This window comes from Rhipicephalus sanguineus, chromosome 1 (assembly GCF_013339695.2).
Source record: "Rhipicephalus sanguineus isolate Rsan-2018 chromosome 1, BIME_Rsan_1.4, whole genome shotgun sequence".
Lineage (NCBI taxonomy): Eukaryota > Metazoa > Arthropoda > Arachnida > Ixodida > Ixodidae > Rhipicephalus > Rhipicephalus sanguineus.
Genome location: NC_051176.1, coordinates 180,773,291 through 180,917,469, shown reverse-complemented (window position 1 = coordinate 180,917,469; position 144,179 = coordinate 180,773,291). Strand labels below are relative to the sequence as shown.

Genomic DNA, 144,179 nt, shown 5'->3' with positions numbered 1-144,179 from the left:
TCTGCCCAATTTTTAATATACCCATATATGGCTTTTTTTATATAAGTCCATATATGGGATTTTTGTAAGGGTCCGCTAATTAAAAAGCTAATTAATTTATTTTGTTTAATTATGGCGTAATTGGTGTGTCTAGTCATTTCAAGATGTCTCCCACCACAGAAAAAGTAATTATGAAGGCAGCGAGCAAATGCTTCAGTTCCCTTATTTTTGGCGATTTTTGGACACATTTACATTCATATTTGCATCCATATATGGGAGTATACAGCAATATATGAGCCTTTATATGCATATAAATACACTCATATATGGGATTATATAGCCTTATAAGTGCCCTTATATGCATATCAGTAAAGCCATATATGGCAGTACATGACCTTATGTGAAGCCGTATATGGCAGGTTATGGCAGTATATGGACTTATATGAACACTTTTATATAATTATATAAATTCATATATGGCCATATATGACTTTATATGTCCCCTTATTTGATCATATACGTCCGTATATAAAACATATATGGGCCATATCTGGCATTTTCGTAAGGGCAGGCCTGCCTGACATTTTTATGCCCTGATTGCCGACTACCAAAGCGGATACAAGCAAGAAGTGATAGCGGCGACAGCAATAGAATTCGGGCACAAGCCTCCAACATGGCGCCGAATCGTTAGCTTCGTCAAACCTCCAACAGATGGCAGCAATTTTGCATAAGGTCTATTGATATACAGCATATACTGGCCTTTAGCTTAGGAGTGAGAAACGTACCTTCTGCACTTCAGTGCAATGCATATTATTTAGTTTGCATTCCTTGAACATGGAACGTCGAATAGTTTGTATTGTTGAGCTTGTAATCTTTGAACATGGGATGTCGCCAGAGCCAACGTTTTGAAACTTGGAGTTGTCTTCATAAAGGGAGCAACTGTTAATTCTTGATGTTGCCATCTTGATGAAGGCAAGTCTACTCGTACAAGAGTTGGCTGCAGTGACATACCGTTTGAAGATTTTTTTCGTCTCTTCAGCCTCCTCCATCTTCCATCGAACATCTGTGTTGTTTGTGCTGCCATGAAACTGTGGTGAAACTGTGTGGTGCTGCCATGAAAAAAAAATGGGCGTGCGCAGGCACAGCTCCATCGAAGAAAAATAATTATTTCTTTGTTAAAGATAGTGAAGGCACACTAATGCAGTCTCAGCCAAGATTATTAATAGTTGCCGACTCAATTTTAATGTAGTAGTTTCGTTGCTGTGCATACGCACGATGAAACTCTCATCAAAAAGTGGGAAGCAACCAGACATGCTCCAGTGTTCAGCTAACCAGTCATCACTGCCTTTCTTTATGTTTCAGTCTTCCCTGAGCCTTTCTTTGATACACTGCCCCATTTGCCCCACATAATGCTTATCCCATCATCTGATAAACGATGCCTTCCTTACAGAGCACATAATGTGTCCTGGGATTCCTATTGCAGCCAAGTGAGTGTCTGGGTTGCAACCTTTTCATAGTTTAGCACGCTTATGTGAGGCCGTGAACACTATGCTGATGATTGCCCGAGCACCAACCGTTCTTATATTGTCGGATATTCCGTGCAGGTATGACATAGTGGCAAACATATTTTGGCCATCACGATTAGCCATTTCTTTGGCCTGGCAGCTGGAAGGTGTTTGTTTAGTAGGGCTTCTGCAGCCAATACAGCAAGGGGAGCAGGATATCCTGCTTGCATCCAGCGAGTTCTTGAAATCAAGCCTCGTCCACAAGAAATAGGAACATGATTATTTAGTACAATATGCAAGCACATAAGTTTTTAAATGTTTTAGATATGAGGATGACTGCGTCTTTCTTTATTAAATACCACAAAGGTTCTTTCGAATCTGAAGCCACTAACATATTAACACTGGCACATGATTACTAACACCCACTGGTGCTTACCCACGAGCATCCGGGCAAGGATTGTACCATATCAGGTTCCTGAATGTACAATTTCATTTGCATAAAATGTGCATGAGCTAGTTATACGAACTGACGGGAAACAAGCCATTGCTGCCTCTTAGTTTCTCCCACTCAGTAATGGTAGAAAGGTGCATTGTCTGACACTGCTTGGACAGTGGCGTAGCGAGGGGGTAGCAGACCGGGCCCATGCCCCCACTCGCCCTCTTCCCCGAAATAAATTTCTGCCTATGCCACTGTGGCTCGCTAACGCAGTAAAATTTCTGTTCCTATTACTTGTGGACAAGCCTTAATTTCCAAAGAACTCCCCTGACACAAGCAGGATATCCTGTTCACCTTGCTGTATCGTTTGCATATGCCCTACCCAGAAAACCACCTTCCAGTTGCCAAGCCAAAAAAAAAGCCAAATCTTGATGGCCGAAAAATGTTTGCCACGATGCCATATCTGCACGGAATATTCAACAATACAAAAACGGTTGGTGCTCGGGATCATCAGCATAATGTTCATGGCCTCAAATAAGCATGCTAAACTATGGAAAAGCAGCAACCCAGATACTCAGAGGAGAGGCTTGGCTGCAATAAGAATCACAGGACACGTTACGTGCCCTGCATATAAGGTACCGTTTATCAGATACTCCTATCATGGAGTAAGCATTATAGAGGGCAAATGGGGCAACATCTCAAGGAAAGATTCAGGGAACATTGCAACAATGTAAAGAAACGCAGCGATTGCCTGTTTGCCAAACAGTAAAGAAACTATACTACATTGATTATTGAGTAAGCAAGTATAATCTTGGCCGAGATTGCGTTAGTGTGTCATTAGACTACTTGTCAAAGAAATAACTATTTTTCCTGGACGCAGCTGTGCCTGCGCATGTTGAAGTTTTTCTTTTTAAATTATAAATATGTGTGATCTGAGTCCAAAAAACACTTAAAAGATAGCGCCTATCTGTGTCCCTTCTTGTCCTGTCTTCACTACTCTCTGCAATAAACTTAATGGTTAAAAGGGAGCCGTCCGGCGACATAACAGCTTGTCACTTTCAGTGGGTTAGTAGGCCTTGAGGCGCTCCACGTTGACTATGTCGCGCCCTCGACGGCGCATGTCCAAAGCTGGTTCGATGGGTTCGATCAGGTAGTTGACCGGTGATGTGCGCTCGATGACCCGGTAGGGGCCTTCGTATTTCGGCAGTAGTTTTGAAGAGAGGCCAGTTGCAGTAGTAGGGACCGAGAGCCATATGAGCACTCCGGCGACTAACGTGGACTCAGAAGTGGTGGTGCCACCGCGAAGGCTCTTCTGCCGCTCTTGTTCGTGCGTTGTAAAGGTCTTTGCAAGCTTGCGACACTCTTCAGCAAGCCTGGCTGTGTCAGAAATAGGCGCACACTCAGATGGATCTGGCTTGTAGGGTAGTATCGTGTCAATGGTGTGCGACGGGTGCCTTCCGTACAACAGGAAGAAGGGTGAAAAACAAGTAGTGCTTTGAGGGGCGGTATTATAGGCGTAGGTGACGAAGGGCAGAATGGCATCCCAATTTGTGTGATCGGCGGCGACATACATTGAGAGCATGTCGCCGAGCGTGTGGTTAAAGTGTTCGGTTAGGCCATTCGTCTGCGGGTTGTAAGCAGTAGTTTTGCGGTGAACAGCATGGCACTCTTTGAGAATGGCTTCGACGACTTCCGACAAGAAGACACGGCCTCGATCGCTGAGAAGCTTCTAGGGTGGACCGTGACGCAGCATGAATCGGTGTAGCAGGAAGGAGGCAACATCGCACGCTGTAGCCGCTGTGAGGGCAGCGGTTTCGGCAGATCGCGTTAGATGGTCAACGGCGATGATGGCCCAACGGTTACCAGCCGAGGTCAGAGGAAGTGGTCCATACAAATCGATGCCCACGCGCCCAAACGGATGGTTAGGGCAATGTAATGGTTGTAGACCGACTGGTGACACGTGCGTTGAAGGTTTTCGGTGTTGGCAATCGAGGCAGGAGCGGACGAACTTCTGCACGTAACGGTACATCCCTCGCCAGAAGTATCGTTGTCGAATGCGGTGGTAAGTTTTGGATACCCCAGAGTGCGCGCATTGCGGATCAGAGTGGAAGGTCTCGCATATTTCAGCACGCAGACTTCGGGGTATCACAAGTAGCCACTGGCGGCCGTTGGCGTTGTAATTGCGTCGGTGCAGTAGGTTGTCACGAATGGCGAAATTGTGGGCTTGACGACGCAACGGGCGAGTGGTTGGTGTTGCCGACGGATCAGTGAGCAAGTCTATCAGCGAGGTGATCCATTTATCCTTGCGCTGCTCGGTAGTGATGGTGTGAACGTCGATGGAAGAAACAGCAATGTGAGATACTGAGCAGGAGGCATTGGCGTCAGGCAAGGGGGAGCGCGAGAGGGCGTCGGCATCAGCATGCTGGCGTCCGTTGCGGTACAGCACGCGGATGTCGTAGTCTTGCAGGCGAAGTGCCCAGCGGGCGAGACGGCCCAAGGGATCCTTCAATGATGACAGCCAGCATAGTGCATGATGATCGGTGACGACATCAAATGGGCGACCATACAAATAATACATGAAAATTTACTACTTTGAAAATTATTAGAGAAATACAAATGCACAGGTTCATTATTCATATAAAGGCCTATTCATACAGCAAATATGAACAAACTAAGATGTTCACAGAAGTAACGATAGCGTCCCAAATTTGACTAATTTTCACTAACGCAGCGTTTGTCGTGAATTTTTAAAAATGCATAATTTGCTCAGAATTCCATGAAATTATAAGAGCTATTTCTTCTTCACTTCTACTTATGCTAAATAGAAAGATATTTGTAATGTATAGCTTCAGTAGCTGCCAGCATGGTTGCGAATTTACGAAAACGCACTCTTCGTAAGATGGTCGTCGTCAACCGGCGACGCTCGTCGAATTTTCCTGTGTTGAAAAAAATTTTTATGTGAAAACAAATTGCGATTTCGTGCTGTGCAGTCATATGTGCACAACATACAAAATTATCAGGAAAATCGGAAACATCAAGTATACACCTTTTTTTTATCTTTCGTGGAATCGACCATTGTAAATGATGTTATCTCTGTGAAAACACTTGGGTTCAGGTGATATCTTAAGTATCTGCGTGATTTCTAGAAAAGTTAGTCGTGAGTTCAGCACTGCTATGTGCTCTTTTCTTGAGTAGCTGTGCTATCCTGTCAAGATGTTTAACAAGTAACAACGCACTTGAATGTGGATTCTTCTTTGTGGCAAAAGAGCGCAGACAACGGGACGAAGAACATACAGGGCACAGAGCTGACTATCAACTGATTTCCTTATTGGAAAGTCTGAGAATCTGTAGGCAGGCGAGCAAAAATCGAAAAATGGCACAAATGCTATCAAGTGACTCGGCCGCCCGGCTTTTTTTTTTGGATAGGGTTTACAAGATGCGGCAGAAGCCGATTTCATTAAAACATAAACACAAGCAAAAAATGGCAAAAAAGAACAATGACATGGTGGTCAATACCAAACTGATTAAAACCGCTAAAAGTCTGACATTCATAAATCAACAAAAACGAAGAACCAGGGTCTGAAAAAAAAAGGTTTTTAAGCAAGTGACAGCAAGGCTAGAAAACTGCAACCACTAACAATAAAACAGAAAACAAAACAAGAAAACAAAACATGTGACAACAAGCTTAGTGATCACAATTGAGGCTCATGGCAGCTAATTTCTTCGTCAAATAGTGCTAGTGATAGCGCGCTAACGCAAGCTGCTCCCCTTTTGTGAATTATGTGCGCCTCACAAATTTTGTGAGCACATTACTCCCGATATTTCAGTGAGAACTTGCACATTGTCAAGCAATGGGGAGCAGCCGCATGATGTACAATGCCAGGTTCCTGCCTGTTGTTGCTTTTAAAGATTTGGCATGTTCACGCATTTTGTAATTTATGCATCGTCCGGTTTGTCCTACATATGATTTTCCTGCATGATAATGGAATGTCATAAACGACGTTCTTCACGCATTCAATGAAATGATTTCTGTGCTTCTTGTCACAGCAAAAGGATACTGTTTCATCCCTGTTAACTAGCCTGCATAGGGAGGCCAGATGGTTTGGGATGGAGCACAAAACTCTTATGCCTACTCTGCCTGCAGTCTTCTTCAACCTATGAGAGAAACCGTGAATGTAGGGAACGTCAGCCAAGGGAGAGCGAGTGTGCTTGTTTGGCCTGTTATTTCTGGTCGTTCTAAGAGTGACGAGCATCTTTTCAGCTAGGGAGCTCAAAAGAGCACTAGGGAACCCCGCGCTCCTCGAGCGTTCCACTTGAATCGTAAAACTTGTTTCCGTCCACTGAGGGCATGATCGGATGAGGGCGTTTCTCATGGCAGAATAGCCTATTCCTGGAGTCATCCAGGAGTCATGCATGGAGTACCATTTGAGTAGCGAAAGGATGCTGTTATGCAACGTTACATCAAAGAAGCTGACCGAGCTAATTGGCCTGTATATGATAGCTGGCCTATCTATGACACCACAGCCCTCAGAAGTGCTGTATAGCGGTTTGTTTTCTTATGTTTTTGATCAAAGCAGCATTAAGCCAAGGCTATGGGGTTGGGCATTGAATACACGTGGATTATTCAAGTAAAATGGTAAAAATGATATCACTATTTCGAAACAGAAAGTCATCAATCATAAATTGCAGCATCTGTTGATGTGTTGCGCTAAGCTGTTCGCTTCAATGCCAAACTACATTTTCACACTCTCTCTTGCAGGTTTCAAATACAGCAACTGTACCACCACAACAGTGCAGCACAGGAGAGCCTATCGTCAGTGCCGCGTCGAGAAATTAAATAAAAAAGCACTTACTCCTGGAAACTTCTCGTATCATCTTATTGGTTTGTTTGTGATTATAAAACTGCACTTTCATGGGAATTGAATCAACTAGCCCCATTTATTGTCCCATTGAAACTAAATAAATTGACAATGTAGAGCTTGTTTCCAAATGCCTGCATCATAGGCCTACAAGATTACTTATTGGCTTCAAAATACTCTTACATGTAAAGAACGCTGTTGATATAGTCATTGCTGGAAATGTTCTGCTGATATTTTTGTTACAATCCTCTAAAGCCTACACACTTTCGTATTGTTAACCACAAAAAGATTTATTGACCTGTGTGCAGCAAACATGCTGTTGCAGGCATAAGGCTGCAATACGCTGAAACTCATACATCAGAATTCTACACACTAACAGCAGCCAATTCCTTGTAGACCCTCATTAGGTGTGCATGAGAAAGCGCATTAGACTGGCATAAGGCAGTCTAATAATTCTGATGTCTAAATACATTAGTCTCTTCATTGAAAGGCATTAAATTTTTTCATAAGGGATATACTTCTGTGAGATTAGCTGATGCATGCTCCTTGTGTTAAGTAAGATGCAATTTTTCTAGTTCATGAAGTTGACTGACGTTATCAAATGATGTAGCAAATTTTCATCAATAGTTGCTGCAAATAGCTAACATGCACGGTGGAAATTTGCTAACTTACAAATACTATTTTCCTGCATTTAGTAACTAAGTAATAACCGTCGTGGTAGTAATGTTACTAGCTTAGCTTACTACCTTCCAATAAGTAGTAACAGGAACTAGTAACTGTCATGGTAGTAAATTTACTAACTTTCTGTTACTACCTTTGGTATGTAATAGCTGCAGGTAGTAAATGACATGGTAGTAACTTTACTACCTTGCCGTTTACTACCTGCAGTTACTACTTAGGTAGTGAATGTTGTGACAGCAATTTACTACCTCAAAGTTAGTAAGTAGCACTACCTTTTCTTTTAAGAGTGTAGAATGATGTGTCTTGTAGTTAATATTGTTTGGGACACAATTGCAAGGAAAGTGCACACGTTCAAAGCCAAATTGCTAAGGTAGCTTGCTAGAAAATAACAAGTGGACTGCCCCCTTATTTGTTTTGAAAGGATAAGTTCATGAGATTCAATTAGCTTAATCTAATCCAATAGCAGCTTTGAAAACCACTTCAGAGAAACTACTGCCGAGATCCTTTAGGGGGCCATTATGTGCACAGGTGCTGAAGTGGAACACGTGGAGGTTGAAAATTGAGCAATAAAGAATATGGCATGTATTTTAGGGTGATTTTATTTTTACCTTCGTTATTTTGTTCACACAATGCCCTATTACTCCAACAAGAGAGCATATAGGTGAAGAACCCTTGCAATGCATCCTATTGTATATGTAGTGATGCGTGTGCTCTGCAGGTGAGAAAGACAATGGGGACATCAATGAACATCAATGTCTAGTGGGTCTTTGGGATTTTGCCGAAGACATCATGTTTGTCCATGATGAACCGGCAGTGCAACCACACACGGACATAGGAAAGAAGGCACATAACACAGTGCTGTGTTTCGTGTACCTTTCCTCTGTGTGTGGTTGTGCTGCTGGTTCATCATGAAGGACAACCAACTAGCCCAAGTTTCAGTCTTGCTAGACATGTTTGTGCCTGCTATTTTTTTTTGTGTCAACAAGCTGTCCTCCTACTCTTGTAGAACTTCTCACTGTCTTGTGTTTGCGTTGTAGCGTGACAATATTCTCTATATTTTCTCTCATGGCTCTACATTTCATTGTTCTGCTCAGTATGCAGCTGCGCAGCAGCATAACATGTTCCTTCATTCACTTAGTGCACTAAATACTGGCATGGGTACTCGAAGAAATGGCACAAAATGTAACAACAATTAGCGGTGCCAGATGGAACACCTAAATGCCACAGTTCTACAGTAATGGGTGAAGGGAAGGGCTTGAAGCAGAGAATGGAAATAAGGGACCCATGCATACATAATTAAGTGCCAGGCTGGCACAGTGATGGATTTGGACTCGATGCCTGACTAACTTATTGCAAATATATGTCTCAACACTGCAAGGGAAAGGTCATGTTTTGAAATGGTACCAGAAAAATAACAAATACATTTCAGGTCTCAACATTTAGTGAAGGACAAATCTTGTACTATATGCAAATACCCTTTATGTGGCACAATGTCTGACAGATGGTGTGCCGTGGTAACTGCCACGGAAGGGGGCTGCACGTAAAGGATAATATTGAAGAATTGATCGCTGGGCAAGTTGGTAATCCATGACTACAAAGAACTGCGCGAAATAAACTGGCACAAGGAAGACGCTTGTCCGTGCGTCTCCTTGTGCCAGTTTATTTCACGCAGTTCTTCGTAAAAAAGAATAATAGCTGCACATTTAGACGTGTATGTCTGCATGCTTATGTGAGCGCTATATGAGCTGCTAATTCTGAAAAAAAAGCTGCAACACTTGCGCTTGAACTACTACAGAATGTTATTGTGTATAGCTAGTGTTGGTACTGGCAATAAATCTTGGATTCTCAAGCACAGTTTGTATTAGCTGCTGTACCAGCCAAAGCTAAGGATGTTGCATGACAGCTTATATTTAAATAAAGGTGCACGTAAAGCTACATGGTATGGAACAGGGGCGTAGCCAGGGGGGGGGGCATTGGAGGGCGTTCAACCCCCCCCCCCCCCGAAAATTTTCAATTTTGCTTGTGTATATATACACACAGACATGCAAACGCATGCACAAACATACATAAAGCATGGATGACTCCCCCCCACCCTGAAAAAAATTTCTGGCTACGCCCCGGGTATTGAACATGAGGGAGGTTGACTGGGACACGTAAAGCTCAACATTTATGGGTGTGCTATTAGTGTGAAAGCGTGCTTTTTATTTGCAGCTGTTATTTGCAATTATGACACCTACTGAGTAAAAGAATTGTTCCTCTATATCTACTATTTAGTATTTTACGTTTGCATGTCGTGTCCCATGATCCGAATCAAGCAGGATGCTACTGACTGCACATTTTTAAGACAGGTGAACATTTATTCCTAGAAGTCAAGATTACTGCCCGAGTTCAGCCACTTCTAGCATTCTGCTAGTTTATACGTTAAAGCGTTGTTAAGCTCAAAGCATACTCGACTGGATGACGTGGAGTGAAGTAATACTGGCCCTTGTCGCTCCGATCACATCTCGTAGCCAAGGAAAGAATCACTTTCACTCGTCGACAATGGGTGGAATACGAAAACAACCTTCAACCTGCTATGTTTCCCAACACAGGGCCTCCACCAGATCGCTGTTCGGCGCTGATATGTGGTCAACTGAGGCATGTTATAGAGCTTAACGTTCATGAAGCTTCAAGGTGCAAAACAAGTGCATATTTAATTTGGGGTTATTATTTAGATTTAACAGCACCTATTAAATATTAGAATGTTTCAAGTTAATCTTTGCATCATTCAGTATAATTGTTCACATGATCCTTCTGAATCCTTCAGGCCACTTCTGACTTTTGAAGAAATAGCATGGTTTTATCCTTGAAAGCTGGATCATATTGTGACTTCATTCGATTTCAAGCATTGCTATTTTTGATGCGACGCTTGGCAGGAAACATATGTTCTAACGGGTGATGCAAGCGATTTCATGCGTGCTCTTTCCGCGCCAGTCATGCACTATACGTTTCATCGTTTGTGGAAGCCAAGGGGAGCATCACTTCCAACTGTCAACAACGAACGAACCACGAGAACGAACAACCTCAGACCCGCCGTCCTCCCCAGCATGACAATCCCACGGCATCGCTCGTCCGCGCCGTCAGCCTCGAGCTCGGGAGACTGCATTCTTTTTCTGCGAAGGCTCGTTGTTCTTTCGACTCAACAACAACGTTTCTTCATCGCCTATGCTACACTCGAGAGAGAAATGAGCGCGCCCGTTCTGAAAGCTGGTCCGTCGCCTCGTACGCGCTGCACTACACCAAACCCATCAGTTGCGCGAATAAGCGATTATGTGTTTTAATCCGATTCTCTGAGATGAACCTCTACATAATACTGTCCGTATAAACGCACCGACATCAACGCGATGCTCGCGAAGGACGTGGGAGACTGTACTTCGCCAAGTAGAGATGAGATCAGCTGACTTCCACCGCCTGTACTGCGTCAAACATCGCAGAAAACTTTTCTTTGGCGGCTGGTTGCACATCAGGGCACGTTCGGCTGCTGTATGATGCCGGCAAATGGAAATGCACTCGGAAACGCATCGTTCATTGTTCACCTCTGTCTCCGTGCGGGATGCGCAAGCCGTCGGACGAGAAACATAATTCCACACACAAACTGACTGTGACTGCCCGCGAGGGTTCGCTTAAGGTCGTGCACACGTATACACGCGCATTATACGCGAACGATGCCTCTCATATATGCAAAATTATAGCGTTGTAGCCGATCGTAAAATCGTCCAAGATAACGTGAAGTGCATATATAAAGCCGCGGAAGTCCACCCAGATCGTGTGGTGCGGTGGCGTAGTGGTTACAGTGTCTGCTTGTCACGCGGTTGGCCTGGGTTCAAATCCCCGTGGTGGAGTGTGTGTGTGTGTTGATACATGGTTTGTGACTCTCTGTGCAGTGTTCTTGTGATGTGTAAATGCATATTCATGAGTTGAAAGGCTGAAGAGAACAAAAGAAAAAAAAAGAGGAACACTGCACGATCAACTACAACGTAGAAGAATTTCTTTTTTTTTTCTAAAAATTTGCGAAAAGTACCGCATATATTTCGACCGCATATTGAGCCGTATATAAGCCGGACAGATTTGACCTGAAATACCGCTTAACCACATCGACGGTATGCGTTACTTTAAGCGGTCACTTTTAAACGGCCTTCTGGCAACGAGATGGCCGCGCATAGGGAAGAGCCGCATAAATTTAGGCCGCATAAGAAAGAGCCGCTTAGCCAGAGGCCGTATAAAGAAGGGCCGCATGAAAGAGCCGTATAAGTAGGCCGCTTAGAGAGCCATTTATAAGCGTCGAAAATTTGACCTACTTTCCGCCTTATATGCGTTGTTTTAAGCGGTCGTTTGCTAAGAGTGTAATAATAATAATAATAATAATAATAGTTAGTATACTGCCGTTTTTTTTGTGCGTTTGGCCGCTATTGTACGTTACGCAGCCGAAGGTATTAAAGACAAGCGCAAATTTGTAGTAGTGTATTACTGTCTTCAGTAACAGATGTAATCGCTGAATTTTGCGTTTTCTGCAGTTTCTTTCTGGAGAATGATAATTTCGCATGCTTTTGAAGCTTAGCACGCGCAGTGTCACTACATTTTTGTGCTCCTACATCGCTTCGGACGAAAATATCATGAGCAACTGTTGCCCAAGGCTGTCCATGTCGCACTTTGAAGGAAATTCTAGTGCCAGTGTTTCGGAACAGACGGAAACATGGCCCGTCGCGAGAACCTTAACCGTACAGAAGAGCCTGGACGGCCAACAGCAAACGCTATAGCTGCCGAGTCCTTGAGACAAAAGACAGAAAATAAAAGAGAAAGCGGTATGTGAGCGAGATTCTCGGACACACGCTTTGCACATGGACACGAAGAGCGACCGGGAACATGGCATCGGTGAACAACAAAATATCGAAACATAAAATGTACGCGGGCTAACCTGAAAGTATAGCAGATGTGTTTAGAGGCCGACGCGGAGGCGCTGTCAAGTACAACGGCCGAAATAGAAACAAATAGAAAAAAATATTGGTTACCAACACGTGACAAACCTAAGAATCGCGGCAAAAACAAGCGCCGTTTTCTCGGCGGCTGTAGAAACAACATAGCGAGCGGCAGCGAGCTATCGCTATTGTAGCGAAAAACCTCGACGCCGTTTACTGAATTCGAGGGCTGAGAGAGCTCTCGCGACGCTCCCGCAACGCGGCAATATTGAAAGAGGCCGACCGCTCACCCTGCCAGTGTCGGTCGGTAAAAAGGCCGCCTTTTTTTTTTTCACTCTTGTTTTGTTTGTGGCGTGTGCTCTATTCCAAGCCTGAACGCAGCCCTGCAGTCTGAAACAGCGGCTTGGCTGCCACAGGACGGCGAACACCTGCTGTGTTGTTCTCTCGTCTGCATGGCATGGCCCCTCTCGACCGGCACCCGACTCACAGCCTACCCACGCTGCCAGACATTTTACGTTCGTAGGAGGCTTTTACTCCTTACCTTTCGAGGAAACACGGCATAACCATTTCCATTCGCCTGGCCCACTTTCGCTGCCGGCTTTTGCTAGCAGGTTCACCGCGACTGCCGGAAAAACTTCTGGCGCGCATTTTAAGCAGATGTGACGGCATCGCACTTTGGAAAAACCGTGGGAGAAAATTAGACTGCGATAAAGTTTTTAATGTTTTTAAGTTTTTAATTTTAAGTATTTTTTTTCTAGTGGTAGTCTTACAGCATTTTTGCGGTACGCATTGCCCGTCGTACAAAAAGTGGATTAATCACTTGACATGCGAATTGAATGCGTCACCGAAAGTGAGTCTAATTACACGGTCCAAAAGAGATACATAGCGCCAAAACGCACTTTGTAGCCGTGGCCGCCTGTAATGTAGCTTTCTTTCGTCTACTTTCATTTCCCTGTGTCTCATAATTACTGTGCTTCAGTTAAAAATACTAATTATGCCCCCAATACTTTCCTTGACTTTATTACCTGTTTGCTTGATGTGGTTGTGTGTCACAAGGAATGGGGCCCTCGATGAATATTGCTTTCGTTCATATATATGTTTCCTTCATGTCATATATGCAGTTATGTATTCCTAGTGTTCGTCAATGACAAATATTCCCGTGCACGGCGCGGGGACGTAAGGGAATAAGAACTCGAACAGTATCTGAAATGGGCGTTCTAAGTGAGACCTTCCGAAGGAAGAAATCATTGACTGAAAGTGTGATCGATTCACAGCATATCAAGTGGCAATGCAAAATTTGACATATTGCTACACCGTGGTACACACTGACTTGCACATATTGTGCAGCATCTAATCAGGTCACTGGAAATCGAAAACGAAAAAGAACTATGCTGCTTACGTCGCGAAAACTCCTCGTTTGAAATCGTGTCGCAGGACAGCAAAAGAAGAAAAAAGAAAATAAATAAATAGGGCCCGTATTCAGAAAAAGCGTCTTAGGCTAAAATTTTTCGTAAGAGAATATTTCAGCCAATAACAATGCGGGACATGTCATTGGAGAACCCGGTTGACCAATGGTAAAACGCACTTGCGAAAGAGAAGTTTTGTGAATTCTGCCCCAGACCTTATATGGCCGCCGTGACTTGAAATACAATGGTATTTCCGCGTGTGTCCTCTTCGCGGACGCAGGCTTGGTTCGGGGGATTGATTGAATTTATCATAGCAAGTCGCGTAAGAGCGCCAAATTGTATCTCCGGGTAGGTAAAACGATTCTCCGGCACTGTTAAGCAAACTTGTTACGTTGGTTTTTGGAAGATGTCACATAAACGTTACAGTGTCGCCAAGTTAGAGGACGCGGTTGTGCACTCTCGAAGCATTATACAAACTGGGCGTTCTTGCCTGTCAAACGATTTCTATTTTCGTACTTATTTGCACCGATGCTATAGCGAAAATGTGAAAATGTCTTGCATATGGGTAATACTCAACAGAACAGAGGTCTCAAACTCACCTCAGCTAGCGGGCTGCAGTAGCAAAAGTTAGTCCCGCAAGGGGGGGGGGGGGGGGGGGGGGGGCGTTGGACAAAACGTTCGCTAATGTTGCCATTTGAAAGAAGGTCTTTCCCATTTCTCACGTGTAGGTTTTTTTTTTTTGTGTAGGTTTTCACGTCAGGATTTGAGAAACATATCGATATCCAGGCTGATTTTGAAATATAGTTTTCGCTCCATGCTCATGCTTCAACACGTGGTGACCGCATGGACGGCCTCACAAAAAAAAAAAATATGCTTCAGACGAGTCACGTCTGTGTAGCTTACCCGAACAATGCGTTATCAGTCTCAGTAGGCGAGAAAATAATGCGAGTACTATTTAGCAAATTTAAGTTGGGTGCTCATGAACGTACATAATATTAAGAAAAAAAAATATGGGACGAAGACAGTCCTGTGCGGGTGGGCCGCTGGGGAAAGAAAAGGTCCGCGGGCCGCGTGTTTGAAACCCCTGCAATAGAAGAAGCAATACACTTTGCCCGCAGTAAATTAGGGTGAAGCTTCGATATCGCTCCTGTATCCGTTAGAATAGAACAAAGGGTTAATCTTGTTTTAGCCATAGTTTCTTTATCTATCGATCCTTGAGGCTTTTCTCAAACTATAACGGCTTATAAAAATTCCCACGCACTTTAAAATGTTTTCTTGGGCTATATTTAGCGAGAGCAGCAAAGCAAAAGAAACTATCCTCCCTTTTTATGTCTATAACCTAACCGCCTAGTTAGTGATCTTGCATAGTGCATGAATGAATTATCACGCGCTATCTAGACTAGTTCACTGTGTTAAATTTCAAAAATTAGTGTTTGCGCCTTGTGGGAGTCTTTTTGGAGTGTCAAAACGAAATACAATTCATGCGTCGCTATTTTGACTCCATTTCATATATGGGATGGGGAGAGTGCACTCTTTTCGACTGGAACCTCACAGCAGGGTTTCAGAAATTAAGGATAAAAGAAAAATACTTTTTAAAGTAAGGGCATCATTTATGTTCATTCGTTGATATCATCGGAGAAATACTGACTGTTGGGGTTTTACGTCCCAAAGCATCGATACGATTGTGAGCAACGCCGTAGTGGAGGGCACCGGAAATTTCGACCCCTTGGGGTTCTTTAAAGGAATGCTGGCACGAACATTTTCAGCTGTCGTTTTTTTGCGTCAAATGAAAGGTCAAGCCCCCAAGAGCCTAGAAAAGGTAGTGCTACGCGCGAGTGCGTCCTGAAAAAGTAATTACAGTATGTTTTCAAAAGCTAGTTTTGGTGCCTACTGTACCCTGATGTCACATCACGGTATGAGCTTCTCGTCACGTGCTCGCACAATATATAGTGACGTTTCCGCGGCCGCTCCGCACAGTGGCTCCGTTGGTGACGCACAAGCGGCCATTTCGGAAGTTTTGATGACGCACATGCGGCTATCTTGGACATTTTGGTATCTAACATCATCACAACTAGCCAGACTGCTGCGTGAAGTCACCAGAATTTGTACTGTAGCCTGACGTCAAGCTATTGTCGATGTCAGTAGGTGCGCCATGAAAAATTTTACTTTAATATCAAATTAAAATATCTTATCAGCATTTGCTGAGCTTCACACTTGCCCAGAGCCGTCTCTGCATACAGGAGATTTGTACGGCAGAGTAAAAGCGCCTTCGAAAAAAGGTGTCAGTACCCCTTTAACGTGCACTAAATCTAAGAACGCGGGCCTCAAGTATTATGGCATCCATCAAAAATGAGGTCGCCGCCGCCATCAGAGATATAAGTAGTATTTTCTTATAAGGATAATTGATATTTTAAAAGCCCTAATTTGATTTAAACATAATTATTCAAAATATGAGCAATGTCAGGGTGTTCTTTCCTGCCCGGACGCAATTATTTTTTTTTCATATCTGGCTCGTACACTTATGATGTGAACACACTAGCGCGTGGCAATAATTCATAGAGCGCTAATGCAGCCGGGGTGGCCGCGCGTCAATGCGAGCCTGCGAAATCGTTTTGTATGTGCGTGTGTTCGTCTTCATACCTGAATGCGCAGTTTGGCAGCCAATAAAACACAACCGTCAAATAACTCTCCCCTCCACACTTTCCGTATGCAGCGCCAGTGAATAAACTCCAGAATGCGTGCTCTTCTTGCGGTGTACAACATAGTTCGGGTGCATCTATGGCTTACGTTTCCTCGAAAACTTCGCTTACAGCATCGCGTCACCTTTGAAATCACGCCAGCCTCTAGTATGTGTGTAGACTGCGAAAGGCAGGTGGTTTTATGACCTTCATGTCAGTCAATTACACCGAGATGAGTAAATATTTACGTCGCCTATAAGCAAATTCGTCCCTATCACTACAGCACTTACGAAAGACGGCTGCCTAGCTTCTCTTAAAGGATAACAATACGCTGCTTTCGAAGACACTCATTCGGCTCAGAGATTGGAATCCGCCGGCTGTGTAAATCATTCCTTAATTATCAGGCATAGTCATATATGCTCTTGGTATAGGGAAGCGCACTTCCCTATACCAAGTTAGTCCAGTTCTATACCAGTTCCCTATACCTATACTGCTTCTTTTTGTATATATTGTCCGTTGCAATAAACTTGAGCACAGTTGTTCGTCAGCGCTTGTGTTGCTTGTTACTTCGACTTAGTCCCGTTTTTCGTGCTGTTTCCTCGCAGCAAGTCCACTTCAAAAACGGGCAACGCCCGAGCGGTGAAACAGTACACTGTAAGCAAATGTTAACCGAAATCGGGGTTCCTGCGGCTGGTGAGCTCCGACACTCGCCCACTTTTAAAACTACTACATCATGTTTGAGTAGAAAGCGGTACTTGGCATAGTTTAAACAGCACCTCTGCGGAACGTAGTAAAAGGGTGTCACAATCCAATTTTACCACGTAGAGAGTTTTGTATCCCGTGATTGTTCAATCACGGTTTGAGAGTTTTATACGTGCCAGGTTCGACGGTTTTTGTCCGCCGGTGCCCCAGTGCCGCTCCTAATTCCAGTGAAGGGTACGCGGACACAACAAACCTATCTTCAAAATTTAGTATGGTATTGTCGCACGTCGTTGTTGACCCTCAGCCTACACACTTTCACTAGAACTGGGATCGGCAGAAGCACAACGAGCGAGAGAAACTGTCTGTGAACGTGAGTGCTTCGTTGAAAAAAAAATACATTGTTGATCCCTCCGTCATAGGAATCGGTAGAACACGAAAGCGAACGTGTCTTCACAGGAATATAGTTGATTGTTTACTGTACGAACGCATCCTGTATTTTTTTTCAATGCCAGTGCAAACGCTTGCTCCTCAGTGGGAACCGTTGTTCCGCCTTAGTTCAGGAAGTTGTCCTAGTGCGAAGCCACCAGGGACGTAGCCAAGGGGGGGGGGGGGGTTGGGGGTGTTGAAACCTCCCCGAAATTTTTCAGTTTTGCTTGCGTGTATATACACGCACACATACAAACGCACGCACGAACATACATAAAGTATGGTTGAACCCCCCCCCCCGCCCCCCCGAAAAAAATTTCTGGCTACGCCCCTGGAAGCCACGTAAAGGGTATGACTGCTTGCGTCACACGTGCGTCTGAGAGTACGACGCTGCTGTTTCCGTGGAGATGCGGTGGAATCAACGTCCCTCTCCTATATCATGCGTCTGTCAAATTTGTTCCTTCGTGCTTCTTCCTTTGTGGCTCGAAGCAATGCTACCGCCGCCTTACAGCACGCGTGTGGCAGCGTCGCAGTGACACGTCTCATTGGTAGCGCGCATATGCCACGAACGGAGACGCTCCATCTCAAAACACCTCGTCTCTTAGAGAACCAGCGTGACAGCCAACACAGTGATCATGAGGGCTGCGAGACGCCGCCCTACGAATAGAAACACAATTGAAAAAAGATATTACCTCCTCTGACTTCCATCGTGAGGCACCACCTAAAGGGTGCTCTCTTCCATGAACGCGAAGCAGGCGCAAACGCTATCCTACAGGGGAGAGTAGGAAAGGACGATAGGACAGCGTGGTGAACGGTTATATCGCACGCATCTGACTGGCATTGAAAAAAATACAGGAGGCGCTTATCGTACATTGAAGTATCAGAGCTCGCACAGGGTTTATTGGTGTTTAGCAGCTATAGCACCGTTTGACGTGGATGCACCCACGTTGACGCCTAGTGAGACATCTCCATCCCGACGGCTAACTCCAAAGATGTTGATTTAACTCTTGTGGTAGCTGAAGTACTTAATGGGACATTAAAGGCAAATAACAATTTATGTCAGAGGGAAAGGTGAATGTTTGAGAATGCCTAAAATGTCAGTATTATCAATAGCAGTGCTCTACTAATCGAGAAATTAAGGTACATGTTGGACACGATGCGCGCCACTGCAGTCAGACATTTTGGAATAGCCCGACTACGTCAACAGTCCCGAGTACAATTGATCACTAGTACTCAAACTACTTATGATAAAAAATAACATTCCGTACATTACAAGACGTAATAAAATGCTGCGTGTGCGTTTCTGTTTCATTCGTGGAAAAAAACATGGTTGATCCCTCCGGCATAGAAATCGGAATAACACGAAAGTAAAACGTGCCCTTATAGAAGTAACTGAATGTTTACTGTACGTTGATATAAGAGAGTTCGCACAATGCATATTGATGTCTGGCAGCTATAGCACCGTTTCACGTGGATGCACCCACTTTGATGGTTGGTGGTACATCTCCATCCCCACGACTAACGTCCATGTTCAATGATTAAAGAAACCCTTGTGGTGGCTGTTAACGGTGACAGCGTCATCAGAGAACGAGTTGTGATAGCCAGAAGAGCGTCGCATATTGGACGCAGAACTTGGTCGCCACCCTGCGGCATGTTAAAACGTGATTAAAGACTACGGCCGCACTAGAGGGAAACGCAAAGCGCGTCGTGCCGCCCCGGTAGCCCAGCCGCAATTTTTCTCGGGGCGAGCGCGTAGGCGGGGAACGCGGTGTTAGGGCCCGTTCACGCTAGCGGCACGGCAGCTCGCCGTTTGCCGTTTGACGTTCTCAGGCTGCCGTGCGCAAGCGATTTCGTTCGCGCACGTCAGCCGTTCTTTGCCGTTCGGGACCCATTTTCTCGCCGTTCTCCGGCTGCCGGAGAGCGACGTGGCCAATCAGCGACGGAGGAGCGGGTGCCATGACTACGGCGCACCGCGTCGTCTGCTTTCGGCTCTCCGCGTCCTGTGCGTCTGCCGCGGAAAGCTTTGAGATGCTTGCTTTTTTTTTTCCCGCGCTTTTCACGCTAGAAGGGCTCATGTCGTCCGTGTCGTTGCCAGGCATGGTTCCAGCAGTCAATAAAGCGTTGTAGTCTGTCCGGCATTAAAGAAAGCGTCGCGTAAAACCAAATAAAGTGTCTCCAAGCTGGCGCCAGGTCAAGTGGCGCCAGCTATGGAGGATTAGAAACAACTAACAAACACGTAATAAATGTCCTCCGAGCATTCGGAAGCGCCCATCTCGGCTCGCTAAGCGTACAGCATCGATTATTTGACTACGGCTCTCATAAACAACGCCGTATCGGCACGAATACATTGCTGTCGAAGCTTAAGGACATGAATCTAAAGCACATGGAAACATGAGCTCGGAGCTTACAAGCTACAGAGCACGCGGCGGCCACTTGATAGATTCGAGGTGGACGACAACCGTTTTAGCAGTGCGGCCATATTTTTCGGAGGCTCGTCGCCGAAGCTTGCCGTGCAAGGTGGACAGCTCTCGCGCGTGCGGCAACGGACGACGTTCTGCGGCACTGCGCCGTTGCGGCCTAGCGTGAGCGGGCCATTACAGCCAGGTGAGGCAGGCGCGCGTCGCAGAGCTATTTTTGGTGTGATGAAGCCGACGCTTTTACGACGCTTGGGTTAAGGTTACCACCTCGTGGTGTGTTAAGGCATTCACAAAATTGTACTTCTATAGAAAACGCGCCAAATGGGACGAACGTGTAACGCGTTGCAGGTACTAATCGCGGAGGCCTCAGTAATGATGATTTTACTTTACTTTGCCGCTCTCAGAGGGCAACACCAACACGCCGACCGGGAGAGTGGTAGATATAAAAGGCGCGTTTGTAAAGCATTTAGAGCCTGTGGCCGTGGCGCAGTGGATAGCGCGCCCGGCAGGTGTTGTTGCGGCCCGAGCGGTCGTTGGTTCGATGCCCGTTGACAGAACTTTTTTTCTTTGCCATCTGATCGTGTACATTATTTCGACGTCATTTCCGTGACGGAAATACGTCACTGAAGTCTTGGTGGACCCCGCCATAAAACACTTTCGTGTTAAAAAAGAACTTGGCGTTACCGAGGAGAACGGCCCGCGTGGTTTAAAAGTTCCGTTTTAGTCGGGTTGCTGTCCACTCGCGCGGTCGCGTCTCAGTGGTAGTTTCGTTATCGCGTACTGTTGCGTGTGCTTTGCACGCCCGTGAAAGTCGCCTGAATGGTGTGCGCCTCTGAGCAGCTGCAGCAAAGAAACCGTCGTGACTTTCCAATGGGTGTCGCAAATAAACCCTTACGCCAAAGCGGCTGAGTGCCACGCCTCGGCGACAGTGTGCTAAACAACCAAGAAATCTGAGTGTGTACTTGCTGCACTTACGTGCAGAGGATTACCAGATCAACCGCAACTTGGGAAAGGCTTGTAATGTGCCCTTCAGAGCAGAAACCGCAGCGTCTGCTGCCGGGCAGTAAAGGCGGACAACATTGGGGAAGGCAAACGCTACGTCAGGAGGCCTTTTGAGGCTCCTACTGCCATCGGCCACACCATGCTGAATGCGCCGGTTCTCGTCCGATCACCGAAGCTAAGCAGCATTGGGCTCGGTCAGTACTTGCGCAGAAGCTGCTGGTAAATCGGTGCCAGAGGCATTCTGTTAATAAGGAACAGCAGGCTCCGTATCACAGAGACTCCGTTATTTATTTTTCTGTATCCTCGTTCACAGCATCCTTCTGTTATTACGTGCACGTCATACCTCTGTGATCCGAAACACTGCAGATCTGTCATCTCAAACACAGCAAATCTGTCATCCCAAACACAGCAAATCTGTCATCCCAAACACGGCAAATCTGTCATCCCAAACACACCATGACCCTGTAACTAGGAATACAGCAAATCTGTTACTTCAAACACACCATGACCCTGTTACTAGGAATACAGCATTTGCGGTATTCATAAAAGAGAAAAACGAAGGTTGCCGTATAACGGTCTGCCAGTGAATTATTCTGGTATTGTGAACGAAAACGGAAGCTCTCGTAAAACGGTTGGTTCCATTTAATGGCTTTTCTGTGCTTGATTAAGGTTTTATGTCCTGAACAATTAAGTTTTAGCTTGAAGGGAAGAGTTGTTTCACTGAGCATTAAGTAAACTTAGGTTCGGTAGTAACTTAGCTTGTGAAAAATTAACGCAAGCCCTTGTTGAATTGTGGAGAGGTGTGAAACGCCAGTACACTGTAGAAAAGCCGACGTTTCATAGGACTGTTTATGGAGCTGCTTAAATTCTTACCAGTAGGGTGTTTTATCATATTCAATTACACATCACTATTTGTACACCACATGCGTGTACATTTGACAGCACTATTTTAACCTACACTAGTGCTGTCTTCATGTACTGTGCATGCGTGCACTACCTCTGCTGCAGCATGCCATATGAATAATAATGCACCTTTAACAAAACATCGATGAACTTATTTACACAAAATTTATTTACAAGTGTCACAAACCAGCTAGTGACATTTCCACAGACTGCCACTTCAGCACGTTGTTTATGTCTGAAAGGAATGTTAAAAACAAGTGATCAAAACACATCCGAGAAGCAACAACGTACACTCTTTATAATGCCTCCTCTGCACGTGTATATGGCCTTTGATGCGCATATCCAAAAAGTAGGGGCAGTGCACTTAAGACATTTCCCAACTGGCTCTGATCACGCTCAGAGTGAGCAGCAAGGTTTTCAGAAGTACTATATATACTGATCTCCAACTGTACGTTCTGCTGTTAAGCTCTATGTGCCACACACAGCTACAAAATATGGCTGCGCTTTGCTTAGCAGTGTTCATTGATCATAGAATGTGTTTTTCTTTATACCGGAGGGGTGTTTGAGGAACCCTTTAAAAACTGAAAAAGCTTGACCTCAACTAAGGAACATATGTGAATACAGACTACATTTAGTGGTTTAGATCAGTAGCGAAGCTAAGGGGTGGCACACCGGGCCCGTCGAAATTTTTTTTTCTCCATGACATGCATACATAGCGCAAAATGACCATTTGCCTGCCCGGCCCCCACCTTCAGATCAAGGAGGTGCCCCCCCCCCCCCCAAAAAAAAAAAAATTCTGCCTACGCCCCTGATTAGGTGGATGAATTTCCCAACCCCATGTAACATAGGCATCAGTGAGATTGATTACTAGGAGAAAATTAAGGTCGAACTTTCAATTTTTCTCTTTTCACTTCATGCTATATCCTTCGCACAATACACAGTATCTCGATTGAGAGTAGAACAAAAACTTCGCCTTCATGTGTCGACTCTTGTGAAATAATAGGAGTATGTTTTGACAACAACCAGAAATATACTTAATAGTCCTGATCATGCATGAACAAAGCCACGTGACAGTTGCTGCCCCTGCGGTCTCCTTCACCTTATTTTGTAGTACAGTACGTACGACTTGCAAGCTATGCAAGCATGGAAAGCACTGTCTGCCCTCGATAAGACAACAAAGACACGTACACGCTTGGTGCATGTGACTTGCGGTGCAGGCTTGCGAGTGCACCTTATGACAGCTATATGTTTGAGTATTGGTGAAATTACTAATGACTGCGTGCCAAAACTGAGCTGTGACATCCTCAAACTACAGAGATGCAGCCCAGCATCAGGCTTCACCGCAATACGTTTGTGTAGAACGGTTACGTGACGTGTGAAATCACGTTATTGCTGAGCGCAAGCAACGCGTCATTGAATTCAGAAAAATTCAACTGCTCGCTACACTCCTTCCTGAATGTGCAGCTCAATAAAGAAGACGCAACACAGCGTGCGAGCACAATGGTCGTGCCTCAAGGCAGTCACTCCGAATCAACAGAATGCATTGAAATATGCCTACGCACAGTAAAATTACAGCTACTGCCTCTACCGTTTCCTGCACCTAATTTAGTAATAAGATATGTATGAGCAATGCATGCATGGCGAACACGTGTTTAATGTTATCCCTAATGCAAGCATGGCAAACACGTGTTTAATCTTTATGACCTGCGGCATGCGAGCGCGCCTTACAACTAGTTGCTTATGAGACTATTGGTGAGATAGGTAATGATCGAAACAGTGAAGTATTGCTTACCTGATTGTGATGTGTGCGAGGTGACAGACTTGGCAGGCAGTTGCGAGAGCGCTGACGAAAACCACGTACGGTGCCGGAGAACACGAACAACAATGTGAACACGGTGAACAGCGCGCCAACAAACTTTGCGCAGTGCGCGCCCCTGTGGTGCTTTGCGATGCACGTACTAAACCGATGGATGGACGAAAAGTTCATGTAAGCAAAGTAACCAGCGCCCCCTCAGACGCACACGTTTTCTATGTCGATTTTGAAAGTTGCGACCGAGCTCACGGGAGAGGTTCTTTGCAGTACGTTCCACATGGGTCTCCTCTGCGCATGCGTGACCACGCCTGGCAACCATGGGCAGCGCGCGCTGGCACCTAAAGTCCCTAGATTTTTCCCTGTTCTTTCGTCTTTAGTGGCACCCGCCTCACGCAAACGCCTGGCCTTGGAAAATATGGGCAGCGCGCGCTAGTAGACGCCGCACGCCGACGGCTATGAGGACCCAACTAAAAATGTCGCTCTACAACAGCCGAAATCAAGCTTAGAAGAATCGGAAAAAGGGACGAAGGCTCCCATGCGGGCACATTTGAAAGAAGTATTGGGCATGCAGCTGCTACGATGGGCGATTATATGCGCCGCACGCAGGCATCCGCAGCGGCCCGCGACCCATGCATCTAGCTTCATGACAATATTAAGGGTCTGTGCTTGTGCTACTTCATTCCATCCGATACAGATGTTACTTCAGTACATTTTGAAAGTGAAAACTTCAGCGCTAATAGGATGGAACACGCGCACTGCGCCAGGGCTCGTCTCATCTCTTTGTAATTCGTCCTCGTTTGTGCTGAAGTTCTTACCTGCGAAGTTATGCAGCAACTAGGCCTATTAACGTGAACGTTTACACGGGTTGGTAATTCATCAAGAACATCATCTTGATGGCCTTCACCTTCCAGTCGTCTCAGGCAAATGCATAAGGGTCCCTCAGTTTTTATTGTACTTCAGTACAGGCCATTTCATTGGGGCATCTTAGCACCTCCGTACGGTAAACGCCATAAGTACGGCAATATTTACCGCACGCAAATGTCAGTCGCTACTAACAAGTCCCGCAGGTGCCTTATATACATCTTCTTCAGGTGCTGTCGCCACTGCAGGCTCCACAGTGCCCCGCGCCGCAGGAAAAGTGGCACGGAATCTGCTCTCAACAAGTGCTGAGCGCAGTCGCAGCGACCAAGTGGCACTACCACTACGCTCAGTATATTCTAGGGACCGTACTACCGCACTACCACACGCCTGACATGCCTGTGCTCGGCCACGCCAGAGAACATCTGGCCGCGCTCGGAAGGGCGCGTGTCTCCGTTGCTAGGCGACGGCCACGCATGCGCGAAGGAAACCCATGTGGAACGTACTGCGAAGAACCTCTCCCCGAGCTCACTCTACCATAACCGAGCTACCATCACTACCATTGCGGTGGCGAAAGTAGCGGCGGCGCTGTGATCGGTGGCGATGGGAAGCGCGCAGCGAAGGCGGCACCGGCGGCGCGGCTTTTAATCGCACTCGCGACGCACTACGTAAGTCAAACTAACTTCTTTAGCGCCTGCCTTTCACTCTTTCTGTATTCTACCCTATACTGCGATGCACCAATTCTATGGGGCGGTGACGGCCGTACACACCACACCAGTCGTATTAATTGATATGTCGTTACAAATCTGCACAATGGACAGGTAAGCATAAAACAACCATTATAACAGAAACACACATCTTACCGTTTATTACGCATTTCTAGGGTACGATGATGAATTTTTCAAGCGTATTATGTGTGGCCATCTGCGCACTTTTTTCTTTTTGCCTGTTGCGAAGAGTTATGGTGGTGGAAAAACTTTATTGGTTATTCAGGGGAAGCGGTAGAATGGTAAACAGTTCTCAAGAATGGATGTTCTTGTCGCAGGTAGTGAGAACATTTCAACAACCAACGAATTCTTCGGTGAAGAAGTGTATTCCTCGTGGATGTTCACCGAGCCTGATTAATACATAAAAGAACAAACATTTGCACGAGCCTTCAGAAGAATATTGTTCTCGCCTTATAGTTCAGAGTATTTCATTATTGTACTAACTTACGTAAGTTAATCGCGCGTGCCTTCGTTACTGTGTTTCATTGATGGCGTGTTGATTAGTGTGCTAAATACGCAACGCACCTGCGATACTAAGAACGTTCTCACAAAAGAAGTAAAGGCGTGCAAGCACGGATAAAAGGGATGAAAACAGGAGAACGCGTACACTCTGTTCTCCTGTGGGTCGTGCATTCCCACGATGTGATGAATAAAAAAACCTTAAAATATTATACGCACAATCGACATTCACATATGCGTGGATCTTCGGACGGGTATGTTTTTTTTTGTCAATAAGGGCTCGTAGACGCAGTACAAGTACCTGTTCGTTTTCAATCTTGCAGGTGTCTGCGAAGTGCAGCCCTTCGACGAAGACCATAAATCTAGATGTAGTGCGGGCTTTACCTCTTCTGAACGACCTATCCGCTGCTATTTAGAGGCTAAAATTACGTGTACCATCTTTCCCGAGTGGCATGTTTGGAACTATCCCTTTCTATAATCCTCTCGTGTAAGTGTGCTAGTTGCATTTCCATGCAAAATACCTAATCACTGAAACATATTGCTCACACCAAATCTCTTGCGCTTAATTGTCAAGGGGTGCATGGTGTTGGATGGAATTCAGGATGCATGTATGGATGGATATTATAAGCGTCCCCTTTGTAACAGACACGCTGACCTGTTAGCCATAAATCTTTTTTTTAATTCTGTCTAATTATTTGTGTTTACCTAAGGAAACATTTTCTTTCTGTGCAAAAAAAAAAAAGGCGTTTCACGGTACAGCTCCTTGGTTTTCATGCCATTTAATTGTCCTTTTTCCCCACTTTTCCGCCTTAGAGTTTCCTAAGGCGGAACCCTCACCTCAGCGTAGTCGGCGACTACAGTGCTGCCACTATACTTTTGCCACCCGCCGCGACAGCTCTCTCAAGGCGCTGCACACGGCTGTTGCTTAACTGTTCTAGTTCAATGTATCATTGTCGAACGGAGTCGATGGTCCAAGTTCAGACAGTGTGTCCGCCATGCACACAAATTACGGAAGCACACTACATGCGTGCTCTTGAATTACAGAAGACATACGTTTTTCTGATGTTTTACGGAAAGAGCGACGGAACGGAAACGTCGACTACTCCTTTACGTCCAGTCCCGCTGTTTCGTAAAAGACGCAGCACAGTTCGTGCTCTAAACGTCCACTTCCGCCATTTTTCAGGAAACAAATCATACTCTGTGTTTCTTACGGTCTGTTCCGACGTTGAAACACGATATATTTTTTTCAGAGTGTACGGACTATTAAAACGTGATTTTCTTTCAAAATAAGCATTTTCTTGGCAAACAAGCACTACGAGGTTTCTCGAATGTTAATTCAGCAATCACCATTGACTTATCATTTGCATTTGGTGTCCCTTAAATATACTCCTGGACACAGCACATGCCGAATACCGCGCAAAGATGGCATCAACAAGCACTGATATTCGATATGCGCTCATTCAAAGCGTCGTCATTCGAGGAGAGAAACGCCAAGGTGTGCAACCGCCCCCCCCCCCCCCCCAGTGATTGGGTAACCTACGCCTGTGCTTATGCATATACCACACAGCGCTTCAGGAATGCGAGAGGCACATTTTGAAACCGGTAAGCGCACCAAGACAGTGACGAAGGAAATGAACACACAGAGCGCTACTTCCAACCCGTAGCTTGAGGCGTGAACGCGGGATGGTGTTCCGGCTTCCCGCTGTGCTCTCTTTGCACCGAAAGCTGAAACTACCCAAGCGCTCACTGTCGGCGCTCGTTAAAGTCATGATGCAGTACTTCACTTCACCGATCCCAGACGGCAGCACCGACCCCCCCCCCCCCCGCCGAACAAGGTCACTGTGAGAAGGAGAAGGTGTGAGAGATATAATAAGGCGTTTGTGAAGCCCCATACGCTGTGCCTAAAGTGCCGTGCACCTATCGTCGCGGACCGACAGGCCATTGGTTCGACTCCCAGGACATCCAAATAGAGGAAATATTTTCTTCTGGTTTTTCTTTGTCATCTGTATTTTACTGACGCATTTTCGCGACGGAAATATGTCAGTGATATGTCTTGGTGGACTCCGGCCTAAAACACATTTGTGTTAAAAAAAAAACTTGCTCGAGAGCCGTCTTGCTGATTTTTGCAAATAGTCGGCGTAGGTTGCGGAGCAGCCCTGGAGACCAACGAGTGTAAAAACAAAATTGGGGCAGCAACGCACTAGTGGCGCGAAGCACCTAGCGGAGCGGTTGCCACTGGCATTGCCCTTCTCCTTTCCCTCCTTCTGCTCCTCACCCTCACTTCCCTTTACCACCGGTCGCTATGGTACGCTTGCTCTCTCTTTTTTCTATCTTTTTTCGTGTCTGTTTCTTTTTATCCCTTTCTCTCTCTGTCTATTTCTTTCTCTGTCTTTCCGCCTTTCCCTCTTTCTTCCCTTACTTTCTCTCTATTCCCTCTTTCTCTTTCTAGCCCACCACATGTGTTCACGTATGCTGTGAATTTTATCGCTTCATCACGCAGATCAGAAGTGTCCCACATGGCAGGTCAATATCCGGTGCGTATATACAGGTGTAAGGGAACCCAAGCTCAAGTTATGCGTTACTAGGGTTCGACGCTGCCGGTGAAGGCGGTTTGTCGCCGGATTTGGGAGCGGCGGCGGCAGGGACACGTACGCGCATGCGCTCCTCATTTGGCGCAGAGCACTGCTAGTCAGCAATAGTTACATTGTGAGCACCACAGATGGGGGGCAATCGGAGATCTCTGTTCGTTCCGCGTTCGTTCTGGCGGTGTTACGTCACAAAAGTGGGCGGTCCGCAGCTCTCTCCCGCCGAGACGAAGAGGACAGCCAATCCCAACCGTCAAGCGGCGAGCTTTCCGGAAGTAGACGCGCATCGTTTGCCCTCGGCAAGGGGACCGTATACTTCAAAACGAAGTGTTTCTCGCCTTCTAATAAATACAGTTGCTATACGAACAGATATTGTTTTCTTCTTCTCAAGCTCAAACAGTTTCTGAAACAGCGATACGTTTTGAGTACTGATATTTATTAGTGTTAGTTTTTCTAACGTGGTTGCTATGTGATGTCACGCACGCGAATAAAAAGAGAAAAGTAGCGGTTGGCGCAGTTTTTTGAAATGTCGTCTTACCGCAATGCCTGCCTGGGCCCCCGGGTGCCAGATCGTCATAGGGAGCTTCTGCTGGCTTATATGAAAGAGCACCCACAGATTGCGACGCCGTCGTGCCCGCTGGGGCCGTCGTTCACGAGTGAAGACCGCGACGACATGTGGCAGTAGCTGGTAGCGCTTTTGAACGAAGACGTCCCTGCGCGTAGGACCACAGCCCAGTGGCAGGCCCGTTCGTTTCGAGAAGCGAAAGCGACGCCGCATTCGCTCATGTCTTCAAACGCATCTCGCACCTCCAACCGCTCTGCCTCTGCTTCGAGAAGCGCAGCAAGAGAAGCATCCGTCGCAGCGCCATTTTCTCAATATCAGCTGTTGCGGCATCCACAACCGCCGCATCATGCCGTGCGAAACTGCTTGTTCGCTCGAGAGAAAGCGTGCGAACGGTCTCGCGCTCCGTTCGTTTGTAGCAGACGACATGCTCGTTATGACGCGGTATGACGTCACCAAAAAATAAAAGATCAAGCAAAAAAACAAAAAAAAGAAATGGCTACGCCCCTCAGAGACATGGGTTCTCCAGCTTTGGCCAATCGCGTGCGCCGCCAGAGGTCTGCGCGTGCGCGGAAGCGGGGGCGCAGTGTTGTGGCGAACGGAGACGCACTGTGGGTATTCCCAGAGCCGTATATTCCTTCGGAGAGTTCGGCGGAGGGGCGGAGCCAACAACCATCCAAATTTAGCGGCGGCGCGGCGCTGTCCGCCATTTTGTGCCGCGGCACTGTAAGCTCGCGTTGGCGTGCGCCCGCAACGCTCCGTCTCTGGCGAACCCTTTCTTCAGCGACCGCGCTGCAAGCCCCCATTGCGACGTCCGTGCAGGTCCACGATGTTCCACGCAGCCGACACGTGCACGATCAGCAGCAAAGACACACCAGGTCGGTCACAGAGGAAGCATAAATGCCGACAGCGACGTCACGGGTACAGCATCACGAGAAACCTCGGCACGAAATGGCGTCGGCGGCGCGGAAGCGCGCTGTTGCCAGACTGGCGGCGAGATCAAAAGAGCGCCGAACTCTCCCAAAGGGAATATACGGCTCTGGGTATTCCCAGAGCCGTATATTCCCTTTGGGAGAGTTCGGCGGTCTTTTGATCTCGCCGCCAGTCTGGCAACTGCTGCACTAAAGTCTGGCAACAGCACGCTTCCGCGCCGCCGACGCCATTTCGTGCCGAGGTTTCTCGTGATGCTGTACCCGTGACGTTGCTGTCGGCATTTATGCTTCCTCTGTGACCGACCTGGTGTGTCTTTGCTGCTGTTCGTGCACGTGTCGGCTGCGTGGAACATCGTGGACTTGCACGGACGTCGCAATGGGGGCTTGCAGCGCAGTAGGCTGCTCTAACTCGCTGAAGAAAGGGTTCGCCCTTTACCGTTTTCCTCAAGGCGACAGGAATCGAGCACGGCGCCGCGTTTGGGAAGTACGAACGAAGCGGGATAAATGGAAAGCCTGCGACAACTCCCGCCTTTGTGAGGTAAGTGTGAAAATTAGTAGGCCCAATTAGATCCGCATTCATGGTGCGCATGTGTGCGCATCCGTTGCAGGTTCACTTCGAGTCTGATCAGTTTGAGCCCCTTCGCAAAGGACCGAAGAAGCTCAAGTGCACAGCTGTTCCGACGCTGTTTCTGCATTGCGCGGACAAGAAGAAGCGGAAACCTCCTAAGATAAGAAAGGTGAATGCCATGCGGCGTCGTTGTCGCAGCTTGTTTACAGCGGTGACTGCATTTTGTGTGATAAGCAAGCGCTCTTCGCACGGCATGCCCGTCGCGATACGGCTCTGGCAATGACGGCTCGCGGTGCTTGCGTTTAAGGCTAATTCATAATGAAGTCTCTAAAATGCAATTTGTGCTGCATCGACGTAGTTGTTCAAGAGTTGTATTCAGCTGTGATCGAAGAAAAGAGTTGGGGGACGGCGCGGTGGCTCAGTCGTAATAGTGCTCGGCGGCTGACCCGCAAGGCGCGCACTTGGTCCCTGCCTCGGCGGTCGAATTTAGATGAAGGCAAAATCATTGAGGCCCGTGTGCTGTACGATGCCATCGCATGACAAACGACCCCAGGTGGTCGAATTTTTCGCATCCCTCCACTACGGCGTGCCTCGGAGATCGAGACACTGAACCTCGTGAAAGAAAACCATGTAACGTGTATTTTTTTAAATATTTGAAGACTGAAAATCTCTAAAAGGTGAGGCAATTTGCATTCAGTTGTTAAGGTGGAGTGGGGCATTAGAGCACCATCTCGCTGCAGACATGAAATCAAGAACCTGTATTACAGTTCACGTTTTACAATACCAGGAGTATTGCATAAGTGTGATGTTTCTTTTTTTTTTAGAAACAGCAGCCGGGAAAGCAATGCTTAGTTACCCAAACCTACATCACTTGCCATGAACAGTGAAAATCAGTCTTACTGTTATCATGCAGGATATGACTACACCCATTTGTAAAGCTGTGCCAGTCATTGAATGTCGTGTTTACATTTGTAACGGAATGGGACGCTTAGACGTGCATACCACCCTTCAGGTCGATTCAACACCAACGACCTTTCCTGCTGATTCTGTGCTTGTGGCTGCCTCAAGTCAAGGGTGCCCATCTCACCAGGTAAACATCTGCGCAATTTACGTTTGTATCAATTATTTGATTGGCACTGAAAGCTTAAAACCTTAGATGGATTCAAGCCTCCTGACCCCTCCTTCTGATTCTGTGCTCGTGGCGGCCTCATATCAAAGATGCCCATCTGAACAGGTAAACTTCTTCGCTATTTACTCTAGCATCAGTTGTTTGGTTGCAACATGTACTGACTAGCTTACTCTACACGCTTCAGACCGATTCAAGGCCAGCGACCTCCCCTGATACTGTGCTCATGGCTGCCTCATGTCAAAGGTGCCCATCTGAACAGGTAAACTTCTTCGCTATTTACTCTAGCATCAGTTGTTTGGTTGCGGCATATACTGACTAGCTTAGTCCACACACTTCAGATGGATTCAAGCCAAGCAACCTCTCCTCCTGATTCTGTGCTCATGGCTCCCTCAAGTCAACGATGCCCATCTGAACAGGTAAACTTCTTCGCTATTTACTCTAGCATCAGTTGTTTGGTTGCGGCATTTACTGACTAGCTTAGTCCACACACTTCAGATGGATTCAAGCCAAGCAACTTTTCCTCCTGATTCTGTGCTCATGGCTCCCTCAAGTCAACGATGCCCATCTGAACAGGTAAACTTCTTCGCTATTTACTCTAGCATCAGTTGTTTGGTTGCGGCATTTACTGACTAGCTTAGTCCACACACTTCAGATGGATTCAAGCCAAGCAACCTCTCCTCCTGATTCTGTGCTCATGGCTCCCTCAAGTCAACGATGCCCATCTGAACAGGTAAACTTCTTCGCTATTTACTCTAGCATCAGTTGTTTGGTTGCAACATGTACTGAATAGCTTACTCTACACACTTCAGACCGATTCAAGGCCAGCGACCTCCCCTGATACTGTGCTCATGGCTGCCTCATGTCAAAGGTGCCCATCTGAACAGGTAAACTTCTTCGCTATTTACTCTAGCATCAGTTGTTTGGTTGCGGCATATACTGACTAGCTTAGTCCACACACTTCAGATGGATTCAAGCCAAGCAACCTCTCCTCCTGATTCTGTGCTCATGGCTCCCTCAAGTCAACGATGCCCATCTGAACAGGTAAACTTCTTCGCTATTTACTCTAGCATCAGTTGTTTGGTTGCAACATGTACTGACTAGCTTACTCTACACACTTCAGACCGATTCAAGGCCAGCGACCTCCCCTGATACTGTGCTCATGGCTGCCTCATGTCAAAGGTGCCCATCTGAACAGGTAAACTTCTTCGCTATTTACTCTAGCATCAGTTGTTTGGTTGCGGCATATACTGACTAGCTTAGTCCACACACTTCAGATGGATTCAAGCCAAGCAACCTCTCCTCCTGATTCTGTGCTCATGGCTCCCTCAAGTCAACGATGCCCATCTGAACAGGTAAACTTCTTCGCTATTTACTCTAGCATCAGTTGTTTGGTTGCAACATGTACTGACTAGCTTACTCTACACACTTCAGACCGATTCAAGGCCAGCGACCTCCCCTGATACTGTGCTCATGGCTGCCTCATGTCAAAGGTGCCCATCTGAACAGGTAAACTTCTTCGCTATTTACTCTAGCATCAGTTGTTTGGTTGCGGCATATACTGACTAGCTTAGTCCACACACTTCAGATGGATTCAAGCCAAGCAACCTCTCCTCCTGATTCTGTGCTCATGGCTCCCTCAAGTCAACGATGCCCATCTGAACAGGTAAACTTCTTCGCTATTTACTCTAGCATCAGTTGTTTGGTTGCGGCATATACTGACTAGCTTAGTCCACACACTTCAGATGGATTCAAGCCAAGCAACCTCTCCTCCTGATTCTGTGCTCATGGCTCCCTCAAGTCAACGATGCCCATCTGAACAGGTAAACTTCTTCGCTATTTACTCTAGCATCAGTTGTTTGGTTGCGGCATATACTGACTAGCTTAGTCCGCACACTTCAGATGGATTCAAGCCCATCAACTTCTCCTTATGATTCTGTGCCCTTGGCTGCCTCAAATCAAGAGTGTTCACTCCATCAGGTAAACTATGCAACTCTGCTGAGTGCGTGTGTTCTTTTGTGTTGGCCGAAATCATTCAAGCTCTCATGTTGTACTGCAAATATTTTCACCTGTTCTGACTTTCAGGCAGCTCATTTGATGGTAACCACATCTGCCACAACCAGTGACCCAATAGGCGTTTGTTTTCGAGAAACCCATACAACAGAGAACACATCTTCTGGAACGCATGAACGTTTTTCAAACACACTGCAACAGGTCTCTCCTAAAAAGGTAAGCCACCACAGCTTGCTTTTTCATTTCTATCACTATCTTTTCCACAAATCTATATTGTCACTTAGTACGTTTGCTTAATGGTAGTAACTGTCAAAATTTTAACACTCATACTACCAAAGCTTAAGGTTTTGGTTATTTGAAAAAAATTCTCGAAGTCTTATCTCTGGTGTAACTTTGTAGTCTTGGGCACTTTGAGCTACATGCCCTTTAAAACAGCCGCTATTGGGACTACCTTTTGCTAATGGTTTCATAAATGTTTGAGCTTTGTGCATGCATAAAATAATGGCTATGCTTGTTCTTCATTATGCCGTTTTTATTCTATGCTTTGCTAGGTAATGCTTTATTTTTATTTACTTGTGCACTCATAATTATGGTTTGTATTCTGATGCTCCAGATAGTGGCAGACCTACAACGCAAGTTGAAGTGTCTGCAGAGAAAAAAACGAGACCTCGTGCAAGAAAATGCACGAATAAAGAAAGGCATTGCAAGGGTCTTCAATGAAGATCAGGTACGAGCACTCGGCAAAGAGAAAAACAATGGTTGCTCGTGGTCTACTCAAACAATCAAAAAGGCTCTGAGGCTGCACTTCGCATGTGGTTCTACCGGTTACAACCTCCTCATTTCTCAAGGTCAGCCTCTGCCTGCTGAACGTACTTTACGTGAACATACGCAAGGCATCAAATTTGAACCTGGCATACTTGATGGAGTGTTTGAAATGATGAAGTGCAAAATAGCTGCATTTAAGCAACATGAGAAAAAATGTGTGCTTATGATCGATGAAATGCAGCTGCACGACAAGCTTGAGTACGACCCCAGCTCACAAAGCGTGTGTGGCTTTACCACTCTAGGAGAAAATGTAGATAACCCAGTGTTAGCCACTCACTGCTTAGCGTTCATGATCGGGGGTGTTTCTACGCGATGGAAACAGGTAGTAGGCTACCATTTCACTGGATTGTCTTTCAAAGGCAGTGACTGTGCAGCTGTTGTGCATGCAATTATACGGAAGTGTAGTGCCATTGGCCTTGATGTTGTGGCCATTACGAGTGACATGGGTGCAGGGAACCGAGCTTTGTGGAGGGTGCTTGGTGTGCATGCAGAAAGAAATGGCGTGGTGTCATGCTCTACACCGCATCCAGATCAGCCATCAAAAAATATATGTGTGCTAGCAGATGCTCCCCACATATTGAAGAACATTAGAAATCACCTCTGTAGGCTACAAACTATAACACTGCCAGACAACATTGTTGAGGAACATAAGTTACCAACCAATATTGTTCACATGTGGCCTGTGATAGAACTGGTAAAGCATGAAAAGGAGAAGCCCTACAAACTGGCACCACATCTAAGTGAGATGCATATTTCCCCAGGCCATTTCCACAAAATGAAGGTAGCCCCAGCAGCAGAACTGATGAGCCATAAAACGGCATGCGCGATTGAGCAACTTGTTGACAATGGCGTGTTAAGCACCAAAGCCCAAACCACGGCCTGGTTTTTTAGGCAAGTAAACAGATGGTTTGACCTGATGTGCAGTCGATACATTGGAACCGCATTCAGCCAGTGTAAGCCTGAAGAACATGACAAGGCTGTAAGCTTCATGCAGTTCTTCATGACCCTCTTTCGGGACATTAAAATAGCTGACGGTTCATGGAAACCTGTGCAAACGGGCGTGCTGCTTAGCACCAGTAGCATTTTGTCGCTCCAAAAAGATCTCCTAAAAGAAGGCTACAAATTTGTTCTGACTGCTCGCTTCACCCAAGACAGTCTTGAGAACCTCTTCTCAATGATTCGTGCAAGAAATCCTATTCCTACACCTTATCAGTGCAAGATGGCTCTTCGGGTCATCAGTGTTTCTCAGTACTTAAAACATGCCAAGAAAGGAAGCTATGACATTGATGATGGGGCCTTCTTTTTGGCCGATTATCGGTCCCAGTTTTCTAGCAGTGTGACCAAAGTCATTGAAGGCGCACATGAGGATGAAGTTGATGATGTTATACCTGACATGAGCAGCTCAGAAGAGAGTGCATTTGCATACTTGTCAGGATACCTTGCATCATCTGTGCTGAAAAATAACTCAACATGCAACCTGTGCAAGGAATCTATAATAGATCCACAAAATGATGGCAAGTGTGTACAGTTTATTCGGGCCAAGGCTTATAAAGATGGTTGTCTTGCTATCCCAAGTCAGATCCTAGTGTCTCTGTTGCAAATGTGTGAAAGCATATTTGTGAAACACGCATCTTCTTTGCATAAGCAAGTAAACAATGCAAAGCGGCTGCAAGAAATAATGATGAGTGCTACAACTGGCATACATTTTCCACAATGTCACAATATTAAGGCTCACATAATACAACGATTTATTGTCTTTCGTATCCGCATCCATTTAAAGGATCTCAGTAAGAAAGAACATGAAAGGCAAAAGGCAGCTATGGAAGCCAGGAAATTCGCAAGTGCGTCAACAGCCCGTAAGGCTGCACAAGAGAGCCCGTCTCTCTCTGTTCTTCAGGCATAAAGTGTTTCAGTAAAAAAAAAAAGACCAGCAGTTTACTCTAGTACGTCACAGCTCATGTACGCTATGTGCACTGAACCCTATCAGTATTAGCTGGGCATGGAAAGTTTTTTGTGAGATCGGCAAATTTATTCAATAGGATTTCGTTAGATGGAGTTTTAACTGTACTGTCATAAAAAATTTTCTGTGAGCTGGTTGGTTTAGAGGAGACTGTTTAATCAGCTCTCTCCATCTGCCCTGCATGTTATCTGACAGAATGTTAGTTTCAATCGAAATTGCAGTAGTTGTGCTTGTCCTACACAAATTAGGTTACTGAAGACTCATTAGGAGTGGTGCGGTGTTTTCGTTAAGATGAGCTCAGCGCTGTATGATGAGGTATGTCGTCATCCCTTTGGAGGCAGTTGAAAGGGGTACCATCCTTCCACTGTTCAGGTACAAGAGTTATGTGCTTGTGTTGTCATTTATTTTTAACTGATTACACCTCATGTAATAAGCGATTATGCTGTTTTCAAAACATTGCATTGTTTTTTGTGTGTGAAATGCTCTGCATCAGTCATGAATTTAAGCCCTAGAGGTTGGTTTTAACCTATTTATAGCAGTGCAGCTATCAGCTCTCAGCTGGATTGTGTCATATTCTAACGGATATGTTTGCTCCTGTGTTAGTCGCTTCAGAGACATTCAATTTAATGCGTTTTTTTCTGGCCACTCACTATGATGGTTTGTGGTACTTGTCTTCATCTGGTATTTGTTTTTGCTGACCCGATGTAGCTCAGTCTCTCTTTTTTTGCAAATATTCCCCACAGACTGGGGCTTTCTTCTTTTATTGTTTGCTCTGGACTCATTGTATTTGCATATCCTTATCCAAAATGATGAAACGCAACAAAATTGTTTTATCATCCTGCATATCATTTCTTCTTTTTCAGTCTGCTTTTGGTCCATTGATCTTGCATTTGTTTACATCAGCTATTAGTGATTCCTAATTGGTGTAGTGGAGCACTGTTCTTCATATTCGTATTAGTATGTTTTTGATCCATTATTCTTGTCTTTGTTTACACCATCTCTTAGTGATTGCTGATTGGTGTAGTGGAACACTGTCCTTTGTATTTGTATTGGTCTTTCTGATGCATCGTTCTCGTATTTGTTTATATAAACAATTAGTTATTAGTGAAGTAGAGCACTGTTCTTCATATTTGTATTAGTCTGTTTTTGATCTAGTGTTATTGTGTTTGTTTACATCAGCTCTTAGTGAGTGCTGATTAGTGTAGTGGAGCACTGTTCTTTGTATTTGTATTCTTGTGAACACCTGTTACACCTCCAGATGATGCTTAAGCATATCTGGCAATAAAACGATCGTAATATTTGTATTAGTCTGTTTTTGATCTAGTGTTATTGTGTTTGTTTACATCAGCTCTTAGTGAGTGCTGATTGGTGTAGTGGAGCACTGTTCTTTGTATTTGTATTCTTGTGAACACCTGTTACACCTCCAGATGATGCTTAAGCATATCTGGCAATAAAACGATCGTATGCGACTTTCTTCCGTTACTTATATCACCAATGCCTTATTTCAGAAGTGGTAATACCCCTTTAATGAGGGCACTTGGGGATGCATTCAGTAAAAATTTAATAAATGGCGATGCTGGGCACAGCTGCTTACCTTTAGGCATGCAAATCAAGAAAAATTTTCCTTGAGTTCAGGAAATCCTGTTTGACGTAAGTGCGTTTGTACAGTAAATCTCGGACCAGCCTTCATCCACTCAAGCCCTGTTTATTTCGAGCCATCAACTTCTTTTTGGATGATATTCCCCTTGCCGTGGCCCTCCAGTCAGCATGAAGCAAGTTCAAAATTATCGAATGAAGTAAACACCTCGCGGGTTAGATCGCGAAGACCGTACGAGTGATAAATGTTCTACTTTCACTGCACACCAGCAAACACTTCAGGTGCTGACGCCCGCTGCAGCAAATGCGCCGTATTATTCTCGGTAAGCGACGCCAGTTAATCTTTTACTCACTAGCATTGAAAGCTTCGAATAAAGCACACACAAAACATCGTCGTCGTATAAGCGGCGTTGCCAAGAGAGAGCCGCCCGAAATAGAGGTCTGTTAAGTTGAAGACGTCAACTTTTGTATCGAACATTTAATACCGAATGTTACATACGTGTCGAAATGTCGAATGTACAATTCCTCGGTGCCTAACAGACTCTTGTTATTTGGTTCCTATAAAATAAACTGCCGCAGTAATCGAAGCGGGCATACAGCGAGGTGCAAGGCAGAGCTGCAGATCTACTGCGGATCAAAACGGCAAAGTGCAGTTCATTTACAATGACCCACGCCGTCCTACTTTTGACGTATGTTAAGCTAGCCTTCCTTAAAGCTACCTTTTTGTGAACATAATCAAATATTCGTGCTACCAGTAGTTATTTTTTGAGATGAAACCTAGCCAGAGACGGAGCGTTGCGGGCGCACGCCAACGCGGGCTTACAGTGCCGCGGCACAAAATGGCGGACAGCGCCGCCGCTAAATTTGGATGGCTGTTGGCTCCGCCCCTCCGCCGAACTCTCCGAAGGAATATACGGCTCTGGGTATTCCCAGTTACGATAACAGCAGTGGCGCCACTCGACGTTGCGGGTAGTCGTGTACGGTAGTGCAGAGCGAGCGGTCGGTCCATGGAGGGTGTTTTACTTTGCAATGGTTGTGTGCATGTGTGTTTGTATGTACAGGGTGTTCTTTTTTAGACAATACAGATTTTTTATAAAAATCCTGACAGTAAAGATCCGGTTGTTTTCGCCCACGAAATCCACGTCGAGGCGGAAGTACCTTGTCGCAGTTAAAATGAGACTGATGCGACTAATCAACAAAAACTCGGTTATTAACTTTTTAATTGGTGACTTGAGGGCAGGTGTTTATATCAGAAAGCTGCGCGTGCCAATTTATGACATACCCATTTTCTGGAAACCATGAAAGTTGCGTGTAATTAGAGATATTCCTCATCGAATTTTAGGGCCGATACCAAAAATGACCTCACCGAGCGCGCGAAAAACGCGACCACTCTGATACGTCAGTCCAGAACTACACGTGACAACGAAGTGTCGCAATTTGAATGAAGGTTCGTCCCGGCGACGTCTTCTTGTGTGAAACGGCAAGTCATTTCAGCTGCACCAGGGGATCACCGTACCTTTGCGTGTGGTGGTTGCTGATTATCTGTTTCTTTCTAGCTGTGCGAAAAAAAATATAATAAACGCGATATTAACCTCTTCTTTCCATGCGAAGCATAAAACTCAGGGGCAGCCGCTGCGGCGTCTCTTCTTGCAGACAGGCGAAATATTTTTTCGCGCCTGTTTAGAGTCTAAAGAAACAGATAAGCACCACGAATCGCGTCGAAAGAATAAGCTGTGTAACCTAAGGGAGCAAATCTTTGGGTAAGTTGGTGATCCATTATGTGACTAACAGCGCGATGAAAGGACAAAGGACAAGGAAGAAACACAGAGGAGCTTCCTTGTCCCTTAGCTTCCTAGTCACATAATAAGCTGTGTACTCGTATATGTCAGCATGCTTTCGATTTAAATTTCGCCCCTTCCTTGTCGCGGGCAGTTCCGGTCTTATGTAACAGAGGAGTTGCGCTTCCTGCGCGCCTGGTGCGGTCAGTTTCGGTATCGGCCTTAAAATTAAAATTAAAATGACGAATATCGCTAATGACGCGAAACTTTCACAATTTCTAAAAAATCGGCATGGTAGAAATTGGCACGCACTAGAACTTTCTTATATAAACTGCCCTGAAGCCAATAATTAAAAAGATAATTAACGAGTTTTTGCGAATTAGTCACGTCAATGCCATTTTAACTGCGGAAAACTATTTCTGCCTTGACATAGAGTTCATGTACGAAAACGAAAAGGGCCTGACTGTTACAGAAGTTTTGTACAAATCTGTATTGTCTATAAAAAAAACACCCTGTGTGTTTATCTCTGTAAATGTCATCGATACTGCGTCCTTCGATGTCGATCTATTTGGAAATACGATGGCTCATCATGCGATCACACAGCTTATCTTTTTTTTTTTTTGCAGCCATCAGAAATAGCCGCGAAAACTGAGCTACTGCAGTGAATAAATACTACTACATGAACCACAAGAAACTCTCGACTGAGAAATAACTGTCACAAATCATCGGAGAAACTTTGTAAAGGCAGTAAAAAATTACTCGCATTGTACTCGCTGAGAAACCTAACAGGGAGTAAAAGAATACTACCCCTGCTACATTGAAAAGCTTGGTCAGCATGAGAGTAAATTTTTACCTCGACTGTACGTTGTTAAAAAAAAAATACACGAAAGGGAATGCGCTTAAGGGCAAGCGGTTTACTCCACAACCTTTCACGTCACCGTAGAGTGCACCGCTGCCTACTTCCCTCCCCTCCCATATCCTTCGGTCCACCCGTACTCCGGAGCAGTGGGAACGCATCCTTCGCGACGGCGCCCCCGAGGTCTGTCGGGCGCTCGTACTGCGGGCCCGGGCTATCGCAGAGGTTCTCATAGGAGTCCCGGAATAGGGACCCTCCCCGGTTTCTTTGTACTTTAATAAAGGAATGTTTTCATCATCCCTTTTCGGGTTATTTTTGTTTAGAGTGTAGACACAAAGCCATGCTTCTCGGTGGTTTTATTCGATGCGTGGCCGCACTGAGTGCACTGCCGCTCCGCAGAGCGCATAGTGCTGCGCATGCGAGTTCTCCCATAAGCATGGACGGAGCAGCACATTTCAACAAGTCTGCGTTATTTCGGGAGCGTGCATCTCTTGTCAGGCTGTCAGGACGTTGTCAACTGTTGTCAGGACATCACATCCGTGCGTTAGAAGACGTCTATTTGAAGAAAATAGAAAAATGTGCTGGGGATTCGGTGATCCGCCTATTTTTGTCATAAGTGGGCTGACATACAATCAGTGTACGGTGGAGGGTCCATTCGGGGTATACCCTTTGTTATAGTACTGAAAATTGTTATGTGCAGTGAATATCACGTATGAATAGTTCATTTTTGTGCCCAGCTAGAGCCAGAACATCGCAGAAGAATGCTTGTCACATATTATTACGTTTTTTTTTATATACAGGTCTGCGCAGAAGCCAACGTGTTTGAAAATATGGTTGTGCTGGAAATTTTAGTTCCCTAGGCGTCTGAACTAGGTTAAAACCAGCTTTTCTGGCTTTCATCCAGCCGTGTATGCTACAGTGGCATTGTCCAGGACAAGCCTAAGACGCAATAAGGGTCTAGCATTTCTAAAATATAGCACCAAGCTCTAGAAACAAAACTGTGACACAGACTGCTGCTAAGCATAGCGGCACATAAATCGCGCTTCCGTATCATCCATCCAAATTGTTTTGCTTGCTGTCAATTTGCGTAGTCTTCTTTGGCTAGACGTCTGTAGAGGCTTTCCTGTTTACTTCCGTCGTTACCGAGCAACCGCATCGTCGATCAAACCTAACCCGCACGACCGTGTCACGTCACTCAGCTCGCGCCTGCCGGCAGAGACCTCATTCATCTAAGCGGGTGCACTCTTACGGCGGAGTCCCTCTGAATTGAGCCCGAGTGGTGGATTTCCTTCTTTCGAGCTATTTCATTTTCACCCTCAAGTAGAAGTTACAGCTTTCGCGAGTTTCTCCCTCAGAGCAGATTGCTTTGACCGAGTGGGTGCCGAGATCTGAGAAACGAGCTCCGCAGCCATTGTTGGTTTTCCTTCTGCGAGTCTGTGTGCGGGAGCCGAAAAAAAAGAAAGACGGGCAGTTCTTCCAAGCAAACAACGCTGCTAATACGGTGAGCTGGAAGTGGTTTTCCTACTCCAGTACTCATCGCATAATCGCATCACGAAGTGCCGTGCACTTGATAGAGCTAAGGAAATGATAACAAATGACATTCGAAACGGCGACTGTTATATCAGCGCAGTATATTCTTGAAATCGTACAGAAAATCCGGGGATTAAAAACTAATCTGGAGAACATTGCGCTGTGGGCAATTCTCTCGGAATTAGGTTTATTTTCCACATAGGACGAACAAACTCGATGATCAAATTAACACAGATGCGTTAATGAAAATCGTACCAAGTCCTAAAAGACAGCTATAGTTGCATGACGTGCGACAAATAAACCACATATAACGATGCGTTCATTTTTCAAATATAGCATGACAACATTCTAGCTCTAACAAAGAAGTTTGTTTCAAAATGAGGCATAAGAGATAAAAAAATCGAACGAGCCATTCTGATGTGTTCAGTGTTTTCGCAGCAAGTATGCACTCAAGCGCATGATGATATTTCACGGAACATTCTATAGAGTTCAAAGAACCGTCGTGAGTGCACGCGAAGTAACTTGATATGGTATAGCCTTGTTGGCTGCAGAAGCAAAAACAGACAGCGAAGTTCATTAGACCTCTGAGCATCTATTACATAATTTTCAGTGCTCGTTTAAACTAAAGTTATAAACTACAATCACTTTACTTTCATTTTCACCATGCGTTTTTATCCATGCTGACAAGCGCAAAAACTGCGAAATATTACTGTTCATGAACGGGTCTCGCATTGTTACCAATCTTGCCAACGAGCGCAAACTATATAAGCAAGAAGACACTGTATGTAAGTGCGTGCGTTGCCGCTGTCCACTCTACAACATCCTGCGGTCATCAGCGAAATTTACTCGGTACATATTAGAAATAGTATTTACTGATCCTTAGGTAACTGGGAAAAAAATGGAAACACAGTTCGAATGCCTTGCCTTTACACTTGAAGGGACACTAAAGGGCAAAACGATTTTTCTCATATTAGTAAAGCACTCTTTCGCGATACCAAGAACACAACGCTTGCTGCGAGAAGACGCTTAGTAAGCGAGAAAACACGCAAAAACAAAATGTGGGTGGCGACGCTACCTTGAAGTTCCCGCACCATTCGCCATGGCGTTACATGTTTTGACTGCGCCTACTAGGGACTACGTAAATCCTAATCGGTAAAAATGAAGTACATCGTCATCTGAGGGCGCCATAGACTTAACATACCAAGTTTGGGGCAATTTTGTTGAGCCAATGGCGTAAAAATACGATAAATTTAAAAATGAAACTTTGAACTTGATTTTCTCCTCTATTAATAAACCTATGATGGCGAAATTAACGACATTAGAGTTCTCAGTGCACAATTTATCGCACTAAACCGAGTGATTGTTTCGCTTTAGTGTCCCTTTAACGCTAGTACAATCTTATTGACGTTGTTTGACGCTTTGTCATTCGCGGGTTTTATTTCACTCGTAGATTATTTTATTGCGATAGCAATTATATGGACACTCTCGGCGGATTTTTGCCATCGCCGTCATGTCCAGTATATGTATATGCATGTAAATATAAATAAAAACCACAAGTAAACTGAATACAGAAAAAAATACCGGAGCAGGTGACCGGGGATTCGAACCTTCAACCCTGTGCTCCGTAGCGCGCCGCATTAGACAATTACGCCACGCGTCATTCGTTCTCCAGGCTACGAACGAATGATTATAGTGTATTCGATACGCGCAGACATGAAATCATATTCAGATGGATGCAAAGACAAAGAAGTAAAGAAGAAGTAAGAAGGACACAGAAGTGCGTTTGCGCTGTAATTTTAGCTTCGGGAATATGTACCAACTAGACCCAAATGAAGTTTTATTTTAGTGACCACAATTGACGCCCGAAGGGAGCACGAGCAGTGGCTTCAAGCGCCACTACCAAGCGCCGTCTTTATTTTCTTCTGTTGGGGTCGCGCGCTCTCCGGTTTTGTTCGCCGCCCAAATTAAGGCGCTGCAGGGTCTTGGGACATAGGGAGCCTTCTTGTGCGCGCCTCCGTGCCTCCGTCGAAAAAACTCAGACGGCGGCATGGAGGCGCGAACATGAAGGCTCCTTATTGGGACAACGCGTGCACAAGAGTCCAAGAGTGGCTTGCGTTTTGCGCATGCGTCCTGGTGGCTCGCAGATTTCTTGGGTCCTCAATTCTAAAACTCTCTAGTGTTTCGTAGGAGTTGGAATGTGCGCCTCCGACTTTTACGTTGACATACAGAACGTGGTCGTCCGTGCTCGCGCGCTCATCTCATGAGGGGGAGTTTTGTACGTCTTGTGCTTTCACCGCAAAGTTTGCGTTGAAGCTATAGACCGCACGAAAGTCACTTTGCTCGGTGCAGCGGCCGCGTTTGCGAAAGGAGTGAGCTGCTAGCTAGGAGAGCTAAAGTAGGGGCTAGTTGAAGTAACAACTGTGACAATTTGCGCTCGTTCTGTGCATCCTGTGCGTTATTTTCGTGCGTCCTTCTCTGTGTTTGAGCAGCGCGCTGCAAGTTTCTAAGTGCTTACCGTTCTTCCCGTGACATTCCAACTTTTTGCCATCGCATTCATTGCTTCACCCTTCAGGCGAAACTGTGACTTTTTGGGTTTCCTGTCTTTTCTGCTTTTTGCGCTATTTATTTATTATTATGACCTCAGGAACCTAATCTTAAGTGGAAGACTTCGTATATAGCAGGGCTGACATCTTCAACTACCATTAAACTCTTTTTCTCTCAAGCCAGTGGAAGGGATGATCGCTCGGTGGAAGGCTATCGAAATACATATTTTGATGGAAGGCTAATGATTAGCGAACACGAGGAGACGGATTTAACGAGTTAGCTTTCAATGTAAGGGGATATCCTGATTAGACCATTGCATCGGAATATTCATTTCCATTCGTCTGATATTTTTTTCTTTTGGGTGTCTACAGCTCGCGCTAGTGAACTTAATGTAGAAACATAATTAACAAAACATTTCGTCTGTAATAACCTGGCCCACCGTCCACGGGAATGTTGCGGCATCCGTGACAGATGGCCCTTACGATCGCCGCTACTGTGATACCTGTTATTTCACTGGTTGGGAACTGCTGCTCCGTCAGAAGAGTTGCCATCTCCACGAAGCCCCTACCATATTACAACGGTGTTTCTCTTGTGTTTTGGGCCGGTTCACCGACGTCACCAATGAGAATTGCACCTGTAAAATCTAGGCGTCCTATCTGCGCGCTTACGAAGAATATCGATCATGTCGGTATGCCAAATGCAAATAACTGGTAAGGACAAGATGCTGGTACCCTTAGTGCAAAGATTCTGTGGTTGTTAGAAGGCTACGCTCTAATCAGCACCGCGTGCAGAATTTCGCCGAGAAGTATAGTGCGGCGAGTCCCTAGGAGACCTAGGCCTCTAGTCAAACAAAACTGACGACAAGAAAAGGTTAAGGTTCATTTGCACCATCCTGCTACTGTTATCCCTATAGCTTTTATTTTGTCTTATAAGTATTTTTAAATACAGATTACTGTGCAAGAATAGGCTCGCTATTACGATTGCTCAGTGTCTGTTCTTAAGAGCCACTGTACATCGTAACAACGGCTTTGTGAATTAAAGACTTGAATTTTGCGCCCACAGATGCCTGCGTCTCAATGTCGTCTGGGATAGAAGATTGTTGCAGAAATAACGCCACTGTAATATAATAGTTATGGAATTTTAGTTGCCATAGAAATGGTATGGTGTTTATCACTGTCGCAAGGCAGAGATTATTTGCATGGCAAACGTAAGAACTTGTAGAGCACGAATCCCGTTTTATATGAGCACATTCTAACAAACTGCGCCGCAGGACAGGACAGAAAGAAAGGAGAGACAGACAAGCGCAGATTCAGAATTGATTTATTGAAAATACCTAGCAACCTTTAATGGTGCCATTTAAGGATGACGTGTTACTGTCAAAAATAAGAACTTAACAAAACAAAATATGGGATTTCAATCACGGCCGCGTATACAACTGTAGCACGTGGAGCGCAGATACGCGAACTCTTCGTCAGACTGACAGAGGGGCATCTAATACACCCATTTCCCTGTCTCCTGATATGAAAGGCCTCAATTATCTTGCGGCCTGTGTGTCTGCTTTCTCTGGAGACAACTTTCGCATCATTAAAGACCAGCTCGCAACTACGCTCTAGGCAGTGCGCTGGTAAATGTGAGTCCGAGGCCTTGGAAAGAAATTGTTCGTGTTCCCCTAACCTCATATTAATGCATCTACCACATTCACCGATATAAGATTTCCTGTATGTTCAGGGGACCTGATAAACGGTGCCTACCTTGCGTATCTGCGCTCCACGTGCACTATGCGGCCGTGACTGAAATCCTTAACTGTTATTTTGTTTTTGTTAAGTTGTTATTTTTGGACAGGGACACCTAACCCTTGATGAGCACTATTTAATCATGCTACGTATTTTCAATGTGAGTCCGCGCTCGTGTGTCTCTTCTTTCCTTGTGTCCTGTCCTGCTGCGCAGTTTGTTAGAAGATGATCCCGTACCAACTCGCCCAACTTCCAAAGCGGGTTTTATGAGCACCGTCCACCCACCATGTCTCTGTTTGTGTCATAGCAGCGCGGTTAATGTTATGCCCTAGTTAAACGTTTGAAGAGGAGAAAGCAGTCATGAGGCCTTACCGAGTATGATAATTTCAGCTTGCAGAACGTGTAGTCAAGACAGTGTGAAAACTGCGAGCCTCAAACAAAGGTGCGGCATTTAGCAAAGCGGAGACAGCGTTGAGCTCATGCCTTCGAAAACTATGTTCCAACTTCGTGAGCTTTACTTGCGCTTTAAAGATCGTCGAGAGGGGTCCATTGAAGATAAATGAATGATGGTTTCATGTACCTAGAATGTATGGCATCTCAAATGGGAGACGAGTACTGCATTCAATGATAAATGTGTATGGCGCGTCTTACTCCTAAAGCACCAAAAGCACGTTTTATCTCATATCGCTGGTTTGGAGAAAGCGTACACTGGTATGTCCCACTGTAATCCACATCACAATATCTCAGTTTTTTTCTCTTTGTCAGCACTCCTCGTTTACACGTATGTCTACGTATACTTCTGCGTGTGCAACAGAAGTGCGTGCACACAACCATATATACTAACACATATGCCAGCACGCATATCCACGCACACATACCAACACATGCAAACACGCAAACGTATTCGCAGACAGATGCTGTTTCTTCCGATAAAGTAACCATAAGCAGTTAGTAGAGAAGTTAAAATTCACAGCATAGGCAAGGCAGTCATAGTGTGTACCTTCATGTTATAATTACTGCATACGACACAAACAGAAGCCGCAAGAATACACAAAAAACAATTTAAATGTGTTTCCTGAATATATGAAATCTCTAAAAACAACGCGTTTGGGGGTGCGAAATAGCTCATACTAGCTTTATTTTTGTATTCGAACTGAACATGGCAACTCATAGGAACCATACAATCCAACGGGGCCTGCATTATCTAGCCAGATTAAGTCGTATCTCAGAGGAATTCACAAATGTAAATGCGTTTTTCAGGCAATATAGCGCCCGTTGTGATGGCTTAGTTATGCATGCCTTGTATAGAACGGTATATGCAATTCCGACAAAGGATGCACTGCGGACCTTCTGTCAAAATTTCTTTGCATTGTGGATTATAGTATCGTAAACTGCCGAGAACTACACTGTGGCAATAATTTTAGAATTATACGAAAGCTGATAACATCGCATGCGCATTTTTACAAATCATCAGGAATAATAATATCTGGGGTTTAACGTCCCAAAACCACGATATGATTATGAGAGACGCCGTAGTGGAGGGCTCCGGAAATTTATACCACGTGGGGTTCTTTAACGTACAACTAAATCTAAGTACACGGGCCTCAGACAGTTTCGCCTCCATCGAAAATGCAGCCGCCGCGGCCGGGATTCCATCCCGTGACCTTCGGGTCAGCAGCCGAGCGCCATAACCACTAAACTATCGTGGCGGAGCGCAACATCAGGAAGTTCCACCAAAAATTCCACACGACGCTTTTAGAAATGATAATATCCACTCGCAACTCAATTTGGTGCTGCCGACGATCCATTTTCACCATTGCGTCACAATCATCGATCCGAACTGCTAGCTGTGACGTTGTTTCGGGGCAGGTCCGAAAATTGAATTGCCTTCGCGTCTTTGTTGCGGGTGTCGGAAACCTCTTTGGGCATGCTTTTCCATAAGGCATAATATGAAATAAATGCGGCACTCCTTTGTCAAGAGGCTGCATAAGTGGCTGATAGAGCTTAGCGGTTGTAGTTTACTGTGTGTAATCTGAGGGCTTGTCTGTCCGTATTATGGTACCGTTAAGCGCATTTCCGTCAGTGGGATTTCCTCTAAGATACAACCACAGCAGATGTCGAGAATTCGCTGCAGATTCCGGGGCAGAGCAGTCAGAGCCGTGGTTCAGCCCCTGAAGATGCTGGACCTCAGGCGCACGTTACGGAAGGCATAAAGGCAACCGCAGCCGAATGTCGCGGGAAAAAGATTTCCTCCACCTGAGTTTCAGTACGGGGAAGAGATTACGAGACACGCGCGGGGGATTAGAGCACGCGTTTTCCGCGTGTGAAGAGCTTTTCCGGCCGCGAGGCTGTAGAAGGGATTGAAAGGAAGGCATACGTGGACTCTCAGGTGAACAGTGGAGAGATATTGTCGGCTATATTATTGCTTTGATATCGACCGCAACCCTGCATGCAGTGAAACTTGATGGGGAGATACGATGTATGACAAAGAAATATTTGAATGAATTGATTTACATGACTCCATTAATTTCTTTTAATTTTTTCACAGCTTTTAAAAAGCTCGGCAAAAAAAAGTTTTTCATTTTTCGGACAACTATATAATAGCACCGTGGATGGTCTATATCTAAAATACCTAACAAAAATCCGTTTTTCGTGAAACGTGGCTGCGGGCGTGCACAATACTTGAATGCGCCGTGCTGATGAATGCAAGCCCTCCTTCCTTCCTCTGAACAGCTGTGTTTGTGTAAATCGCACACCGCACCTACGGTGACACCGATCTCTACTCTAAGAGGTGGCTCTTCGCTTCCGCGAAGCTTTTTTATTCTTCTGTTAGCGATAGAAGTATAGAGTATAGCACCCCGGTGGCATGTCATCCAATCCTATGCTCACGATGGGATCGTATAGATCGCGCGCGCTGGTGGTGGAAGGAACTGTTGATTCAGCTGTCTTGCTGGCTCACTCTTAATGACAAGCTCTGAAATCGTGCTAAGCTAGTTGTGCTCTTGGAGTTTTGGGATTGAGATGAGACTCCTGCATTAAGTAAATGTTCCATTCCTTTTCCTCCATTACGAAGAAACAGAAGATGTGTTTCGTTTCTTAGTCTTGCGTTTGAATAGCTCGTGATTCCCATTCATATTCTGTTTTACCAACTTTTTTCTTAATGTACATAGCTGTCTGGCTCATATATTTTACTAATCGGTAGTTTCCCCCGGTGTCGTTTAAGCACGCAGGAAGCTTCATGTGACGGTACTAATTTTGATTATTTCATATGCGTTTATTAAAAGTAAAAGGCAGCATGACGTGAGGAAGGACGTGTCGGCAAGCCCCCATGAACACAGCATCTGCTTCTCTCAAGGGCCTTTCCGTGTCTTGTCGGTTGGGTAATCAGTATTTCTTCTTCACAGGTTCCTCTAGTGGAGCGTGCACGATGTCAAACTAAGAGGTAGGGAAGAAGGAGCAGGCGGCATTCTGTGAAAATGCAACAGCGCGCGCCGCATGTCGCTTTAAGGGGTCCTGTACCGTTCCTCGTACTTGGTAAAAGAACATCTAGCACGGAAAGCAGACACTGCTGTGAACAACTCAGCCAAATCGTGCGCGGCAAGGAGTGCTCACTAGCCGAGCGCGAAGTTGCCACTTTCTTAAGAACCGTCTCTTCACACAGAGGTCCGTACACCCTCTTCAGAGGGCTGTCAAATAGCAGATTTTTCGTCATAAAGCAGATCGCTGCTATTGGCAGATAGCTGGCATAAACCAAGAGCGGCGATTGGATCAGATGCGCTACTTGCCAGGGAGTGCTGCCACGTGCCGGGCGCCGTCTACTTAGGCTGTTTACCGAATGTTTTCTTCTTTTTATACATCGTGACGTGAATTAATCAGGTCATGAGAGGTCGAATGCACCAACCCAACCGCTTTCATGCGTATATGTCTACCGTAGCTCTGTTCGATTGTTTCTTTTTTTTAAAATACAAAACTGCAAGCTGCCGCCCAGTATGGTTGCACTGAAACAAATCTGTAAATAGTGTATATATATATATATATATATATATATATATATATATATATATATATATATATATATATATATATATATATATATATATATATATATATATAGTCTGATAAAGTTACACACTTGCAATACTAGCGCGCACCGGAATCACAGCTGTAGAGAGCGATCACATTCCATGACGCGCGCTCAAGGCCATGATGTGCGCGCGATGTAACTTCTTTCGCCCGTGTCGGCCCTGCTTGTGTAGCTTCCAGCGCGCTCCTCGGGACGAATGAAGAAAGAAAGCACTGAAAGCGTGTGAGAAATCTCTGTAACTCCGCTCGTTCTTGACGGATTCGAAAAATTTTTGCGGCGATCGATTCATGAGGCAATATAATCCGATACAGAGGTCAATCGATGATTTCCTTGAGAAGTGGCTCAGGACCTCCTTAAGTGCGTTCCATTGGATCACGGAATTCTACGCTAGGGCGCTGGTGGACGGCCACATAAATTTCTAAAGTGCATTTCAGCTCGCCGTCAGAATTAGTGGAGTCTCCAAACCTTTCGTCTCGAAGCCCGTGCAGAACGCCAGAACATGTGTTTTCCATGCACTCCTTAAGATTGATCATATGAGCCACAGCGCACATTGAATTGAAGTGCACAGGTGCTGCTGATTTTTATTCCGCGGGCAATGTGTAAACAATTTTCTGAGGCGCTGACGCCGCTCAGCGACGCTGGGGTGATCTTAGCTGAGCATGAAGGTCAGATTCATGGAACGAGGCGCTTTCTGGGTTGGTACTTGGAGGAGTAGAGCTCTCGCTCTAAAACGTTGCTAGGAAAGCCAGTTGCTGCCCTGACGAAGACTACTGATCACTTGTCAAAACTTTAGCTCCAGCGATATTCTCTGTTCAACGATTTCTAATATTTCACCATAACTCACTTAAGCCTTAGCTTAGAAGAATGCGAGACACTTCTGATCATATATGATCGACCGGGGGTTCTTTCACGTGAACTTTAATTTAAATACACGGGCGTTTTCGCATTTCGCAAACAGTGAAATGCGGCCGCAGTTGCCGGAAATCGAACCTGCGCCCTCGTGCTTACCAGCGCTACACCGTAGCACCTAAGCCAACATAGAGGATAAAACTAAATACGAGTGCGATTTTTTAAATGTAACTATGGATGCTTCCGAGCTTCATTAGCACGGTAACTGATACGGCCTAGTCAAAAACTCCTCTGTTCTGCTCAATCTTATGGAGTACATAGTTTGGTCTACATCTCTCACGTCAGTTTATGGCGTAATATGCACAATGTCTTGTACGAATATATTGCATAAACTTCTGATGGAATTAGGCACACGCACGACGAAGTCGGTAGCCAGAGCCAAAATTGCAAGAAGGCTAAAGCGTCAGGGCGATGCTTAGCAAAGCCGATATAAGTGAAACTCATAAGGATGCGCATTGTCGTTCAAACTTACGGTTGAGGTCAACGGTGACAGACGACTTGATGGGCTGGTTTCCAGTGCCACTGGCTGCGGCGCACGTGACCTCCGTGCGGAAGTGACTGCGCTCCAGTCGCTGCAGCTCGATCCACGACAGCGTCTTCTCACCTTGAAGCTGCGTCACGGCGCGGTTCATCGCCGAGTAGCCAACGTGCCATGTGATGGTCGGAGATGGATGGCCTGCGAGCAACGACAGGTGACAGCGTCGCCATTTATTGAACGCATCTCTGCTGTCAGGGGCATCTCGGAGAGAAAAATGCATCGACTGCAGTCTGCTCGACTCCTCTGAGCCAGGAAGGATTAAAAATGAAAGAAGATGGCGCTGCCTAATTCTACTGATCAGTTCTTCGCTATCTCTCCCAATCTATCCAAATTAAAGAAAAAAAAATACTGTCATGCATGTGAAGAACAGAAGCGACATGACTGCCCCCAAGCAAACAAAGAGAAAAAAAAACGCTTTGACCGAGGTACAATTATAGGAGTGTACTACATCAGGAACATCGAAGCAGAGCTTCATGTATTGTTACAGCGGCTTGTTTTATTTGTCCTGCAAACCTTCCCTTGTTTGTTAGTTTCTTTCATGGCTGTCCTGCTTCAATATGGCAATCACAAACACCAGCACTAGATATAACGTTATCTGATTATCTTATGGATGTGCTGGTTCACAGCATTCATAGATAAACAAGCATTTAAATATTAACCAGCATCGTGTGTACCTTCAGAGTGCGCGAAAGAGGAACGATGTCACTGAAAGCGGCGGTTCCAGTGGCTTGGCGCTCTACTGTATGCACAGCATGCTGTTTCAGAAATTCGCTATTGCTTCTTCTTTTTTTCTTTTTTTTATGAATGAGATGGAGACTGAAGAACTTAGAGGGGATCAACAAAACAGCGCTGTCAACTGCCGTCCTGTGTCGTTTTCTTGTTCTAAACCTCAATATTTACAGAAAATATATAATAATGGCTGGGGTTTAACGTCCCAACAACACGATATAAATATGAGAGACGGCGTAGTGGAGGACTCCGGAAATTTCGACCACCTGGGCTTCTTTAACGTGCACCTAAATCTAAGCGCACGGGCCTTAAGCATTCTCGCCTCCATCGAAAATGCGACCGCCGCGGCCGGGATTCGATCCCACGACCTGCGGGTCAGCAGTCGAGCGCCATAATCACTAGACCACCATGCCGGGTAAGATTTACAGAAAAGAAGGGGAATTCTTTGCAAGGCGCTCGTTTCTTTGTTACACCCAACGAAATGAATCCAACGGAGAGTTAGGCCAGGGAGAGCATAGGGGACATCAGTTATTGTCTTCAGCTGCATTGTAGTAATTATTATGTAAATTGAAATGAATTAAACGGACCCGAACACATAACCTTCGAATTACGCGTCCGATGCTCTACCAATAGAGCTACGTCGAAAGGCGCTTCCCCGTCCACTTTGTTGGGTATTTCTGTATGTGTAATCCCTGGGAGTGTTAGCCAGCGCTGCTCGTATAGCCAAGGTGACGAGCGTGGAACACTCTTTTTGACAGAGGGCGTAACGTGGCACGTGATCTTATGCAGGAAGCGGCTGATCATGATCACTGTGGCTGAACATGAATGAGCCTTCATGATCACTGTGTTCGCTGTCACGCTGGTTCTCTAAGAGACGCGTTGTTTTGAGATGGAGCGTTTCCGTTCATGGCGCTATACGCGCTACTTATGGGGACGCGTCACTGAGACGCTGCTGCATGCGCTGGCTTTAGAATGTTGCCACACGAGTGCTGTAAGGCAGCGGCGGCATTGCTTCGAGCCACAAAGGAGGCAGCACGAAGGAACAAATCTGACAGACGCATAATACAGGCAGGGGCGTAGCCAGAAGTTTTTTTCGGTGGGGGGTCCATACTTTATGTATGTTCGTGCGTGCGTTTGTATGTGTTCGTGAATATATACGCAAGCAAAACTGAAAAATTTCGGGGGGGGGGGGGTGTTGAACCCCCCCAACCCCCCTTGGCTACGCCCCTGGATATAGGAGAGGGACGGTGCGTCTACCGCATCTCCACGGGAACAGCAGCGGCGTACACTCCGACGCACGTCTGGTGTAAGCAGTCATACCCTTTACGTGGTGTCGCACCACGACAACTTCCTAAACTAAGGCGGACCAACGGTTCCCACTGGGGAGCAAGCGTTTCCACTGGCATTGAAAAAGAAATACAGGAGGCGTTGGTACAATAAACAATCAGCGACACTCTTGTGAAGACACGGTTCACTTTCGTGTTATACCGATTCATATGACGGAGGGATCAACCATGTTTTTTTTAACACGAAAGTGTTTTATGCCAAGGTCCACCAAGACTTCAGTGACGTATTTCCGTCACGGAAATGACGTCGAAATAATGTACACGATCAGATGGCAAAGAAAAATAGTTCTGTCAACGGGCATCGAACCCACGACCGCTCGGTCCGCAACAACAGATGAAGGGCGCGCTCTCCACTGCGCCACGGCCACAGGGTCCAAATGCTTTACAAACGCGCCTTTTATATCTACCACTCTTCCGGTCGGCGTGTTGGTGTTGCCCTCTGGGAGCGGCAAAGTAAAGTAAAATCATCATTACTGAGGCCTGCGCGATTAGTACCTGCAACGCGTTACACGTTCGTCCCATTTGGCGCGTTTTCTATAGAAGTGCAATTTTGTGAATGCCTTAACACACCACGAGGTGGTGACCTTAACCCAAGCGTCGTAAAAGCGTCGGCTTCGCTCATAGCATCACGCTAATCAAACCAAAAATAGTTCTGCGACGCGCGCCTGCCTCACCTGGCTGTAATGCCCGCTCACGCTAGCGGCAAGCCTGCCGCAACGGCGCAGTGCCGCAGAACGTCGTCCGTCGCCGCACGCGCGAGAGCTGTCCACCTTGCACGGCAAGCTTCGGCGACGAGACTCGGAAAAACATGGCCGCACTGCTAAAAGCGGTTGTCGTCCACCTCGAATCTATCAAGTGGCTGCCATGTGCTCTGTAGCTTGTAAGCTCCGAGCTCATGCTTCCATTTGCTTTAGATTCATGTCTTTAAGCTTCGACAGCAATGTATTCGTGCCGATACTGCGCTGTTTATGAGAGCCGTAGTCAAATAATCGATGCTGAAGGCTTAGCGAGCCGAGATGGGCGCTTCCGAATGCTCGGAGGACAATTATTACGTGTTTGTTAGTTGTTTCTAATCCTCCATAGCTGGCGCCACTTGACCTGGCGCCAGCTTGGGGACACTTTATTTGGTTTTACGCGACGCTTTCTTTAATGCCGGACAGACTAAAACGCTTTATTGACTGCTGGAACCATGCCTGGCAACGACACGGACGACATGGACACTTCTAGCGTGAAAAGCGCGGGAAAAAAAAAGCAAGCAGCTCAAAGCTTTTAGAACCGAAAGCAGACGACGCGGCGCGCCGTAGTCATGGCAACCACTCCTCCGTCGCTGATTGGCCACGTCGCTCTCCGGCAGCCGGAGAACGGCGAGAAAATGGGTCTCGAACGGCAAAGAACGGCTCACGTGCGCGAACGAAATCGCTTGCGCACGGCAGCCTGAGAACGTCAAACGGCAAACGGCGAGCTGCCGTGCCGCTAGCGTGAACGGGCCCTAACACCGCGTTCCCCGCCTACGCGGTCGCCCCGAGAAAAATTGCGGCCGGGCTACCGGGGCGGCACGACGCGCTTTGCGTTTCCCTCTTGTGCGGCCGTGGTGTTCAATCACATTTTAACATGCCGCAGGGTGGCGACCAAGTTCTGCGTCCAATATGCGACGCTCTTCTGGCTATCACAACTCGTTCTCTGATGACGCTGTCACCGTTAACTACTACAGCCACCACAAGGGTTTGTTTAATCATTGAACATGGACGTTAGTCGTGGGGATGGAGATGTACCACCAATCATCAAAGTGGGTGCATCCACGTTAAACGGTGCTATAGCTGCCAGACATCAATATACATTGTGCGAACTCTCTTATATCAATGTACAGTAAACATTCAGTTACTTCTTTATGGGCACGTATTACTTTCGTGTTATTCCGATTCCAATGCCGGAGGGATCAACTATGTTGTTTTTTTTTGTGTGTGTGCAGCCATACCTGTGTTTATTCAATCCAAATATTATCTTTATATTGTATATTCTCTTTCTGTTTTTCTCTTGTATTGTTGACTGTTGTATATCTGTCATTTCACTGTGTCATTACCTTTGTTTCAGAAGCCTTGCTGTGAAGCCGCTGCCAAGCGAAAGGGGGTCGCGCCTATGTCAAGCTGTTTCCAACACCTTTTTCTACGCCTCCACTGACTGTAACTCTACCAGGCAATTAGACCTTTTTTCGGGCTAGTTGGTTCATACCACTGAACGGGTGACGTACAAAGGATGCGTAGTACTTTGCGCTACATAGTGCAAGCTTTGCTCTACATAGTGCAAACTACCTGTATTTTTATATTGCGCTTAATTGTTTAACTAAGATCAATTATGCCATATTTTGTAGTATTCACTTTGGGGTCAAGTGCATTTCTTGAAGCTGTAGAAGGCATTCGAAAACGACCGATCCAATTTTTTTATGGCAACGTAGATACCGTGTGGGGATTTTTTCCGGCGTTTAAAAAAAAAAAAAAGCCCGCGAATTGCAAGTTTGTTCTGCAAGTTGGTTGCTCTCTGTTGGAATAAGCGTAAAAAGCAATAATACCGTTCAGCTTCTAACCCAGCATTGCTTCGTGTGTCTTAGCTCCTGATGTTTGTTTCAGTGTTTCGTGATGTAAGCATTTCCTAGCGGCGAACACTGCTCTGAAGAATCGTTTTTGATTTCGCTTTCGAGGTACGACAGAACGTTTATATTTCGGCCTTTGGTCCACAGTCAGATATTTGGGCTTTGTAGAGCTTAACCACTTTCATCAACACTCGTGTCATTTATTTGCTCCAAGTCAGCATCCCCTACCACCTGAACCCCCAGTCACAGTGTAAAGAAACTCTGCTATGCCATTCGTGGCAGAGTACCACGCCTATTCTTTTCTCTTTTCCTACTAACCACCACTGTCACTCTGGGTGTCAAAGACACCCCGAGCGAAAGCGGGACGATTGCGCACCTCCTTTGTGCTAGCTCATGCGGCTAGCCAAGTGTTCTCTTCAACCACATCACCCCTCCCCTCCACCCCCTATCTCCTTTATTTTATAGAAATAAAATTAATGAAGCAGATGTGGTCGTCAATTTCTAGCGAAAGCTATCCCTTTTCGCTTGGTTATTAGTATAAAATAAAAATTAGGGAAAAACTTCCTAAGGAGTGAGTAGCACACCAGATACTGCAATCTGGTCGAACTAGTTGCCTCTGTCTCTTTCTCCGGCGGTACCGGACAAAGGGCCGGCGTAAGCGCAAAATACAGTTGAACGATTGTCACAGGAAGCCAGGCAGCAATTTCAATATTTATGTTGCTAGGTTCATGAGCCGGAAAAATGGGCTGCTGCGGTGCTAACGACCACCTGTGATTTGTGTGCGCGATTTACATTTATCAGCTTACCGCCGCCTGGGCCCTTCCTTTCAGGCTTACTTTACTTTTATCCCGTGTAGGGTAGTAAACCGGCCACCTTTCTCGCTTACTTCCGTGCATTTTCTCTTTCTGTCACATGTCTATGCCGAAACATGGAGGTAAGCACTGCTGCTGTTGTAAAAAGTCTTCAATGCGTAGGGCCTTCTTGAGGTCTTCCTTTTGATCATGAGCTAACAAGGTCACAGAAGAAGTTGTTTCAGGATGCCGAATGCAAACAAACCATTTCAGCTCAGGCATGCGATCAGTACGGGGGAAGTACAGACGAGCCGTCGAATAATTCGCAGCTTTTGTTTTTTATCGATACAATCAACCATAGCAGAGCTTACTTTACTGGGAAGCTGCAAGTCAATTTTAGGGAATACATTTGGAAATATTCCGTCAGCTCAGCTATCAAAACCATGGAAGAAACTTTTTTTTTTGGAGAGTAAACAACAGGCACCTGCTTCAAAGACGAATAGTCAATCCCGTTCTGCAACCAATGCGGCTTAAAACTCCAGAAACAAACATTAAATGTCATGGTCAGACCCAATAATGCTGGGAAGCAACCATCTTAGATTCAACAATGCACATCTTTGCTCTATATTGAAACAAAATCACGTGGAAGCATCACGCCTAACTTACGAGTACAATATGTCGGAAGGTTGCGCGGTGCAGTTCTTCTGCACAGTTCACCGTAGTCGCTGGTAATAGTGAGTGACAGTGCAGTGTACGTAGCGTCCGTAACGGTGTTAGGTACGTAAGAACGCAACGCTTCGCGTAGCGCGCGTGCGCAGAACGTTTTCGACATGCGCACTATGCGAAACGCAATGTTACGTTTGCAACTCCATTACGGGCACAACGTACGCATGACTAAAGCTTGCCGATGTATGCGCTTGTATCGCATTTTGAGAGCGAATGCTCAACTACGCCATATATCCCAAGCTCATTTATCGCGTCGCACTGACCTTGAGCCGCCTGAGCGCAAGTGTGGCAGGCGTGACGTCACACCACATGATCCGCTGCGGAGAGGCGTCGCCGCTGCGTTCGCTCGGAGTCTCGCCGTGGCAGTACCAGTTGACTAGGCGAAGGTAAACCACTAACAGACGCTCGTGTACGCCTCTTCGTGCCTTCCCGCTATCCCCAGCGGCCGTCGTGACGTCACCTGGCCGGTTAGTTGATGTCACGAGCAACAGACGCAGTCGAGCGGACGCGCAAGAACCTGTTTGTCTGCTAGCAGCAGGTTTGCCAGATTTGGCTACATTGCGCCAATTTGGCTGCTTTTTTAGGCTGGTGGAGGGAGAAAAAAAAAGGTTTTGACTACATGGCTATATTTTGGCTACTTTCTTTCACCCTCGATTTGAACCAAATCATCGTTATGAGGGTACGGCGCAGCCGATCGTGTTCGAGTAGGCGTTCTGAAACATGTTGGCCAACACGTTTCCAGCTCCCAAAATTGAATTTGCCACTTCATTACGCAAAAGAAAAGGCTTTTGAAATCATGGTTGGGACTTGGGGAAAACTGGTGCATAGGGTCTCATTTTCCAGACGGCCTGTTGCTGAACGCGATATTAAACCGTAATTTGAAGTGAACAGGATATTCGAAAGCACTTCGCATCCAGGGCGCTCTGCTCTCAACAACAACAGAAATCAGACATGGGACAAACAACTTGTGTAATTTCTTGCTATTCCTGAATCCCAGCCCGTACCTAATTCTAAGCGCTCGGCTGTGGCCGCTAGGCAACAAATTATTGCAAGAGTGACTACACTTTGTTCTAACCATGATTTTGAGCACAATCATGCCGTAATCATTTTTATTGTCGCCACGAGGCTGTTACTTCTAGTCCTTTTAAGACTATTCACGCAAGACATGTAAACGGAGAGTAATAGGAGATATTCATAATGCTTGGTGCTCTGGCAACACTGGGCGCGTCCGCCATTTTTTGTTGGGCGCCGTCGCGGAATCGTCTGCTAGCGTATCCATAAGAAGAGGCCACGGAGAGGCTGAGCCACAGTCGTTGGCGGAGCTTTCGGACCGAGCAAATATGGCCGTTTCTTTGGTCATCCAGCGCCGAACGGTCAGTGAACCTCACTTTGCTGCCCCAAATCGAGGAGAACGCAATATCAGAGCTATGCGCGCTTCAAAACTCATCCGGACGGCAGCTGCACGACGCGCATCGCTTCGCAAAGCCGAACTGCTGTTCTCTAGTGGCGTGTGCTTCCGATCTGAGGTAAGCGTTCAAGAAAAGTGTTCATTGCAGATGGAACTCCCAAGAAAACCTTGTACAGCAATACATCTCCATTATATTTGCCACTGCGATTATAAACACGCGTCAGATATCGAAATCACGTTGTTTATGCACGACCTGTGCAACGTTGTGCTGCATTCCTCGACTCATTTATTTAGCCACATGTATCTCTACACCCTTCGCTATAACGTGTGTCGTAGTTTTTCAAAATGAACAAGGCATGGACATGTGTATGATCGATGCGCTGCAAACCAAACATAAATACTGATTGCGCGTTTGGACGGTGTACAAAGATAGAGGCCTGAGTAATGCTCTTTTAATGCATACTGGTTGTTTATTATGCCTTGTGGTCGCAATCTATTGCGTGGATTTAGTATTGTCGTTTTGGTTTTCTTGAACGCTATACGTATGCGTTCATTGACGTATCTTTTTAAAACATTGTGCTCTTTGCTTTCGCATGCCGCGGAGGTGTGCATTATTGCGCGCCGCGCGCTATTGTGAACAGCATACAAGCACATGACAAGCATACAAGTGCCCGCGATCAGCGGAAAGATGAGTACTATGACCTACCGAAAAAACAGCTCCATCTATAGTACCGCTCCGTAACTCTCCGAGTTCGCAGCGAACGCTGACCGAAGGAAGCAAATAATAATAATAATAAATAAATAAAAGCGGAGGGATCAGGCGGTGCAAAGCGAAGGGCAGACGCGGCCTGCGGACTATGTACTTCGGCGCACACTGCCTTGCGAAGCTTGCAAAGCAATGGCTGTGTAGATCTTTGCGATCGGGTCTCGAGTGGCGGCACTAACTTACCGCGGACGCGCGCAGCAGCGCCTGTGGCACTGCTTACACACGTTTATATACGCAAAATCCTTGCTTTCGTCGATCTGCAACACCGACAAGCTAATGTTGATCAATCATGCTCTCTCGCGCGTGTGCGACGTCGGCCGTTTGTATTAAAATGCATATATCGTAATATATTGTTCTGTAAGTCTAGCTTATGTTGCAGGCGAGCAACTAAACTGCACGGAGAAATAAGAACCGATGTTGAAGAGCACTTTCGCGCGCGCCGGTCATTTACGAACCTAAACACAGTGCCGATCTTGTTGACAAAAGTTCGCGTCGGTATATTCTTTTTCTTCGTTCAGGTAACTGATAAACTCGATTAAAATTCGTGCTACCTTCTTCACGGCGTTGTCAGGGCTCCCTCGTTGCCTGAACAGCGCACGAAGCTTTGGGACGTCATTGCAGAACGAATATAAATAATAAGCAACTAGAACCCGAAAGGCTGCGAAATTCGACTGGTTTCGTTTTCGCGCCCAACGAAACATGGCGGATCGAGGTTACGGGACTGTCGACAGGTGGCGCTGTGCATTTTGAATATCCCTTATTTTTGTAACAGCGCAGGGAACTTCTTCATCCTGCCCGAAATGACTGCTAAAGAAAACAATTTATGCTTTAATCTCAGCAATTCAACGTTTAAAGGGGTCGTGAAGCACCCCTTGGGCTTGTTGAAAAAACACATCCTGCGGAAAGCTGACACGGCTATGAACTGCTCTGCCAAATATTACAGTCGTGCGCGCCGCGTAATGGCCACAAGCGGAGCGCGAAGTTGCTGTTTCCTCAGGCGCCCTCTTTTCAAACAGAGGCCGGTTCTCACTCTCGTCGGTGGGCGGGGCGTCTGCCAGTTTACGTCGCGGATCTGCCTGTTTACGTCGCAAGAGACATAGCATGCTTATTGGCCGATAGCCGACGTCAATTGAGAGCGGCGTTCGGATCAGGTGCGCTTCTTGCCGCGGGGTGCCGCTACTTGCCGGCGCCGCACTCCTCAGTACACGGTAGCCGCACTCGCGCACGCGAATCACAGCGGGAGAGCGATCGCGTTTCATGATGCGCGCTGTCTTAACTTCTTTCCCCCGTGCCGTCCCTCCCTGTCTAGCTTCCAGTGCGCTCGTCGGCACGAAAAAAGAGAGAAAGCGCTGAGAGCGTGAGCCAAACCCCCGTAACTCCGCTCATTCTTGACGAATTCGAGAAATTTTTGCGGCAATCGATTCGGGAGGCAGTAAACTCCGATACTGAGGTCATTAGATCATTACTTGGAAAAGTGGTTCATGACCCCTTTAAGGTTCGTTCTGTATCTATTTACATTTTCGCCAAAAGGCTTTAGTCATTTAAATAAAAAAAACGCCAGGCCTGCGCTGAAACCGCAGCACAGTCACAGCGAAAGCTAAAAGAGGGGCGTTTCTAGAGCCCGTTGTAAGCTAGCTCTCTTGGGGCTACAATACAAGTACACTAGAAAGGTACCCACTACGCCATAAATCACAATTTCTGTGAAGTTGGGAAGCATCTACTAAGCCATTATTCGTCATTCTGCGGAGAAGCGAGGCACCAGCTACACGTCTGTAAGGCATTATGTGCACTTCGTTGACGCGACGACTGATGACGATGAAGAATTATGGCTCAGCCCTTTGTAATGTGTTGGAAGCTTTACACGGCCCACCAGTTATGTAATTTGCATTGGGTGACGCCCGGTCGCTATTTCCCTCTCCCGTAATGCTGTATAGCATACGTTGACGTGGGAGAGAGACGGGGGGGGGGGGGGGCGAAGAACTTTACTGAGACCCCAAGGAAATAGATCATGCGCTTATGGGCTTCCTTGGCAACCAATACAAGTGCACTTGCGAGGAACCCACTACGCTATAAATCATTGTAATTTTTTAGAAGTAGGGCAGCAGGCACTGTGCCATTTTTCCTCATTCTACGGAGAGCCGTGGTACCTGCTAGACGGATGTAACGCATTATGCGCACTTTGTTGATGCTGTGCCTGATGACGATGAAGAATTATGGCAGAGCCCTTTGTAATGGGTTGGAAGCATTCAACAACCTACTCGTTGCGCAATTCGCATTGTGTGACGCCTCGTTACAGAATTCGCGTTGTGCGACGCTTGGTGCTTATTTTACTCTTCTGCCACGCTATATTGCACATGCTAATGTGTTTCCTTCCCGACATGAAGCCTGTATAGGACCTTTTTGCAAAGCAGTTTCAAGCCCCTGCATGGCTCAGAGGTTGAATACTGGGCTCCCGCGCAGAGGCCCCAGGTTCGAACCTCGTTCCATCCTGGATTTCGTTTTTTTTTATTTCGAGGGATACTGGTTACGGACACCGGCGGCGGCGGACAACTACGGCGCCAAAAACGGCCGGTGAAATGATCTCATAACAGCTTTCGCTGTAAAACGACGCGTTTGTTTCCACGCACGCGTGGTTACTTTTAGCTACATTTACTGCCATCGGCTGAAGTTGGCTACTTTTTGGTATATTTTCCAATTTCCTCGCTAGCTTTGACTTTCGATCTGGCAATCCTGGCTAGCAGGTGCACGTGCTTCTTGCTCTTTCTCTTCGCTCGGCGAGGAGGAGCACTCAAGAGACGGAGAGACGAGCCGACGAACGAAGCGTAGCTTCAAGTTCACTGTAGCGTAGCGAAGGAAAGAGCGAAACGAGCAAGGGCCGCGTTTCGATTATCAAAAGCGTGTAACTCCGTTAGCGTTCGCTGCAGACTCGTGCAAACATCAACGCCACAATTAAATTTCGACCTTTGCGTGGTTTCGCCATCAGATTTGCAATAAAGCCCAACTTTATTAAAACAGTGTGCATAGTCTTTATACAACCAAGCCAAACATAGCTTTCGCTTGCGATAACTAGATTTAAAACTGTTAAACCTCAGCCAGTTTTGTTCTTTCAACGCACCAGCATACTCAAAACTGTAACTGGAGCCATTTACACCGATAGAATTTCTTTCACCCAGCCAGACAGATCTCTGTCAAAATGTTCATATTTAAATAGTATTAGGTCCGTTTCCCTGCAACACTTCTTGAACGTAGCCACAAAGCGCCACCACTCTGTAGTAATGACTCCTGCAAACGCTTGAGCGAAGTATTGTTGCACTGAACGCAGCAGGAAATTTACTATTTCGCGTCCAAGGCAGCCAAAAATCGCTTCTTTCCCCTGTCGGCGAACTGCGGAGCAGGCTGAACTGACATGGGCAATGGCTGATTTCATGATCGCGAAACCAAGCTCTGTAATACTCTTATTGTTTGTTCCCAGTTCAGTAAATAAAAACTTTACGTGTCGATGTCCCGAAAAACATGGAAAAGCTAACTAATCTTAGTACTTCCGGTCTCGATCGACTGTCGGCTCCTTATTATTTTTCTTTGTGCTACGTTTATGTGGGGCGGCACCGGGCTTAATGCAAGACTAACCACGCCTGCTGCAACACCATCACCACCACTGTGATCGTGCTGTTTGAAACACTACCTGCTTGAATCGGTCACTTGTCTCGTATACGGAGCCCGCTACGACAGTACTTACCGATGCACATCATCGTTTTCATAACCGGCGGTACGCTTGCCAGCGCACGCTTCCTCTCTACTACGCGCCTCGCTATCTGTAGATGCGTTGGCAGACATCGCTTGGTGTTCAGCTAGTTGAAAACGCTTCAAAATGCGCCATCTCAATTTGGCTACTATCCGTTGGTCAAGCTGACGCAGGACAAAGCTGATGCGCTCTAGGTGTCATGGGGTGCCCCAACGTGGCGGCCGATACGTTCAAAGAAGAAAAAAAAAAGATGAGAAATTGCCCCAACCCATAACTCGTGCTGACGTAACTTCCTGTACTTTCATAGTTATGGTAGTGCATATAACCTGTAAGCATAATTAACCTTTCAGTTTACTAACCTTTACAGTCTACTTTGAGACAACCGCAGAGGAGCCGATCTCAAAAAATATTTCTCTGTTGTGACTGTCTGGGTGTGCGCTGTGAACGCTATGTGTGTGCACGTATTACCTGTTCTCTTTTTCCTGCTTGCTTTCTCTATTCTTTCTCTCAACTTGGCCCTCCCCCAATGTAGGGTATAAGACCGGGTACAACCTGGTTAACCTCCCTGCCTTTCCTTTGCCTTTCTCTCTCTCTCTTTCTCTGCAACACTAGCATCACGCACCTTATTACGCACGATAGAAAAAGCAAATGTGAGGCTATTCAGCTTTGGGAGTGAAAGAAATTGTAAGACCTTATAGTCGAGCTGCATCCGCATTCAGCGATAAATGCGTATGCACAAGCACTCAGCAATGCATGAATGCTGTAAATTAACATTCCACAAATACCACATTAGGTGAGTAGAGGTTGCTCATTTTCTGAAATTCTCCCTGCGAAGTGTTTCAAGCTCATTAGTCGTCACACGAGGAATCTGACTGCACAAGCTAAGAAACCTGCTTTATCAGCGCTTCAGCACTTGCAACGCGAGACTCTTTTCCGAGAAAGCCGCGCAATGTGGCGTTTTGCGCATAGGCTGCTTTTTCGCTGTCGCGCAGAGCATTGCAACCCTTGCAGAACCAGACTGCATAGCCTTCACGAAACATGCGCGAAGTAACTCGTCTACTTACATGTAGTCGAGGAGTAAAAGCCTCACATATATGTATCCGTGAAATAAATATCTGTTGCGTTGATCGAATGTAAGTGGGAAGAGACTAAGGATGTACGTTGAACTGGTATCCCGCATGCTATGTTAGTTATGTGCGTGTTCTTTCTCGAATGTGCTCTCTACAGTGACGAAATCTTTCTGCGGTAAATTGTGAATAAAAAAGAAATAGCCTTAAATTGATGATATCATTACTTGAAGCAAGAAGGTACAATTGTCCCACGATATTGCTAATGCGGTAAGGAAATTTGCAATTACCTGTACTCCAGCCAAGGTTTCCATTGCCTAATTTCAGCGAATGAGGTGAGATTCTACCAGTCTCTTCATGTTCTTGAAACCTGAAGGTTTCAGAAGATACGAATGATACGCTACGGTCGATCCGCATGATCCACGTACGCCCAGAAAGTGAACATTTAGTGAGGACGACCACGGTGTCTCCCTAACAGAAAGCTCTTCGAGTATCTCCTGCCCCCACCCCCTTTTTTTTGCGCAATAAAACGGGCACCTCGTGAAAACTCTATTGTATTCGTCAGCCATGGACGTGGACCACCGCGGGCGTCTTCCAGGCCCGGCGGCGTCAGCGGGGCCGCGTCCAAGAAGCGGACAGGCTCCTATAGCGACTCTTACAGCGAGTACACTCATGTCTACTCAGTGAGCAGCGAGGAGCTCTCCGACGGCAACTTCGATCTCGTGATGAGCAACAGAACCTCTTCATCCTCGAGTATGTTTAAGGAGAGGGCGCAAAGGAGGCCCTTGACAAACACCATTCTTTTAACAGCAGAGCTGTTCAAGCTCGAGCATAGTACTTTGGTGTTCGCGAAACTCCGCCGAGCGAGACGTCACCATGCGTCGCTTAGCAAAGCGTGGAGAGGGGGATTGAGGAGGAGAATAGAAGTGGAGAGGAGGAGCAGAAGTAAATAAAACAACATAAAGTTTCTTGGCGAGGCGGGATTCGAACCCGGGTACACATATTCCGAAGGCAAGCATCGTAACCACTCGGCTATCGAGGCACGGTAGCAGAGCAAGTGTTTATGGGAAGCATATGACTACGTTGCTATGGGCGATATAACGCGAAAAGGATAGAGAGAAAGAAAGTGAAAGAAATAGACAGACAGAGAAAGAAAGGGATACAAAGAAAAAGAAAAAGAGAGAAATAAATAAATATATATAGAGAGAGACCCTCAACTTGGCTTTCCTAGGCTCAACTCAGCTTCCCAGGTTCCACCGCCCCTCTCAACGCTCCTGTGGCTATATCTAGGCTTACCTGCCTATCTCTAGGCTAGGCTTGCCAGGTATGCTAAGGAAGGCCGCCCAGCTCCGCTTTTCCTTCAGGCTTGGCACCTCCAGTGCGAAGCTTCCCTAATTTTTTTGTTCTTGCTGTCCCGGACAGCAACATGAAGCACCTCGACAGGCACTCTCGAGGGACTGGTGACATATGAAATCGCCGACATTAGGGCGAACACGCGTAAGAACGTCTTGGTGATTGATATTTCACATGCTGCCGCACTGAATATCCTGTGCAACGTCAGAGAATTGGATGGAATGAAGGTCAATTCCTATATTACAATGGGCTCTAAAGTGGCCACTGGTGTCATCTACGACGTAGATACTGCCATCCCTTGCTCCGACTTGGATGTTCTCGTCAAGCCAGGCATTGAAGCCGGCGTCATTGTGAAGGTTGCCCGCTTGGGTAACTCACGCTGCTTGGATATATTGTTCAAGGCCCACTCGCTACCTTCGTACGAAAAATGTGGGCCATTTTCGACATCCTGTGCAAACCTTTATACTGAAGACGCTACAATGTCACAACTGCACGAAGCTCGGTCACGTGAGAAGCGTGTGCGAGAAGAAGACTAGTCTGTTCTGGCTGCGTTTAAAGCCATTACGAGGACAATTGCAAAGCCGCTATTCTGCAGTGTTTGAATTGCAATATGTCCCACGGAGCTTCGTCCAAACAGTGCAAAAATTAAAAGTGAAATAGCAGTATTGAAACAAATGGCGAAAGACTATTCATTTCATCGTGAGGCTGCCAAAACCCCCAGAATGCGGCGCCATCGTCACTGAAGTCCACCAAAGAAATCCAGTGCCTCTGCATCTGCAACGCCCCTTCCACGCCCTGCTTCACCATCTCCTTCGCCCAACAGACCCTTGGCGGCTGGTACGAAACATAATGCCATAAAAAGCATGGTTGCTGCGGATTCAGCTTGGCCAGCATAGCTGAAGCCACAAGTACACCGATCGGTGGCGACTGGTACAAAACAGAACACCAAGGAGGGCATGACTACAGGTGACACAGCTTGGCTTAGGTTGCCTAAGTCGTAGCCACATGCAGGTCCACAGTGCACATCGGCCACCTCCGACTGACGAGCTAACTAAAGAAGACAAATCAATTAGCACTGTGCTTCACTCTTTATTATTATACACACTACGTGTGTTCATCAGAGAGCTGGAATCACCGTACGCTCAGTAGTAGAATAGGTACTCGATGCTTCAAATCCTGTACAGACAAAGATACAGTAGCCACCATGACCTTGCTGTCGTTTAATAATGAGGTGTCATGGTCAATTTCTATAGTAGAACGTGACACGCCCGAGGTACTGTATCTGACACTCACACTGTCAAGGTAAGATTCAATCTTTATTATAAACTTGCGTGGAACTAAGCAGTGTTTTACCACGCGCGAATGTTTCTTATCCTCACCACTTCCTCCGATATTTCTATATTTTCATCCCTTAATCCTTTGCCCCAGCGCAGGAGAGGAAACGGGACGTAGGTTTGGTTGACCTTGCTGCCTTTCCTTCCTTCCTTTCCTCTTAGTGCCGCCAGCAAGACCTTGCTGCTGGCACGAACCTTAACTCGCAAAGAGAAAGCTTATATGGATTATGAAGCCTTTTCCCGCACGATTGTTGCGTCCGAAGGCGCTTTAAAAAACTTTTTTTTCAAATGACGGTAGCCTTTACTTTCTATCCATCTTATATGTCGAGTGATGCGCATTTGAATGACATAAAACAGTTTAATATTGAGGGGACGAAAGGATGCTCGGTGATAAATAATTTGTTAAAAGGGCTAATTGGGCGAGTTGGTGATTCATGATAATAATTATGGTTATAAGTAGTTATTCAGAAAATACTACACGAGAGCACTGAAATGTTAAAAATTCTAAGAAAATCTAAATTCAAATATGTCCAACCTGGTGAATACACCTGTACGTAAAAAAAATATTAAAACGTCAACTCCCTAATCTTTTTTGCAATTGCTCCTATTTTTAGTTTGCGCGTGCGCGAAAGCCCCTCGTTATGGCCATCTAGAAAATTTGAGATTCCCCCTCGATACGGTCATAGATCAAGCAAGACATCGTTTCTTTCTTTTTAGGAGGGAACCTCCTTAGGCCCACACCCCTCCGACGCTGTCGAATCTCCCTCCTCTTAAGCATCGCTTTGGGTTGCAGTGGCCGGTGATTTAAGAGGAAATGTTTATGCCTTGAGCGGTTTGGTTCTAGCGCACCAGAAATTCGAGGTTATAAGAAATAAGCTCTGTGCACAACTGGTTATAATGGTCGTCTTCACTTTCACCACCTTTATCGTGGATTGTGAAATGACAGCCATCATTCTAGCGCACTACGGACGCCTTGTCGAAGGTAGTAGCAGACGCTCTCCCCACCCGGTGCCGGCGCAAAAGAACAATAAGCGCGCGCGGCGCAAAAAAAAAAAAAAAGAAGAAAGGCGCGCGGCATTCGGCTCACGCTGCGCAAAAAACGCGCGCGGCGCAAATAAACAGTTTCAAAGCGTACACAGTCGTTTGCGTCGCATTTTCAAGGAGCTTCGCTCATCGGTTGTATTCGTACAAGGAACAGCCGCTTACGTTTTTCTACGATTTTTCTTTCAGCTTAGTACTTATGACTTTCCCCCCGCCCTTATTTAAATTAAAATTGATAATTCTCCCTTTTGACACACGCATGGCTGGTGCATAGCAACAATGATAATGCCTTGTTCCGATGTACCAGTTGTGCTACGGCAGCTGTTGTTGCCCCGTCCACATTCTTGAGTGTATTAATGGCTGACGGAATGCAAGTGCGGAAGCAGGAACAAAGGGGCAAGGGCCCTCGAGACGAAACATTTTTGTTTTGGTTTCACCACGCATATGGAATGGCAGAGTCACAAGGTTCGGTGATAGCTCGAATACGCGATATACACAATAAGTGAAATAACCGAACGTTGCGGCTGTGCTGTGTCAACTGTAGTTCAACCAAAAGAAAATATTCGCCCCCGCGTAATTTTTCCCTTCCTGTCACCTTGCTGCTTTCGTTCCTCCTTGGGCACCTGCATTCCTACTGCTTTCCTCGGCAGCTCACATCGCTTCTGCCCACGCAGTTTCTTTCGTGCCTGTAATTTAAGCCTAGAGCAAAATCTTCTCTAGCAGCCGTAAAGACGTGATGGCTGAAATGAAGTCAGCCCGCAGTGAGCTGTATGTGTTACGTAAAAACAAAGCGAAAGTAGAAGTGAGGAGAAACTCTAGAGACCGAGCAGATCCACAGGCGTCGGTCGGTTCGCCCGTGGGTGGAACGCCAGGCGACACGTTCCCAGCATGCATCGCACCGCCTGCGACGTCGAATTAGCAACTGCTGGCGGCGGAAATAAGAAAGAAGCTGACGGCGACATTCCGAGACCGCGGCAGAGCGACGGCAGCCTCGCATTCCACTCTGCCATAGCCGGAGGCCATTTCGCAGGCTTTAAGGTGGCTCGGATTCCATCGGAGAGATGCCACTAAAGCCGACGTTAACACACAAAGAAAACCGAAGGGACAAAATGGCGGAAGGGCGTGCGGAGAGTATAAGTACAAAACTACCGAAAAATACATTACGGCCAAGAAATTCGTTTGAGGTCACATAGCTCATGTAACACTAGCACGAATATTTCTTTTTTATCACAAAAATAAAACAAGATGTGTCTAACAATGACCTACTCTATCCTTCAAACGTATGTTGCATACCTCACAGAAGTACTTTTCGGTCTCGTTATGAAGTGAATAGTTCCAGAATGATACACGAAGCACAGTGTTAAACAGTCGATTCTTTCTAACAAGCAATGAATCAAAATAGCATTGTATATGTTGCGTTTGTTATTTTCACAATATCGTGTGGTATGAAATAGTGTTATATGAAAGCTCCGAAGTTTTAACACTGACCTTGGAGAGAGACGCTCTCCAATTACTAGGTTACCATGACGTGGGAAACGACACTGCGTCTAAACAAGCGGAAATACAAGATGAAGTTGTCCTGTCCGATGGGCTACAAGTATGGAGCGTGAAAAACTAACAGAATAGTTATTCATAATCGTGACAACTGCGTCAACCGCGTGATATTCGCGTTCCCTATATGTCGATATGCGGTCCAACATGAAGGTGACCTTAGGGAAACAGCGCTTCACGTGATGAAGGCACACCTCTTACGTAAAACAAGCAAGCTTTCATTCGCAATCTGTTGGCAGTAGTGAGATATTTCTTTCGTTTTTTTTTTGTCAGCTAAGGCTAAGTTACTATTTTATAGAAGAGGGGACATACCGGCGTATACCGCGCACACACAAACACAAACACACGCGCACGCACATACACCACAGTCGCGAAGATTACTCCAGCTCCTTTTAAATGTGAAGCATTTCTTAGCGAACTTCTGCGACTTTGAGCGTATCTATCTATCTATCTATCTATCTATCTATCTATCTATCTATCTATCTATCTATCTATCTATCTATCTATCTATCTATCTATCTATCTATCTATCTATCTATCTATCTATCTATCTATCTATCTAGCCGCCTACGACTTTGTGCTCTCCTGGCCGTTTCGTTAATCGGATGTATACCAAAATTGGTGTGTCATAACATGGCCTTATTACGAATATAAATGACAAGTCATATCATGAAATTTATGACACGCATGTCATGAACAGCATGATTTACATTCCATGGCCTTTGGGCTCCCTGGCCGTTCCGTTAATCGGATGCATACCAAAATTGGTGTGTCATAACATGGCCTTATCACGAACATAAATGACAGGTCATATCATGAAAATCATGACACGCATGTCATGAACAGCATGATTTACGTTCCACGGCCTTTGGGCTCTTGCGGCCGTTCCGTTAATTTCATATATACCAAAATTGGTACGGCGTGACAAGAGTTCATGACGAACATAATGACAGGTCCTAACATGCAAATCATGACGCGCATGTCATGTGCAGCACGATTTACATGACATGGTCTCGGGGCGCTCGCGGCCGTTTAAATGAAGGGATACATACGAAAACTGGTATGACGAGACATTTCTGTATGACGAACATAACTGACACGTGAATGAAGGAAAGAAGATGATTCTTAAGGGCTCGTTTTCTTTGTTAGACACAATATTAATGAGAACTAACAGACAATAAAGCCAAGGAAAGTATAGGGGGTGTTATGTGTAGTATTTAGAATATAAATGTGAAAAAAGTAAAGTGGACGAAAAGATAACTTGCCGCCGGCAGGGACCGAACCTGCGACCTTCGAATAACGCGCCGATGCTCTACCACTGAGCTACGGCGGCGGTCATCCTCCCGTCCACTTTATGGGGTATATATGTGCATTTAAACCTTGGAGTGTTAGTCAGCGCCAATCGCAGCCATGGCGGCGAGTGTGGAACACTCTTTTTCTGCCTTTCTGGCGTCACGTAGCACGTGATCTTTTTACGAGCTGGCAGCTGACCAATAATCCCTCGCATACTACCTGAAGGCATCAAGTCTGCCAGAACGAGACCCTTGCTATGAATGAAGGAAAGAAGATGATTCTTAAGGGCTCGTTTTCTTTGTTAGACACAATATTAATGAGAACTAACAGACAATAACGCCAAGGAAAGTATAGGGGGTGTTATGTGTAGTATTTAGAATATAAATGTGAAGAAAGTAAAGTGGACGAAAAGATACCTTGCCGCCGGCAGGGACCGAACCTGCGACCTTCGAATAACGCGTCCGATGCTCTACCACTGTGCTACGGCGGCGGTCATCCTCCCGTCCACTTTATGGGGTATATATGTGCATTTAAACCTTGGAGTGTTAGTCAGCGCCAATCGCAGCCATGGCGGCGAGTGTGGAACACTCTTTTTTCTGCCTTTCTGGCGTCACGTAGCACGTGATCTTTTTACGAGCTGGCAGCTGACCAATAATCCCTCGCATACTACCTGAAGGCATCAAGTCTGCCAGAACGAGACCCTTGCTATGAATGAAGGAAAGAAGATGATTCTTAAGGGCTCGTTTCCTTTGTTAGACACAATATTAATGAGAACTAACAGACAATAACGCCAAGGAAAGTATAGGGGGTGTTATGTGTAGTGTTTAGAATATAAATGTGAAGAAAGTAAAGTGGACGAAAAGATAACTTGCCGCCGGCAGGGACCGTGGTAACATGAAACCATGATATGCATGTCATGTATGACATGATTTACATGCCACGCTCATGGCGAACTCGCGGCCGTTTCGCTAGATTGATATACACCAAAACTGGTACTGTGCGATGTGACTTTATGAAGAACATGAATAACAGATGGTAGCATGAAAACCACGACATCCATGACATGTATGTCATGATTTACATGCCACGCTCATGGTGCATTTGCGTCCGTTTCGCTTGCGTGATATACACCAAAATCAGTGTTACGCGACACGACAGTATGGCGAACGTAAGTGAGACGTGGTAGCATGAAAATCATGACATGCAAGTTATGTACGACCTGATTTACATGCCACGCTCATGATGCGCTAGCGGCAGTTTCAGTAGATTGATATACACCAGAATTGGTATTGCGCGATGTGACTGTATGAAGAACATGAATGACAGTTGGTAAGATGAAAACCATGAGATGCATGTCATGTATGTCATGATTTAATTGCCACGCTCATGATGCATTCGCGGCCGCTTCGCTAGCTCGATGTACACCAAAATTGGTATTGCGCGAAGCGACTGTATGACGAAAGTAAATGAGACGTTGTAACATGAAAATCATGACATGCATGACATCCACGACATGATTTACATGTCATGCTCATGACGCACTCGTGCCGTTTCGCTTGCGTGACATACACCAAAATTGGTATTGCGCGACACGACTGCATGACGAACGTAGATGAAAGGTGGTAACATGGAAATCATGACATGCAGGTTATGTATGTCATGATTTACATGCCGCGCTCATTGTGCATTCCCGGCCATTTCGCCAGCTTGGTATACACCAAAATTGGTATTGCGCGACTCCACTGTATGACGAACGTAAATGAAAGGTGGTAACATGATAATCATGATATGCATGAAGTGTACGAGATTATTTACATGCCATGCTCATGGCTCACTCGTGGCCGTTTCGCTAGATTGCTATGCACCAAAATTGGTATTGCGCGCTGTGACTGTATGAAGAACATGAATAACAGGTGGTAACATGAAAACTATGAATGCATGCCATGTATGTCATGACTTACATGCCACGCTCATGGTGCATTCGCGGCCGTTTCGATAGCTTGATATACACCAAAACTGGTGTTGCGCGATGAGACTGTATGATGAACATTAGTGACAAGTGGTATCATGAAAAACCATAATATTCATGTCATGTACGGCATGACTTACATGCTCTACTCATGGTGCACTCGCGGCCATTTCGCTCCTTTGATATACACCAAAATTGGTATTGCGCGATGTGACTGTATGAGGAACATAAATGAGGGTCTTAACATGCGAATCACGTTATGCATGTCATGTACGGTATGATTTACATGCCACTGTCATGGTGCGCTTCCGGCCGTTTTGTTAACGTGATATATACCAAAATTGGTATGGCATGACACGAGTGCGTGATGAACATAAACGACAGGTTATGCATTTATATACCAGAATATGCGTTTCATTGGCATGGTGTACACTAGATTATGCATCCATGCGTGCATGGCAAACATGCGATATATGGTGGAATAGATGCCATGGCATGAATGATTTCATTTGGCTCAAAGACAAACAAGGCGATGTATGCAGCTCTTTGCTGGCTGCTTCGCATTACATCGATTCCCACAGTGCGTGGGATCTGCCGAATTTTTTTATCTAACTGGAACTTATCATTCACTGCATTGACATTCCACAGGTTTTGTTGTTGTTGTTGTTTCTTTTTTCATTTTTCCATCGTATAAGTGACGGTGGAACAAGAATACTAGTCCCATGACATCTATTTCATGCAGGAAAGACGTCAAAAATGCAAAAGTTCACAAATCGATACTCAATCAAGAATGCACGACATCACAGTTATACTATCGTCCGGTGAGTGCGCGTTCGCGTTTTTCATGTCAAGTTTTTGGTAGGCACGTTGAAAGTAAACTCCTTAACGTGGCTGCTCTAAACATACTACTGCAAAATAAACGCGCATGAATTGTGTGATAATACGAACTATGATATCTCGTTTTATTGATTGAATATCGGTCTGCGGTATTTTTGTATTTTATATGTATTTTCCGTTCTGAGAGCGATTCGATCGGACAAGTGTATATTCATGCATGCTAAGGCGAAAGCCCTAGATGCCTCATCAAACATGAGAATGTACCGTCGGCGTCGGTTTCCCGCGGCGTCGGCGTCAACACGAGTGATAAAAAAAATTCATCACCATATGACGTCACCATATCACGTCATCACGACGTCACACAGATCGCCAAAATTTGTGACGTCATCATGAAGCCACTATGCCGTCCCATAACGCGACGTCACATGGTGACGCCCTCACATAACATCGCCGCTTGGTCAAAGGTGGGTCGATCACGGAGGCAGTGCAAAACCAGGTGAGGTGCCGAAAGCTTGCAATGCCTCCGATCCTGGAGGCAGTGCAAAGCCGCGTTACGTGCAGGAAGCTTTTGGAGGGCGGCGAGGAAGAATCAGTACATTGACTGATAAGAAAGAGAAGGCGGCTTCGTCTTAGAGTCGCCTCAGGCTAATCTATAACTGAGTTTTTCCTAAACGAACTTAGTTTCAAGTTAGCGCTTGTCCCATCGTCTCCGTCTATCGTGCTTTAGTTATTCTATGTGATGCACCCTTGCCACCCGACCCTACTGTCTATCTCGTAATCATTTAGGAAGCGGCCGGACCGTCCGACATGCAGCTTGCCGCAGGACAGAGATTTTGCTGGACAACCACTTTCCCGCATTTGACAAACTTCGTACTATGCCGTTTCCTGCGGGCGTTTGTCTCAATTTATGTGTGATTACTGATTTTACAAGTTCATTTGGGCACCCAAGGAGACCAGAAAACAACCTTAAGCTTGGCAAGGCCCCCAAGCCATTTCAAATTGTGCGATATATTTTGTTAGTCTGCAAAGCCGACATGGCGTTCAGTGAAAACTGGCCATTTTGAAGAGACCACATCATTGGTTTAGAAGCTTTTTTAAGGCACACACCAATGAGGCTTTCCCTAACCAGCTTAGAAAGCGCCAAATCAACGGTAAAAGCTGTGTAGAGTACGGTCTTCGGTAACTCGTTAATTCACAAGTTCTTGAGGTAGTGTCGAAACAGGTTTAGTATTTTAATTATGAAGGGTTCAAAGGAAACCTTGTCAGAGTTGAAGATTATCAAACATAAGTCAACATGCCTAAAAAAGACTGACAAGACGGCTTTTCTGGCTCGAGAAGCGTCCTCTCGCTGTGATGTTATTGTATTTCTGGACCTATCACTTGCCACTGCAAGGAAAAGATTGTCGCTCTTGAGTCGTTGAATGTCCATTAAAAAAAAATGTACAGAGTGCAACCCTTTTTGTCTTATTTCCTAATGGAGCCTCAGTTTTAACGAATATATTTCTCTCAAAGTGATAATCTAAAAAAATCAATTCCAGGATGAAAAAGTTATTCTCGTCAAGGTTGCATCCTTACTGGCTGGCTGTCAGTCCCCTGACCTGGCGATAGTGATCGGCGTGATAACGCAAGAATTGCTGTAGGGTGTGTTCAGATAAGAACGTCGGGGCATGTCGGTGGACCCCCTTTAATTTCGCTGAAAAAATATGTATTTTGCTGTTCGAGTCCCCAGGGCGACGAAACCATCCTTAGTTCTGCAAAAAAAATATGGCCTCAGCCCAAAAAATTCGGAAGTCTCCGCTCAGCAGAACGGCGTTTTGCGAATTGCGCGGAAATGGGATGTTGACGAGGTCCTATAAAAAAAAAAAAAAAAAAAAAAACTACTGTAGCTGTGAGTCTCAAAATTTTTCTTCACATACTAAGAGTAACATGTGTTTACAAAATGTTGTTATTTTGCAGTTTTGTTGCCTGTATTCTATGAAAAAAAAAATCGCAATACGGCACATTGCTCAATAGTGATCTAGCTTCAGATTTTTTTGGCTTCGCGTCTATACTACTCAGTATTTCCAAAATGTTCCAGAGTGGTGCCACAGATTAGTTTAACAGTTTTATTAAATATGATTGCCGAGTGTGATGTAAAACGCAAATAAAAAATGCATAAGTGAAGGCACGTCTCGAAAAATGCAATATTTGAAATGCAATAAAGAAAAAACGGCATCTTCGATTTTCTTTAAGCTCCCCGGAATTAAAGCCCAGTGTGTGCTCTAACTTAATCTGCAAAAACGTCTTGCATTATTTTTGTGACGTCGGAATTACAAAGCCGCCAAAGTGTACAAATTGTTGTTCACGCGCAACCACTTGAATAAGCGAGCATGTAGCCATAGTTGCCATTGTCATGACTTTTAGGTCTTAAATGTGTTCTCTCGTGTTCACGAAACATCAGATTGACAGAAAAAAGACGAAGAGTTCTTTTAAAGTGCAAATTTGTACATATGCGTGTGTTGTACTCGTAGTTCCTGGCGGAAGAAACTATGGGAAAAAGGTCGTCTAGATGCTTAGCTGGGGAAAAACAGCGCAATAAAGGACGAGAACGCAGGAACACAGTAGACTGGACGAGCGCTGAACTTACAACTGACATCTTTATTGCACCTACCCCTCGTTTTTACAACGCATCTTTTTTATATGAGTGTGGAAGATGCGTGCGCACGGTGTACTTCATGTACACGTGTTAGCTTTCAGTGAACATGTAGTTTGCATACCTGATGTTTTTGATTGGCGATTTGATGGAATGGCGTGCTCGGTTTGATGCGTTGTAACAACGAGCGGTAGGTGCAATAAGGATGTCAGTTGTAAGTTCAGGGCTCGTCCAGTCTACTGTGTTCCTGCGTCCTCGTCCTTTACTGCGCTGTTTTTCCCCAGCTACGCATGTATCAACTCGCCCAAATAAAAGTCTTGGTCGTCTAGATGCTCACTCGGGTCGGGTTTTGCACACTCGGTTCGGCCAATAGTTTCTTCAGCCCTAACGCACATAGGACGCGTGACAGGCATTGAAGGAAGACTGGGTCCTCGCAGAAAGTGCCCTGGAAACGGCACCCACGATCTCCGCCTTCTAGCGCCTGGCGTAATACGCTTAACAGTGGCGTTTCCCCTTCACCCCCACCTTCAGAGGAGAAATTTCTGTTAGGTAAACGACGAAGTTTCGCTCCTCAGCAGCATTTTGCTGAGCAACAAAAGTTCTGGCGGACACAGATGCATCTGTACATTTCACGGCGATCTGTTTGAAGAGGCTGAAGCAGTTTCCAAGACGGAGAGAGTTTCTTCTGGCATAAAGATCATGAACAAGGCGTTATCCAAATCGTTTATACTCCGAAAGTTCCGCTTAAAGCTGATCTTTTTCTTGTGCTTCTTCAGATAGCGGTAAACGCTCGCTTTGAGCGGTGCAATTGAGCCATAAATCTCAGGGGAGTACAAGAAGCGTATGAATAGTCTCATAGGCTGCTCGGTAGCGGACTGCCGGGTAGTCGACGACACGACTGACGGATGTGAAAGCTGATGCGCTGTTCCGATTTCAAACTTTTCTGAAGCGTATTGAGCTGTTTATTTGTAGGACCTCGTCAAAATCCCATTTTCGCCCAATTCCCAAAAGCCGGTTGTGCTGAGTGGAGACTTCCGAATTTTTTTGACAAAAGCAGAGTTTCTTTTCGCTTTTGTTTTTCGCAAAACTAAAAATGGTTTCGTGTCCCTGGGGACCCGGACAGCAAAATGTATTTTTTTTTCAGCGGAATTAAAGCTGGTCCGCAGATATGCATCGACGTTCTTATCTGAACACACCCTGTAGCTGTCGTGGCAGCGCTTCTGTAGGATGAGCTTTGTGTATACGGGCTCAGTTCATTCTATCGCTCACTTCAAAACACGCGGAAACAACGAGTAGCAGTGTCGGGCTTGGTGAAAAAAGCCTACAATGAATATACTTAGACAATGAGAGTCAAATAACGCAATGTGACAGCTGAATAGCTTGGTGCTCCATTGTACGGTAATGAGCAGTACTGTGCTGTGTTGCACATGAAACCAAAAAAGCATGGCTTCCACATTTCGGCGTGATTTGCTCACTCACTTATTTTCTGCACTATTACGAGACTCGGAGTCATGATGCCGACGTGGGAAATAACGCGTTCTTTATAACGCGGACCGATCCACGTATGCTAGCGTCGGCCTCCGCCACCTGCATAAAGAGAAACTAACGGCGTAAGACCTTCTTTTTTATACGTGGGAGATGCTTCACACTCTCCGCGCGTCGTTGTCATATATAAACATGCCATCACGCCTTCCGCACTACATCACGTTGAGGAGATTCCCCGCAGCAGCTGCATTTCTTCGACCACAACGAAGCAAGGCACTCCTCATCAGCACTGGTGCATCTGCTATTTTTCCAACGAGGTGTTTGGCTCTTCAGGTGTTCATGACACGTTCTTTACGGTATAACTACTGAGGAGCTTGCTCCTCAAAAGTACAAATTTGCGCCACTCAGGAGGGAGATCTTCGAGGCAGACCCTCCAAGGTAGTGCATTATTACGAAAGGCGAGCAAGAGCAAAAGAATTGCGACCAGAGAAAAGTGACGTACCACAAAAAATTAGGTTCCGATGTTTCAGCTTCACGAAAAAAAAAACAAGAAAAAACAAGGAAGTGTCCATGTGGTAACTGCGCAGTGCCAGTGGAAAGAGCACCGAGGTGGAGGACCAAGGCATTCAATCTTCTTTTTTTTTTCTCAGCTTAATACCGAAGCTTCTTCCACAGTCTTCCTAGGGGCGCTTAGTTTTACTGCTGTTTTTCTGTGCTTCTGAAAGGGCATGCCTTGCCTGGAGGCTCAGCTCCTAGCAGTGAGAGACACCGCAATTGCATTTTGCTGGGGCGTCCCGTTCCGGCGGCCCCTGTTCTTCCGAGCAGCCAGCCAAGACTAAGCTTGCTGCTGATTTTGGCGCTGTCCATTGGCGGTGTGCAGCCCGACGCAAACCTGCATCCCTCGCTCTTTATCCGTTTTCACATTCACTGCCATTTCTCCCTTCGCCTGTGTTCTTTTATTGTCCTGTTGCTGTGTGGCCATAACGGCTTTGCGGCTCGTCGGTTTCCCATAATACACTCTGCTCTGGTGCGTCTTGCGTAGGTGGAGAGAAATAAAGGAGGCTTCTTGGAGCTTTGGATTTCGATATCCCAGCAGCCGGATATCGGCCGAAAATAGGTAACTGCGTTGTGTACCCGAGGATGTGCACCGGGGTACGGCCACTGATGTGATTCACCTGGTAGAGTGCGACATTCATATATAGCCATGGAGAGTGCAAGAAAACTATACTTGAAATGCCGCGTGTAATACAGTCGAACCTCTCAATAACGAAATCACCATGGAAGCGATTTTCGTTCGTTCGCGTGAGAATTTCGTTGTCGCGAAAATAGAAAAATACGCACCAACCAAAATTTATTTAAAGAAATCGCTAATCTTTCTCGGTTTCACGTTGCTTTGAAGCAGCTTATTGACCCAGGCAGCTCAATAAGCTGCTTTGCACACGAAAAGTCGTGCAGTTCAACAGCGCCTATAGTATCGCTCCATCGACACGGTGAAGCGCGCCCCATGCTTCAGCTAGTGGTTGCAGGTCATCGGTGCTTGCAGGAGAAGCACCCGCTTCCGCCTCCGTCAAAGCTGCGGCAAGGCTGCGGCAAGGCTGTGGTAAGGCCAAGGCGTGTAGACAAGTCGCAAAAGCGGCGTGCTTGAAAAAGTTTTGGATGACAGCGGCCGAAATAACAGTCCACGCCGCAGCAAACATTTCCAGGGCCATCAAAATGTCTATTTCCATGGGTCGCTTAAAAACATGTTGAGGATCACTACCTGAAAGAGAGAGAGAGAGAAAGAGCAGAGCAAGGCAGGGAGGTTAACCAGAAGTTTGTATCCGGTATGCTACCCTGCACTGGGGTTGGTGAAACTTTCTTTATTGCGGGAGGGCTTTTTTAAAATCTCTTCGCTGTCGATAGGGGGCAAGTGCATTGAACTCTATGGACTTTCGCCGGGGACGCCAGATTTCTTCGTTGCCGCGAGAATTTCGTTCTTGAGGGCTTTCGTTATTGAGGGGTTCAACTGTATAGTAAATACAAAAGCGCTACAGGCGTACGACTATCCCGTTAACTCAACCAGTTCAACCACATTTCATAACAAAGTCCTGATGACTTTGTCATGATGCAACGAGAAAGTTTAAATAGATAGAGGAATAACTAAATTGGTTAATTATTAAGACGCGATATAAACATCCCGACTTCAAAGCCCGATGGACTCACAGAAACTACTCAGGGCTCTGTTCTTGAAAATGGGCGTGAACTGCGTTCTTTTCCTTGTCATACAAAAAGCAACAAAAATAAGACTGTGACCGAGCGCGAAATGGCCATATCCGTCTCGAGAGACTGGACGCTAAGCAATCACAGCTGGTAGCAGCGAGAAAACAGCCCCAGTGCAAATGCTGCTAACTCGTTTAGGCTGAAAGTGCTCTTATTACGTCGTTATGTACACATTATGGCAAAACGCGCACGGTGACTCTGAAAATTGGGCGATGTGCCTGAAAGCAGGGCATTAGCAACCAATACCTGTCCGATGCGCAGGAGATGGTTGCAATGTTTTTCTTTAAAAAGAAAACTGCGAAATACTGTCTTTATAAGTGCCATACGGGGAAAAGTGTAGAATAACTTCCAAAATGTGTATTTAAGTGCACTTTCTATGCGTATTTAAAATATACAACCTTGAATTTCCATGTTCAATCCAAGCCATTCATCGAGAACGTCCGCTTGAATTTTTAATTTCAAGGGTCCACCTACACACGCATTACTGGGAGAGAAGACGGCCATTAAATTACAACGAGCTCCGTGAGGTGAGGTTTACTGTTTTTGTTCCGCGAATAAAATTGATTAAGATCGATTTTAATTATAGATATATTGCGAGGGTACGTGGCAATTAGAATGCAACTTCGTAAAAGCAAGCGAAACAAACGTTGGCACATGCTAATTGTTTGAACAAACAGATGGCTGTTATTACCGCGTTTAACCCTGCGTAAAAATTATTTTTATCCGTCTCAGTTAAAGGTCACCCATCCTGCTGATCGTGAGCAGTCTAGGTTAAAGTAGAGGCGTGGTTGCGAGTACACCCTTTACTAAGTATACTAAAGTAAAATGAAATGAAAATAATGTTGCCATAATTTTAGGTCTTCAATTCGTAATATATCAATATTTTTTTATTTGTTTTCATCTATTTATGTACTACGCTTAGCGGCGGATGACAGCAATAACGGCGGCATGGCAACGTCCAAGCGAATAGAAAAGAGCAGAGAGAATCTAGAACTTATTCAGTTCTAGATTATCTAGAATGCTCCAATATTTGATGATTTTATTTTACTTTTATTAAAACACGAAGGCCAAACTACCCGTTCTGTGGGCGCTAATCTTTTTAGAGCGGAGCTGTCAAGCTTTTCGTCATGCCGTGTGGAGACACCATAAAACTATCATCATCATGAACCCGCACGCGATCTCTGCGTCCTCTTCTTCATCTTCTGCTTCGCTCCCAGAACACGTGCTCCGTTTTGTCCGGCGTGCAATGCAATAACTCTGATGGCCGAGGGAACGAGTACAGAGAGAGAGAGAAAGAAATAGAAAGAGAGAGATTGAGAGAAAGAAAGGGAAGAAAGAGAGAAAAACGTAGAAGGCAGAGAACGAGTATAGAGAGAGAGAGAGACAAAGAAAGAGATAGAAAGAAACGGATACAGAAAAGAGATAGAAAAAAGCGAGAGCAAGCATAGCCACGCATAGCATAGTATAGCAAGGGCTGGGAAAGGGAACAGGGGCGAGGAGGAGGGCAACGCCACCACGCCACCATCTCCGCTGCTTCCTCAGTCTTCGCATCACTAGTGCGTGGCTGCCTCAATTTTTTAACACGCAAATATTTTTTTTTACCATCGCTCTTGTAACTATACCAGCAGTTCGTCTTTGCTTGCAGGAAGAGTGGTATCCGGCTAGAGCAGCGTACCCTGTTGTGACGTTGATGTGCGAGCATTCGCAATGCCCGCGGCCGCGCAAATCAAGCAAAGCGACATGGCTGTTCGGAGGAGGATACCGATCGAGTGGGAGGGCACGCAAGCGCGTTATATAGCACGTTTTCGCTGACGTGCGACACAATGCCACTTTTATTACGTGACGCTACGATCAATATCAACACCTAGCTATAATTATGTACCCAATAAAATATGGACGAAGTGCAGACACCTGCTACATTATTTCATGGGGCGTTATAGCTTGCGCCGTCGGTGTCGGGGTATTGCCACGGTTCCGCCCCCGCGCATTTCGCACTGGGTGCTTGGAAACTGGGAACAGGAAAACAACAGGCTGCGAGCGCTAATGTTCGTCCAAAAGTAACGTTTTATCGCTCAGGTGTACATGAGGAGATTTCTAAGCAAGAATCATTTTTCGAACAATGTTGTTGTTGTTGCACACATATAGGACGGTAGGCTACATTACAGCCGGCTATCCGAATACACGGCTAAAGAGTTTTGACTGCCGATTGCCCCATATCTAGATACACACGCTGTACGAATAAACAATATAGAAAGTCTACAGAACTATAAAGCGGGTAAGCGATCAGTAAGCACATTGGTTAATGTCTATGTGAAAGGTAAATAAATCACTACATATACTATGCACGTGAAACACACGAATGCCCTTTTTATGGGATTATGTCGTCCTTTCGTCAAACACACAACACACATAAAGGTCACAGAATACACCCATTAAATCAAATGATCTAAATAACTGTCTATAACAAAATGCCGTAAGGCTGTAAAGGCGCATTTTGTTTAGCGGGGCATGATCTTGGCCCAAGTACTTCTGCAAAAGAAAAATCACCTTTGTCGAAATTGTTTAATTCATCTCGCAAATAAATTATTTGTTCGACGGAGAGTGGGACGGGACAGAGGTTAATCCCCTCTTCCCCACGCCTCGCCCGGATCTTTAATAAAGTTTATTCACTCACTCCTTATATTGCGGGCATGAGGGAAGAGCAAACAGCTTCCAGTAGAAAGTCGCTTGCTTTTTCACGTGCTGTAGAGAGCGAGGTGTAGAGGCCACGACAATTCTTGTGCCATTGTACTCTCCAGAGACATCATCTCTCAGCAACGCTAGGACGCCTCGATGACCAGCCGCTTTCCGAGCAATCAATTCCGGAGTGCCGGAACGTTCGAGCTTCCAACCAGAAAGTGACGAGGCGCTGCTAAAGTTTCTGCGCTCAGCCGGTCTCGCCAAACGACTATGACACTCCCGTGCTTGAGTGTGTGCGCGCTTTCTTTTTTTTGTTTCCTTATTTTTTACCCTTTCTCTTTTTTTCTTCCTTACCTTTCTGCCCCCCTTACCCCTTCCCCAGTGCAGGGTAGTAAACCAAAAAACTTTCTTCTGGTTAACCTCCCTGCATTTCACTTAACTTTTCTCTCTCTCTAAACGGTGCGAAAGGGTGTCCAATATGCGTTTAATATTTATGTTCACAGAAAACGGTAGAATAGAGTGTACTCGATATAGAATTGACGCCTTTGTTCGTTCAACCCGATGCTTTCAGACAGTGCTCTACGTAGCCTATGTAAAATGCTATTGGCGTCATTTGTGACAACCTGCCGATCAGTCATCACATTCGATGCGTGAGCATTAGCCGCCAATGGTCGACTACATTGTTTCCAGTGGTACCGATATAACTGGAGAGCCACTGAATGTTAACTCTTGATTCAAATGGCAAGCGATGGCCAGTGTATTTGCGACTGGACATATCAGCGAGCAGGAATCGACATAAAAAAAACAATATACCAGTGGCTCCAGTGCTGATTTTCAGATCGAATGTGTCACCCACTTATAATCTTTACCTGCATTGTATCTGGTTATTTGCAGAATGCCACATAATTTTGTTATAGTGGATTGTGTTCTAGGCTGTTAAGATCAACATGAAAAGTAAGCTCAACATGAATAAGAATGTGGTGGAGCACATTCAGCAGGAATTCTCAAATTATGAATGGTAGTTTAGCACTATCCCTCAAGAGGACGGTATATAACAGCTGCATCTTACCCGTGCTTACCTACGGAGCAGAAACCGTGAGGCTTACAAAGAGGGTTCAACTTAAAAAATTGAGGACGACGCCGTGAGCAATGAAAAGTAAAATGATAGATGTAACCTTAAGGGGCAAGAAGAGAGCAGAGTCGGCCAGAGAACAAACGGGTGTTTAAGGATATCTTAGTCGAAATCAAGAAATGGGTAAGTTCAAAACTTACCCATTGTTTACTATTTTTTATCCTAACAACTATGTGGAAAGGGGTAGCCGTCACCAAACAATGGTGACAATGACTCCTTCATTTATTCTTTATTTCAACAAAAAAGAAGAAGAAATTGGCATGGGTATGTAGCACGTAGGCAAGATAACCGATGTTCATTAAGAGTAACAGACCAGATTCCAAGAGAAGGCAAACGCTCGAGGGGGAGACAGAAAATCAGGTGGGCAGATGAGATTAGGAAGCTTGCGGGTATAACATGGCCGCAGCAAGCACAGGACCGGATTGACTGGCGGTGCACGGAAGAGGCCTTTGCCCTTCAGTGCGCGCAGTCAGGCTAATGATAATAATGATAATGATGACGATGATGAATTTCTAATTTGAAGAATGTCGTTGCGCCGCTATCTGTTCCTACGCTCACCGACCATGCATTTTATGTACACTTGTAGGTGGCTTCGATACACACTGTTCAAATGATCCAGCACAAGAAGATTTGCTTCGCACGTGGAATGATGCGTTTCTCCAGTAGCTTGGGTACACTGGCGTGTCGTAGTTGGGCCGCCTAGATTGTGTCGTTTCGTCTACAATGGCAGAAACCGCCGCAATTACCTCGGCGTTGTGAAAACTATACGGGCCTTCTCCGCCCGAGATGCTGCAGCACTGACGGCCTCAAAATTTGTGCCACAAAAGTTACATCGCGGCCTACCTCAAGAAAAGTTTACAATTCAATCTCTGGCACTGACTAAAGATTTAACGTGGAAGGGATTTAATGTCAAGTTCAGTGGATCCCATATGACGTTGGAAGTGAAGGAAATCAAAAAGTTGATGCTCTTGCAGGCGAAGCGTGTACATGTGCCCCAAAATTGAGAGCTCGAAAGATTCATCAGAACTCCAAGGACAGCATAGCCGTGAATAGTACAGTAATGCAAGGAAGTGGGAAGTGAAAAGGAGAGTGAGGGAGAGAGAGTAAGTTGAGTACGATTGCGCGACAAAAAAAAAAGACACGGACAACACAGGAGAAGACACGCCCAGCGCCCGAAGATGTAAGGGTGAGGAGGAAGTAGAGGAGGAGGAGTGCAAAGCATAGCATAGTCATGTGTAGTACAGTATAGCAAAGGTTGGGAAAGGGAAATGAGGGTGAGGAGGAAGGAGAGCAGTAGGAGTATTATAAAGCATGGCCGTGTGTAGTACACTATAGCAAGGGGTGAAAAAGGGAGGTGAGGGCGAGGAGGGGTGATGGGACTGCCAGCCAAATTGCAGCTCTGTGCCAGGAGCCCATTTTGGAGCACGAGCTGAATGCTGCTCTGACGAGAACCAAGCGCCGATGTGCCCCCGGCGCCGACGGCATCACATACCAGATGCTGCGTAACCTGGATGTGGCTGCACGACAAAGAGTGTTGAGGGATTTTAATGACGTTTTGGCAGAGCGGCACCCTACCTGAGGCCTGGCTGACTGCTGTGGTGGTGCCCGTCCGGAAACATGGCCGCCCTGGTACAGCCATTGCATCCTACAGGCCCGTCTCTCTTACCTCTGCTGCCTGCAAGCTCATGGAAGCCATAGCTCTGGCACGCTTGAGTTGGATTGCTGGGGCAACGGAGTTCCTATCAGAGCAGCAGACAGGCTTCCGGCGCCACCGCTGCAGAGCAGACTCAATTGCGGACGTCGTCTCCACCCTGGAGGAGGCCAGGAGCAAGGGCGAGGTGGCCCTCCTTGTACTGCTGGATGTCCAAAGCGCTTTCGACGGCCTGTCACATATGGTCATAGAGAGTGCTCTGGACGCACTCGGCATCATGGGCTTTCTGCGTGCTTTCATCCGTGCCTTCCTAGCCGGACGGACCCTCCGGGTTAGAGTTGGACGCGCGGTCAGCGATCCAAGGCCAGTGACAGCCGGCGTCCCACAAGGTTCTGTCCTGAGCCCCTTTTTGTTCAACTTGGTGCTGGCAGGGCTACCTGGAATACTACCGGTTGACAAGCGCTACCCCACGCAGTGCTGCTTGTACGCAGACGACGTGGCGCTGTGTGTTAGGGGGCCCAGGCGGAACATCACTGCCATCAGGCGCTCCCTGCAACGCTCCCTGGATGCTGTGACCTCTTTCTTCAGAACGATCGGGCTGATCGTGTCCCCCACGAAAACGGAGGCGCTGCTGGTTCACCCCAGAGTCGCTGCGCGGAGGGCCATCCGAAGGCTTGTGTTGGGAGACCGGCCAATCTCGTGGAGCAAGGCGGTGACGTACCTGGGGATAAAGATCGATCACCGCCTCACCTGGATACCAGCCGTCAAACTCGCGACCTTCAAGGCCACCAGGGTTCAGACTGCTGTGGGCAAGCTGTTTAGCAGGGGCCAAGGGTGCACCCCACGACTGGCACTTCAGCTCTACCAGGGGGCTGCAACGGCAGTGCAAACCTACGCACTGCCTCTGGTGCAGCTGACGCAACACCGCAAGGAGCAGTTGGAGCGGCAACACCGCATGGCGATTCGGCGCTTCATGGGACTCCCGCGCTAGTCGCCCATGGCTGCTTCATTGGCAGAGGCCCAGACTTGGCCTCTGTCTCTCCTTATGCTGCGACAGGCGCTGCATCATGTGGACCGTCTCCACGGGGCCCCAGGGGGCGATGCCCTCCTACGGAGACTGCGGAGCCGACCAGCTTCACGAATGGGACAAATCTGGTCACTCTATGAAGAACTGGTGCCCGCGGCTCCCTGTCCTACCCAGCCCCCTCCACCACACAAGCAGCCTCTGGACGTGCATTTGGAGCTGGGCAACCTCAGCAAAAGGCAAACACCGGCGTGCGAGCTCCACCAGTCAGCCGTGGCGAAACTCCACCACAGGCTGCGGGGGAACCTCCTGGTGTTCACGGACGGGTCTGTCCGGGACAGCCCCCGCTCGGCCGCGGCTGCCTGTGTCATACCAACGACTGGTACGACCATCCGGTGCCGCCTTCCCTTTCACGCCAGCTCCACTGCAGCAGAATTGGCTGGCCTTCACTTGGCAGCCGACTACCTCGCTGTTATGCCACCCCAGCTGCCCGTGGCGATCCTGTGCGATTCCCGGCCAGCCCTACAAGCGCTGCTGCAGCCAGACCAAGCCGGCATTACCGTGGCGTTACTGCACGCCAAGCTAACCGCCATCGAAGCTAGCGGTGTGCGTCTGTCCCTTCACTGGCTTCTCTCGCACGTTGGGATAGCCGGTAACGAGGAGGCCGACGCCGCCGCTAAGGCAGCACACCACGGCGACACCCCAGTCACCAAGGCGGTAGCCCTGTCGGACTACTCCCGGCAACGACTGCGGCAGCTGCTTCCAGCGGCCCACCCTGACACGCGGGTGGCAAGCGGCAAACCACCGCCACCCCTACCAGAGAACGGCCTGGAGAGGCGCGAGCGGTGGCTGCTGCTTCGCCTGCGGATCGGCACGCTTGGCCTGCGGCACGCATGTTTTCCAAGGGTCGCTGTTCATCGCCTGCGTGCCGCAGATGCGGCGACGACGGAACTTTGGAACATATAATTTGCGCCGGCCCTGCCCTGGCCGCTGAACGACGCTTGATGGCGCGCCGCTATCGCCTGCTCGGTCTCCCTGCGACAATGGTGGAGGACTTTCTCTTTCCCGCGCGGTCAAAGCTGCAAACCCTGTGAGCCTTCCTCGAGTTTGCGGCTTCTGCGGACCTCGCCACCTTATAAACGAACCCTTTGGCTTCGTGCTCCCGCCTTTGTTGACAAGACACTCTTGCCATGCTAATCACTCCTTCTATCTTCCTTTCTTCTATCATCTTTACTTCCCCTTCCCCATTTCTAAGGGCGCTGAGCCGTGCCCCCCCCCCCCCCCCCGACGGGAGGCAGAAAATAGCGCCCCTTTTCATTTCTTTCACGAACCACGAATGAACGATATACTATAGCACGGGGGTGGAAAACGGAAGGGAGGGTGAACAGGATTGATGTGTGAATGAGAAGGGAAAGGAGGAGCGGAGAGGGCGACACTGCAGCACAAATGAAGGTTTCCTTTCCCGCAATGGACGCCGAGCGTGTTGCACGTTTGGAACGCCAGCGCTTGATTGCCCGTGAACGAGAGCGTCGCTGAAGGGCAGGCGAATCACTGCTCAGCCCTTTCTGCAACTTTCGCGTTGTGTGCAACTGCACGTTTTTTTTTGTTGTTGTTGTCTTGCAATATGAGGACATGTGATTAGGATGTGTATGACTGCTAGCTGCTTCTGGCATTTTACGCATTGTAGTTGATCTTCCTTTCTAAGTACAAGTCATATGCCAGGTGTGTGTGTCCTATTTGAAGTCGGGAGAATATGACTTCCATAAACCGTTCCTGGTGAGGGGATCGAGGTCTTCCATTCGCCGTGTGGGTGTATGTATCTCTCTGTCCGTTGTCGTCGCCGCCTCTTACTCTGAATATATCCATTCACCAAGTACGGGCTTAACTATATGTGCAGGGCGCCCGTGTTGCCGCCATTTTGATGAAAAGGACAAATGAATTGTTCGCTCGGCTTCTTTTATGGGTACCCTTACTTAAAAAAAATATTTTTTCACAAACTTCATTGTTGCGAAAATTATTTCTGGAAAAATTTATTGAACGTTCGACGTGACTGAGATTAATGAAAAGAGACTACATGCATTGTATTGGAGGACATCTTTAGTTTCAACATCTTGTAACTGCTTGTTAGGAAAAACGGATCTTTCTAAACGGCATAGGTTAGAACGCGTTTCTACATCATATACTGGATGTTTCAAGAAATGCGTTAAAATATAATAAAAAATAAGGCAAATATGATATTTGCTCGCAGCCTTTATAATTACTTTTTCTGTGGCGGCAGACATCTCATGATGACCAAAGACAATAATTACATGCTTAACTACAAAAAAATAAAATAATTAACTTTTTACTAAGTGGAGCCCGGTGGTCGGGTCAAATGGGAAAACTAAAATCCTTGCTGCGAGAAACTCATTGCCGTTTTCAGATTTCCAAAAAGCGGCCTGAGGTAATAATTGCGCAATGATGAAATTCGACCAAATTCACCGGCGAAATCGAAACCGAAGCGCCAATGAGCGCAAGTAGCAGACGACCAGAATGACGTGATTGTCTTCGAGAGCCATCGCAGTGGTCTTATTTCTGCATTCATTAACCTACGCGCGCCATGCGAGCTATCCGCACATACACGAGCAGCCCGCACATACACGAAGCGAAGTAGAACCATGGTTGATATAACGACGCTCGCTCGTTTTAGACGCCTCAGAAGAGTGTGGCAGTTGCGCGCTTCCACATTTCGGTTTCGGTTTCGCTGGAGGAACTCGTCGGATTTCATCACCCTGAAAGAATTACCACGTGCCACTTTTATATAGGAAATCTAAAAGCGCCAATGGGCTTTTCGCAGGAACGTATCCAATTCTTCCATTTAACTCGACCGCCTGTCGCCCCTTATTAAAAAATTGATTGCTTCAATTTCTTTTATTACGGCGGTAACTGATGTGTCTAGTCATCTTGAACGCCTGCCACTATAGAGAAAAACAATAGTAAGGGCAGCGAGCAAATATCCCATTTCCTTATTTCTGAAGATTTTTGGGAGCATTTATTGAAATACCATGCATATGCTTATGAGCAGCACTACAAAAAGATTATTTGTCTCATCCTTGTGCCTACAGGGCAAGTGTTGTCACAGCCTATTCACGTGGCCATACAACGTTGTCTGCCGTCCACTGATTCTTCCTCACGGAATTTCATTCTCCAATCCCTGTGCGGCGCTACACTCTACGAAAAAAGAGTCAAAAGAGGGTCATGGAACCGTGACTCTCTTCGGGTGTCCATCTGACCCCTTTTGGAAGGTACAGGCAGAGAAAAAGAGTTCGCATTTGGGAAGGTGTCACTGGACCCTCCTGAAGCGCGTTTCGATTGGCTTCGGTATACGGAAGAGCCGCCGTATACGCCATACATATCGCAAGCTCGCCCTTTGGCGCCGTTGTGGCGCCTTGCTCGGCGACGCAGACGGGGTTGGCGCCGGGGTGGCGCGCCGCTCTCCTCTCTCAGTCGTCTCAGTCTCCTGGCCTATTGGAATGCGTTGCGTGGTTGCGTAGGTTGCGCGTCTTCGGTGGTGTTGACGCCGGCTCGAGCCGTGCACGAAGTGACGCTTGGAGGGCGGAATATTCATGGAGCTGCGGACACCGACAACGGGCGCCAGTTAACGGTGAGTGTACTGCTTTCGTAGGTACTAATTATACAGCCTTAGCTGAGCGCCTGCAGCAGCTCTGCGGAACCTGCCAGCCATTTCGAACAGTAGCCTGTATAGACGTCAGACTCTGGAGTTTCCAAGATGTGTGGCGCCACCTGTCGGAGAAGTATTGAGTAGTGCATAGACCGACTCTCTCGTACAGTTTGCTATGGGACCAGGTGCAACTAGCGAGTGCGAAACAACGATTGAGCTTAATATCGCGTGTGTTTGCGCATTTAGCACTCAGAACGAGAGCTGTGAATTGCTCTCCGCTAGTCGGACGCGCCACCGAACCGTCGTGATGTGCTTGCTGGATCACTCGCCTGAACGACGGCGAAAACAGCAGCAGACGAGAGCCCTCCGCACGCTACGAAGAAACTCCGCAAAAGACGCACTGTTGCGTTGTGAATTGCCACGGACGTAAAAGACTGAATAATAACGTTCAGTTTTACCGATTTCCATAGTTGTCGTACGAAGAAGAAAGGCGAGAGCGCTGGATACGGGCCGTTGCGAGCGTGTTGGGTAAGCGAAGTACCCGCGTTCTCCACAGCCGGTGGCATGAATGTGTGGCTCTGCTGTTGTTTTGCGTAGCCCTGATGCAAAACCGTGGTAACCTTGACTATGAAGCTCAGCAGAGGCTCTGACCGCGGTGCTTGTCGTGTAACACGAAGTGAGCAGCTAGAGGCAGACTGCAGGAGACGCGTGATACGCACACCGCGACGAGTTGGTCGTCACAACACAGCATCGCGGACGTATGTACGTTTTGAAGGCTCAGAGTTCTGGTTCTAACTAGCTAACACCACGTGCGTCATACAAGTAACTCGCAGAATGTTGGTCGTGACCCCCTTCAGGTTTGTTGCTGTGAACCGAGTTTTGTACCACTGATCGTAAGATGCATAGCTAAGTAAATTGATGTATGTAGGTACTTTATCGCTGTGGCATACGTATATACCCGATTTTAACGCATTTAGGCTCTAGAGAACGGATATCGGAGGGCTTGCCTCGAACTCGGTGTCGTGTGATGCTCGCTTGTACTTGCAAGTTGCAGCGCGCGGGAATAACTAAAACTTATTTTGCATTGTACTCGCAGTTCGCTTTGATCAGCTTGCTTTGTTTCTGAAGCGTGGATTGGCGGAAGAAGCTTTCCAGGTCCTTGATTTTCAGGAAACCGCGCCTCGATGCCAACGAAAGAGGAGGGTTATATTGCGGCCTATGCACATTCGCTTGCGGGCGGCTCTCCTTGCACTACCCAGTTAGTGCCAGGGCTACGATGAGGGCGCTGGTGGCGGTGTTTTTCGCAGCGCCGCCTGGGCAGAGTCTGACGTCTATCCGCGGGGCTGTTGCGGATGCCCAACTAAAGCTGTCAGTTAACGAGTTGCCACCGTTATGCGCGTTGCTGTACAAGCTCCCATAAAGTGAGCGATGGAAACAATAATCGAGGGTCATTTCTTGCTGGTCGCACGTCGTGTCTGCACTACTGAAGGTGCAAGATGTCGTTTTAAGATGCACTTTAATCTACTTCATAATAACATTTCCATCGACCTTGAGTGTGCAGCGTGCTTCCACGCGCGGGAACGTGAAAAAAAAAAATGCCTGTGTACAGAACGCTCAGACGCACTATATGTAATGGTTTTTGTTGGCTTAAAGACGGTAGTTTGAGGTGCAGATATAGTACGGTGGCTTCCAGAACGTACGCGGTAGTCATTCAAGTTGGACAAGCCTCGCCGGTAAAGTGAAAAGGCTCTAGACTTTCGACGGCGCGCGTTGTTGCGGCCGCCGGCGTGCACTCTTTCCCCTCGTTTCTGTTTGCTGTTTTCGTGGTTTGCATACACTGCGATGACGTTGGGCGCTATAACAGAATCGAGTGAGTGTACGTGATTGTGGGAGTTATGTGCGCTAATTCTAGCATATGACATGTCTGATCTCGACGTAGACGGCGTACGCATGCGCTGGGTGTCGTTCGGGCCCTGGTACTCGCATCTGTTTATCTGAGTATTTAAGGATGGGTTACGTTTGTAAAACATGCGGTCAATAACCGCTCACGGCATGCCCCTGGCTGCCGGAGGATGTGCTTTGTTGTTTCGTTGTTAGCCTTTATTATGTCTGTGTGAACCACTTATTGTGTAGGTTTTGCAAACCTTTACTGCAATTTCATTTTCTCATCATAATATCACGTTCTGCTTTTCAGATACCGTTTTTCATGCTGCTCACGCTGGACAGGAGCGACAACCTAGCAAGCCACAAGTCTGATGCCTCAAGCCGTCACAATTTTTTTATTTATTCTTAATCACAAGGAATAAATATGGAAGCATGATGGCGATGTCTGCTGTTCATTTAGCACCGTATGACACTGTGCACATCACAGTCACACATTTTAGTTGGCTATACCCCTTTCAGTCACGAATTATGATGCACTGCCTGCAAATGCATCAAATTTGCATGGCATGATTTCAAGGCACTCAGTAATATATTCCAAGAAATAAAATGATGGAATGTGTTGTTTTGTGCGAGTTTCAGCAATTAATGGTAATTAGCCTGTAATTAAATATCTAATTATTCTGCAATCAGTCGGCTTCAATCCTTGCATAAAATGAATCACCTATTATGCCCAAAATGCATGCACAGTTTGTTTTTTGGTTGTATGCTTTTCGAGCGAAGAAAAAAAATACTCTTGACGTCGGTCCTGGAACGTCGCGCGTCGAACGATCGTCGAACATGGTAGTGTCTCTAGCAAAGTGATCATCTGCAGCAATAAGCTGCATAATGAAGTTCAATGACCGCTATTTATCCACTCAGAAAGCCTGCACGAATGTGCACACTAAGTTTCAAGCCATTTGAAGAAGCACGCGGTGCGTGATGCGACTCCGAAGTTGATGTGTACAAATGCACACCGTGACTGAAAGGGATACTCATAGAATCATGTAAATGAGGAATACTCAAATTTAATTGGAAATCACAGACCATCTTTTCGCGCTTTCTATATAACTTTGCTGGAAAATGTGTTGTTTTGACGAGTTTTATTAAAATAATGCTAAAACTGAACTATTCTTTTTTTACAGTCGCTGGGCAGAACGGCAAGTATTATTGGACTTGCTTAAAATGAATACTCCACTATTTTCAACAGTAGTCGCGCAAAAGTAGAGCAAGGATCAAATGAGTAGCTTAAAATACTTGTGGAGTCGCTTGATGCTTCGGTAAGGGTCCCTTGACCTCCCTAGGAGCGTTACCGGCAAGAGTCGTCTGTCTCCCCATAAGTGTTAACGGGATCCTCCCGATGAGAGTCTTTGCACTCTTCCTAGAGGGTCAGGGGACTCTCCTAGAGCGAGCCGACCCTGACCCACCAAGAGAGTCACCGTGACTATTTAAAGAGAGTCCTATACGTTGCAAGTCAGAACTCTCCGAGAACAGTCACGCATACTCTTTTTTTTTTTTCTTAGAGTGTACGTGTACAGACATCGCGAATACCCTCATTGCGGCCCTTGTAATACACCGCACTACAATCTTATCGTAGATCGCTTCGCTCAGACAGGCAAGCCTGGTTTCGTAGGGTCATTACAAACATTCGATTTTAACTGAGGCAATGTACGCGCTGAAATTATCATTATTCGCCCAGAGACTATATTTCACTATAGCGATGACTGTAGCCGAGGCCCCTCTTCAGGACAACCCACATTGCCGCTATCAGTGCGAAACAAATTGAAGTGGATAAAAAAAAAGTGAGTTCAAGCCTGTACTAAAACTTTCTTCCAGGAATGATATAAAGCGGAAACCTCTGTCAAAGAAATTAGAGCCTCTTGGTGGCGTTCTCCGCGTGCCACGTCTTGCGCCCCTCTATCCATCCGACCAGATCCGAACGAGCTCGTCGAATAAACGCTAATGGAGGGCAGGAAGCGCGCCAGGCGCGGCGGGGTTGATGTGAACCCTTTCAAGTGATTGCACTAAGCGCACGGCGAATCTAGAGCACCATAATTGATGAAACTGCCGACGACCTAACAAAAGAAAACACCGCTTCTTTTAAAGGCCGCACTCAGCCGCGGCTCATTAGACGGCCTACGTCATCGATTCTGGACTACCCTCAGTGACGGGTGAACGGAGCAACTACGAGAAGCAAGGTCATTGCGTAAGTGCACTAGGCGCTTAGAACAATGAACTCTTCACGAGGCGGTCATTCAATCACGCCGAGAAGGAATGCGCCTTAAGCTTCTTAAAAAAAAAAAAAAGCCGTGCACCATGTTTTACAGAAAAGTCGAAAATGCCACAGAGCAGATGGGTGGCTCCTATACATCATCCATGAGAAGAGATCTGCTTGAAAGATTTCGGAATAAGATTAACACTCTTCAGGAAATTAGTAATGATTAAACGACGACACCAAAGGCTATGCCGTTCTCAGCTGAAAATATACTCGTTTTTTTTTTTTTTTTTTTTTTTTTTGCTTAGTGGTAAGCCCGCTCATAGTTCCGTTAGAACTGGAGAAGGTTGCCAAATGCTGACTATGTCTTTTCAAAAATTGAGGGAACCGCTTTGATGGAAGTGAGAATACGATGGTTTCAGAGACAACTTTTGGCTTGCTTTGTTTTCTTGTTTTCTACCTGAACATTAATTAACAAAGCGTCAGTTTCAAAAATTTCTGATCATCATTTAGGGCAACATTGTGAGGTACGGCGTGAAAAGCGGTCGCCGCATATTTTCTTGTACAATTGCAAAGATTTGGCTAAAATGGACGCGGACAGAATAAAAATGTCATGCAAGTAAAGCTGCTGTGCCACCCTCCGCCGTTGTGAAGTGCTTATGGTGCTCGACTGCTGACCCGAAGGTCGCGGTTTCTAATCGCGGTGGCGGCGGCCGCATTTCTAAGGAGGCGAAATGCTAGAGGCCCGTATAATTAGGTTTAGGTGAGCGTTAAAGAACCCCGGGTGCTAGATATTTCCGGAGCCCTCCACTACGGCGTCCCTCATAATCATGCCATGGTTTTGGGGCGTAAAACCCCAACAATTATTATTAAGCCGCTGTTCCTTTTCAATGCAATCCACACGGTACATTTGCGGGAAACCCGTCGCTAGCCGTTTTCATGTTCGGAATAAGTACGGGCTTTATCTTTTCTTTTAAATTACGCTATTCATTTTTACGAGAGAAAGCTATTAAATAAACCATGCATGCCTGTGAACATTATTAACTTTGCAGGCATTCCGTTAACGCGAACCTTACGGGTACTAACTGCGCGACAGACGGAAAAGAAAAAAGAAAGTGAAAAGTGTATTTTGATTTATTTCTAACAGTGTCCGTCGTGCAGTTACCAGACATGATATCTTGCCCATTCGCTCATTAACAAGCTCCAATTTCACCATTGATGCTTTTCTCTCTCACTCATTACTGTGCATAAAAGCTTGTGGAGCTTCGTCTTCCTTACCCACAGCAGTTTTACTGTAGCATCCTCCCTCACGAGAGACAGTTACTACATTATGCGATCTTCCTCCCTCAACGCTTCCCCAAATTTGTACAGATATCTTCCATTCCGGTACGTCTAGTATCGCTATTCAGGCGACCGCACAAATAATTGCTTATAGGCATGATGGCGAACAGCCCCGACGTTTAACATATCAAGGTCAGAGAATTCGCTGTGCTATGATGCGTTGCTACAATTTCGTTCTGTTGTATTCGTCGATAGTGCAGACAAAGGTGCTTGGGCTACAAAACTGTCAGGTGAACCTTTTATCGGTAAATAAAAATAGAGTAATGAACGAATTATTTGCAACATTTAATAGAAGCAATTGATGTGAAGATCTGCGTAAATTTTTCTCACCCAACGCCATGGCATGCGCGATTCCATGTTTTTTTTATTAACATCATGCGGGTACAGTATAAATATTTCATCGTAAATCACCACACTGGGTTAATATCCCAAATAAGCTGAAACAAAATAGCGCTTGCGATATATGAGGTGTCAGAGGAATACAAAGAAGTGAAATATACCCTGCGCTACAAAAAGCAATATTTCTGAAAATGAAAATAAAATAATAAACGATAAATGTTTGGAAAACAAGAAGTGAAACATTAGCAAATGTCATAAACATTTAAAACTACAAAACAAACTCTTTTATATTATATATTCATACTAATGCGCCTGTTGCCAGCAGTGCGCTTAGCAAATACTTATTCGCATATTTCTTATATAGCTTCATGTCGGGTGGCAGGCTTTAGCACTTATTGGTAGTTTTTTCTGGTACTTAATACCGATAATATGAGCAGTAAACCTTCCGTAATTAGCGTTTATTAGAGATTAGTGAGTGAACGAAATTCGTTGTTATGATATCTTTGTTAAGTTACTGCGCCATTTTCTTATCATTTGCGTTTACCTTATAGTACACACTGCGGTGTAAGTAGAACAAAACAACGAACGCATACTTTAAGATCCACACCACGATTACGATCGCTAATGGTGATCTACAATGAGATATTTATACTGCGCTCACATGACGTTGAAAAACATGCAGTCGTGCATCTTTTGGCGTTGGGTAAGAAAAACTTACGGCGATCTTCGCATCCAGAGCTTCTACTGAACGTCACGTAAGTTTTAATGACCTTAAAAAAAGCCGCCTTGAAAAAAAAAAAGAAAGAAAGCACTGCACGTACTTTCATGAACCACTAAAAGAAGTCATATTTTCAGCGCTAGCTATAGTACAAAGAAAGCGAGGGAGTAGGAAGAAAGTTTGGTGGCCCGGTCATAGAGTAAAATCTGGTTTGTTAGTGTACATTAGGGGATTCACGAAGTACATATATTAGACGAACATCAAGGAGGGGACAAGCTAATGAGACATATGATGAAAGCTGGCCACCAACAACCAATAGTTAATTATTGCACGGCACGCGAAACCGCTTTTCTGAGATCAATTTCAACTACGTATACTTGTGCTGCGCTTGTCAAAGTGAACGGTGATAGCATGACTATTAGTCTGTGCCCTCAATGTTCATGCTGCAGTTCTCTAGCCATGCTGTCGCATATTTGTGCACTCAAAGCCCCTCGGAGCCTATAAAGAATGAACAGTGAGCCATGCAGACCGACGGAGCATAAACCCGAGACCGCTACGAAAATGTTATTCTAATGATCCCCTTAACGTGCACTAAAAAGAGCCGATCGCGTGCGTCTGGAAGAAAATAGCACGGCACAAATCGCATATACCCAGCAAGAGCCCGAGCGCATCGTCTGAACCTGAGTCTTCTCGAAAAAATCGGCGCGTCAACAGCGGGCATGGAAGCCACTTGAGTCGTCGAGCTCAAACGGGCGTACAGATTTTATAGGTGGCTGAGCGGCGGCGGAAGAACACAACCAAACGAGAGAACGGACGCATGCGAATAGGTCGGCAGGTCATGTCTATTGCGAAATACATGCACGCTTCAGAGGTTGCGCCAAGTGAAGCTCGTCTTCCAGAAAGCCTCAACGCACCTCGGGATTAGTTTTTTTTTTTCTCTCTCTCTCTCTCTGTCTAAGTTGTTCTCGAAGTGTGCACGTTTTGTTCTCGCTAGGCCTATAGTATACCTACACGCGAAAATGCATTGTGGCAGCCGCGTTAACAGGATTCGTTCCTGCGTGTTGCTCGGCCAGATGTAAAAAGCCGCTCGTCAAATCGTGCTATTGCGGACTTAAAGGAGCCTAAAATACCTTAACGTTGAAGGGGCATTTTACATGACTGTGAGCTGTTCCTACCTCTCTCGACAATGTCCCCTCTCCAGGTGATGTAAGGGGTCGGCACGTGGAAAATTCAATGGCATTAAAATTGAACTTGCGACACGCACTACTAACTTGTGCCATTATTTTCTAGCTTTGCTGTGCACGTGTTTAATAATGCTCTTAAGCTGTGTTGCATACGTGGAGTTCCCATAACATTTGCTCTACAATCTCTTCACGGTACAATGCATTGTACGATCGCGCTATATTGGCTGAGGGGACCCTTAGTTATTGCGTGTTGTACTGAGCCGCATGGCAATGGTTCTTATTTCTGCTGTTTTACTGATGGGAGCTTTTCTAAGAGAACCGCTGCGGACTTTGCTGACAGTGGCTGCAGTAGCAGGTACTGCCATACGCAGGACAATAAGTTCAGGAGCCCTTCCCATATCGGGAAAGTGGGGGCAAGCGAAGCGTGGCATGGGTGTTGCCTGACGTACTGCCTTTCTATCTATCTATCTATCTATCTATCTATCTATCTATCTATCTATCTATCTATCTATCTATCTATCTATCTATCTATCTATCTATCTATCTATCTATCTTTCTTTCTTTCTTTCACAACAGAGCTGTTATGCACGTGGTTTGCCGTGTGCCTTAGATAAAAAATTATCACCTTTAACCGTCGCACGCTCCGTTCGTCGTCTTCTGTTTCTCTCCCAGAACACGTGCGCCGATTTGTCCGCAATAACTGTGACATGAGAGCGAACGAGTACAGAGAAAGACAAAGAAAGAGAGAAAGCGAGAGAGAGAGAGAGAGAGCACGAAAGGTAAAGACGGAAAAAGACAGAAATTTATGGCGAAAAAATTTCTTGGGGAGGCGAGATTCGAACCCGCGTACCCACGATCCGGAGGCGAGCGTCATGTCATAACCACTCGGCTATCCAGCCGAGTGGTTATGACAGCCATGGCAGCGATCGGCGCTGACTAACACTCCTAGGTTTAAATTCACATATATACCCCATAAAGTGAACGGGAAGATGACCGCCGCCGTAGCTCAGTGGCAGAGCATCGGGCGCGTTATTCGAAGGTCGCAGGTTCGGTCCCTGCCGGCGGCCGGTTATCTTTTCGTCCTCTTTACTTTCTTCACATTTATATCCTAAGTACTACAAATAGCATTCCCTATACCTTCCGTGGCATTATGGTCTGTTAGTTCTCGATAATATTGTGTCTAACAAATAAAAGCGAGCCCTTAAAAGTCATCTTTCCTTCATTGAGTTCGATAAGTAATAAGTGAGCTGGTGCTCTTGCTCAGGACGCCATATTTTCTGCCTATTCAAACGGCTGCACTGCAAGTGAATTGTTTAAAACAGGACCACCTGCTGGATGAAAAATATAAACTGAATTACTAAAATGACAACGATGAATCTTAAAATGACAAAGACAGTATCCATGCACCCCACTAGATATTTTCTCAAACTGCGAAGTCAATTAACACATGTTTCTCAGTTTTACCTGAAGACTTACAGGCGCCACCGCAGCTGCCGAGTGGAAACAAGCTTCAGCTATTAGCATGCACGCAAATTTCAACACGCGGGTGTTTAAGCTTGCTTCTGAAATCCAAAATGCGGCCACCTTGGCTATAAATTTGTTCAAAAAGGCACAGGTAAACCTCGATGTAACGAACTGTTTCGCTTTTTACAACTTCATGTCCATACAACATATGTATTTTGAACCTCACAGCCGCGAGGCATGTCTACCTGTGATTTTATAACAACGAAGTTTTACTGTGGCAGCAAAGGAAGGCCGGGGTGATAAATCCTGATCCGGCTCAATCCTGATCGAAAGTGCCCGTGTGACAGGGATCTTGTCATTGCAGGAGCGATCCTTCAATTACAGTTAAGTATATATCCTGACTCAGGCACGTCGCGATAGAAAGTGCACGCGTGTGCACGCCGCTCGGTCAGAATCGAACTTAATCAATATCGGACTCACACGTAATCTTCACCGGCTTTGATCGTGATTCGAAGCACCTGTGTGACGGGGTGTTCTTTAAGAACACAGAGGTTGGGGGCCGGCATGCGCGCCGCGTCTAGCTTTGCTACAAGAGGCTTCGGACACTACGCCAGGCTATGCTTTCGCAGTAATCTCTCTTAGAAACCTCACGTAATCTCAGCTAAAGCGTTCTGCGTTAAAAACTGAAATATTCGCCTAATTTAATGCATCCCGTTGCATTTTGCGAGAGACCACGAAACAGCCATCGTGCAGCACAAAGTCGGACGGTAGCACGCGGCACGGAAATATCGGTCGCTGCTACTTTTCAGAAAAAAAAAACAAGATACAGTTTACTAGGTTTCATCCGGCCGTTAGCATACGCAAATGCGTAAGTTTAAAACGTTTCTTGGTATGATACAGTTCTAAAAAAAAAGGAATGGACAACTGCACGGTGTTGCAACTACTGAAACCTTCGTGACGATGTTGCTGAACGTTCTCGCGATGTTTGGCAAGCTCCCTGGCACAATTCCACTGTTCGAAAATGTAGTCGCAGGAAAGAAGATGCACGCTCCGACATTCAGAGAAGACTGAGCGGCTGCAGCGCTTGCGAATCTGCCATCGGCCGCTACTGAGAGCCACAAACGTGGTGCACCGTGCTGTGCGCCGGCGCATTTCAGCAGCCCCGAAGCAAATGCTCGCATCGCGGCGCCTCGGTCGGCCAAACATGGCGGCCGCTTACGAGCGCTGGAAATTCTGGTCTATAGTCTAAGGTGTTCAATAAAACAAGACTGTTTTTTTTAAAACAAGACTGCAGGACTTATTTCATTTATGATAAACAGACAGTGCGCAAACGTATACAAACAACACGATAAACACGAAAGTATGCGGCGCATCGCGGGCACGCCGAGCAATAAAAAAAACTGTACAAAATAAAAAAAACAATAAACGTCACTCGTGAATTGCTCGCATTAATCTTAAGTGCAAGTAACCGCACGCGACTGGTCGAGCCCGGGTAGTGCTGCATAGTCTGAGACTGCCGACTGAGCGCAAAATCACGAAAGGATGCAGACTATAACACCCGTAGCGCAGATGGCTGCAGCTCTCCGCAGCACGGAATCACGACGTAACTCGCGTGCGCATGCGCGCGCTCGCAAGACCTCGTGGTTAAGGAGAAACGTTTCTCATCAGGCACTAACGCAAGATGACGCGATGGGTAAAGCGTCCGCACAGGAGAAAGCCGTTGCTCTGAAGGAGCAACGCAGCCCGTTGCTCCATTCTCCCTCCCTTTTATTGCGATAGCAATTATATGGACAGTCTCGGCTGGATTTTGCCGTCGCCGTCGCCGCCGTCATGCACCGTAAATGTATAAGTATGTATATATATATCAAAGTCTCAAAGAAAAATGATTCAGGAAAATGCTTCCGAGGCGCGGAATCGAACCAGCGACCTCTCGTTTTGCAGCGAGTGGCGCTAACCACTACGCCAGAAAGCGCAGATCCTTCATGTAGCTAACGGCGAGCGTTATATACACACCCTTTACCGATGGCAGAACTAAGAGACGGCAGGCACTTATATGCGTTTCTTCATTACCAGCGAGATGGCGCGAGGAGCGCGTCGGCGAGCTGGCTCGCTTCTTCTTATTTTTTTTTAGAGTGCACCACCCACTCTGCAAAAATACCAGATGCAACTGTGCTTATTTCGTACATGCATGCTATATCGTAAAATGTTGTAGCAGTGGGTGTGGGCGCACAACAATCAGAATCGAGAGAAAAAAAAAACGGAATGTCGCTGCTCGCAGCAGTAAATTGTAACTGAGGCTTAACAGCTTAAAATATTCGCCAGGGTAACATAGCAAAACTTCTTCAAAAAAAATTGGCCGCGTATCTGCGTGCTTCGCTGCAAATGTCGTGTAAAGACGATAGAAGAGGCGCTGTGTGAGATATGGACGCCATCTGGCAATACGTCGGGAAACATGAGTGCTGTGTTGCGTGCTGGTAGTCCCGGCGCAGCAGCAGGCGAAGACCTTTGCAGAGAAACGTCCGCACTCAACGAGTACCCTCCACACACTCTTTTATTTACACGTTGCCTGGGTAAAACAGGAACGCCAGAGCGGCGCCCACAACCGGCAGCCTGAAGGCCGCCCACAACGCTGCTTTTTCATTTTTTAAATATTTTTTTTCACCTTCTTGGCCTTCTCAAAACTAAAGTTTTTCAACACCAACCCATGGCATTCGTACAGTGCAATACAGAACCGAAACCGAAACACAACAATGAGCTCGTGCGAAGGGCACGGAGGAAGGCAAATTTTAGCGCAGTCGCATTTTCAGCTTTGTTGAAACAGCGCTCACTAGACGACGACGAAGTAAAAGAAGGCACAGGACAGGCGCTGCCTGTCCTGTGCCTTCTTTTACTTTGTCGTCGTCTAGTGAGCGCTGTTTCAACAAAGATGAACGCATACCAACTAGCTCAAACTTCTATTCTTGTGCATTTTCAGCGCAGCTTAAGAAACTAGGGTCCTTAAAATTACGTATGTATGCATTTTCTATTAAAGGAACACGCCACCTAATACTTACCTAGTGATGTTGCACCTCAGATATGCATGATATTTACTTTTTGATCGAAACGTTCACAAGTATGAACAGCCGTACCAGTTCAAGACGGCTGGCCCTTGGGCAAGTGGTTCAACTTTGGCCGAGTGGCTGAATCGAGGGACGTGCCGACAAACAGAAAGACAGACAGACAGACAGACAGAAAGACAGACCGAAATTTCTGCGTTTAAGTTCCCCAAGAAAGACTATCGTCTTTAAAATGCATAGGCATAACATTTCAAGAAACACCCCCACACCCCACCAGTTATTAGGGTGTTATATTTGAACATGTGTCCTTCATGCGCCTTTATTTCAAATAAGGGTGTGCAAAGAGCGTTTGTGTCGTATTTACACACTTTTAAAACAAAATGTCAGAAATAAGGGCGTACCAAGGGTGTTTCAGTGATTGGCACGCCCTTATGGGGGTGGAAAGGTTTACAGTGTGTCTCTTTAACATGAATACTTACCAACTAGCTCAGCTCTCTGTTACTATACGCGCTCGCTTCTTTCTGTTTACAGTGAAGCTCCTTCAGCTATCGGTAACTTGTGCTCCGTCGTGTAAAACTCCTCAGGTGGATATGCGCCAGAGGAATTCGGCAAGCCCCACTACCGAAACCAGAACCAGAAACCGTCACCCAGTCGAATTTTCCGCTAGATTGGAACGCGTACGCACTGTTACCCTTAGAATGAGCCCTAAGTTGAGCCGAACGAAAAAAAAAGACAGAAAGAAAAGCTAGCCGCTCCGCACGAAACGGTTCAAACATACAGACCGACACAGGTGCTTGACATATCCTGAATTCATCGAAATGCACTGCAGTCGGCACGCCCCCTGACTGATATGAGACTTTGGCTGGTTTCGTAGCACTTGTAAACTCGACCACGAAAGAAACACTATTTCGACTGTGCATCATAGAATCACGGTTTGTGTTTAACCTCGCAATCCGCTGCTGTGGTGTGGAAGCGAGCTCATTCTTTCCTTGTTTTCTGTATAGTGTCTTTCTTCTTGCACGTGCAGCAGTGAAGTAACTGTGCAGCTGTGAAGGTAACAAGGGGCAGACATACGAATTTTCCTTTAATAACTCGGTCTTTATTATTCACACAAAATACCCGTCTTTGTGCAATAAGCCTGTAGACTGAACGTGATAACCAAAGTTAGCTGCGTTCATTCGCTTTAGGGTTTCTGGATTTCTTCACAAAATGGCTTATGTCTAATCACTGTGCAGTGATTTAGGGTGCGGCGGAGAAAAGTCCGCGAAACTACTTCGACGGGGGTGAAGGGGTCGTTCGGTGGGGGACATTTCCTGCATCGCAGTATCTGGTCCCATTTTTATATAAAATACCATTTGCTGTCTCCCATGCCTCGGAAATTAGTCGGTATCTTCATCTGCCTGCCACAACTGTTGCATGTGCGCAACTCAGTAGCATTCAGTAACGCTCCCCTAAGATGGAGGACTAAGTTGATCTTATCGAACATGTTCTTGAACCGTTATATTTTTTGAACTTCTCCGAGCAGGACCTGAGCCGGAACAAAACAAAAGCACGGCTAACTGGAACCAGGGCTGGGCAGAGATACTTGTAAAAGTATTCCGGAATACAGATATCGAAATACGTGGACTGGAAGCCTAAAATACAGATACTGAGATACTTTTGCCTTTAACGTAACGGGATATTTCGGAGATACTTTCACAATAAGACGAAAAAAGTATTGCGGAATACAGATACCGGAATACTTTTTGTTTATTTCAAGGATGCTCATACTCCGCAAATACTTTCATAACTGCAGTGTAATGTTGGAAATGAAGTTGCAGCGCATTGATGCTTTCAGTTCATTTATTTATTTATTTATTACGGTACCCTTAGCGCCATTAAGACATTACAGAGGGGGGGTTACAAAGTACATAATTAGTTATAATGACATAATTAGACGTATCAATTGTGATAAACAAGTACACTATTTCACAGCAAGAGTAACAAGCATTGGACACCGAAATCGACGTAGTTGGTGACAACAAAATGAGCTATGATAGAAATAGCACAGTGTAAGCAAATCATCGAATCACTAATGAACACCGGTGAACTGAGAAAAGGTGTGCATTTATTTTGCACATAAGATCTGCTTCACTGAGGAGGTTGCTGTGTGAGCATCTCAAATAGGCTCTCTTCTAGACTGCGTCGGTTCGGCCTCAGCACAAGACTCGCGAAAGAAGAAAAGCACCTCTACCGCTGCAGACGAGCACAAATTCGTGTTATCGTGAATAAATACCGCCTTCATAGCCGGATAGCCCTGCAGCATGACGATAGCTCTTCCCGGGTCATCTAGATGCCGAAAAACTTCCGCACTTACGTGGGTTGTTCTCACCGTTCAGAAGCCGAAGTTGGTCCCCATCTTCGGAATCCTCAGCCGTCTGGCCCTGTCGGTGCCCAGTGTGACGGCTGAGGATACCGCTGCCCATATAGGCCGGCCATAATTACCTACGAGCAATGGAATCCAATACGTCAAAACTGCACAATTCAAACATTGGCTTCCTAAAATCACGTTATTTGGGAGTGAGAGGGTTTAAGCCTTCCCAAGTCACTTTTGCCAGCTCTCTAAACAGACGTGTAAACAGGGACAGCTGCTCAGAGCCCCCCATCAGAAACTACAGCAAGCACTTGTCGCCTGGGCCGAAACGGTCACTCTTCAATAAAGCGGTCACCACCACCGAGGCTACCAGCACACATTTCAGCAAGCCGCAACAGGTGAATTCGGCTCCGGCGGCGGGCGAGCCTGGTACCACAAAAGACCGTTTCACGCTTCGAATCAATTAGGAAAGCAGCCCCGACACGCTTGAGAGGTGGCTGAAAGCGCGACAAAGATAGCCATCTTCTATACTTCTGCGGCGACAACGGGAACTGCTTTTCGAAGTGCCACCGTTTTGAGAACTGAACGCACGCGAAGCATTGCAACACATCTGTTCCAAGGCGGTATCCGCGCGGGGGGTCACGAAGTAATGACTTGCCACCCGAAAAAAATTAGGCTTGCTGCTCTGGCCTTGAGAGACAGCGAATTTTGTCGCCAAGGCCGACAACACTGCCTCCGCGATTGTGCCGGCTGTAGCGTGGGCCATTCTGGGCCATTCTGTGCTCGAGGGGAAACCATCGCCGCCCTTTCTGTCGGTGACCGGCGGCGCGCCTTTGCTTGTCTTGGCACAAAAACAAACGAAAAAAAAGAACGCCATTCCCCCCTTGGACACACGCCTCAACTCATTTCCGACAAAAAAAAAATGTAACGAGATACCCTTGTCCTGCATAGTATCGCGATACAAACGATACATCGTAAAAGCATTTCACTACTGAGATACAAACAAAATTTTCAAATGTATCTCGATACAGAAATACTGATACTCAAAAGTATCTCTGAAATACTATCGCGATACTGCCCAGGCCTGGCTAGAACTTATACCGAACTGCTTTTTTTTTTCTTTCATTTTGCTTCGACATCCTCTGTTCAAAGAACGACGTGTGTATCGCTTGCATGGCTCGGTGTCTCCAAGGGAGCTCGTTTTTCCAGTTCCTAGCTTGATGAACTTGCAGGCAACATTAAAAATAACTTCTCGGCTTGACCCTTTCTAAAAAAATTAGGTGTTCGTTCTTGTTGAAGTAACTCGAAATTGCTCATAATGCGACTACAAAGACTTAGAAATCAGTAAATGTACAACGAATTCCAGCTCCTGACGTGCAAGATCACGTTAAAGAACGTTACTCGTGTTGCCTGTGCACCATGTGACAGGAAACAGCCGATCTGCTGTTTCTTGCAGTCGACTGCAAGTGATCCTACATGAAAGAAATCGAAGAAGGCACGGAAAGAACCGGAAGGATAATAGAAAGTCTTCTGCGAAGGGCCGCGACAAGGGATCGAGGAAAACGAAGAAGGAAACCAAGTGAGCAATAATTAAGGCGCCAGTTGATCGAAGCACGTTGCCTTTCGACCGGCGTAGTTCACGTCGACCCGTGGTCGTCGAAACCGTGCTCGCGTGCGAAAGCGAGCCGGCCAGCTAAGGTAACACGGGCGAGGCGCGCACGTTTGCCCCGGCACTCCACGCACGGGAGCGCTATGTGCCGCGGCAAGGCGAATGTGGAAGCGCAGTATCAGGGGTGGGAAGAGGGCCAGCGCGCCCTGAAAGAGCAACCGGGCAGAGCGCCCACACTCGCAGGCAAACAATGCAACCGACCACGCGTTCTTTCGCACCCTTCCCCACTCGGAAACCGCCTCCCCCGCGGCCCCGAGGAAAGATGGCCGCTAACATGGTTACGTACTCACGCGCACACACACGCACGAAGGCCGCCAATAGAATCAGTCGCGTCTCTTTTGCCCCGAAGGAGAGAGTCCCTTTATCGACACCGCGGTGTCAGTAACGGGTTGCGTGGGCCCCGCGGTTATCGAACAGCACATTGCTGCCGCTGCCGTTGTTACCATCGCTACTACACGTGTCCTTGGGCTGGGACAAATAAAACGCGGCCTCTGGAAGTTCGCCGAAAAGAAATATTCACTTACGCGGTGATCCCCGCGCTATCTTTCCACCTTCGTTACAATCTCGCGGTCGTTACGCGGGGCGATTTACTCGTCTCTCTCGCGCGCCAAATGCGTTACCGCGGGCACACGTGCGTGCCCAACAAAAATTCACTGCGCACAGACAGACTCCTATCTCGGTAAATGTTTAGTCTAATTCGATACCCCACCCAGAGTAAAAATTTTAATATATATATATATATATATATATATATATATATATATATATATATATATATATATATATATATATATATATATATATATATATATATATATAGTGTAGATTAGTAGTTCAATGGGCCAGTTCTCTTCAAGTAGTGGGTATAACACACCGTAGGCGTTGTCAACAGTGATATAAATATTTCCCAACAGTTTCGGGAGGGGACCTCCCTTCCTCAGGCAGGTCCTCTCCCGAAACTGTTAGGAAATAAATATTTATATCACTGTTGACAACACCTCCGTTGTGTCATATCCAGTATATATATGTTCTACGAGCGTTATGATCCCATTCAAGCTCGACTTTTTTTGTCATATGAATTGTTATCTATACAAATGCGTATAAAGTGCACGCACCTCACGGCAACTGCATAAATGAGTTTTTTTAAATTTCTTTTTGTTTCTTAAGCAATCTGCGCTCTTTCCGCAGATCGGCATCTGTATATATACGTAAAATGAGAGCGGCTATTGACGTTTTCTCTCGAGACGCCGTTCATGCCGTTGACTCAACTTTCTGCAAGCGATTGTTGTCGCACACGTGGTCTCACGAGTTACTGTATATGCATGCCCTGCTTCTATTGTGGTCCCCTCTTAAAGGTCACCACGTGTTGTTGCTCTACAGTTTGCAGCGGCAACATACAGAAAGCTATTAGCGCAACAGCTCTTTCAGAAGCCAAAGGTTAAGTGCACCGAGCCAGATGACCGAACGCACGGAACCGGATAAGGTGCACTGTCAAATGCAGCAAGTAGACATGTTTTCCATTTCCTGCTGCAGATATTCGTTTTTCCAACTATGAATACGAGTGCAATTGCTACGAAATACTAATTCAGAGTATATCCGGTGCACACAGAATACCAGTCCACGCAAGTACTTTGTATTGACCATAAAACTATGGTCACTTAGCGCAAAACAACGAAAAAAGGAGGGGAAAGCAGCAGGGCGAGTACCTTTCTTCTCGTTGTCTTTCGCTAAATGACCATAGGTTTATGGTCAGTAGACAGTATGAACCGACTAGCGCAACAGCAAGTAATTCTGAGTTACACGAAAGTAAAAACACGCTAGCGGGACTTTAGTATATATGGTGTGTAGTGTTTCCTTTTTAATTTTTCTTTGCTGCATATCAATAAAAATCACATCATATATGAAGCTGCCTGCTTTTTCTACATGGCTTTTTTATTTATGTTTACCTCGTCGTGCTTATAGTAATCGTTTAACTGATTGTTTATGCCTTCTACTCGACCTCTCCTCCAAGATGGCTATAGGGACAACTTTGGACTCTAATTTTATTTATTTCATAAAATAACTTTCTGTAAATTGATTCTTCACACGTAGTTGATAAGTTATTCTCGCAGCGTCGCGATAGTTCTTACTGACAGCTAATTATGTTGGATGAACATTCATCTAAGGCAAATAATATTTGCTTAACAAGAGCGGCGCCATAGGCCTATGCAGCAGCTGCGGTACGTGCCGTGGCCTGCGCGCTCTAGGTTTTTTGCGAGAATGCAATGCTAACTAACCTAGCTATTCGTCGTATTGCTCATGGGAATCGTGAGAACGACTTCGCACGACTGGCGCGGTCCCATAATAGGAAATATGAAAGACTGTTAAAAGGGAGACCAGCATACAAAATGCTCACTACTACTTCTGCCAGCACTTAAAACTGAGAGGAAGGAAAATTGACACATAAGTTGAGAGGGTGGTGATTCGTTGAGCCCATATGCGACACGATATCACAAAGAACGCAAACATTCAGGAAATGAAGCTGACGGCATCCGCACTCGGTTTCATAATCAGACGCAGTAGTAATGAAAGAGCACAATGTTGCCGGCCGTCGGCGTCGCTTCCTGCATTTTGCTTTGTGTTTTGTTTCGTTAAGGACATTGAAATGACTTGACACACCGGCATATTCCTACCAAACTTCAAGGCAAATGTAGGAGAACGCCTCGTTGCTCTGCGAGGCTCATTCTGTGCGAATATCAAAAGGGGACGAATTTATTTTAGGCGGCATTCACGAAAACATTGGGTAAGTGTGACCTTCATCTCGAAGAAAATGAATGCATGCTCAGTGAACGAATTAGTTGCTGCATTTCAATGATTCCTCAATGATTAAAGAGTACTTTCAAGAGTACATTCAATGATACAAGAGTACCAAACACTGTGTCGCGTACAGTGGCTGGTTCACCTTATTTGCCCATACAACAATAATAATAATTATGTCGTTCGTTCTCTGTCGTATGACCACCAGCGAACAGATTTCATATAGTGTTTTGTTTTCATGGTCATCCAGGCAAAGCTAAATAGCCCACCATGCTCACTCGAACGGTAACAGCTCTGGTTGTGGTCAATGTTGCCGAATTCGTAGCTGATTCAGTTACCAGACTCGGTTGAAGGTATGCCTCGTGTTTTGCTTACGTCTCCGTATAATGTGCTTAAGGAGAGCTTTCAGCAACGATAGCCGAAACTACATTAATGTAACAGTGGGTATCTGTGGCTGATGTATTCCGTTGTAATTGATTACTCTCTTACCGCCGAAACATGGCATGTTACTGGAGAAATATTATGGCCTGGCGTTATCGAATGCAGTATGACAGTCATTCCTCTCTCTGTCTCTTTCTTTTACCAGTGTTATTTTGAGGACGATCGCCTTCGTCAATGTTAGCTACTGTGGAAAAGAAAACATTTACCTCCCGAAACTTCGCAGAGAAGAACAAGCCTCTCGCCCTCATTGAAGGGACCAATGACGGAGCCAGCGAATTCCATGACCCCTTCCTTGGAGATGTAGCGAATGATAGGCTTTGCAGGAGGAACTGGAATGGAGAAAACGAAAGAAGGATATGAGGCACTTTTCGTAACTTCAGGTTTCGTTGCTGTTAATTTAGTTTCTCGTTCATTCAGTTGCTCTCTGTTAGACTACACTATGAGAAAATATTCGCTGACAAACACTTCGCCACCTTTTGTATGTTCTGCCGTATTCAGTTCTAAGGCCAGTAGGTAAGACCTAGCAACAGTGCTTTGGCTATTGATTTCTTGTCCTCCTGTAACCCGGAATATTATACGGCGTATGTTGAGCAACAGCAGGAGAGAAATTCGTATGACCAGTACAGTTACGACATTATGTCGTGCGCGATAGCTTGCTGATGATACTGACTGCAAATACGTATACGATTTTATGAGTTCACCGACCCTATGCTGCCCTAGGTTACACAAGTGCACTGCGATGACCCGTCCATGAGAAATGTTGCTCAATCCCTTCTTGTGGTAATGAACCAATAAATCTTAAGCATATCAAGTGGATGCGTGATTCTTCTCCAGCTGCGCAACTTCACCAACTCTGTTTAGCTACTTCTACTTCAAACACTGTGTAAGCTGCAACGGCAAAAGACTAGCACAAGTGCCGAAAACCGAAGCGAGAAGATTTCGACACGGCGCATCATATTTCCCAGCATGCTGAAACGAAAATAGAAGGCACGAACCGTGCGTTAAAGCGGGGGCGGCTGGCAGAAAGTAAAGCCCATTCTAAAGCCAGAATTTCGAATGCTAATCGCGGTGTTGCTGCTCCATTCATCGGTCATTTTTGCTAAACGTTTGTTTTTGTTTCAGCTTATATCTGCAGATGCAAACATCACTTTTTTTGTCATTCTCTTCGCAGCAAAGAAAGTAACTCGAATGGTTTCACGAATCTTCAAGTGAAGCGACACTGTACAGCTTCAGTTCTGTTGCATTCCTGTTACCGCGTCAGGTAAAATTCAGTTTGTCAAAGCAACGCTCGTCTTATGATGAGACGACTCGCTTTCTAAGTTTAGATGGGATGCAAAAATAATTTGGTTAAATCTCGCAGAACAGTGGCCCCGGTTGCTTCTCCAACAGCTTTATTGTTTTTCATTGTAAAACAGAAGTCTACTAATCAGACTATTGATTATTTGTCACTTTCATAACCATGAAATAGCAGTAAATCATTAGGCAGAATGAAAACCTCCAAAAGTTCTTGTGTGCGACAAAGGCCAAGCGAACAGTGTATAAAAAGCATAACAAGGCCTATAACGGCGGAGTGGGCCAACCATGGTGCTCTTATAGTAAGAAAAAAGCAATGCAGATGCAGTAAGCTAAGCGAACTCCGGCAAAGGCCTACGTTCCCGCTTGGCTGTTGCACGGCACAAAGTGCGAAGGCAGTGATATGAAATATGCGTGAGCCTTCCGTGCAGTCCACTGTTCGCCTCGAAAGGTGTCCTGCAGGAGCGGTTTACCCTCGTGCACCAATAACTTCTATGATCGCAAGAGAGCAGGTGACCGCATTTGCCGTCGTGAAATTTCACTAGCCCCTTCTCAGCAGGCGGGTAGGCACCTGTAGTTAACAGTTGCGTCATCTGTGCCGGAGAGGCAGAGAACATTACGCTCCCTCATTCTGTATACGGGCGAAGGGGAGTGTGCCGACGACCGTATAGCATCGCTGCCAACTCCAGCCTGCACCCAGCGCGGACATGGTCGGGTAAGTTCGAGAGCTGTCGGCCATGTATTACGTCCGAGAGAACTGGACGTGTTCCTTCAGAGATTGGCGGTGATGCAAGTTCATTTCACTTGTATAGAATAAATAAACTTGGTGTACAATAACTAAATCTTAGGTCATGGCATGCTCACTGAGGAACTAGATAAAAATGCCCTGACTGGTAAGTTAAGGAAGTGTCATCTCAAATTGTGAATTGGAATAATGACCAGGCATCGTGCTTGCATAACACGGTCTGTTACCATCAAGCATAGATGCTTTATTTCGTTATGTTCCTTTACCTGGTATTACGGTAGCTGAAACTTGCGGGCGGGCAGAAATTTGGGCCTAAATTTACAAGCAAACGAACAAACAAACAAACAAACAAACAAACAAACAAACAAACAAACAAACAAACAAACACACACACACACACACAAACAAACAAACAAACAAACAAACAAACAAACAAACAAACAAACAAAAGCCGTTTTCAGCGCTACGTTTCTTGCACCAGTCGCTATAAGCTACACGCTGCGTCAGCTAATTATTAACTAATGCCTCCGGCGAGGAGTCTTTCCCGGGAAAATACCGAATTACATGTTAATTAAATTCATGCGGAGCATTTTAAGGTCTTTATTTCTTTGTCACATGGCAAGCTCTCCGCAAATCAAAACATGCCACACTAACCCGTCGTGACTTTTAACAAGAGCCTGGTAGTACGGGTGCACTTTTTCTAATGCATGCATTATTGGCGGAATTATGTCGCGAAATCTAAATAATTGAGCGAACCCTTAGTCAAGAACATAGAAGCAATCGTAGCCTCAAAGCCAAGTAGCATGAAATAGCGTTCTTTGTTGCAGAAACGAGACAGGTAGACTGCATTCGATACGAACGAAAACAAGACTCCTTTCTTTATTGGCTATTACTGCGCGCGCTTTCGGTGCCCGCCATCTTAATCTTGCTCTGCTTGTCTTCTGTGAGTTTCAATAACTTCCCGACAGCACGAAGGCTTCTTCTCGTCATTGGATCCAACCTTCAAGTTTTTAGATATATTATACAGGTCTCCGAATGAGTTTTCCTTTGATTTAAAAAGGCAGGAGCATGTCTACCCGCCGACTCTCAAATAAACTTCCATTACTTTACCAGGTTCCAGAATGATCTAAGAGTGCGTGAGCCTGGCAACACCATATCTCCTGGTTTAACACTCGTTTCTTGCTTACTTGCGTTAGCTTGCTTTCTTAGTTGTTTTGCACGAAATTGTTTTATTCCAGGGTCCACCAAGACTTCACTGACGTATTTCCGTCAGGGATATGAAGTTGGTAAAATGTACACTAACGGATGACAAAGCAAAATTAGGGAAAAAAGTTTCATTGGCGCGAATGACCTGGAAATCTAACCCGCGACCTTTCCGTCCGCGACGACAGGCGCTGGGCGCTCTACCCACTGTGCCACCAACGCACATGCACGAGGCTCCGCAAAAGCGCCTTATATTTCTCACACATTCTCTCTCGCACGGCGCTCTTGGTTTGCGAGGCAGTGTCGCCGTCTTTGAGCGGCGAAGTGAAGTACTGCGTCATGACCATGTCCTCCGTGATTCGCTCCGGTAACGCTCTGGAGCTAATCTCGGAGGCCGCGTGATGACACTAACTAGCGCCGATAGAGAGCGATTCGGTGACGACGCAGTTAGGGTGCCTCGATGCCAGCGAAGGAACGCTGGCCGCGCTGACATCAAGGATGCGCCCTAGACATTTATGTTACTTGCTTTGCCTTTCGCGTCGTGTTGTCGTGTGACAGCTCGTTGTAAGAGTAGCGCAGCTTCCTCAAGCACCAACGGAGTTTCTCTGCCGCTTACTGCCTCGAGTGCGATAGCACCGACTAACAGAACGGCTGCAATAAGCGCCGCAGAAAGACAACGACATCCACGGGCGAATGTTGCGCCTTAGTGGAGCAAGACATACGCCAGCGGAACGGCTTCGCGCGTCCGCGGCTCAAGTTACGAGCACCTGCCTGCCGCGTTCCTGAAGCGCAGTGTGGTAGTGTATGCATGAGCACAGGCGCAGATTACCCACATCTTGCCGTTTCTCTCCTCAAATGACGACGCTTCGAAGGAGTACATATCGAGTACCAGTGTTTATTATGTGCTTGTTGATGCCATCTTTGTGCGGGATTAACCATATGCTGTGTCGATGTATATGTTAACCACTTCAGCTACCACAAGGGTTAAATCATGATCATGGGCGTTAGTCGTCGGGTTGGAGATGTGTCAATGTGGCTGCATCGACGTCAAACGGCGCTGCAGCTGCCAAACACCAATAGATATTATACAAGCTCTTGTATATCAATGCACAATAAACTATCAACTACTGCTGTGAAGATACGTTTCACCTTCCTGTTATACCGATTCCTATGACGGAGGGATCAGCCATGTTTTTTTTTTCAGATATTTTCGGTTCCACCTTTTGCACCAATTTACGGTGATTCGTTGTCTATTTCTCCAGATATATTCTATGTGGATTTCGCGTCGATCTTCGTTACTGCCTGAAAGCTTGTATTTTCCACCTATTATGTCCGACGGCACGATAGGTAGCTGCTCATCCCGATCACTGTGTAGTACATATATCAATGGCCTGGTATTAAGTACTGCTTCTACATACTTCAGTGGTGATTGTTTGCATCTGTTCCCTTGTTAATAATCTCTTTCAGATGACTTTCCTCATTGATGATTTCATGTTTTGTATTATCCTTTCATAAAACCACATCCATCAAAGTGCTTGTTCGGCGATATGCTTCCACTTTATTTGATGTCCTTGGCTAGCTCTTTTGGAGACTTCATCCTGTAATTCTTTCAGTATACGATTGATGCCTCTGTTGGCCTTCTTGAACGTCCTTGCATTATCATTGCATATTGTGAAACATAAGCCGCTTCTCGCTGTAAATCTTCCAAATGCATGTAGGAATGCTTCTGTTTTACAGTTGTTTACAACTTCGAGATGTACACCTCTTGCTGTTGCACATATGAATACTGCGTATATTGGTAGCACAATAGCACGTTTTTCGTTGCAGGTTAATCCACTTTGAAGTAGGCGACCTTTGTGTCTTATCAGACCTAACCCATCTTCGGAGACTCCCCTACCATAAAGAAACTCGCCATGTTCAGCGCAAACAAGGAACACCAAAACACAAGGAAGTGCACGACACAAGCGCTGTCTAACAACTGAAATTTTATTGGAAGAAACGTGTCATATATAAGCACAAAAAAACCGAACAAAAAATCTTATCCCCCACCAGGCATGTACTCACGTATGCTGTAGATATGTAATCTGTAATGTAGATATGTAAAAGATATGTATAAAGAAACTGCCTTGTTGTTCTGGTAGTATTGCTATTACTCAGTGTACTACCTTGCCGTATTTGTCGTCGCTCTAATTTTATTATCGTCGTCTCTGCATTCTCCAGTTCCTCAAAGCTCAGATCCCCAATTATCCGTCTCTTCTTTCTTATATTCTCTGTTTATCTCAAATCCCAAGCTGTTACTCTGAGTATAATCGTACGTACGTGCCGTACTTCTACGCGTCAATCGCTGCCGGAATTGACATGCACGTGTTAGTCGCATAACATTCACTGCTTTCGATGTCTTCTTCTGGCTCCGTCTGTTCTGTGGTCTTGGTTTTCGTAAAAAATCACTTTGGACCATGCCACCACAGTTAAGACTGCAGCGTCAAACTCTCTGCGCGTACCCCTCTGGTCATGAGATCAGCTGGGTTCTCTTCTCTTGCAATGTAATTCCACTCTGGCAGCTTCATTTTCTCTTTTACCTCCTTCACCATATTTTCAACAAAGATGTCTCGTTTTTCCTTTCCATGCAACCAACTTAAAACAATGGTCGAGTCCATTCAATATCTTTTTTATCTAGCTTCCTTACAAAGCCACTTTTGATATGTGGCGTAGTTTTTTCTAAAATAGCCAAATGCACTTTAAATGAAACTGAGAAAAATGCATTTTTTTGCTACTGCAAATATGATCGGGCCTGCTCCAACGTTTTTTTTTTTTTTTTTTTACAGTGTGTTCTTGTCCCCTAAATAAGTCAAATCTATATTGTGGCTAAAATCTATATATCCCACTATCGTCGGTATTCAGGAGGAAACTTTGTATATGGATCGTATAGATTGGGACATTTCCTTTGTGCTTGAATTAATTCGTAAAAGAAGTCCAAAACGATTCGAATGTACGATATAACATTATTTGGCGATAAAATTAACATCCTTCTTGTGCTTCCGTCGGTGCCGTCCTTCGTCGCATGCGCGTAATGGCGATGACTAGACTTGAAGAGCGAGTGGTGCATTGTGGCAAACGGCGCCCTATTTTGGATTGGCGGCATCGTTTTCTTGTTCTTGGCATATATTGAAGGCCTAGGAAAGTGCTCCAGCTCTTCTTCTTCTGAGCTCCTTTTATGCTGTGCCGTTTCGGGTCACTTCTTCTTCAAGGAATAGATCGGTGCCCAATATCTTCGTTTCATATATCTGTTATTTCAAATATACCGTCCTGAAGCGCAAGAACGACATACTGTAGCGCTAAACTTGAAAAGAAACATTAAAAGGCGAAAGAAGCAGTAAATTCGGCCTCTTACTCTTTATATTCGAGTCTTGCCGTACAGCATCATGTCCTTCAGCAAGTGCCAACTCGCCCTAAAATATACTAATTGTGGAACGTAAAACGATAGCAAACCAACGAGGACACAAATGGAAGAGATTAGATGACACCATGTTGGTTGTTCTGGTCAGAATTGTTGACGCAGAGCTGGTTTAATGAATGTGGCTGATGCAGCATTTGGCCCATTTGTGATTAGAAACTGCCTTTTTGAGTTCACGTTACAATCAGGAATTGTCCCATTTTAAGTCCACCTGCTTTAGAAGTTAAAGATACTTAGGCGCGCTTTACGCTCCCGCAAAAATTTAGCACAGTTTCGGTTTCTGCATTTGGCTCTTTTTGAAAAAAAAAAAAGGCCACATATATTCAGGTAGGCTTGCAGACAGCGATGTAGACATTATCTAGAGTCCTGGTAACGACATTTGTTTCACTGGAGCTATTTGTACTTTTGCGATGAGTATATCAGCCTGTTTTTGGTTCTCGTAGTTATTAAGTAGGCTACTGTGTCATATACATATGGGCTTGCATCGGAAAACAAATGAAGCTCCGTGCGAAGAGGCCGGCTCCCTTGTATTATATCACACCATCTTGCTACGCTGAAGTCTTGAATCCATTTGCTCCACGACTTCGTTTCATCATATCGCAGTGAGTCATCCCAAGATGTTCCTTTCCTCCACATATTTTCTATTTCTCGCTTATCTGTCATTGTGAATGGAGTGAAAACGTCCAGCGTATCGTATATTCTTACTGTGAGTTGTAAAATTTGCCTCTTCATTATTGGCCCACTGGTATCGATGTCTTTTATCTCATACGATGGGAGGTACAGTCTGTCTTCCTTAAAATTCCGTCTGATGCCAAGCACCTTTATTTGGGTGGAAGTTTCGACACCTGCGCTTTCCTCTTGTTTATAGTTCGCTGTAATCGACGCTCATTCGCACAAACTTTATCAGGGTCATTGAATCCTCCTGAAAAAAATCTTCTTTGAGTCTGTATAACGTTTTTCGGCTTCTTTTAGTGATACGGTTCCCAGTATCACATTGTCGGCGTAAATGTTGTTCCTTAGCTGCTTTATATAAATAACGTGTTTTGATGCTGCGCCTTAAGCCGGTGCTTGCAGGTGTACAAATTACTGTTACCTTGTGTGGAAAGTAATTAATTCAGAATGAAATTTTCTGAAAACATAATTTTCTATCTGCTCGACCATCAGTCATGAAAGATTAATAAAAGTCGTCGTTAGCATTAGTTCTCTGTAGATGGCCACGGGATCCTACCTTTACGCATACGATTTTTATTCCGAGTGAACCACCTCCCTCCCTCTCCGAAAAATTGCTGATTTCTCTTTCAGAGGAATCATTCAAAACACGAAAGGGAAACGTGTCTCCATAGAAATAGTTCCAGCAGTGTTGGACGTAAGAAATACAACTTGCACAGTGCGTACTTGGGCCGTAATAACAGAGTTGCACAAAGTATGCACTACCCAGTATACAACACCCACTGCCACATCTGCAGCCAGCATTTTAATCCGGATACGTAATGTCTATCGCAGCCTGGTATATTGCGACCCGCTCAGATTCGCGAATGCGAGAGGCACAGTTCGTAGTGTGCGCCTCGAACGCGTAAAAGCGTTGTGCTTCCCGCTCGCACGTGTATTGCTGAGCTGAGGCACGAGACACATTACGCGAATTTGTACGCTATCAGTCGTACGGCGCGCCGCAGTCCGACTTGCCGCGTACCACCGTTCGGGGCTCATGGCACCGACGAGAGCATACGCTCCACCCAGATCCGGCGCACCGCACTGTACTCGAAATCGTTCGTATTTTCGACAAGACGGAGAGAAGAACGCTGCCGCCGAACGCTTGATTGTTAAGCGTTAACGACGTAAATAAAAGTAGGTGAACACGCGAAGCAAACTTTCGGCAGTGCTACGCCCATGGAGTGCCTGCTCTCCACCGATCGTTGAGAGCCGGTGCGTGTGCATGCGTGCGTGTATTTGTGCATGTGTGTAAAATATTCCTGGCGTTGTTCACGTCCTTGCCGCTCGCCGTATATAATATCGCAAACCTTTTTCATAAGCCCGGTATCACACACTTATCGTACGCCTCTTCGATGAGACTGCACAGCACAATTAATCTAAAATAGTAGAAAAGAAAGGTGTTATCGTCGGGTATGTTTGATGCATGTCCTTGATTCCCACATGTCGCCGACTTGAGCAGTATAGCAAGCCCTGCGTCTTCTTTGTGAACTCAGAGGCAATTTGCCTCCGTGCTTGCGAAACAATGTTGCCTAAGGCCATTCACGAAAGAGCAAGCGGACGCAAATGTTGCGCAATTTATCGACAAAGTTCATGCCTTGTCACCCGACTGCTGTGCCGCCACCACTTGGCGTCATGGTATCCGGAAGATAATGTCGTTTACCCGCTCGAACAGACGCAAAGTGATAATAGTAAGAAGAAGAAAGGATGTAGGAGTTTGTAGTTGGCCTTGCTTTGTCATTTGCGATTTGCCATAAATACGTTTCTTCTAGGGAACGTGACGCAAGAGCCACAATGGGGAGTAAACAGATACGCAGTATAGCTTATGCGCTAATAAAAAAAAGCGTATGAAAATTCTGGCAGATCTCACGCACTGTGGGAATCAATTTCATGCAAAGCAGACGGCTCGTAGCTTCCAGTACCGCATTTTCTGGCTTTGAGCTATCTTTAGACGTGGATCAACGTCTCCGTGTGACGTGTAAATTCAGTAGTGTGCAAGTCGTAGGCTTACGAGGCACTTCGACTACACTGGTGTGTAGACGGTTTGTCCGCTGCATTATAAGGCTGACTGGTTCGCGCCGTCGTGCTGCCAAGGAAGGGATGCTGGTCGGTTGAACTCAAGAATAAACGTTTAATAACACTAAGAAAACTATGCGAAAGATACACGGTACAATAACGTGGGTACACGCACTCGCCCCTAACCTTGGCCCCGACGCGGCACACCCCTCCCGCGCACACAGCGTTCCATCACACTTTCCTGGCCGCACCACGGCTGCCCCTTTTAAAGCCCGTGAGTGGGCCACGCGCATCACTGGTGCGCAGCACGTGTCACGCCAGCCTCGCGATGGGCGAGATTCCCACACATTCCCCCCCTGTGACGAAAGCGTTCGTGGCAGGTGTCCAAGGGTCGTTCGCTTGGGGTAGGACTCGACGGCCGTGTCGGTCGACTGCAGTGCCGATGCTACTTACACGTCCGAGTCCGGTCGTCGGATGCGGTCAGCTAGTGGTTGCTTTGAAGAGTCTCCCGGGTCGTCACGTACTGGTGTACCACAGCCCGCCTAGGAGCCATGCCGGCTGCTTCTCGAACAGTGACGCGGTTCGTTGCTGCGAGGGTGGTTGCCGTCCTCCATCGTAGTAGGAACCACTGCCAGACTTCGAGGAACGCCGTTGTCTCGGTGAACTTGAGGCGACACTGGAGCGCCGCACCCGGCCGTCCTTGCGGCTGTCCTGAAAGGGCTCCCGGTTCCGGATTCGTCGCCGCTCTTCTTCCTCACGCTGCCGAGCCAGACGTGCTTCAATCTCACGCTCTCGGCCAACCATGTCAACGGTTCGCGCTCCGCCGAAAATGGACGACGGGGCATTAGGTGCAAGCTTCGCGACCTTCGGCACAGCAGCGCCCTCATTCGCTTCCACGGGTACCGAGCGGGGCTTGAGCTGCAGCCTCTTGCGTTCCCGCGGTGCAGAATCGCGACCGCAGTCGTCCCGGTTACTTGGCTTTCCGCTGACGCATTCCGGCATGGCCCCGGAACCAAACGCCACCGAATGGGACGGGGGGCGGATGTGTTTCTTCGTCGTCACCCAGCGTCAGCCCGCATTCTGCGGTAGGGACCATCAAAAGGTCCGCAGCGCTCTCGTTTCTCTGCGGGCTCCACGACCAAGGCCTCCTTGGTCTGACCGCTGGCGTCTTCATCCTTGCTTTCGCCGAACCTCGCTCTCCTTGAACCTGTGCGGGCGAGACCGTCTGTCGAGCCACAAGCGCCGCCCATCGTCCCTCGGCCCCTGTCGGGACCCGAACTCCTTTTGCCTCAAAGTAGGCCGCGGCCATCTCGTCAAGCCGTTGGAGTACCTCGCGAACCTGTTGCATCGCCGTCTCCATCTTGCTGGCTGCAGACGGCTAAATCCACGTTGGGCGCCAGATGAGGGGTTCGCGCCGTCGTGCTGCCAGGGAAGGGTTGCTGGCCGGTTGAACTAAAAAATAAACGTTTAATAACACTAAGAAAACTATGGGAAAGATACACTGTACAATAACGTGGGAACACGCACTCGCCCCTAACCTTGGTCCTGGCGGGGCACACCCCTCCGGCGCACAGCGTTCCGTCACCGACTCTCCTGGCCGCGCCACGGCTGCCCCTTTTGAAGGCCGCGAGTGGGCCACGCGCATAACTGGTGCGCAGCACGTTTCACGCCAGCCTCGCGATAGGCGAGATTCCCACAAGGCTTATGGTCCGTCGTAACGTCGGCACTTACGTTACGGCACAGACGTGACTTTTATCGAAACGAACTATAAGCAGCGTTCATTTGCGTATTCTTGCGGGGACAAGCAACGTTACAATATAGCTTGCTGATAGTACATATATAACGTTTAGTGCATTGTTAACAAGCAGAGAGCGAATAGTTCAACCAGAGTTGATGTTAGACAAGCACCACCACCACATCTAATGTTAGGCAACCGCTAATGTAGTGCATTTATTCACGATCTGTATCGCGTGGTTGATGGCTAAGGGTCGCTGATGCACTTTTCTCAGCGTTTGTCTGCTGCATCAACATCTTCAACAATAAGAAATGGCATGTCATCTTTTCTTTAGCCCACGCAAAGTGTCATATAGAGTTTTCAATGTCTATTTTCACTGTTCCTGGATTGATACAGACCGCGAATCACGTGTTGAGCATACCTGCATACCATGGATCGTCGTATGCGAGTATAGGCTACACGTGACAGCGGGAAGCGGTTTCAGGACGTACGCGACGGGCATGTCATGTTATCCATGTCATGACCTGTAAGTCATGTTCGTCAAACACACATGTCTTCCTATGAAATTTCAGATAGATAGATAGATAGATAGATAGATAGATAGATAGATAGATAGATAGATAGATAGATAGATAGATAGATAGATAGATAGATAGATAGATAGATAGATAGATAGATAGATAGTCAAAGTGGCAAAAAGTTCTCCGCATTTAGAAAAAAGTGGGCGTTCTGCACCGTGTGATGCCGATGTTGTGCCGAGGTGCTCGATGACACAGTGGATATCGCAAGTTTAAGAGATAAAGGAAACGAAGTGAGCAAGAAAGGCATAGAGAGAGAGAGAGAGGAGGAAGACGGCGAGGTTAACCAGACGGTGGTATCCGATATGCAACCCAAGAAAAAGCATAGATTCCATAAGATCCCAGTGAGGTGCCAAATGCAAAGATATGCGTTCGATCCCGCAAAGAGCATAACGTGCGCTGTAGGTAAACTTTGAGAAATGTCTCGCGTGTTTACGGGGGGATGTCCGAAAAAAAAGGAAAAACCGTACAAGCGGTGCTACTAAACCTATTGAAGTAGTTAACACCTTGCTGGAAGTGGTTAGTAGTGCGTATTCCGGCTCGTTTTTCACGCTTGTCCTCTTCAAAGGACCAAGACAGCACAGTGATATTTTGCTGCAAGGAAAAATTGGGGGACGCTTAAGCTTCCCCTTTAAGAGTTGAACGCGATAGCGATATCCAGCCCCACCCTCATCGTGCTGTGTCACTTGTCGATATGTTCAGTCGCCCGGTCTCTCTCTCTCTCTCTCTCTCACACACACACACACACACACACACACACACACACACACACACACACACACACACACACACACACACACACACACACACACACACACACACACACACACACACACACACACACACACACACACACACACACACACTAGACATACCTATAGTAAAGGTAAATGTTTCCGCCCTCTTCAACAGCACTTTTATGACAACAGTGTACCCACTACGTGTGTGTAGCCCCGCCACGGTGGTCTAGTGGTTATGGCGCTCGACTGCTGACCCGAAGGTCGCGGGATCGAATCCCGGCTGCGGCGGCTGCATTTTCGGTGGAGGCGAAAATGTCTGAGGCCCGTGTACTTAGATTTAGGTGCACGTTAAAGAACCCCAGGCGGTCGAAATTTCCGGAGCCCTCCACTACGGCGTCTGTCATAATCATATCGTGGTTTTGGGACGTTAAACCCCAGATATTATTATTACTACGTGTGTGTAAGAGAATGCGCGCAATAATGCGTATGCTCTTTGTAATGGGTGGCAGGCTTTAAACCAGCAGCATTTACGCACGTAATACTTTTTCGAAGTGGCGATGCACCCACTACGTGTTCGTAAGGGAATATGCGCGGTAATGTGTGTGCCTTTTGTAATGGGTTGCCGGCTTTAAACTATCAACTCGTTATGCAGTGCACAGGCTGTGACGCCTGCTCCGCCACGGTGGTCTAGTGGTTATGGCGCTCGACTGCTGACACGAAGGTCGCGGGATCGAATCCGGGCCGCGGCTGCTGCATTTTCGATGGAGGCGAAAATGTTTGAGGCCCGTGTACCTAAATTTAGACACACGTTAAAGAACCCCAGGTGGTCGAAATGTCCGGAGCTCTCCACTACGGCGTCTCTCAAAATCATATCGTGGTTTTGGGACGTTAAACCCCAGATATTATTATGCTGTGACGCCCGATGGCAATATACGCTTGTGCCCCGTTTTACTGTGGTATTACATCTTGTACTGGGACACCTGTACACAGGACGCGTATGTTTGTGAAGCATTAAAGTTAATTTGAGTGCAGCTCCTAGCAATAGAGTGGCTCTGTGGTAGAACACTTGCTTGCCACGCAGATGGCCTGGGTTTGATTCTCACTCGAACCAAAGATTTTAGGGGCAGTCTAACCTTGTCACGTCTCCGTTGTCCGGCGTAAACGGATATCCCGTATGATGCAATAGATGGCGCTGTCTCATAGATGTACATACAAACTGCAGTTCAGGGACGATATTCTAGATGGCGCTGTACACAATCTGTGTCGTCATCACCATTTCTCGTCTCATTTCCTAGATGGCGTTGGTCCAATAGAATTGTGTGCAATATGGCGCTTGTGTGAATCGACACTAGATGGCGCTGGAAGTGCCACTGCTCTCCGATTGGCTGCTGCGCGGGCTGCGCGGGGATGCGCGGGGAGCGAGCGCCTCTCTCATTCTCCTGGATCGTCACCGTCGTACGTGTCGGATCGTTGGCGGAGCATGGACGATGCGCAGCGGCGGGCGCTCGCTCGGCGGCAGCCAGGCGGCTCCCGTGACGGTGCGCTCCAAGGACGCCGCTGCGAAACGGGCTCAACGAGAAGCGAATCCCGAGACCATAATTGCTTCAAGAGCTTCGCCCAAGCTCTTCATCATTCACCCGTGGATATGCTGTAATTTTTTTATTATTTTATCTTATACAAGATGATGATTTTTCGCTCACAACCAACGACGCCGATACCGACGCCGACACCGGAATTTCTCCGGAACGAGCTCTTTAACGCTATCGCGTTAATTTTTATTTTATCTGAAATATTTTCTCGCAGCTGCAGTCGCAACAGGAAGGAAGATTTCGTAAAGTATGCAGCAGATAACTTCAGGTTTTCTGGAGAGCATAAATAATTTGCTGAATAGGTTCAGAGATAGTTACAGAAGGGCCTGAATAGGTTCCGCCACATCTGGGCGAATGATAAACATCGCACGCTTTGACTTCCCATCATGACGCCATAATATTATTGCGTCAGGAAGCTAGTATGCGAACACTCCATCGAAACCTTCTCGTCACCCCCTTCCCCTCTAGAACCGGCATGCATATGGTTCAGAAATTTCGTAATATGTATGATGCTTTGTAAAGGCGCATTTGCAGCATGTATTCGTAGAACATCATGCGGATCTGTAAACTATCTTGATCTTAGCTGCTTGAACGTCCATGTCATGTGACATTGTCGCTATCCTGGTGGCATTGTCGCTACCACTTTGCGCAATATAATGGACATAGCTCCGACATTGTTAAGGTCCTTTCGGGCGTTCCGCGGGGATCTGTTCTATCTCCGCTCTTGTTCCTGTTATTCATAGATGACATTGTTGAAACAGTGAACGTTAAAATTAAAATGTTTGCAGATGACTGCATGATTTACAGTGAAATTAGAGACACTGACGATCAAGTCGCCCTTAACAATTCTCTAGAACCTCTTTATTTCTGAGAAATCCGTATGGATTTCCTTGTGGCTTTGTGCTGCGAACGGGTGGTTGTCTATTTTCCCTTTCTTAATCCTTCCGCCACCTTGCGGGATTCCGCAGAACTGATTTGCAATATGTGTCCAGCTGCTTCGAGTTGTCGATGAATTCGCCCTCGCGCTGCCAATTGCTAGCTTCCTGGTTAGCTCAATTGGTAGAGCGACCGCCCCGGATAGGCGTTGGTCCCGGGTTCGATCCCCGGACCAGGGCGAATTTTTCGGCGACTTAGAGGCTTTATTTCTGAGAAATCCGTATGGATTTCCTTGTGGCTTTGTGCTGCAAACGGGTGGTTGTCTATTTTCCCTTTCTTAATTCTCTAGACAACGTAGCCCAGTGGTGTCGAGACTGGCAGATGGTAATTAATTTTGAAAAAAAAACGGTCGTAATCAACATAAGCAGAAAGAAAAGCAAGCTATCATTTCTATGCTCTTTTAATGGTATCACCTTTCGCACAGCGACTCAGTACAAATATTTAGGGATTTCAATATCATCTGATCTCAATTGGACTGCGCATGCGCATCAGGTGACGAAAAAGGCAATGTTCAAATTGTTTTTCCTTAAAAGGACGCTACGTTACGCTACCACAGAAACAAAGAATTCATCTTAAATCACTTTTATAAGACCGATGCTGGAATATGCGAATATTGTGTGGTTTTCTTCAACAAATACTATGCTCGACAACGTACACCGGAAGGCGGTTAGATTTACCTTTAAGCGTTTCAAGCCAACGGATTCCCCTACCGAGCTTCTGCACCGAGCGGAGCTATCTACATTTCGTGAGAAAGCAAAAATACATCGGTTGAAGCTATTTACCAATTGCTGAATGGCCACTTTAAAACTAATGCCTTAGCCTTTGCTGTTCTAAAAGGAAAAGGAAAGTGCGCAAAAACTCGACGTAATGTTTAAATAATACTTCTACAATAACAATACCTTCCGTTTTTCAAATTTCACTTACGTAATAAGAGAATAGAATGGGCTTGATCCAGCTGTTGTAGCCCAGCCAACAATAGAAAAGTTTTTAGAAAGTATTCAAAATCTCATGACGGTGCTCCAAGTTCCTACTGCTAAACTATTGCGTACGGGTGAATGCATTTACATTCTAACGTTTTGTTTTTATTGCGATAGCAATTATACTGACACTCTCGGCTGATTTTTACAGCGAAAGCTGTTATGAGATCATTTCACCGGCCGTTTTTGGCGCCGTAGTTGTCCGCCACCGCCGCTGCCGCCGCCGCCGGTGTCCGTAACCAGTATCGCTCGAAATAAGAAAAAAAACTAAATAAGAAAAAAATTCCAGGACGGAACGAGGTTCGAACCTGGGCCCTCTGCGTGGGAGCCCAGTATTCAACCTCCGAGCCATGCCGGTGCTTGAAACTGCTATGATAAAAGGTCCTATACAGGCTTCATGTCGGGAAGAAACCACATTAGCATATGCAATATAGCGTGGTAGAAGAGTAAAATAAGCACCAAGCGTCGCACAACGCGAATTCTGTAACCAGGCGTCACACAATGCGAATTGCGCAACGAGTAGGTTGTTGATTGCTTCCAACCCATTACAAAAGACCCTGCCATAATTCTTCGTCGTCATCAGGCACAGCATCAACAAAGTGCGCATAATGCCTTACATGGGTTTAGCAGGTACCAACGCTCTCCGTAGAATGAAGAAAAATGGCAGAGTGCCTGCTGCCCTACTTCTCAAAAATTACAATTATTTATAATGTAGTGGGTTCCTCGCAAGTGCACTTGGATTGGTTGCCAAGGAAGCCCATAAGCGCATGATCCACTTACTCTGGGTCTCAGTAAAATTACAGTGATTTATAGCGTAGTGGGTTCCTCGCAAGGGCACTTGTATTGGTTGCCAAGGAAGCCCATAAGCGCATGATCCATTTCCTCGGGGTCTCAGTAAAGTTCTTCGCTCCCCCCCCCCCGTCTCTTTCCCACGTCAACGTATGTTGACAGCATGACGGGAGAGGGGAATAGCGATCGGGCGTCACCCAATGCAAATTACATAACTGGTGGGCCGTTTAAAGATTCCAACCCATCACAAAGGGCTCAGCCATAATTCTTCATCGTCATCAGTCGTCGCGTGAACAAAGTGCACATAATGCCTTACAGACGTGTAGCTGGTGCCTCGCTTCTCCGCAGAATGACGAAGAATGGCTTAGTAGGTGCTATCAAACTTCACAAAAATTGTGATTTATGGCGTAGTGGGTACCTCTCCAGTGTACTTGTATTGTAGCCCCAAGAGAGCTTAACGGGCTCTAGAAACGCCGCTCTTCCAGCTTTCGCTGTGACTGTGCTGCGGTTTTAGCGCAGGCCTGGCGTTTTTTTCCATCGCTGTCGCCGTCATGTCCCGGATATGTATATGTATGTATATATATAAAAAAGACACAAAGAAAAATAAAGCAGAAGAAAAAAATTCCGACGCACCCGACCGGGGATTAGAACCACACAAAATGAATTTATCTTTTCATCTATTGCTACCATCACACCACCACCAATTCTGTTTGTTCGGTGGTTGCGGTAAACATATATTCGCGATTAGATTAAGTAATCTCCGAATTAGTTATTGTGTTTGCAAACTGCGTTTCGGTTACCGTTATTGCGTTTGCATTTTTATCGGTAATTGCGCTGCTCGGTTCATACCTTAGGATTTCCTGTTAGGATTTCCTATATATTCTTTTTTTCGGACCTACAACTAGCCTTTGGCTACAGGTCCGGTAAGTGTTTGTTATCAGTATGTACAATACGAAATAAACAGTACCTACCTACCTACCTACCTTTTTTAGTTTAATGCCAATTATGTTGGCGTATAGTGTCGAGATGACTGATGGTGTTGGTGTGTAAACACCACCTCTCGCGTTTACCTATTTCTTTGCCACAGGGCGAACGCGACCTGAGCGAAGTGAACGGCGGGAGAGGCTTCGTTTTCTTACTGTACTCTTTGACAGGAGAACTGCGCTCGTTGGCGGAATAACTTCATAAACAGTCTTCAACGTATTTATATTGGTCTGGCTTGTCCCGTCGACCAGTAGCTTCTTATACCTCAGTTTGAATGGTTTCTTGGGTTTTTTGACAGAGCCGTTTAATTTCATTACAGGCCTTTGCACAGAAATCCTAGCTAACGCCTATATTGCTACCCTTGAGCATGTGGCTATCCGAAAGAGTTGGGTCTTTTATTTTACTCTCGGTAAACTCCACTATTAGTGACCGGTATTTAGATGGGCCATAGCGTCTGATTCTTGGTGCGTGGGATATGCTTTTTAAAGACGATAGCATTTCTTGGGGAACTTTAACGCAGAAATTTTGGTCTGTCTTTCTGTCTGTCTGTCTGTCTGTCTGTCTGTCTGTCTTTCTGTTTGTCGGCATGTCCCTCGATTCAGCCACTCGGCCAAAGTTGAACCACTTGCCCAAGGGCCAGCCGTCTTGAACTGGTACGGCTGTTCATACTTGTGAACGTTGTCGATCAAAAAGTAAATATCATGCATATCTGAGGTGCAACATCACTAGGTAAGTATTAGGTGGCGCGTTCCTTTAATAGAAAATGCATACATACGTAATTTTAAGGACCCTAGTTTCTTAAGCTGCGCTGAAAATGCATAAGAATGGAAGCTTGAGCGAGTTGGTATGCGTTCATCTTTGTTGAAACAGCGCTCACTAGACGACGACGAAGTAAAAGAAGGCACAGGACAGGCGCTGCCTGTCCTGTGCCTTCTTTTACTTCGTCGTCGTCTAGTGAGCGCTGTTTCAACAAAGCTGAAAATGCGACTGCGCTGAAATTTGCCTTCCTCCGTGCCCTTCGCACGAGCTCAGTGTTGTGTTTCGGTTTTGGTTCTGTATTGCACTGTACGAATGCCATCGGTTGGTGTTGAAAAACTTTAGTTTTGAGAAGGCCAAGAAGGTGAAAAAAATATTTAAAAAAAGCCGGCAGATCCCACGCATTGTGGGAATCGATGTAATGCGAAGCAGCCAGCAAAGAGCTGCATACATCGTCTTGTATGTCATTGAGGAAAATGCGTGTCATGGTTTTCATGTTAACTCCTATTATTTATGTTCGTCACACAGTAACGTCGCGCAATACCAACTTGGGGGTCGATCAACCCAGAGAAACGGCCGCCAGGGCACCATGAGCGTGGCACGTAAGTCATGGTGTACATGACATGCGTGTCATGACTTTCATGTTAACTCGTGTTATTTATGTTCGTCACACAGTCACGTCGCAAGATACCAATTTTGGTGTATATCAAGCTAGCGAAACGGCCGCCAGCGCACCATGAGCGTGGCACGTAAGTCATGCTGTACATGACATGCGTGTCATGATTTTCATGTTAACTCGTGTTATTTATGTTCGTCAAACGGTCACGTTGCAAGATACCAATTTTGGTGTATATCAATCAAGCGAAACGGCCGCCAGCGCCCCATGAGCGTGGCACGTAAGTCATGCTGTACATGACATGCGTGTCATGATTTTCATGATAACTCGTGTTATTTATGTTCGTCACACGGTCACGTCGGAAGAGACCAATATTGGTGTATATCAAGCTAGCGCAACGGCCACCAGCGCACCATGAGCGTGGCACGTAAGTCATGCTGTACATGACATGCGTGTCATGATTTTCATGATAACTCGTGTTATTTATGTTCGTCACACGGTCATGTCGCAAGATGCCAATGTCGGTGCATATCAATCTAGCGAAACGGCCGCCAGCGCCCCATGAGCGTGGCACGTAAGTCATGCTGTACATGACATGCGTGTCATGATTTTCATGATAACTCGTGTTATTTATGTTCGTCACATGGTCACGTCGCAAGATACCAATTTCGGTGCATATCAATCTAGCGAAACGGCCGCCAGCGCCCCATGAGCGTGGCACGTAAGTCATGCTGTACATGACATGCGTGTCATGATTTTCATGATAACTCGTGTTATTTATGTTCGTCACACGGTCACGTCGCAAGATACCAATTTCGGTGCATATCAATCTAGCGAAACGGCCGCCAGCGCCCCATGAGCGTGGCACGTAAGTCATGCTGTACATGACATGCGTGTCATGATTTTCATGATAACTCGTGCTATTTATGTTCGCCACACGGTCACGTCGCAAGATGCCAATTTCGGTGCATATCAATCTAGCGAAACGGCCGCCAGCGCCCCATGAGTGTCGCACGTAAGTCATGCTGTACATGACATGCGTGTCATGATTTTCATGATAACTCGTGTTATTTATGTTCGTCACACAGTCACGTCACAAGATACCAATTTTGGTGTATATCAAGCTAGCGAAACGGCCGCCAGCGCACCATGAGCGTAGCATGTAAATCATGCTGTACATGACATTCGTGTCATGATTTTCATGTTATGACTTGTCATTTATGTTCGTCATACAGTCATGTTACGCCATACCAATTTTGGTGCACATTCGATTAACCAAGCGACCAGGAGAGCACGAAGTCGTAGGCGGCTAGATAGATAGATAGATAGATAGATAGATAGATAGATAGATAGATAGATAGATAGATAGATAGATAGATACGGTCAAAGTCGCAGAAGTTCGCTAAGAAATGCTTCGCATTTAAAATGAAAAAGCAGCGTTGTGGGCGGCCTTCAGGCTGCCGGTTGTGGGCGCCGCTCTGGCGTTCCTGTTTTACCCAGGCGACGTGTAAATAAAAGAGTGTGTGGAGAGTACTCGTTGAGTGCGGACGTTTCTCTGCTTCAGCGCTTCGCGCCAAACCGCGTTTTCGGGCTGGCTGGCGTCCCCGCCGGTCGCGTTGGTCACCGCCGGTCTTCGCCTGCTGCTGCGCCGGGACTACCAGCACGCAACACAGCACTCATGTTTCCCGACGTATTGCCAGATGGCGTCCATATCTCACACAGCGCCTCTTCTATCGTCTTTACACGACATTTGCAGCGAAGCACGCAGATAGGCGGCCAATTTTTTTTTTTTAAGGTTATCTGTGGTTTCTAATACCTCTTGCTCGGATTTCTGAGCGTTTTGTGCAGTTTCCTGCAATCCTTAGAATGAAGTCTATAGATGAACACATCAAAGTACTAACTGAAGCGTGTTGCAATGGCATATACGTGATCAAGAACATTTCCTAACTGCCCACCGTTTTTTACTTTGTCGACGCACTCGCACAGGGTGTGTATGCCCGGCGTACACCTAGCCACATAACGACACAGGGCATTCACACTTCTAGCGATATCCAAACCATGTGGGCTTTCATGAAACTTCACCAACAAAAAATAATCGTCGGCCTTTGCAACCGACCTTCCAGTTCCGCTTCCGACATCGCTCATCAAGTGCACGATCTTACTGATACTGTGCTATCTCAGTACCCCATGTTACCCGGGTTCTTGTTAAAAGGCCCCTAGACCACATCCGATAATTTTTTTTAACATTTCAAGTAAACGCGCGCATCGAGTTCAGAATGCCGTCACGATCAGCAATGCCAAACGCGGCAGCACTACAAGCCGCGGGTGCCCCACAAATTCCAAGAAACACTCCCTTCTCCTCTCCTGTGCCTTTCGGCATTCCCCATCCCCTCAACGCTCGCCGTGACGTCACGTGTCGCCTGCTCGTCATCTCAGCACCTGTTTGTCCACTCGCAGGTACGCATGCTTGCTGCTCTTCTCGCACGGCGAGGAGCTGCACTCGATCATGAGGAGAGACGAGTCGACGAAAGGAGCTTAGCGAAGGAAAGAATGAAACGAGCGAGGGCATACTTTGTGTCATCAAACGCGTGTAACTCCGCTATTACGGCACCGGTTCGGAAAATTCTCACGGCTACGTGTTCGCTGTGGACTCGTGCACAACTGCAACACCACAACTAAATTTAGACCTCTTGGTGGTCTGGGGCCCTTTAAGTGATTCCAACGTTCGAAATATTGCCGGAAATTTTTAATTCCCCATTATGAAACTATACGAAACCATACTCCACGCAATAGCTAGTTAATTTTTTAAATATTGTTGGCTTTTTTTTGCGTAGTTACGCAACCAACAAGAATAACGAAAGCTCCTGTAATATCCTCAATCTGCTTAAGCATTACATCCTGATATTGTTTCTAGCATAAACTAGTTTTCGTGATCTTTGCCTTCTTTTGTATGACATTGCGCTATCAAAGCGAAAAGTTAGAAATCAACTTTAAGATATTCGTGACTACCCTCTGGTCATTTCTAGACTGTCCTCAATGAGCTTCGTGCATTCATCGATAATGTTTTCTATGAATTTTGACGACCATATGGTTCGAACTAACTGGTATAAAAAAAAGACCTTGAACAGGGAGTGGCAACTAAATACGTGATAACTTGTCTGTAGCTAAGTTTGACGACATAACTGAACAGTTCATTCCTTCTGTTTCTATTGTTTCTACGAACAATGCAACATGTTCGAATCGTAGTACTAAGGGCCTATCACAAAAAAAGAAGCGTGTTTACAGGTCTGCCAAGCTTTCTACACGTGACGATTGATGGGATGCGTCGAAACGACGATTGAAACTTGCGTCGAGAGAATGTGTGACTGCACTTATAAATGGTAAACATACTTTTATACGTAACACACTTCATCCGTGCAAGGGGTGACGCAAAATTGTTTTGGCGTACCGTGCCCTCTTAAATAAAGTAGTAATGTTTACGGACGTTGAGATAGCAAGCGCTTGCCACAACCTTTACTGCCCAATACCTATGTAGCAAGTGCTGGTAGTAAACACCATGTTAGTAACTTACCAACAGTTACTACCTACAGAAGAAATACAAAGATGATCACTTTACTACTATGAGAGTCACTACGGTTATTAGCACTAGTGAACTACAGTTACCCTAAAAAAGGTTCACACCTATTTGGTTTACCTGTGTCGTTGGCATTTTCATATCAAGTCGAATTTATTATAAAAGCATAAGCTCAAATAAAAAGTGAAACCTTACTAATGATTGGTTTACGGGATTTAACGTCCCAGATATACTCAGGCTATGAGAGACGCTGTGGGGGAAATGATATTGTCTTGTTACACTAATTAATATTCGTTTATTACTTCATGAGATTACCCTAGTAAATACACACCAGAATGACGTGTTCAGATAACAATATATGCCAGGCCCGTTACCAGGAATTTTTTTCAGTGGGGGGGGGGGGAGGGGGGGAGGGCACTTGCAGAAAACCTTGACTTTTTGAGAAAAACACTTATTTTATTATTCATTTTTGGTAAAAAACACATACTTCACCAAAATTTCGGGGGGAACCCGGGCCCCTAGCCCTCCTCCACCCCCCCCCCGGCTACGGGCCTGATATATTTTATTTATTTATTTATTCAATACTGCGGACTCCTGGTCCATGCAGAGTGGTTATTACAAATACAAATACAAAAGAAGTAGCAATGACACAACAATAATAAAGGTGAAGAACGTTATTTTGCAGTTTGATCACATGAATCAGTAAGGCAGTTCCAATCACTAATGGTTCTCGGAAAATATGAAAACTTAAATAGGTCAGTGCGAGCAAAATATGGGGCTAAGGCGTTTGGGTGTTGGTGTCGGGTGGGCCTGCTAGTAGGGGCGTCAAATACGGGGATGGATCTAGAGCTAGTTTTTTGTTCCAAAGTTGATAAAGAAATTCTAATCTAGCGTTTCGCCTTCGTGCCTCTAACAAAGGAATGTCATTGGTTTGCATTAAATCTGAGGGTGAGTCCAACGGGGAAAATTTGTTAAATATAAACCTAACAGCCTTTCTTTGAATACGTTCGAGAGAGTTAATATTACGCTTAGTGTAAGGGTCCCATACTATGCACGCGTACTCTAGTTTTGGTCGCACAATGGCAATGTAGCAGAGCAGTTTAACATTTGTTTGAGCAGTCTTAAGTTTATGTTGAAGGAGGCATAGTTTGCGAAAGGCAGATGAACAAATGTTATCAATATGGAGATTCCACGATAAGTTAGAAGTAAGTGTCACGCCGAGGTACTTGTAGAAGTTTACTTGTTGAAGTGGTGAAGACCCCAATATATAAGTATGTGATATTTGATTTTTTTTGCGAGTTACTGGAAGGCAGACACATTTGCTCGGGTTAAGACACATTCCCCATTCATTACACCATTCATGTATATGGCACAGGCTACTGTTCAGGTCGTTGTAATCGTCAATGGAAGTGATTTCTTTAAACAAAACACAATCATCTGCAAACAATCTTATTTCTACACTAGGGTGGATAACATCAACAATATCATTGATATACAATACAAAAAGCAAAGGGCCTAACACACTGCCCTGTGGTACGCCAGATGTGACCGGAAGACAGTGTGAATGTTGACCCCTTACATCAACGTACTGTTTGCGGTTATTCAGATATGCGGAAATCCATGGAACATATATTTCTGGTATACCTATTGTTCTAAGTTTAAAAATCAGTTTATTATGAGGAACTTTATCGAAAGCTTTACAGAAATCTAAGAAGAGCATATCTATCCTACCGTGTCAATCGAGGGTAAATGCAAGAGAATGAAACAATGAGACGAGTTGAGTTTATGCACATGTAGAGCACATGTAGAGGCCTGAATGAACCATGAACGTGAATACACGCACGTACACGTTACATACAATAAAGTAAGGCTTCTACGCGACATACGCTCTAACATCACATTCTAACCGCAACCTTAAGAAAAGCTCTATACAGCCATACATTGGGGCAGCATACGTTGCACCGGTGAGCAGCCATGTACATAGACATAAATGTAATCAATTTTTTTGAACGACATTCTTATAATTTACTACTTGCATGTACGTGTGTCACGGCGAAGCGGAAAGCTGTCATTGCAACATAATTAAGGAAACTATAGCTTGCCCTATTTTGCCATAAGACTGTCAAAATTACAGCATAACATACAAGGTCAGTAGAAGTAGTAACTATTACTAATCCGCCGTGTGCGCAATTAGTTCCGTTTACTAATCATGACACGCTGAGTATAGTAGTGACGGCGTTTAGTACATCTCATATATTTCTGTTCTAGTAAAGAAGGTGACTAATCGCTAAACTAATAGCTAAGCCATCCTACCACTCCGTTCGCATTGATCACTCCCAGAAAGTTGGATTCATTTCCTGTCATACTGATCACTCTTATCATAGTTTTTTTCCGAGCACATCACAGGAATGGAACCGCCTTCCCGGAAGCATCGCCGCCATTAAAGACCATCAACTGTTTAAAACAACGTTAGCTAGCACTGTATAAATAGGAGCCGAAGAGAGAGAGAGAATTAAACTTTATTGAGGGACCAGGCGCGCGTGCTCTTCGCCCAGAGGTGGGTGACTTCCTCATTCCAGGTAGCCATAGCTTGCAGCTGACGCTCGAGCCCTGTCCACCAACCGGAGCTGGTCCTCAGGGTTCGCGGACGTCAGCAGCGCCTCCCACTGGTCTTCCGGATTTTCGTCCACGTTCAGTTCGTCTATGGGCGGGATACTTGGGTTGTTGCGACATCCCCATACCATGTGGTACAGGGTGTTGGCAGTGGCCGGGTAGTATGTACAGTGCCTGTTAAAGTTGCCGGGGTACATTGCGTGGAGTAGTGTACCGTGCGGGTAGGTACCCGCCTGTAGCCTTCTTCAAGTCACTGCTTCCTCTCTAGTAAGCCTTTTATGAGCCGCTGGATAGTGGCGTCGTTGCTTCCTGTAGTGCGCGAGTATGTCGGAGTACTTTCTTGGTATTGGCTCCTCTTCGTTTTCGGAGTCCGAATATCGCTGCGGAGTAGCCCGGTGTGTGTGCTCTCGGGCTGCGGCATGTGCCGCTCGGTTCCCCGCTAGGGATTCGTGCCCCGGTGTCCAGAGGATACTTGCATCTTCGAAGTCGCAGTTTAGGAGGATTCGAAGGGTTGATATACTTATTGATCCTTTTTGAAATCTTCGACATGCTTCTTGCGAATCCGTCACTATGGTTACTGAAGAAGAACTTGTACTTATTGCTAACGCAATGCCAAGTTCTTCCGTGGTAGTTGCGTCATTTGCATGTGTCGAAGCGGCAGCGAGTTCCCTACCTGTTTCATCCACCACGCTAGCTACATATTTGTTTATTCCTCGATACTTAGCAGCATCCGTGTAACGCACGCTCTCTTTGTTGCTATAGGTCGCTAGCCTCTGCTGTAACAATCGTGCTCGTGCTTGTCGTCTTCCCTTGTCGTGTTCCGGGTGCATGTTCCTGGGTAGTTGACACACAAATATTTTATCTTTGATTTCTTGGGGAATACACTGAGGCAGGTGTGCTGCTTTTTCCACTGTATAGCCAAGATTCTTTAAAAGTGCCTGCCCCGTTTTTGTAAGTTTTAGTCTTTCCAACTGGTTAACCCTTTGCGCTTCAATTAACTCTTCCCAGGTATTGTGTACCCCCATCTGGAGGAGTTTCATCGTGGATGTGGTTGGAGAGAGTCCCATGGCAATTTTATAAGCTTTGCGGATGAGGATGTTCACCTTCTGTCGCTGGCCGTTCTTCATGTCCACGTATGGAGTCCCGTAGGTTATGGTGCTTGTGAGCAACGCTTGAATCATGGCGATGCAGTCCTCCTCTTTGAGTCCATGGCGTTTGCTTGCAACTCGCTTGATAAGATGCGTTATTTGCTGAACTGTTCGTTGCAGCTTTTCCAGTTCGGCTCCCCCAGTACCATCTTTCTGAATAAGAAGGCCGAGGATACGTAGAGTAGAGACTTTTGTAATACTGATTCCCCCAAGCGTCACTTCAGGATCTGGGATTTCTTGCGGCCGGCGGCCTCGGGTGCGTCTCCGTAATATCAAGAGTTCTGATTTTTCTGGTGCGCACGAAAGACCACATGTTGTAAGGTATTGTTCAGTGGTTCGCACCGCTTCTTGCAGCTGATCTTGTTGGGTACCGGTAGATCCACCTGTGGTCCAAATTGTGAGATCATCCGCATAAAGCGCGTGCTTGATCCACTTTATCTGATTCAGAACTTGTATTTTTACTTACTGTTTGCTGCGCTTCTGGTCTGCTTTTACTTGTTGTTTTTTTCACTCACTCCCCTCTGTAATGTCTTTGGCCTTGAGTGTAATAAAAAATAAATGAAATGAAATGAAATGAAGAATATCACGCGCTTCTGGGGTTGCCGTATTGCTATGGTAATTGAATGTGAGTTACTCAGTCCAATAGAAGAGCAGTTGCTCTGAAATAGGGCATTGCAACGTGGAGAAGTACGGAACCATTCTCGCAGTGGCGTCACCTAAGGAAGGCCATAGAAAAGAACTGCAGCTTACCCCTGTTTACCCTGGGTGCCATTCTGAATGCTGCAAAAGTTCACGATATTCTCATATTCAGAGTCAAACAGAGTTGCCGTGGAGACCGCAAGAGCCAATCGAAGCAGACGATATGGCGAATCTGACAGTATGGCGTAAGGAAAAGGCAGATTTAGATGCCACCAGTCACTCAATTTTACATCGGTGATTTGACATGTGTGAGCGTTTTATGTCACGAACATGTCTCTATAAACGAAAGAAGCCAAAGCACTCTGAGAAAAAGAAAACAACATGGGAAGATGTGCGCAGTGTGCCTATTTTCTCGTCACGAACTAGCATAAACTTAAAAGCTAGGCGTTTGCACAGAAAACGGCAATTTGTGTTTGACTACGAAATAAAGGTGGGTATCACTCCGTGTGGCTCTCCTTATAGAGACAGAGAAATGCAGCATACTCGCGTGGCACGTACAGATCAGTTAAGCTTTAACCCGTTTTAGCACACGTCTGGCGATCGACCCTTCTCTATATAACGGTCACTACACGTTTAAACTAATTCATGAGTAAACGTTCCAGTACCTTCTCCGCCGTATCGGCCGCGTTAAATAGAGGCGCGCCGTGACTGGTGGGGCAAAAGCGTTTAGGCATCGTCGTTTTTTTAATAGGCCCTGCCGCACTCCCGTCCTCCCGTTCGTGCACTTCATTTTTTTTTTCGGGAACTATCACGGACTCAACTGAGCCAGGAAGCACGCAATATCGCCATTGATCGCATCGCGTGCCTGCAGGCACAAATACGTCCATGCAATTTCGCCACTGACAAAATTGCTTGCCACACCTATATAAGCGCCATTGGCAGTCATGGAAAAAGTTCCTTTGGCCGGCATATAGGAAAGTGCGTTCAATCTTCAGTGGTGAATCGGCCGAATACACGATACTACAGACGCCGAATAAACGCGTAGAGGTTGTCAGGTTTCACAGCAGGGCCCAGTTAAATACAGTTGGGTGATAGAGGGTCCACTAAAAACGCAGGAAACCAGACATAGCGCTGTCAATTGGTTAGACCGCTGCTGGCCCCTTGTTTCCTGCCTTCTGCTAACTTTGAAAACACCGGCAACAAGAACTGTGCAATATTCAGTGCATTTTCGAAAGGATGCATAGCCGCATAAGTTGTTCAACAGAAGCTGAACACAGCAAGTTGTGAACCTGCAGCGAACCTGGCATCGCCTTTAGCAATATAAGTCCTGCAAATGTCATTCACAAGTGTGGTGATTTGAGAGATTTGACACATCTTCACTTCGTAGTTCTACGTGGGTCTTCGTATGTGGGCTGCTGCTTGAGGAAAACTGGCTCCTTGCGACAGGCTGAAGCTTCCGTGGGTCGCGCAAGGTTGATATATTCAAGTCTGGACCCTCGCCAAATTATTCCGTATTTTTGTCAGTCAGCTTGCTACCATCTTGTGGGGGCCTTGACTGCATATGCGAAGCGCCCACACGGAGATGGAGCCCTTAACGGTGATCCAAGGGATGCGTAGACCTGAACTCAGCTTTTCGACAAGTAGACTTGTCTAATTTGGGACAAGAAGTGCTTTCCTTGCCAGCACTTGTCCCATAATTGAGTGCTGGCAATAGTGCCGCAACCACGTTATCGATAAAGCAGCGTGCATTGATGGTACGTAACGTAGAGTATGTCAGTGTCTCCGTCGCATTGTTAATCACGATTGTTTTTGAATGGAGGGGTGTGGGTGTGCACTGGTGAATCAGGCTTTACTCTCTTTCTTCGCGTATATATTCGCCCCTTTTTTCGCAAATAATTGGGGGTTCTTTACCGGGATTAATGTTTGTTCAAAATAAACCACAGTAGTTGTAGGATAGCTCTGGTACTCGTGTCGTGTTCGTGTGGGTTCGTTTTACGTTCGCGCTATCCACATAATATGATCTAAGAATGACTAGCACGTTACGACCTGTCATTTATGTTCATATCCTCATGCCATGCGATACCAATTTTGGTATATATCAAGTTAGCGAAACGGCGGCACGAGCACCAAGACCATGACATGCAAATCATGCTGTTCATGACATGCATGTCATGATTTTCATGTTAGGACCTGTCATTTATGTTCGTCATACAGTCATGTCATGCCATAGCAATTTTGGTATAAAACCCGTTAACGAAACGGCCACGAGAGCGCAAAGTCGTACGCAGATAGATAGATAGATAGATAGATAGATAGATAGATAGATAGATAGATAGATAGATAGATAGATAGATAGATAGATAGATAGATAGATAGATAGATAGATAGATAGATAGATAGATAGATAGATCTATCTCAAGGTTGCTAAAGTTCGATAAGAAATGCTTCGCATTTAAAACGACAAGTAAATGCTCAATGCGCAGCTATCTGCAGTCAAAATGCAGACGCGCTGTGGTACTCTCGCAGATAGGCAAAATTGAGCAGAAACGTTTTGACGGTGCGATGCAATAGCGTGAATGTACGCAATGGCAACAAAATACAAACAACGAAGCTTGGGAGGACATTAAGGTAGAGTGAAAGAGAGACGATGGGGCGAAGGTAATCTTGAATGATAACTGGAGAAGTTTGGCTGGTGGCACGCCTAATATGCCACGTTATGTGAAAAGAAGCAGACATACCAAACACAACGATTACGTACAGGGGATGTCAAAAGTTTCCATATCGTCGTTGAAATTCGATTATGAACATTTCAAATTCCATGCATTTCTTGCGATTTCTGAAAGAAAAATGGGTATATCAGAAACTGCGACGCCCTAAAACGTCACTTCATAAACAACTGCCCTGAAGGTGACAATTTAAGAGTTAATGAACAAAATTTTGCTAATTATTCATTTTAACGCAGCTTTAGCTGCGGAATATATTTGAGCTTCGACGTAGAGTTCGTGAACGACGAAAACAGGTGCTTGGCTGTCCCAGCATTTTCATAAAAGATCAGTATTATTTAAAAAAAAAGCACCCTGTATAGAGTATTAATGACATAAAAAATTTCCACAGCATTTCTTCCCTTTCTAATGTGCGATATCAAGTTCCTGTATGCGGAATTACTCCAAGTGAACATAACGCCCGGAAAATAATGACTATTCCATAGGTAATGCAACTGAAGTTACATTAGCGTCATTACTTCCCGGGCCTTCTATGTTATGGCATTACAATCGCAAAAATTAATGCGATTGTAATTGTTACGGAAGTGTTCGATAGCATCCGGCAATTGCATATACGCATTTACACTGTTCGTCTCATCATAACACTAGACTATTTGCACACGTTTATCGCGCAATTGCACATCAATGGAGGACTACAAGAAGCCTACATTTATGCGTAGATAACCGTGTCGTGACCGTCGCTCATTCTGGATTTGTGCATGACACTTGCGGGCAGCTTAATGTCTTACTTGTACTCCGTGCCGCAGTATAGTTGCATTTGAATCGCGAAAGCAGCATAATGAGGAACGATATGCTGGTGCATACTTTAAGTACCCAGGTATATCGACAAGCCAGGCGCTCACTGCTTTCGGCTATTGATCATGTGTGTCATTGAATGCTCGTTCTCTTTGTGAATTACACACGAGACAGCGGTGCGCCTGACGTCCAACGCACACAATGTAAGCGACCGGGACGTGAGCATTGAGTAGAAGGTCTTAATTTCTTGCTAATATTGTTGTTCCTGATGCGGCTGCATCTCAAGCAGATGACACGGGTAACGCTACTGTGTTGCGCATTTCACTTTCAATACCGTTAGGGTTGTGAAGTAAAGAAGGACAGACAGTAAACACACGCCGGGGAGTAGAAGAAAACAAAGTAAGTATCGGAGACCTCTCAATTAATCAAACCGTCGGTAATGAAATGAGTCACGAGATAAACCCATTAAACGGCGTAGCTGTGACAATTGCCAGTAATATTGCTGCCGCAGTCTGCATGCCCGGCCTCGAGCTTCTGGGGCCGCATTCCGAAAACTTCTGCTTTATAACGGCTCTCTCCCATTGGCCGGCCGGCTTCCCTAATGATATGTCCAGCATCAGCATCGGTTGTAATTTTCTTTCGCGAACATGTTTAGCGCAAGTCCTTTTTGTCAATTCGGACCTTGGTTCTTGGAGAATGCGGAAATGCAGGAGTGTGTGTCCCGTTATACAGCATTGTTTATGCGAGAATATGCGCCATGTCCTTCGAGTCAAAGCGAGTGCACAACACTTCGATAAATTTTTTAGCAATCATTTGATTTTTACAGCGAAGCTGTTGAGTGCTAGCGTCAAGAAGTGCATGCACGCAAGATTTAGGGTGGCAATAACTGCGACAGAACCGCCATGTTTCGGAGCATGTAGACACGCGCTATGGCAGACGCCTTGAATGTAATGTCCGAGTTCGTCTTATTTCTGCAGTTTCACGCGTGCGTGTGTGTCATAATGTTGACACGTCACCTTAACAAGAGGTGGCGTCCGCGTCTACGACTTCGGCCCAATATGGCGCTCAGCTGGACAAAGAGTGTCAACAGCCTGCTCCTGGAGGAGGCCGCACTGACTTCGAGGCACCCTCATTCAGACGAGAGTTACTGTATATGCTACCTTTAGGTAACAGAGTTGCGCATCTGTCTTCCAATCGCCGCTAGCAACCATGCATTGCGGGGAAGCTGCCGCTTGGGCCAATTCTTGTATTTCTCTACGCCGCCGCTGCAGCGAAATAGATTTACACCAGACATCGACAGTTAAGTTAATCACTGGTCTTCGACACACCAAACAGGTCGATCAGCGACACGGTAGGCATGTCGCCTGCGAAAACGGAGAGCGGCTTCGCCGCATAGCAGTGGTTGCTTGCCAGACCTATGCGCAACTCTGCTACGTATAGGTAGCATATAGATTTCTAAACGTTAACAGCGCACAGAAGGTTTGGAAAGGGACGAGACAAACAGAGACAAAGAGGCTGACTTCCAACTAGTTTTATTTCGATAAAAAGGTGCATATATACAAGGCAAGGGAGAGGGTGCGAGACAAGAAAATACGTGAGAACGCAAATCACCTTTTATACGCGTGCAAGGCTATGTTCTAGGATCCAAGGCAAAAGCAACGCCTTAGCCAGTCACTCTATCCGTCGTAAGCAAGGGCGGTGTGATCACGCCTTGTGCGTGCTTCCGGAAGCTGCACTGAGCGAAATTTCCGGTGGAGCTGCGCTTTTTTACGATTTCCTTGGGGAATAGCTGGACGATTAACCTTTCTTTTTTTAATTCCCCTCCCGAATTTTCTTGGCACATGACAATTCTAGTGCTGTACTTTCTCAACCAAGAGACGTGCGCTTAATTCTTTGTAGGGGCGTGCTTTAAACAGTAGCAGGACCATGTCAGGAGGCTAACCACCTCCTTTTGTCCTGATCCGCGAGTAAGGACTTGTGTTGTCGAAAAAAAGATATGGATAATTAAAAAAATGCAGGCACGGGTGGAAGCTCTAATGCAAGCTTCGCGAATGTCCCCACACCGTAAGAGTACTTCTATTTTTTGTTTCCGTTAATGCTCTAGTACCATGATGCATAATGATATTTTTTGGAAAAACCAGCCATCGGTGTGAGATGAGGCTATAAATGCCTCAAAGAATACATTTGACTTGAACGCTTGTGAAATATTGCAGCATTCTGTTCTTATAAGTGCTCATACCCCACCTATACATGAACAATAATAAAAATAGTGATAATGAAGGGGCTTGTGCACGAGACAGGCTGTCTGCCCAGTCGTCATTGACTCATCGCATTATTAATATATCAGCGTAGAAACGCACTGGCAACCATAGGTCGGCAAAAAATGTGGAGCTCACTCAGACTCACTCCCGAAACATATTTTGCCCTTAGAGCTCACTCGGACTCAGACTCACCAAAGTTTTCCTCAACCGGACTCACTCGGACTCAGACTCACTGAAATTTTTCTCAGCCGGACTCACTCGGACTCAAACTCACCAAAATATTACTCACTCGGACTCACTCAGACTCAGACTCACGGCTCTATCTGAGTCTGAGTGAGTCGACTCATGAGTCGGTTAGCGTATAATTGGCTTTTTCGACCATGGTGTCAATGCTCTTTAACACCAATATCTTGCGTAATTGGTGCTCTACTTGGTGCCTTTTGATCTCGTACCTTCAAATATGAGTTATCAGTGGTTGCAATCCAGTAAGGACATTTGTATTGAAAGAGGTGACTCACACGAAATATTTTTATCAAGAACTTCCTGTGAAAGAGGTTGCGGAGGGGAAGTCAACCTGCCCCCCCCCCCCCTTTCTACGTAACTCACGCCTCTGATTGATAAATACAGAGCTGGTGTATCAACACTAGTGCTTTGAAGAATGTGTGAGTTGGCGGGAGTATAAACGTGAGCTGACATAAGGCTGATAGTAATGCTGAAGTTGTGTAGATAGAACGATGGGTCGGCAAAAAAGTGTCGAGCTCAC

The 144,179-nt window shown here is 46.1% G+C and overlaps 2 protein-coding genes and 1 long non-coding RNA gene across 3 annotated transcripts in view; 2 read left to right on the top strand and 1 right to left on the bottom strand.

The window, feature by feature from the left end:
• LOC125759391 (uncharacterized) overlaps positions 1-6,769 on the top strand; it is a 37,006-nt gene extending 30,237 nt beyond the window's left edge. Inside the window, exon 3 of the long non-coding RNA XR_007417007.1 lies at positions 6,680-6,769. This is a non-coding gene — a long non-coding RNA (uncharacterized LOC125759391). The remainder of the gene's footprint in view (positions 1-6,679) is intronic.
• Positions 6,770-30,211: 23,442 nt separating this feature from the next.
• LOC119380524 (THAP domain-containing protein 5-like) lies at positions 30,212-34,163 on the top strand. The gene is made up of 8 exons (XM_049418072.1): positions 30,212-30,463; positions 30,534-30,662; positions 31,506-31,583; positions 31,650-31,727; positions 31,807-31,881; positions 32,432-32,663; positions 33,522-33,599; positions 33,705-34,163. Exons 1-6 carry the CDS (start codon positions 30,302-30,304, stop codon positions 32,564-32,566), a joined length of 657 nt encoding a protein of 218 aa, XP_049274029.1. The 5' UTR covers positions 30,212-30,301; the 3' UTR covers positions 32,567-32,663; positions 33,522-33,599; positions 33,705-34,163.
• Positions 34,164-51,717: 17,554 nt separating this feature from the next.
• On the bottom strand, positions 51,718-110,868 carry LOC119387280 (uncharacterized). Its single transcript, XM_037654622.1, has 2 exons — positions 110,751-110,868; positions 51,718-52,123 (listed from the first exon to the last, which is right to left on the bottom strand). Exons 1-2 carry the CDS (start codon positions 110,824-110,826, stop codon positions 51,888-51,890), a joined length of 312 nt encoding a protein of 103 aa, XP_037510550.1. The 5' UTR covers positions 110,827-110,868; the 3' UTR covers positions 51,718-51,887.
• Between the last annotated feature and the right edge of the window lie 33,311 nt (positions 110,869-144,179).

Bases quoted from the DNA above. Each gene is read 5' to 3' on its own strand.
- LOC119380524 (XM_049418072.1), top strand. From the start codon at position 30,302: ATGGGGGCTTGCAGCGCAGTAGGCTGCTCTAACTCGCTGAAGAAAGGG. The intron at 30,464-30,533 runs GTAAGTGTGAAA...CATCCGTTGCAG, and splicing joins ACAACTCCCGCCTTTGTGAG to GTTCACTTCGAGTCTGATCA. The intron at 31,584-31,649 runs GTAAACATCTGC...TTAAAACCTTAG, and splicing joins AAGGGTGCCCATCTCACCAG to ATGGATTCAAGCCTCCTGAC.
- LOC119387280 (XM_037654622.1), bottom strand. From the start codon at position 110,826: ATGGAATTCGCTGGCTCCGTCATTGGTCCCTTCAATGAGGGCGAGAGG. The intron at 52,124-110,750 runs GTAAATGTTTTC...CGTTGCTCGCAG, and splicing joins TCTCTGCGAAGTTTCGGGAG to GCCATCCATCTCCGACCATC.